Source organism: Chiloscyllium punctatum, chromosome 3, assembly GCF_047496795.1.
Source record: "Chiloscyllium punctatum isolate Juve2018m chromosome 3, sChiPun1.3, whole genome shotgun sequence".
Classification (NCBI taxonomy): Eukaryota; Metazoa; Chordata; class Chondrichthyes; order Orectolobiformes; family Hemiscylliidae; genus Chiloscyllium; species Chiloscyllium punctatum.
The window spans coordinates 142,033,035-142,154,930 of NC_092741.1; the positions used below are offsets into that span (position 1 = coordinate 142,033,035).

Consider the following 121,896-nt stretch of genomic DNA (forward strand, 5'->3'; position numbering starts at 1 on the left):
AGAACAGAGGCTTAAGGAGGTTGACACAAAGGGTGGAATCTTCAAGGGGTCAGCTTATCTCTTTCCAAACGACCTCCAGGTCAGTCATTGGGTGACTGGACACACACACCACATGCAGGGAGCTCATGATAGCAGGGCTTGGGTTGGGTTCGGTGAAGGTGAGTAGGATAGATGTTGCAGATGTCAGTGAGACTGGGAGAACCTGAGTCTTGCTGTGAGATTGGTACAGCAGCGGAGTGTGTGAGGTATTGAATAGAAGATGGTGACACTGACATTGGGGAAGTGGAGGTCACTGACGTTCTTCCAACAGTGTTCCTCCAGGTAGCTGAGACTGTGGTAACCTGGTTGGCATCCTCAGAGCAGGCTGGCACGGTTTGGTGTTGCGATCTCAGCTGCTGATCCTGAGGGGAACAGGAAATCCTGCAATGGCACCACCTTGTCCAATGGATCCTTTGCCCATTTCAGGGCAAATGTCAATGCGGCAGATATTAAAGATGCCATCACTGCAAGGAATGCCTGTGAATTCTGGGCTACCCACTGAGCAACTACTTATTCTGGGAATAGTGTATAATTGAATGGGGCTGGAATTGGATGTGAGGACACTATGGAGAGTTTGATGAGATATGGAGAGAAAATGTGCTAGGCCTTGCGGCAGAAATCCCTTCAAAATTCAAAACAACTTGGACTTAACCAAAACAAAAATAAGATTCAACCCATAGTGAGATTGCTTTCTGACAAGTTGAATTATCAAAACTTTAACCATTTTTGTTGTTAAGAAACAACATTATAAAGAGCAGCAAATGGAGCACCATGACAGGCTTGTGGGAAGCACCACCAATTCACTGATAGCCAAAAGCACTTGAATATTTATACATTCCACTGAGTGCAATCTCAACACAGGTGGGTATGTTATTTTTACCTCCCAGCCCTCACAGTGCTGGTCTCTGACCTCTGTGTATAAAGTTAGACCTAATGTACAATGTGACACACCCTCACATCCATTGTGCCGCAGATTTAATCAAATGCAATTTTCTCATTGTTATTCTGCTGTCACTGAAACAAAGGCTTGGACTTGCCTCTGTGGGTGTAATATAAAATACTTGCCAAAAAGGTTGCATTGAAAGAAACAGATAAGCAGATCAGTTCTAAACAAGGGTGGATTTTTCTGAAACAAAAGCTCAGAAAAGGAGAAGCTGAACAGAAAAAGTACCTGAAAATTTGTACACAATATGTGGAGACTTCAAATCTCCAGAACAGGTGCAAATGCTGGATATTCATATTTGATAGCAGTGGGAGAGGGATTTGACGGTCAGTTTTGTGGCAATGATAGATAAGATTTGATGGGCATATGTGAAAATTGTTAACACGACACAACATCTTGTGTTTAATATGTCAGTCCCTTCTGTCCGCCCAATATTCAACAAGTCAGTGCTCTTTGGGATGTGCTGAAACAGATGGAAATGATGAGCTCGTGATATCACAGATGTCAGGAGCTGATGTAATGCACAAATATTACAATTTTCCAACAACTGCACTGGGAGAGCCTTCCTGTTCACTCCTGAAAGAACAAGCATTGTGAAGTTACAATGAGCTACTTAAAGAGCTGTATAGCAGAGGTCACTCTATTTGTGCCATTCTTACTGTGGGTTGAAGTTTCAGTCCAACAACCTGGACTGAAACACCTGTATTGCTAGTACTGAGGGAGTGCTGCTTTAACAGAGAGTCCAGTTTGCAAATGAGATATTCAGCCAAGATCCTATCAAGTGAGCATAAATGGCACTATTTCAAAGAAGACAGAGGGAGTTCTCACCAGTATCTCAGGTAATATTTATCCCTCAATTAACATCACAAAAACAGGTGCTATTTGTGGGAGTAGGTACAGATTACCTGTTCTATATCCTGCAATACATCAGTGACTAACTTCAAAAGATCTACTTTATAATCAAAGGCTGTATCGTGTCCTGCAATATTTGGTGGCTGGGAAAGATCTACATAAACTCAAATCATTCTTTTATTCCATAAATGTTGCAACTGAGGTGCTTTGGCAAAGTTAGTGGATTTACTGTAATGAGTCACTTTCTGCTGATCACAAAAAGGCAAAAAATTACATTGCCTCCACAAGTGAGGGGGCAGCAGTTCCAGAGGCACTTGCTGTGCAACTTGAGCAGGTCATGCAACAGGAGAGGCAGTGAGGGAAACATTGGCAAGGAAGAATAAGAAGAAGGACGCTCTTTACTGGATCCTACTCCATTGCAGAAACACAGTCCTATTACACAATGACCAAGGAGCAGTGATCCAGGAGGCTTCACTTGACCAAGTTGTGGGATCTCCTTAATAAAGAGCTGGAACCTCAAAGCAGTTCAAGAGGAGCCCTCCCAGAGACTGGGATGAATTCTGATATCCTTTTGTTTTCACAATTGGTTTCTTCAGGCGGGAGCTGACAACACTGTTAATGTGTTGCAATTCAGTATACACAGGAGCACATGGGTGTTAACTACGACCGGACTGGAGGAGGGAAAACTTTGCCCTCTCTCTCTTGAACAGGGAAGAACAGACTGAAAGGGCACCTGTTTTCACCTGAGTTCCCCACGGTGCAGGGTGTCATTGACTATATGCATGTGGCCCCATGAGCCCCCCATGTCAAAGCGAAGAGATACATTAACTGCAAGGGCTTGCACTCTGGTATTATATGGTTGGTGTCCGACCAACCCATCTTATCACAGAGGAAGTGAGGACGGTAGATGCTGGAGATCAGAGTGAGGTGCTGGAAAAGCAGAGCAGGTCAGGCAGCATCCAAGGAGCAGGAGAGTCGACGTTTCAGGCAAAAACCCTTCATCAGGAATGAGGCTGGGACCCTCCGGGGTGGAGAGATAAATGGGAGGGGGTTGCGGAAAAGGTAGCTGAGAGTGTGGTAGGTAGACGAAAGTGGGGATGAAGGTGATAGGTCAGAGAGAGGGTGGAGTGAATAGGTGGAAAAGTAGATGGACAGGTAGGACAGGTCAAGAGGGCGCTGTCAAATTGGAAGGTTGGGTCTGGGGAAGGGAAATGAGGAAACTGGTGAAATCTACATTGCAGGGTACCAAGGCCGAAGATGAGGCGTTCTTCCTCCAGGTGTCGGGTGGTTAGGGTTTGGCAATGGAGGAGGCCCAGGACCTGCATGTCCTAGGCGGAGTTGGAGAGGGTGTTGAAGTGTTCAGCCATGGGGCAGTGGGGTTGGTTGGTGCGTGTGTCCCGGAGATGTTCTCTGAAATGTTCTGCAAGTAGGCGTCCTGTCTCCCCAATGTAAAGGAGACCTGTTCTACCTGTTCATCTGCCTTCCCACCTATCTGCTCCGCCCTCCTCTCTGACCTATCACCATTACCCCCACCTTCATCTACTTATTGCACTCTCAGCTACTCCCCCCCAGCCCCACCCCATCTCTTATTTATCTGTCTACCTCCTCGGCTTCCAGGCCTCATTCCTGATGAAAGGCTTTTGCCGAAACATCGATTCTCCTGCTCCTTGGATGCTGCCTGACCAGCTGTGCTTTTCCAGCGGCTCATCTTATCACAGAGCCAATGCCACTCCCATAGGGCAGTACCATTTCAAGCATAAGTGCTGGCATATAGATTCCTGAACTGCTATGACAGCTTCGGTGTCCCGTTTGGCATACAGAACCATGATCATGCTTGTTATTATGACCAAGTATGAAGTGGGTATCGGTTTCCTCTTTTTAACCTGCTGTTGTTGCCCCAGCAAGTACACTAAATATTTTTTTTTAGCACACAGCTTTCAGACTTCAATTAAGCTTAGAACCCCTGCATGCAGGCTATTTAGCGCATTTGAGTCCACACTAACCCTCTGAAGAACATCCCATCCAGACCCACTCCATACACCATCCCCATAACCCTGCATTTCCCGTGGCTAATCCACCCAGTCTACACATCCCTGAACACTATGGACAATTTAGTGTGGCCAATCCGCCTAACCAGCAAATCTTTGGAGTGTGGGAGAAACCAGAACACCTGGAGGAAACTCACGCAGACACAGGGAGAATGTGAAAACTCCACACAGACAGTTGCCCAAGGGTGGAATCAAACTTGGATCTCAGCACTGAGGAGGTAGTGTGAACCACTGAGCCTATTGTGTAGCCCCAATGCTAGGTTAACTGGATCAAAATGAAGAAGCCAAATACAAAGGATTTTCTTGAGAGAAAGAAAGGAATTTTATTACTTATTAATCTGGGAAAAATCATAAAAATACACACAAACATAGGCCATGAGTTTAAATTGGCAGTATCTAATAAAAGTTGGGAAAGTAAATGTGATGCATTTTAAAAGTTCTTCGAGTCTTTGGGGTTTAAATTTTTAATCTGAGACAAGAGTTGTTTAGTTGTTGACTGTTATCCTCAACTGATGTGAAGTTTGTGGATACTCTTCAGTTGTTAGTGAATAGTTGTTTCCCCAGTTTGCTTTTCCACTAGACTCTGTTTTGAAGGTACTGAAGGAAACAGGCAAGGAGAGACAGAGGGAGAGTGATTTCCAGTTCTTGCTTATAAATCCATTTTTCCTTCTTTCTCTGGTTCTGAAAGCGACAATTGAAATATAGTCCAGTGTACATTACTGAGTCTAATTCCATTGTTTTTCCAAGCGGGTTAATGGGTGGGGGGGTGTCAAACCTTTCCTCTCCAAATAAGTGAAATTACCATACAATGTAGAGTGGTGCCTCGGAATCCGAATTTAATTCGTTCCAGGAGGCTGTTCGGATTGCAAAAAGTTTGGATTCCAAAACTATTTTCCCCATAAAAAATAATGGAAAGTGAATTAATCCGTTTCTGGACTCAAAAAAAAAATTTTCAAAACACTTTTAACTGCAAATACACATGGTTAAGGTAAAATAAGATGAGTAAATGACCTAAATATCAAGTAATAATAATAAAAGCAAGAAGTGAATATACTAACATGAAAATAACTTAATTTACCTTAGTGAGGAGTGCAAATGGTGAATGTACTTATTTGCTTCACTGATTTTCTTGGGTGCCATGGTGAATGCACAAGGGTGATAATTTAAAAAAATCAGCACAAATCAAAGTGAAAACACAAGGTAAACTAGTGATGGACACACGACTAATTCCCGGAACGAACTGAACAAACAATGTGTGACCTGAATGGTACGTGGTGTTCGAATTCTGAAAATATGTTCAGATTTTAGGGCAAAATTTTCTCGAAATAATTATTCGGATTCCAAGTTGTTCGAACAATAGGGGGTTCGGATTCCAGGATCACCATTTTAAATTCAAACAGTACAAGCGAATTTATATACATTAACTCAATTGCCTGGTTTTGATGGCTTTAGCTAAAAATGATAATTTGAATGCAGAAACTTTTATTTATTCCACATAGGTCTTGTGAAGCTCGCATCAAACTATGGCAAAGTGACCACTGCAGTCATTTCATAGAATCATCCAATTCCTACAATGTGGAAGCAGGCTATTTGGCCCATCGAGTCTACACCAACCCTCTCCCTGTAACCTTGCATCTCTCATGCCCAATCCACTAGACTGCACAGTCCTGGACACCATGGGCAATTTAGCATTGCCAATCCACCTAACCTGCATATCTTTGGACTTTGGGAGGAAATTGGAGCACCCGGAGGAAATCCATACAAACACAGGGAGAATGTGCAAATTCACTTTTTTTTCCCCTTTATTTTAGTCCATGAAAGGATTCAGGTTGAACAATTAGGAGGATAGAAGTTATAATTTGATATTACCACCATCTACCATGCTGGCAGAAATCTGGGCCTGTACACCAGAGGCCAGGGATTTTATTGCTCTGTGCATTCTCCTGCAACAATCAGACACGAGGAAGACACTGCCTGTGCTGCAGTGGAACCAGACAGAACATCCAGCACATGCTCCATCACTGACCAGGCTGGCAGCCCTGATGGAAAGGATGAATGCCAAGCCATGCACATTTGTACTCAGAGACAGACAGCACAGAAACAAAGCCTTCAGTCCAACAAGTCCATGCCGACCATAATCCCAAACTAAACTAGTTCCACCTGCCTGTGCTTGGTCTATATCCCTCCAAAACATTTCTTATTCATGTACTTGCCCAAATGGCTTTTAAACATTGTAACTGTGCCCACATCCATCACTTCCTCAGGAAGTTCATTCCACACACTAACCATTTTCTGTGTAAAAACTTTGCCCCTCGTCTCTTTTTAAATCTTTCTCCTCTCACCTTAAGATATGCCTCCTAGTCTTGAAATCCCCCACCCAAGATAAAAGACACTTGCCATTTACCTGACCTGTACCCCTCATGATTTTATAAACCTTCATAAGGTCACCCCTGTGCTATGGTGGAGCCCAACTCCTCTGTGTTCCTAGGCAGTGATGGGAAGCTATCTGATTAGTCTCATTATCCCAAGCACCCGAGTGTGCTTTTTACCAGTGATTTTCCCAACAGAAACCTCGCCCTGTAGTCGAACTAATCAGTAAGCTTATCTTCTGGGCAGTTTGTACACAATCTGACCTATCATCCTAGCCTGGCTGCAGTCCATCTGTTCATGGACACTCACCACGTGCTGATCCTAATTCTAAACTAGCCTCCAACATTCACTGTGCTGATATCTGAGCTGGGCTCAAGTGCCGCTGAGTCTTCCTCCATTCTCTCTATCCCCTGGTGTACTTCCAGGTGAAGCTGCAAGGCTTGGGCAGCCTAAAAATCTTGGTTGACTGGGAGCACAGAAACATATGGGGAAGGTAGAGAGCTAGGGAGAATGTATGGGCTCATCCCATCTACAGCCTCCATTTCAAGGCATTTGTCAGCTTGAATATGAAGATTCAGTAGAGAAGACGGATAAATCAGCAAATAGCATCACACAAAGATGCCCTCAGCATTGCCCAGTGTCATTGGATCCATTGCATTGGTAGTGTATCCCTCAGATCCGTCCATTCAAGAGTGCCCTGGTGATGGATCACTGTCATCTTCCATCAGATATCTACCTCACCGCATTGTTCAGGTCAACCCTCTCCTGAAAGGCATTGAAGTGAATGAATGAATGGAGTGAGGTGATTGGAGTAACTGAGTGAGTGATCAGAGTGACTGAGTGAGTGGAGTGAGTGAGTGAGTGAGGTGATCAGAGTGACTGAGTGAGTGATTGGAGTGAGTGAGTGAGTGAGCGAGCGTCTGCATTCCTGTGTGTTTGAGTGATGTGCCTACCATAGCTCAATAGTTGTTGCTTGACAGTGTAGAACTTGAGTATTGCTGAGTAAAGAGACATGCTGAGGTTTTTCAGCTGACAATCATCAGGCCAATATCATCAAAATTCTGTGTCTCACGGGAACAACAATTTATACTACATGAGAAAAGAGTGCTGATTCATTATCAAAAGGGCTCTCATTGCAAAGTCATTGTCAGGGTTAACCCACCAGAGAACCGTTAACAACAAATTTTAAGTTAGGTTAAGTTCAAAGCAGGCAAGTCAACTCTGATTATAATGTGGAGGTGCCAGTAATGGACAGGGGTGCACAGGCTAAAAATCACACAACACCAGGCTATAGTTCAACAGGTTTATTTTGAAGCTGTATTTGTACTTCCAAATTTTCAACTCTGATTAGTCAGTGTATTGCCCTAGGGAGTGAACCGGGGAATGGCTAACCCAAGGCTGAAAGAATCTTTCTGTTTGTAAAGGACAAGGTCCTACATGCAAATAAACAGAGCTTCTAGCATGTATAGATAAGCCACACAATGAACCTAACTGTCACAGTTGTACAGTCATAGAGTCGTACAGCATGGAAACAGCCTTCAGCCCGATTCATCCATATCGACCTGATATCCTAAATTAATCCAGTCCCATTTGCCAGCATTTGGCCCATATCCCTCTAAACCCTTTCTATTCATATACCCATCCAGATGCTTTTTAAATGTTGTAATTGTACCAGCCTCCACCACTTCCTCTGACAGCTCGTTCCATATGTGCACCACCCTCTGTGTGAAAATGTTGTCCCTTAGGTCCCTCTTATATTTTCCCCTTTCATCTTAAACCTTTGCCCTCTAGCTTAGGACTCCCTTAACCTGGGTTAAAGACCTTGTCTATTCACCCAATTCATTCCCTCATAACTCAAAACATCCAATCCTGGAAACATCCTTCGAACACTTTTCTGAACCTTTTCAAGGTTAACAACATCTTTCCAAAGCAGGGAGACCAGAATTGAACACAGTATTCCAAAGATGGCTTAACCAATACCCTGTACAGCCACATCATGACATCCCAGTTCCTGTACTCAATGCACTGGCCAATAAAGGCAAGCATACCAAACACCTTCTTCACTACTCTAACTGTGACTCTACCTTCAGGAGCTATGAACCTGCACTCTAAGGTGCACTCCAAGCAACACTCCCTAGGACCTCACCATTAAGTATATAAGTCCTGACCTCATTTGCCTTTCCAAAATGCAGCACCTTACTTTTATCTCAACTAAACTCCATCTGCCACTCCTCAGCCCATTGGCCCATCTGATCAAGGTCCCGCTGTACTCTGAGGTAAATTTCTTCACTGTCCACCACACTTTCAATTTTGGTGTCATCTGCAAACTCACTAGCCATACCTTCCCTATTTTAACATCCAAATCATTCAGAGAAATGACAAAAAGCAATGGACCAAGCACTGATCCTTGCAGCACATTGCTGGTCACAGACATCCAGACTGAAATTGTGTAATTCTTAGCACAATTTATATTGTTTAGCAGGTGCTGTCCAATCATGCATCACATCCAATGTTGGACAATGTGTTCCTAGCTTAGCAAGCATGGGCTGTTTCATTACCATCAGTACTCTGTTTGATGCAAATGGCTAAAAGGTTGAGTAGTTTGGTATTAGTCATTAGGACATACAGCCTAAGTACTTAACATCACACCGGCACTGAAACCCGCATGCAATAATACTTGTTTGTGTGGTAGACAGTGCATTGTTTTGGTTTGATGGGAGCATCCTGTCAATGGCAAAGCCACTCATGTTGCTTCTACATCGTAGCAACGTGAAACAGCTAGCTTCACCTGTTGCTCAGATTTATGAGAAATTTAATCTCGCCATGGTAACTTGAGAGAGACTGGACACTTTCCAAAACCAAAGTGATGGCCTTGTGCCAATCCATGCATTTACACAGCCTGTTTGGGATAGCCCTTATCCTGCAGGATAGCTATGATGTGCCCTATTTCAACAATCAGAAATTGAACAGAGGACAGAAGCCAGCCCAGATCATGCAACACACTGTTCATCTGGCAGGGCTTCTTCAACCACAGTCCTATTACTTTGACCACAGTCTGATGTTGCACTCAATGTCCCTTGACCCTACTTTATTCACCATTCTTGCCCCCTCATTTACCCTCAACCCTCCATCCTTCACCTGCTAGCCTTCTTTGGCCATCCTTGACTCTTCCTCATTCATGCCCGAAACGTCGATTCTCCTGCTCCTTGGATGCTGCCTGACCTGCTGCGCTTTTCCAGCGACACATTTTCAGCCCTTCCTCAGTCACCTTTGGCTCTCCTGGTCACCCTCAAGATTCCCTGGATCATACTTGACACTCCTTTAATAATCTTTGAGTCTCTCTTGATCATCTTCAATCATCCTTGACAAAAGCTTGGTTGCCCTTGAAGTTCCCTCGATCATCCTTGGTACATAACTCTCCTTTGTTTATCCTTGACCTTCTGACAGTCACCCTTGACCTTCCCTTAAACACTTTCAGCAATTCCTCAGTCACCAGTGACCTTCCCTCATCATTCTGGGCCCTCCATGGTCATTCACACCTTTCCTTAATCAACCTCAACTCTCTATGAGTCTTGATCTATCCCTTGACACTGCCAAGGATTCCACATCCCTTGTCCAGCAAACTTTTCCAATAATGACACACAGCTACGATTCACTCAGTTTCAACTGCAGCACACCAGATTTACCTGATCATGAAGTGTCCCTCCACCTTAATTGCAAAGGTATCAATAACTATAAAACATTTTAAAGAGTTTTTGTTGCATCCAATCCATTACAGTTAGGTAGTTGGCCATATGCTACCAGTACTGCAAGTCCTGGTTCCACAATTCTCCATCACGAGAATTCAACACTTTTACCCTGACATTGGGAACTTGTAACTGGGCTTCCCGCTCTATTCAGTGTCCCCACCCACATCCTTCCCTGTTCCCACGGCCATCAATAGGCTCTGCCTTATGCCTTCCATCAGGGAAGATGACATGCGACGCATGGTTTGTGATCAACATTACTCAGAATTCTGGGGTGTGTGAAGGGCACTCGTATTGAAATGGAGATGTGACTAAGTGGGAATCACATCTGACCACACCATAAGCATGAATTTTGAGTCTTACCCACCTTGTTTCCAATGAGCATGAGCAGATAATGAATTATGGTCCTCATACCCAAAAAGCAAGGTAAACATATTCTGATCCATTCCATTGCTCAAATCACAGGTAAGCTCCTTTAGAATGCCCATCAAGACATCAATAAGCTTAATCATTCTGAACATTATCTGCGTTAAAACCATTTGATCATTTACAAACTTAACCCTATCCAAATGTAGCACCACCTTGTTTTGTTGAATGTGTCCAACAAACAGCTGAGGATCAAAGGCCACAGAATAAAGGTTCCACTGTAACCTTGTAATGCCTCTTGTCAGGGTCACTGCCTCCTGATGTACTAGCTCAGTCCTACTAGCAAAGAAAATGTTTAATGTTTATGACATGCTATCTGTTTTCATTATCGCAGCCATCGTTAAAAGCAATATTCAATTTTGTCTGTTGGTTTTCCAGATGTGCTTAAAATGTTACAGTAACTCACACTTAAAAGTTTTTTTTTAAAACGGAATATTGAAAAACTGCAGAAAACCATAAAAATAGAGAGGTACAAAATAGTGTCAATTCAACTCTGAAGTACTAACATAAATCTAACTCAAAATAATAATAGTAAAGGTCTTCCCTTTATGCCAGTTAAAAGCATCTTAAACAATAAACATTGTCAGCAGATCATCTCAGAAATCAATAATAACAAGTGCAGTTATTACCCTGAAATTATCCAGCAACAATTACAGACAGGCTGGGAAATCCGTGCATTACAAATTGCCTGTGTTTGTGAGTTTCACTCATTGCTAAATCTCATTCTCTGATTTTTATTTTAGTCACCTGTGCCTTGGCTCCCTCTTGGCATGTTACCATCTGCTTCCGTTGCATGCTTCCTAGTGCTTACTGATAAAATTATATACCAACAAGTACTCCATACTCACAGAATTCTGTTTTCTGTTTGTCAGACTCTATACCTGTCTAGTATGCTTTTTGAACTTTTCATTGTTTGCTTTGCCCAAAAACTGGTTGGTTTGGTACTTGTCCAACACCTCCCTGGTATTCCTTCTACCCAGAACATTATCTATTAAGCTGTATATCCGAGCCAGAAAGCATATTCTTTTCCCCGGGAGACTATCTTATATGTGCTCATAGATCGTCACTCATTTAGTTTTTTGAAAATGTTTTCTTACAAATCAAACAAGATTACATCATCCTGTCAATCACCTCAGATTGAAGGGCATTAAAGAGCCATCTAACTCCAAGGATAACTAGACCTTAATTCAGATACGATTACGTTCCATTAAGTGCACTTAGCTTTCCCTGTGCAAATAAACAGATAGGCACACACAATGCAATTGGTAACGCAACCAATTGCCTCTCCACCAGTCTAGCATGTATACTGCAACATTTCTAATGTGTAGCTGTACAGATCTAAATAAAACTATTAAAAGAATACCGATAGGGTATATAATTCAAACAAACACATTTGTAAAGAAGTATTTAAATGCATATGACTTATCACATTTCCAGATTTCACATTTTCCTGGGTGACACTTTGGAGAGAACGTTCGTCTGAAACTCTTGAAACACAGTTTTCTGCCAGGGTTATGCACTCAGAGTGGGAAGGGGGTGTGAGGAGAGCAGGAATATGACACCAATTCCATTCCAATGAATAAAATCACTTAAATTCTAGCAGTGGAGGACAAAGAGAGTTTTCACTTTTTTCTATATGTCATTGGAACATATCTGAGGTTCTCCCAGCCTGCCTTTGGAATTCAGTCATCTCCAACCATCACTGGTAGCACCAGAATTTATACCAGCTAAAAGTTAGAGTAAATCCAAAGGAAAGGCAAAATCTTTGCAATTCAAGATGATTGATTAAGAATCATTTATCTGAGGACCTGAAAATTGGAAATCCAATGAACATTGGTGCTTTCACTGACCTTTCATTTAGCAATAAACGGAACAGCATTGCTTAGGCATAGCAGCCAGGAACCTGGGGGGGGGCTTTGAATTTCCTTTTATGATGGACTTAGTTCTAAATAATTTGGAATAGGATCAGTGCCTCATTGCTTGAGAAGACACAAGATTCACTTTAAAAATTATGCAGCAAAGTAGTCATTTATGAGAGAGAACTATGGTGGTGAACCTTGATGCACAGCTAGTGCAGACTTGAAAATAGTAGCTTTGGTGTAATAGAGCTAAGTTGAGGCTGGGCAGGCTCAAGCATTAACTTTAACATCAAATGGTGAATTGTGCGACCGATAAAACATTAGAAGAATTTCACATAAAAAATAAAAACAAGGCTTTTAGTTTAAATTTGTTCCCAGGATGTGAATGTTACTGACTAGACTTGTATTCCTTGCATAACCCTAGCTCCCCTTGAGCTGTTTGGCTTCCTCAGAGGGCAGATATGATTTATTTTGCTGTGGGCCTGGAGTCACATGGAGGCCAGACCAGGGAAGGATGGTAGTTTCTTGTCCGGAAGGACATTAGTGAACTAGATGGGCTTTTATACCAATCAAAAATGGCCACCAGTAGGCTAGCTTTTAATTCCAGATTTTTATTGAATTTAAATACCACTGTCTGCTGTGATAGTTTATACCCATGTCTCCAGAACATTAGCCTGAGTTTTTGGATTACTAGTCCAATAACATTACCACTGCCTCAATGCACTGAATGTTAATTCTGCTAAAATGACAATTACACCAGCTAGAAATAGGCTGATCCCTCAGTCTAGGAGAAAGTGAGGACTGCAGATGCTGGAGATCAGAGCTGAAAATGTGTTGCTGGAAAAGCGCAGCAGGTCATGCAGCTTCCAAGGAACAGGAGAATCGACGTTTCGGGCATGGGCCCTTCAGGATTCCTGAAGAAGGGCTCATGCCTGAAACGTCGATTCTCCTGCTCCTTGGATGCTGCCTGACCTGCTGCGCTTTTCCTGCAATACATTTTCAGCTCTGATCCTGCAGTCTGGCCAAATGGAAATTTCAGAAACTGCACTTCACATTAAACAGTTCTGTCAGGGTAAAGCAACATCTCAGCAAATTTTTACAGGGACTAAAAAGAAACCCAGTTAATTACAAAACACTTAAATTAGCAAGTGATAAAGGAATAAACTGTTTAAGATTATACAAACTCCATGCACATATCACTTTTGTTTCTTTCCTAAGAGTAGGCTTCCCTTTTACATTATTAACTGTTAAATGCGTGAAATGTTTAAATGAATGGAAAAAATGACTAGATTTATTAGATTAGATTAGATTAGATTACTTACAGTGTGGAAACAGGCCCTTCGGCCCAACAAGTCCACACCGCCCCGCCGAAGCGTAACCCACCCATACCCCTACATCTACATTTACCCCTTACCTAACACTATGGGCAATTTAGCATGGCCAATTCACCTGACCTGCACATCTTTGGACTGTGGGAGGAAACCGGAGCACCCGGAGGAAACCCACGCAGACACGGCGAGAACGTGCAAACTCCACACAGTCAGTCGCCTGAGGCGGGAATTTAAGTGTTTTATTTTGTCAATAAGCTCTTTGTGTTTTACCATTGCACAGAACAGTTTTATAAACATTTTTGGCATTCTGTGAAAATGGCCTAATAACAAACACACCTCAGCCAATCACCTCATTCTTTCTCCACCAGACTCCACTTTCTATTCCAGGTGAACTCAGTGAATAACCAATGCTGTATAGAGAGAGAGAGAGAGAGAGAGAGAGAGAGAGAGAGAGAGAATCCTAGCACATTTATTTTAAAAAGCAGACAGTTCAAAAAATCATTCTCATTATTTTAATCCATATTGAAAATCATCTTGTACAACATTCTCTTTTACAAGATCGTGATGTGAACTGCTCACAAATCTTTGGTAATAATATCCTTTCAAGATGAAACATAAAAGACTAGACAACAAATGATGACTTCTCCAACTCACCATTCCTCCAGGTAAAACATCTTACTCTTCTCCTCCACTTAACACTTCCACCAGTAACCCCTGACTAATTACCACAGCAAAAAGGTGAGTATAAACTTGCCACACCATGGTACAACAGTATATTCACTCACAAAGCCTGTCAGCCATCTAAAACAAAGTGAGCTGCAGCTTATCATTGAAATGTCATTCTCTGAGTAGTTGACAAATTACTAAATCCAGTGTAATTTTGTATTGTAGATCGATCCAGCAAATTACAATCTGGCAGAAACAGATTGATCTGACCTTTGAAAGTAATTAAAGGCACAATACCCTGCATCACATCCATACAAGAATTAAACTTACATGCAATGAGAAAGTTGTGAGATTTACTAAATGGGTGATTTTCTTAATACAAGGTCAATGATACACACAAAGCACCAAAATGATCACTGACTCCATGGAGCTCTCTGTAACTACTGCAGGCATGCCCTTTCCTAAAAAAAACTGTATGATCAATAGACTATTAGTAGCTGTATGTTGAATGTCAAATAGTAGCCATGTCTTTGCATACAATTTCTGGTGAAGGACTGGCCATCAAGGAATGCAATACACAATTTTTCCCACTGGAAGCATTTCATAGCAGTCGTCTAAAATGCTGGAGCTCTGAAGATTCTGGATTCTATTCAATATAAATCCTCCAAAAGGTAATTTTGGAAATGTTGCAAGATATAAAAGAGACCTAAGGGACAACTTTTTCACGCAGAGTGTGGTACGTGTATGGAATGAGCTGCCAGAGGAAGTGGTGGAGGCTCGCACAATTGCAGCATTTAAGAGGCATTTGGATGGATATATGAATAGGAAGGGTTTGGAGGGATATGGCCGGGTGCTGGCAGATTGGGTTGGGATATCTGGTCGGTATGGACGGGTTGGACCGAAGGGTATGTTTCCATGCTGTACATCTCTATGACTCTATGACTAAAGATGATCTCAGCAAACCTGCCTTCCTGACTTTAAATAAAGACTGTTTTGTTTCTGAGTGTACCCATTACTGCTGAAAGACAGCTCAGCAACTCTGCTGAAGATACAATTCCTGTTTTAGCAGTACTAATACCTTGCTCTCTTCTAATACCTTGCATTTCTTCATGTATAATACTTCCAGTTTCCCTACTGGCAGCAATGCTCAGCACTTTAGGGAAAATGTTAATGCTGGGATCTTCCCAATCTCGATTAATCTCTAAGGACACTAAAGTTATAATTTTCAGGTCTGCTCCAATCAAAGTTAGGGGTGCACATTCACCAGTAATTCTCATATATGGTTCTGTATATACTATTCTGACATGGGGTAAACAGTCCTGCTTAATTTAAAACAGCAACACAGAAAAGATTTATCCTGTGCGCTAACCTGTGAAAATTCGAATGGGCCAAGAACTATTTAAAGTAAAAATTAACAACTTTATTTCTTAAAGGATAACAGACAATGATTAACTAACAACTATTTACAACTCCTTCCTCTAACCTATCTTTTGCCGAACCTTCTATCTACCACGGGAATTTACCGCTGCTATACTAACTGCTGTGTACATACCGCCACAAGCAAAGGTTGAGGAAGCTCTGGATGTGCTGTACGCCACCACTAACACCCTGGAGACGGACCACCCCGAGGCCCTGTTTATTGTAACTGCTGACTTCAATCAAGCCAATCTAAGGAAGGGGTTGCCCAAGTACCACCAAAACATTACAGACCACTATTACACCACTGTGAAAGATATATACTGCTACATCCTCCACCCTCATTTCGGGAATTCCGACCACAATGCTGTGTTTCTTCTCCCGGCTTACAGGCAAAAGCTCAAGCAGATGACCCCCTCCTAGATACAGGCCCAGTGCTGGTCGGAGGAGGCACAGGATCAACTCTGGTGCTGTCTGGAATTGGCTGATTGGGCCATGTTCAAACAGTCCACAGGTACCTTGGATAAGTACGCCATCACCGTCACAGACTTTATCAGCAAGTGTGTGGAGGACTGCACACTGAGGAAGTCAATCCGGGTGCTCCCCAACAGGAAACCCTGGATGAATTAGACAGACAGAACCTGCTGAAAACCAGGATTGAGGCCTTTAGATCAGGAGACCCACTCAAATATAAGGAATCCAAGCAGAGGCATTAAGGTAGCCAAGGACCAATACCGATCCAAACTAGAGACCCAGACAGACGCCCGGTGACTATGGCAAGGACTGAATGACATCACAGGTTCTAAAAAGAGACAGTGCAAGATAGCAGACAATGACACATCCCTCCCAGATCATCTCAACACTTTCTACGCTTGCTTTGAGTAGAATTTCAGCAGAGAGGTAACACCTATTCCAACAAGACCTGACGAATCTATCCCAACAGTCACTGCATCAGAGGTCAGATCAGTTTGTCTTCATGTGAATCAAAGGAAAGCGATGGGACCAGACGGTGTACCAGGCCGTGCATTCAACGCATGTGCAGATCAACTGGCAGAGGTCTTCTTGGACATCTTCAACCTCTCCCTGCAGCATCTGGATTAGTGGTGCTGGAAGAGCACAGCAATTCAGGCAGCATCCAACGAGCAGCGAAATCATAAGACCATAAGACCATAAGACATAGGAGTGGAAGTAAGGCCATTCGGCCCATCGAGTCCACTCCGCCATTCAATCATGGCTGATGCGCATTTCAGCTCCACTTGCCAGCGTTCTCCCCGTAGCCCTTAATTCCTCTAGACAACAAGAACCTATCAATCTCGGCCTTGAAGACATTTAGCGTCCCGGCTTCCACTGCACTCCGTGGCAATGAATTCCACAGGCCCACCACTCTCTGGCTGAAGAAATGTCTCCGCATTTCCGTTCTGAAATGACCCCCTCTAATTTTAAGGCTGTGTCCACGGGTCCTAGTCTCCTCGCCTAACAGAAACAATTTTCTAGCATCCACCTTTTCAAAGCCATGTATTATTTTGTACGTCTCTATTAGATCTCCCCTTAATCTTCTAAACTCCAACGAATACAATCCCAGTATCCTCAGCCGTTCCTCATATGCTAGACCTGTCATTCCAGGGATCATCCGTGTGAATCTCTGCTGGACACGTTCCAGTGCCAGTATGTCCTTCCTGAGGTGTGGGGACCAAAACTGGACACAGTACTCCAAATGGGGCCTAACCAGAGCTAACCAGGGCATGAAGATGATAGGTCAAGGAGGAGAGGGTGGAGTGGATAGGTGGAAAAGAAGATAGGCAGGTAGGACAAGTCCGGACAAGTCATGGGGACAGTTACTGAGCTGGAAGTTTAGAACTAGGGTGAGGTGGGGGAAGGGGAAATGAGGAAACTGTTGAAGTGCACATTGATGCCCTGGGGTTGAAGTGTTCTGAGGCGGAAGATGAGGCGTTCTTCCTCCAGGCGTCTGGTGGTGAGGGAGCGGCGGTGAAGGAGGCCCAGGACCTCCATGTCCTCGGCAGAGTGGGAGGGGGAGTTGAAATGTTGGGCCACGGGGCGGTGTGATTGATTGGTGCGGGTGTCTCGGAGATGTTCCCTAAAGCGCTCTGCTAGGAAGCGCCCAGTCTCCCCAATGTAGAGGAGACCGCATCGGGAGCAACGGATACAATAAATGATATTAGTTGATGTGCAAGTAAAACTTTGATGGATGTGGAAGGCTCCTTTAGGGCCTTGGATAGAGGTGAGGGAGGAGTTGTGGGCACAGGTTTTACAGTTCCTGCGGTGGCAGGGGAAAGTGCCAGGATTGGAGGGTGGGTTGTTTTGGGGGCGTGGACCCGACCAGGTAGTCGCGGAGGGAACGGTCTTTGCAGAAGGCGGAAAGGGGTGGGGAGGGAAATATATCCCTGGTAGTGGGGTCTGTTCCCCCACTCACCCATTGTACTCTATGATACTTTCTCCCCACCCCCACCCTCCTCTAGCTTATCTCTCCACGCTTCAGGCTCACTGCCTTTATTCCTGATAAAGGGCTTTTGCCCGAAACGTCGATTTCGAAGCTACTTGGATGCTGCCTGAACTGCTGTGCTCTTCCAGCACCACTAATTCAGAATCTGGTTTCCAGCATCTGCAGTCATTGTTTTTACCTCTCCCTGCAGCAGGCCACTGACCCTGCCTGGTTCAAGAGGCCAACATCATCCCTGTGCCTAAGAAGGCTCATGCAGCATGTCTCAATGATTACCCCCCGCAGTGGTCCTAAGTTCAGTGGTCATGGAGTGCTTTTAAATGCATGTCATGGCATTAATCAACTCCAACCTTCCCACTACTCTTGACCCACTCCAATTTGCCTATCAGACCAACAGATCCACGTCAGATGCCATATCACTTGTGATTAACTCCTTCCTAGAACATCTTGACACCAAGAACAGCTACGTAAGAATCGTACTCATTGACTATAGTTCAGCCTTGAACACTATTATCCCCTCGAGACTGATTACTAAACTTAATGATCTTGGACTTAGATCCACTCTCTGCAACTGGATCCTCGGTTTCCTGACCCACAGGCCACAATCAGTGAAGACTGGGGGACAATATTTCATCCTCACTAACACTCAACACTGGAGCCCCCCAGGGGTGTGTACTCAGCCCCCTACTGTACTCACTGTATGCCCATGACTGCGTCGCCAAAAACCAGACTAATGGCATTTACAAGTTCACTGATGACACCACCATAGTTGGTCGAATCTCAGATGGTGACGAAACAGACTACAGACGGGAGGTGGACGACCTGGAAAAATGGTGTACTGGGAACAACCTAGCTCTCAATGCCGGAAAAACCAAGGAACACATTATTGACTTTCGGCGGGATGTTACTCATGTCCACCTACAGCAACACAGACATGGAACGACTTGAGATTGTCAAGCTTCTGGGAGTAGTCATTAACAACAAGCTTTCTTGGATTCTTCATGTGGACACACTGGTTACAAAGGCCCAACAACGTCTCTTCTTCCTCAGGCAGTTGAGAAAATTTGGCATGATGGCAAATACTCAAAGCATTCCCAAAGATCCATTCCACCCTGGTATTGCTATGCTACAACTAAAGACTCATGAACAGAGGTGCATTCTTCATTCCAAAAGGCATCACTTTAAACTGATAAAGCCCATTTGGGGTTACAAACACAGAAATGCCTTTCACTGTCTTTGATAAAGGTACCTGCCAGTAACCGCACACTAAGTCCAACTTGGTGTTGTAACTGGCTTGTCTGACTTTCTTGATACGGTCCTCCAATCTAGGAATTGGATATGAATTTGATTTTGTAATGGTGTTGACCTTCCGATAATCCACACAGAATTGTGGAGTCCCATCCGGTTTGGGAACAAAGATGATCAGTGAACTCCACTCACTCTGGCTTGGTTCGATGATGTTCTCGTCGAGCATGGCCTCCACCTCCATCTGGAACTTTGTGGCTTTGAAAGGATTAAGCTGATAGGGGTGTTGCTTTATTGGAGCAGTATTCCCTACATCTATTTCATGTACAATAGCATTACTTGTCCCTATCTGATTCTTACATATGTCCCTACACTGCAGTAACAAGTCTTTCAACTGTGTTCTATGCTCCTGAGACAGATAGTTTACTAACCTATCCCATTCTTCAAGGACTTTTTCATTTTTTCATCTATTTTGAGGCACATCAAAATCCATATCATCTAGATTTGATTCCTCACTCTGCGGAGCAGTAACTAACACCTGTTTCTCCAGTTCTTTCTCTCTAGTGAAAAATGATTTCAGCATGGCATACTCAATACTTTTTTTCTATCTGGCATCTTTACTAAGTAGTTCACCCAACTCAACTTTTTCTCAGTTTGATGGGGACCACTTAAACTGGCTTTGAAAGGATCTCCTATCATTGGTAACAGTAATAACATGTCATCCCCTCGGGAAAACATCCAAGTCTCAGAGTTTTTATCTGCCACCTGTTTCATTCAACACTGTGTCCGCTTTAGACAATAGACAATAGATGCAGGAGTAGGCCATTCAGCCTTTCGAGCCTGCACCACCATTCAATATGATCATGGCTGATCATTCCCAATCAGTATCCTGTTCCAGCCTTATCTCCATAACCCTTGACTCCACTATCTTTAAGAGCTCTATCCAATTCTTTCTTAAATGAATCCAGAGACTGGGCCTCCACTGCCCTCTGGGGCAGAGCATTCCACACAGCCACCACTCTCTGGGTGAAGTAGTTTCTCCTCATCTCTGTCCTAAATGGTCTACCCCTTATTTTTAAGTTGTGTCCTCTGGTTCGGCACTCCCCCATCAGCGGAAATATGTTTCCTCCTGCCAGAGTGTCCAATCCTTTCATAATCCTATACATTTCAATCAGATCCCCTCTCAGTCTTCTAAACTCAAGGGTATACAAGCCCAGTCGCTTCAGTCTTTCCATGTAAGGCAATCCTGCCATTCCAGGAATTGACCTCGTGAACCTACGTTGCAGTCCCTCAATAGCCAGAATGTCTTTCCTCAAATTTGGAGACCAGAACTGTACACAGTACTCCAGGTGTGGTCTCACCAGGGCCCTGTACAGCTGCAGAAGCACCTCTTTGCTTCTATACTCCATTCCTCTTGTTATGAAGGCCAGCATGCTATTAGCCTTCTTCACGACCTGCTGTACCTGAATGCTTGCCTTCATTGACTGGTGGACAAGAACACCTAGATCTCTCTGAACAGCCCCTTTACCTAATTTGATACCATTGAGGTAGTAATCTGCCTTCCTGTTCTTGCCACCAAAGTGGATAACCAGACATTTATCCACATTAAACTGCATCTGCCATGCATCTGCCCACTCACCTAACTTGTCCAGGTCACCCTGTAATCTCCTAACATCCTCATCACATTTCACCCTACCACCCAGCTTTGTATCATCAGCAAATTTGCGTGCTGTTTAGCTAAATCACCTACTCTACTTAATCTCTCCCTCACCTTCGATACATAATCTAAGGCTGAGATCTCCATCTTTGGTCCTGTCAATTTTTCTTTAATTAATTTCAAAGGGCCTCTCACTTCATGACTGAATATTAATTCAAAGGGAGTGAACTGAGTAGATTCATTTGGGGCATCTCTAATGGCAAACAATTTAAATTGGATACCTTTATCCCAATCATTCGGGTAATCCTGGCTATATGCTCTTAACATGGTCTTCAACGTCTGATGCCACCTTTCTAAAGCTCCCTGGGATTCAGGATGATAAACATTGGATTTTAAAAGAGCTGTACACCTAAGCTATCCATAACCTCCTTAATCAGCCTAGCAGTAAGATTTGACCCTTGGTCCGACTGAATCTCTCTGGGTAGCCCATACTGTGTGAAGAAAGCTACTAACATTCTACTACCTTTTTTGCCTTGATACTCCATAATGGAATTGCCTCCGGAATCTGGTAGACACATCCATTATGGTTAACTAGTACTGGTTCTCACTTTTACTTCTCAGGAGGGGACCTACACAATCAATTATAACCTGTATGAAAGATTCTTCAAATGCGGGAATTGGCAACAAAGGGGCTGGTTTCATTACTACCTGTGGCTTATCTACCATTTGGCATGTATGACATGTGCGGCAAAACTTAACCACATCCTTGTGCATTCCAGGTCAATAAAAATGTTTTTGTACCTTAGCCTGAGTCTTTCGTACCCTGAGGGGACATCCTACAGTTAGTTCATGTGCTACCTGTAACACGTCCTATCTGTATGCTACCAGCAACACAATATGGTGCATCTCAGCCCATTTCTCCTCTGCACTAACCTGCTGTGGTCTCCATTTCTGTCTTAGGATTGTATATTTTAGATAATAACCATCCAGAATATTCTCTGCCTGCTTTTCAGAGTACGCATCCACATATTTATCTTTTTATCATCTTGTCTAGCTGTTGCAAGTCTCTTAGTCTTTCAGGAGTAAACACTTTGGTCTGACCCTCTGCCTGTTCAGGTTTTTCCTGCACCATTATGTCAAACAGGATATCCGCTAACTGAACCTCAACTCCTTCATCTTCCTCTTTAATTTTCACTTCGTGCTATGACCTATGATAGTGGGATCTGGTTACCATGCAGTCTGGAAGAATATCAGGATATTTCTGTTTTAACTCCTCTGCTTCTTGGTCTTCCTTGGGCTTCTCCAGAACACGGGGTGTCAATCTCACTGTGGACCCTGCCAAATCATTCCCAAGAACAAACTGAATTCCTGGAACTGACACTCTGTCAATCACTCCCACTGTAACTTCCTCAGCCTTAAGTTGGCACTCCGACCTGATCTTACACAGGGGAACGCAAAATTTCTGTTAATCTATTCCACAAATTACCACACTCTCGCATAACACATCAGAAAGTGCATATTCGCTCATCCCTTACTAGCAGCGACTGGTTAGATCCTGTATCTCTCAAAATTGTAACTTCTTGTCCTTCTCCCCCGTTCTTTCTGAGTAAACTTTACCTTCAGAGGTGAATTCTTTGTACAGATCAGGTACTAACTCCATACCCAGCCCAGGCTGTGCACTCTCCTGCAACTCCTCGGGTCTTCTTGGGGTCTCCTTTACTACCTTCACTAATGCCACTGGCTTAGCTTCTTTTACCACATCTTTTCCCACAGTGCCTTTCTTTAATGACCAGCGCTGTGTCTTTACGTGTCTCACCTTCTGGCAGTGGAAACACCTTTTCCCAGTGCCTTTCTGAGACCACCAGCACTGTGATTTTCTGTGTCCCACTCCATTACAGTGAAAACACCTGAGGCCTTTCACCTCCTGTCCACCCTCTTGGGCTTCTTTAAGCTGGGGTAAAACATTCTCTACTCTTGGTTTTGTAATGCAGGATCACCCCTTCTCCCAATTTCTTTCCCTCACAGAATGAAATTCTGGCCAGAAGCTTGTCTTATGCACTAACATGTACAGTAGCGCCTCGACTTACAAACTTAATCCGTTCCAGGACCCGGTTCGTGAACTAAAAAGTTCGCGAACTGAATCAATTTTTCCCATTGTTCGGATAGCACAAGAATGCTTGGACGTAGCAACAAACGCTGTTCACAGCGCACACACCAAAGACGAACTGAATGAGATCACGTGGGGCCCGAGAGCTTTTGCGTTCAACAAGCGTGTAGCAAAGCAGAACAATGAAATCACATGTCCAAATACGGGCTTTTTGGGTTCGTACCTTCGTTTGTATCTTGAATTTCGTATGTATGTTGAAGCAAAATTTTATGTACAATCCTGTTCGTAAACCGATTTGTTTGTGAATGGGGTTGTTCGTTTGTCGATGCACTACTGTACTCATCTGTTAATTCTGCTGCCCTTCTGACTTCCTGAACTGTTTGTTCCTTCACGTGAATTCTTACTATCTCTAGAAGTGATTTTTTAAACTCCTCCAGCAGAATCATCTCTCTTAGAGCCTCAAAGGTCTTATCTAAATGCAAGGTGCTGCATTTTGGGAAAGCAAATCTTAGCAGGACTTATACACTTAATGGTAAGGTCCTAGGGAGTGTTGCTGAACAAAGAGACCTTGGAGTGCAGGTTCATAGCTCCTTGAAAGTGGAGTCACAGGTAGATAGGATAGTGAAGAAGGCATTTGGTATGCTTTCCTTTATTGGTCAGAGTATTGAGTACAGGAGTAGGGATGTCATGTTGTGGCTGTACAGGACATTGGTTAGGCCACTGTTGGAATATTGTGTGCAATTCTGGTCTCCTTCCTATTAGAAAGATGTTGTGAAACTTGAAAGGGTTCAGAAAAGATTTACAAGGACGTTGCCAGGGTTGGAGGATTTGAGCTATTGGGAGAGGCTGAACAGGCCGGGGCTGTTTTCCCTGGAGCATCGGAGGCTGAGGGGTGACCTAAAAGAGGCTTATAAAATTATGAAGGGCATGAATAGGGTAAATAGGCAAAGTCTTTTCCCTGGATTGGGGGAGTCCAGAACTAAAGGACATAGGTTTAGGGTGAGAGGGGAAAGATATAAAAAGGACCTAAGGGGCAACATTTTCACGCAGAGCATGGTATGTCTATGGAATGAGCTGCCAGAGGAAGTGGTGGAGGCTGGTACAGTTGCAACATTTAAAAGGCATTTGGATGGGTATATGAATAGGAAGGGTTTGGAGGGATATGGGCTGGGTGCTGGCAGGTGGGACTAGATTGGGTTGGGATATCTGGTCAGCATGGATGGATTGGACTGAAGGGTCAGTTTCCATGCTGTACATCTCTATGACTCTATGACTCTATTTTCAAAGCACGCACCCATTGATCAAAATGACTATGTTTAATTCTTTCAAACTCAGCATAAGTCTAACCTAGTTCCTTCTATGTGTTTCTGAACTGCTATCTACATGCTTCTGGTATCAATTCATAAGCACTTAAAATAGCCTGTTTAACCTCTTCATAATCTCTTGACACCTCATCTGACAGCACGACAAATACCTCACTAGCTCCGATTACCAGTTTAGTTCTGAACTAGCATTAAGCATAAATCCTTGGACCACTCCATCTGCCTTGCAAATATTTCAAATGAAATAAAGAAGGCTTCAACATCTTTCTCATCAAAATGTGGCAGAGTTTTGGCATATTTGTATATATCATGAACTTCTCTTTTAATCTCCATCCTATTCACTTGACTTTGCTGACTAAGTTGCAACTTCTCAAGTTCAAATTCTCTCTCGTTTTGTTTCTCCCTTTCTTCTCTCTCTCCTTGCTCAGCTAAGAACCTTCTCTCTCTCTCTCTCTCTCTTTCTCCCTCCCTCTGTTTAACTTCTAACTCCATTTTCCTCAATTGTAATTTAAGTTTTTATATGTCTGTTTCTCGGACACACCTAAGTGTTTGAGTAATTCCCTCACAATTTCAGCTTTATTTTTGTCCTTAGTTAAAACCAAATCTAAATTATTTGCTAATTCTCACCGTATGGCCTTATTCTTTTCTTCTAAACTTTCTTTGCAAATTTGAGAATCATCTTCAAATTCCAGAACCTCTTTAGCAATTTTAAGAGCCATTTCTCTCATATTTAATTTAATCAACCACAAGTTACCGAAATTAAACAAATTGTCTCACCTACATTTTATTTAAAGATCTCAGATGTTAGCCTGCAAGTGATTAAATCTGCTGGGACTTTTCATACCCCCAAATCTATTCAAATCTGTCTAAACCAGTTCAAATCACAAATCCAAGACCCAAACTATTCAAATCACAGACAAAGGCCCCCTAAACCATTCAAATCTCAGTGATGAGCCCCCAAACTGTGACGACACTGGGTAAACACTCCTGCTTAATTTAAAACAACAATACTGAAAAAATTATCCCATGCAGTAATCTGTGAAAAGTTTGAGAGGCCAAGAACTGTTTAAAGTAAAAATTAACAAACTTTATTTCTTTAAGTATAACAGAGAATAATTAACTAACAACTATTTACAACTCCTTCCTTGAATCTATCTTTCACCTTCCCCTTCTGCAATACTTGTCCAATAAAACCCCTGATTAAGATTCACAAAACAAAACCTCTTATCTCAAAGCCAGGCAACTCTCAGTTTTCTCTATAATCCAGTCTTCTTTTCTCCTTCTTGGGGATTCTGCTTCACAGGTTACTGATTGATAAAAGGTCCCTTTAAAAGAGCTATTTTTCGGGGCAGTGTGCAGATGTCATTGGCTTGGCAGTTCTCCTCTCAACTGTTCAATTTTCCCTGGACTTATGCCTGACTTATTGTGTCATTGGCTTTTAAGATTGTCAATATACTCAATTCAAACTTGATTAGAATTTGGCATTTCACGTGTATAATTTAAACTGATTGACATATTCTGAATTTGTTCCTTTTGGTCTCATAGCAACTCAGAAAGTACTATCTGTTCTGAATCAAATGTTAAATTGTTTCTTATTGAGAACACTTGGTGCTATCACTGATAGTTTTTAACTCTCTTAAAGGTGCAGTACATCCACATTTTCATAACAATACCCTTTAATGCCCAAATTCTAGTCTTATGATAAAAGGGTCTATGAAGCCAGATAATTCAAAAAATGAAACCCAAAAAATGAAAAAAATGCACATTATAATCTTAAATATAGTTGTCCAAACTTCTGAAAGATGACTGATGAAAAGTGGCATGATGAAAAATCAGTCAAACAGAACCACTTCACAATCGCTGTACAAGTGAGCAAATCAATATTAAACTGACCAAACATCCATGTAATCACTTCCACACTCCCTGTGACATGGTATGTAGAGTTTACCGCAGTGTCACCAATACATTTTTTTAAATATCATTTTGTGGTCAGCCATTTCTGACTAGTTGAATCTTAAAAAGGACTTACCTCATCAATCTGTCTCCCTCAACTGAGCAACTGACAACAGAATTAGACCATGTCCAATAGAAACAGAAAGAGTTAGAGAAACTCAACAAGTCAAGCAGCCTCTGTGGAAACAGCAACAGAGTTAATGTTTTGAGTCCAATGTGACTCTCCATCAGAACTGAACAGAAAGAAAACTGATTAGATTAGATTAGATTAGATTAGATTAGATTACTTAGTGTGGAAACAGGCCCTTCGGCCCAACAAGTCCACACCGCCCCGCCGAAGCGCAACCCACCCATACCCCTACAACTACCCCTTACCTAACACTACGGGCAATTTAGCATGGCCAATTCACCTAACCTGCACATCTTTGGAGTGTGGGAGGAAACCGGAGCACCCGGAGGAAACCCACGCAGACACGGGGAGAATGTGCAAACTCCACACAGAGAGTCGCCTGAGGCGGGAATTGAACCCGGGTCTCTGGCGCTGATGGGTTTTACACTGCAGCAAAACACAGAGGGGAGGAATGGAAGGGAAGGTTAGAGGTGAGCAAGGTTAAGAGATTGCAGATGTCATAGAACATAGAGAAGGAGAGTAGGGATGATTGTAGAGAAGTGATATAGATCCAGTGTAGGTGTTAATAGAAGTTGTTAAGAGCATAATATAGGTGAACCCTATTGCAAGCAAAACCATGAAAACAAGACAGCTGTTTGTTACGAGGCCCCAGAGGTAGGAGTATGCGGCTGGGATAAAAGACAGAATCCATTTGTGTCTGGCTAGTTAGGGAGACCACAGCTAAATTTTAACACCCTCCCTAGCCTCACTATTCATGGATTGCTCAGAAGGACTGCCAATTCTTCCAGCTGCTATCTGCCTCACCATCCAAACCCTCCAGTTAGTAGCCATCTCCAACTGTTTTCAGATGAACAGGAACATCTTGGGAGACGTGTTGGATCATCTGAAAAGCATAAATTTGAAAACTGGGGTGAGGAGCAACAACTCAGTGCCAGTTGAAGGGCACCCAATGTAAATAGTTTGTGAATAGTACAAGCCCCAAATGTCTGATCACTCAAACTATCATAATGCATACATCTTTGTAAAGGATCAAAAAGCTATCCAATAAATTGAAGTGGCTCTCTGTAAATCAAGAACAAGGAATTATCTGGAAAATAAATATGTACACCCACCGCAATTTGAAATGATGTGAATAAATTGGAATGTCCTTTGTACGACTTCATACAGCTGGGCATAAATAGAACTTGTTGTCCTCAAATGTGAAATTGCTGTCCCTGACTCACTGATACAGATATAAAACTTAATCTGTGCACCTGCTCGATCACTGTATCTTGGCAATAATGAAAGCCTTTCACATAGCACATACTGCACTACGACTGATATTAATATAACTACTTCCTTATCGTCCTGGGTGACAGGACCACAACTCTGACTCCTGGCATTTCTCAAGATAAAGAGCAAGAGGATAAGGGGGAGTATTAAATCTCCCAATACATTAATCGGAAAAAGTCACCACTTGAACAGGATAGGGAGGTATACTAACTGCTCGTGAGTGATTGTGACTCTGCAAATCCTTAGAGATGTAGGAAGATGTTCACAGAAGCAAATATTGCAGTGAATCTTGTTGAGACACTTCTTAACACACCCCCTTGAGGAAACTGGACCATGTAGGTGGTGGAGCTGCCTCATTTATTCCCATAGGAAACATGAAGAGCAAATTCAGGTTTTTCTAAGTAGGTCTGTGGCTACAATCGGAGCAGAATGGCAACTGAGTAATCCTTCTCTAGCCTAAAGGTGACAATACAGCCAACTTGCAGTCAGTGTTCCATGTCATATAGCTACTTTACTGGATAAGATTATAATGGATGATCACAAAGCCACTGTGAAAATTGAGTGACAAAACATTGAAAATTGTAACTATTTTGAGAACTTTGGCTGAGTAGAAGCAACACCTCAGATTACCCTCTAGGATGAATTGAAGCAGCTCGTTAGAGTGCACTGATCTGTCCCCATGTAGATTAATGCCCCAGATGAGGACACATTTCTGTCCAGCATAATGCAAGGTGCTATCTAAATTTTGCTGATGAGTTTCTGCAACAGCAGACAGACAGAGTGTTTCAAAACAACCAGTCAATTGTTAATCTCTGGAGAGCACTGGACACAAAATTAAATTAGAAGTTGCAAGATTGAGAAGAAGCATTGAATTGAAAAGGTAGGCTGGCATAATCATACATCAAATTCATTTCACTTAGTCACTTGGTAGCATCAATTTTCAGTACATTACACATGAACATTTTTGGGCATAAACATGCACCATGTTACTCCTCACTCTTGCTTAATGTGTAGACATGTTTGTTACACTTCACTGCAGCGGCAGACTGGAAAGCAAACTCTGCTATTCCAGAAGTCATTACAGAAGTTAAAGATTTTATAAACGTACGTAAAATTCCCCCATTTACCTGTCATTTAAACCCAGGTTGATAACAAGCATGGATCAGGTTTCTATACACAACAAGAACTACTATTTATTCCAAAAACACAGACTGTACCTACAGATAAATAATTATGAACTGTTGATATATAACTCTACTAATTAAAACTCTAACTCACTTTTAAAATCCTCCTCTGCACATGCATACAGATAGAGAGACAATAAAGAATTGGGTGTGTTGGTTGGAGGGAAAGACTAGGAAGGTAGCTTAATGGTCCCTGTACATGGGGTTCACTAATCCCTGTTCATTGAGATCATTCTTTTGGCTTGTCAAGACTTGTTGCTTCTTGACTCCCCTTCTTCCAAATACTTTTACTTGCTTTCAGAAAATACAGGATGGCTGATTCACATTTATGAAGTATCTGGTTTACTATTGACAGCCGCAGCCTACAGTAACTGTTGAGGGAAAAATAATGACTTTATTCAGGTTTAAGGTGATTTTTACTGCAGAAACAAAGAGTCAGTTTCTACTCTTGTAGGGGTCAGATGGTTTCTCTCAAACATTCACACTCCCAAGCCATTCAGCTACCTGGGAGCCAATCCCAAAATTCATAGGCTCTCTAGTTCACAGACCAATTAGCTGCTTGTTGCTGGCTGAATCTTCACTTGTTCACAGTTCCCTAGTTCCAGCTCATCTGCAAGAAGAATTTCACTACTGCTTGAACAAGCAGCTGTGTAAACAATTCTTGTGTGAGGTAACTTGCTTTCAAAAAGTGTAGCAATCATTTAATAATCCTTGGCTTTTAAACCAGTCCTTTTTCCATTTCAATCATAATGTCATTAAGTCATAGAGATGTACAGCAAGGAAACAGAGCCTTTGGTCCAACTCGTCCATGCCAATCAGATATCCCAAATTAATCTAGTCCCATTTGGTTTATATCCCTTTAAACCTTTCCTATTCATATACCCATCCAGATGCCTTTTAAATGTTGTAATTGTATCAGCCTCCACCATTTCCTCTGGCAGCTCATTCCATACATGCACCACCCTCTGCGTGAAAAAGTTGCCCCTTAGGTCCCTTTTAAATTTGATAAGTCTTTTAGTCTTACTAGTCTTGATTTACTCTTTCCCCTCTCACCCTAAATGTATGGCCTCTAGTTCTGAACAGTCCCACCCCAGGGTAAAGACCAAGTCGATTTACCCTATCCATGCCCCTCAGGATTGTATAAACCTCTATAAGGTCACCCCTCAGCCTCTGATCCTCCTCTGAAAACAGTCCCAGCCTATTCAACCTCTCCCTATAGCTCAAACCCCCCAACCCTGACAACATCCTTGTAAATCTTTTCTGAACCCTTTCAAGTTTTACAACATCCTTCCTATAGGAGGTAGACCAGAATTGTCCACAATAAAAATTACAGAAAAATAAAAAGACACAGTTTTTACACTTTTGATTGGACACCAATTTACACATAATAAAAGCAATGTAGTTGCTGAAACTCTGAAGTAACAACAGAGTGTGCTGAAAGTACTCAGCAGGCCTGGCAGTACCTGTGGAGATAGAACCAGAGATAACATTTTGAGTCCAGTATGATTTCTTCAGAACTGAAGGAAGATAAAAATGTGGTGGGATAAATAAGGGGCATAAAGAGAGTAAGAACTAACATAATTCAAGACAAAATGCTTTGCTTCTTTGCTAAAATTATGACCACTCTACTTTTTGTTCCATGGCATCTTTGTCATTTTGATCTCTCCTACCTTCTACCCTATCTCTGAACTTCCATATAGCTCCCTCTTTTCCATTCCTTACACCCCACCCCTACCTTCAATGACATAAAACCCATCACATTTCTACCTTACTCCATCTCCAAAGAAGAATCACATTTGACTTAAAACGTTAACTCTGTTTGTCTCTCCATAGATACTGCCAGGCTTACTGAAAATTTGCTAAACTCTCAGTTTGTAATTTACAACTTCCACTGTTGTAGAAGTTACTAACAATTAAACCTGCTCACACCCGTTTGGGACACCAGCAAATGCAGTTGGAAAGCAAAGATGCAACAGGATACGAAAGCATTTGCCTTTTGATGTTTAAGGAAAATATTTTTGGCAATCACGCCTGATATTTTAAGAATTTGGTTACTTGATCTGAAGTGTAAACATCTTAAGTAACTGAACACACATGCTGATCATTTTATAGACTTACCACCAAGGGTGGGAGATTAGCTGCCACATGCCAGTTTTTCAGGTTGGACAGCAGCCAAATAGAAATTATCTGACTCGGAGTTCAGCTGATTTAAACGGATGAGATAGGCCAGCAGGAAAAACTATGACTGTCTCTTTAAAATCTGGAGATGCAAACTGGCATATCACCTGCGCTCATGGAAGGAGTCAGTCAGTTATATTTACAGGGAGCAAAAGATTAGATTCTGGAAGCTAAGTATTATATACTTTCACAGAGGGGATGTGCTGTTGTACGTCGCCTAGGGCCAAATCCTCTGGCCACTGCATGGTTAGAGGCTGGACACATGACAGAAGCTGCATGTCAGGACACTGTGGAAGCCCTCACACTCAGACCTGCGTGAATTGCCTGGGAAGTTCAAACTTTCGATGAGCTACAATCTGAGTCGCCAAATTTCGGGTGGAGACTAAGACCAGAAGCATGGAAATGAGCCAAGTTAATGCGTGGGGTTGCAGTAGCCCAGTGGTATTATTGCTAGACGATTAATTCAGAAACTCAGCTAATGTGGTGGGGTCTCAGGTTCAAATCCCACCATGGCAGGTGATGGAATTTGAATTCAATAAAGAATCTGGCATTAATGGCTTAATGATGACTGTAAGTCCATTGTGAGTTGCTGGACAGAACCATCTGGCTCACTAATGCCCTTTAGGGAGAAAAAAACTTGCCATCCCCACCTGGTCTGGCCTAGATGTGACTCCAGACCCACAGCAAAGTGGTTGACTCTTAACTGCCCTCTGGGCAATTAGGGATGGCAATAAATCCTGGCTCAGCCAGTGATGCCCTCATCTTGTGAATTAATATATATTTAAAAAAAGACTCTTTGTCAGAACACAGGGCCCAAAACATTAACTCTGTTTCTCTCTCCACAGATATTTCCAAACCTGCTGAGTTTCTCAGATGCACGAGAGACACCCAATCCCCAGCCCTGCTATGACTTCTAAGGAACTGCCTAGGATATTTGAAATTCAAATGGACAATTCCCCTACTCCCAGGACTGCTTCAAGGAGCTCTCTAACTCCAAGTTAGAGTTGTAGACTTCGGATCGACTTATTTGATAATGACCCAGGATGTTTAGACAATGAAGTCCTTCCCCTTAGTCAAAAAACTGACCTCTTGACCCCCATTCTAACAAACCCCCTGGTTCTCTATTTACCCTCTGAGCTCCAGACTCCAACTCCTGCTGCCCAACTCTCCAAGTTGTCCCGAGTCACAGCCCTGACTGCTCCTGCACTGCCACACTACCCACCTACCACTGTACTCAGCTACCATCCTACCCTTTACATACCAATACATTCACCTGTCCACTCACACTAACACATTGAGAAGTTCCAGGCAATTTGAAGTTACTTACTTGGACTCAAGTCATGATCTACTCACAATACTCCAAATGCAGTCTCACCAATACCCTGAAGAACTGAAGCATAACCTCCCTATTCTTGCCTTCAATTCCCCGCTCAATAAAACATGACAGTCTGTTAGCTTTCCTGATTACATGCTGTAATTGCAAACTAACCTTCAGTGATTCACACATGGTAGACCGATTTATAAAGTTAGATCTGATGGGATTCAGGGAGGGCCTGCCAATTGGATACAAAATAGGCTTTATGGTTGGAGACAGAGGATGGTGGAGGATGGTTGCTTTTCTGAAGGCCTGTGGTATTCTGCAGGGATCAGTACTGGGTCTCCTGTTGTTATCTTTTATAGAAACAATTTGGATGAGAATTTGGGAGGCTTGGTTAATAGGTTTGTGGATGATATAGTGGACAGTTAAGAAGATTATCTAAGATTACAAAAGGATATTAATCAATTGGGCCAATGGGCTGAGGAGTGGCAGATGGAGTTTAATTTAGATAAATATGAGGTTTGGAGTTTAGCAAAACAAACAAGGGAAGGACTTATACAGTTAATGGTGGGGCTATGGGTAGCGTTGTGGAACAGACGATCCTCAGGGTACAGGTACACAGTTCTTTGAAAGTTGTGTCACAGGCAGACAGGGTGGTGAAGCAGCCATTTGGCACGCTTGCCCTCATTGGTCTGTACATTGAGTCTAGAAGTTGTGATTGTGCAGGATGTTCGTAAGGCCACTTTTTGAGTACCATGTACAGTTCTGGTCACCCTGCCATAGGAAGGATGTTACTAAATTGGAGAGGACTCGGAAAAGATTTACAAGTATGTTGCCTGGACTGGAGATTTTGAGTTATAATGAAAGGCTGAGCATGTAGGAGGTTGAGGGGTGACCTTATAGAGATTTATAAAATCATGAGGGACATAGATAAGGTGAAGAACAAAGGTCTTTTCCTGAGGGTAGGGGATTTCAAAACTAGATGGTATAATTTTAACATGAAAGGAGAAAGATTTAAAAAGGGCCTGAGGAACAACGTTCTCAAATAGAGAGTGGTTTCAAATATGCAATGAACTGCCAGTGGAAGTGATAGATGCAGATACAGTTAAAAGACATTTGAACAGGTACACAAATAGGGATATGGGCCAAATGCAGGCAAATAGGACTAGATTAGTTTGGGAAACCTGGTTGGTATGGATGAGTTGAATCGAAAGGTCTGTTTCCGTGCTGTATGACTCTATGATTCAATGCACTAGGACACCCAGGCCTCTCTGTATTCTAGGGCTCTGCAGCCTCGCACCATTCAGAAGATACACTTCATTTTTATACTTGCTGCTAAAATGTGGGAACCTAAATGAATAATTCTTTCATTACTTCATGTTTTTATCTAAAGTAGAGATGAGGAAAACAATTCTCTCTTGAGGGTCATCAGTCTTTGGATTTCCCTTTCTCAAAAGGCAAATCTTTAAATATTTTTAAGGCAAGGATAGATTGTTGATTTCCAAGGAAATGAAAGATCATCGGGATATGCAATAATGTAGAGTTGAGGTTAAAATCAGATCAGCCATGATCTTATTGAATGGCAAAATGGGCTGAATGGCCTTCGTTTGTTCCTTGTTCTTTTGTTCATTAGGTGTGGCCATTTCGGTGAGCTACAAGATTTCCAAATCAAATCTCTTCAAAGGCACTGTTTATAGGAGTGGAAAAAATTGCAAAAAAAGATGAAAATGGAGTTTGCAGCTAGTTAAGAGGTAGGTCTAATCAGGATCTCACGCTAAAGTATCTAACTCAATTGGAACTCTGAAACATAGAACTTAGGAGCGGGAGTAGGCCTTTTGACTCTTTATATTGGCATCATCATTCAAAATGATCATGGTTGATCTGGCTGTGGTCTCAAATCCACTCAAGTCCACATAGCCTTTGACTCTTTTGTTAATCAAAATCAAACTGAGCCTTGATGAATCTATTGCCTAGCCTCAGCTGTTTTCTGAACAAGCAAATTCCACAAACTAATTCCCATCGAAGGAAGAAACATCTCCTCATCTGAGTCTTAAAAGAAGATCTCTCATTCTCAAACTGAGAGCTTCATCCATGACAGTGAGGTGCTCTGGTAAATTGGAGATGGAGAAGCATACACATCTATTTTCAGTTTCTTAACCTGTTGTTGACAATGAAAAGAAAACAATACACTTAGGAAACTCAGCAACTTGGGCAGTTTTATTCAGTTTTAACATCACTTTATATGCTCAAATGGATGATGTTGACATGGGATGCTACTGGGCCCAGCAATTCTAAATATCTTGACTGGATTCCATGAGAAATGTATTGTCAATGGAATGAAACCTAACCTTCTATCCCTTGCATATTTCCAGTACAGATAATATATGTAGATAATATATTTATAACATTTGAATCTGCAACTGCGTATAGGAATTTCATGATATGTCTTATTGGGCACCTTCCTACACTGAAATTCACCCATGAAATAAAACAGTCAAATGATCTCCCTGTGGTTGACACCTATATCGAGATTTTGGCCAAGAGGTTCCTACGGTCTACCGCAAACCTAGCTCGACTGGTCATTATACATGATGGAATTCCTGCAGTTCCACACACTGTAAGATTGGCCTTATCAACAACCTCATGAATAGGATCTAGGCCATTTGTTTATTGTGCAAGCTGACGCTGAAAAAAGGCATGTCAAGCCTTCCTCCTCACCGTTAGGCGAGGAGACTAGGACCCGTGGACACAGCCTTAGAATTAGAGGGGGTAAATTCAGAACAGAAATGCGGAGATATTTCTTCAGCCAGAGAGTGGTGGGCCTGTGGAATTCATTTCCACGGAGTGCAGTGGAGGCCGGGATGCTAAATGTCTTCAAGGCAGAGATTGATAGATTCTTGTTGTCTCGGGGAATTAAGGGCTACGGGGAGAATGCGGGTAAGAGGAGTTGAAGTGCCCAGCAGCCATGATTGAATGGCGGAGTGGACTCGATGGGCCGAATGGCCTTACTTCCACTCCTATGTCTTACAGTCTTATGGTCTTCCTATTGTATAATGGCTATCTGGATTAAATCAGTTCTTGCTGTACATTGGATAAATGCAGGAACAGATCTAAAGACCTTTGATACTGCCTCAGATTACCCTGGTAGGGGAAAGTATCTCAGAAGTTGGAGCAACAGATGATGCCACATATTTCATGTGCAGTACTAACATGAGTGGTGCTCACCCCTTACAAGATGCTTCTGTCAAGCTGAAAAGACTTTCTGCCAATCACACACATGAGTAATGTTGTATATAAATTTCAAAGCTGGTGTGATGCTATGTACATAGACCATATGTCCCAAAACTGGGGGATCATATCAAAGACCATATCCCATCAGATCTCACATCAAGTAAATTACGGTCCGTTCCCAATCAGCAAAACTTAAAACCCAATATCTAACATTAGTGATTCTACAGCTGGACAAATTTGCTGAATAATCCTCAATATCCTGAACAATTTAAGATTGTTGCTCAGGCCTGCAGTGTGGTACACTTCCACACACTGGAAGCTACACATATTAATAACAGGGCACTGTCCTTTGCAGGCAGATAGAACAGATTGCACCTGTTTCAACTCAACAAAAGAGATAACAATTACTCTCTGGTTCATTTCTCAGGACAATTTCTGCTTAAAATTTAAACAAACCTGAGCAGTTAACTACCAGTCATCATCCAGCAATGCCTCTACCAATCAGAATCCATTTGCCAATCAATCAGCACTCTCATCTTTTATAGTATAAGGAGGATCTTTTCTCTTTACATTGTTGTCTATCTTGTGAATTGTCCTCATGAGTGCAAATTGTAAAGCTTTGACAGCGTCTTTTCTCATCAATACAAGAATATTTTTGTTCTAGCAAGTTTAAATATATTTTCATGAATTGATTACTAAATTAATGTTTTTAATATATAATTGTAGTATGATACATTACACAGAAAAGCCATAACACCCATGTCCTGACAATGTAAACTTCCAATAATCCACTATGTCGGTCAATAAGATTTGACTGGCTCATGTCACCCACAAATCAGCTCGATCCCTTGACACATTCAATAAGTAATAATCTAGCTGCAGCAAAGCTATTTGATTTCCAATGATCTATTGACATTTTCTCAAGGACTACTTCTTTGTTACCAAGGGCAAATTTTTCATTCTCACTAGGTCCTTTATTAGATGAATCAATCACATAGAAATGATACCTTTTGTACTTTTTTAGGATATTTGACTCACACAGAAACACAGGTGGAAGAGTCCATCAATATCTGCAATAATAATCAATTATCCATTAATCTTCGAGACAGAACATACAAGGAGAGCATTGGTTTTCTACATACCATAGTATTCACATTGCAACAAGTCAACAGGCCAGAGTTTTTTCAGAATAATTCACACATACTTTTCCACTCAAAAAAACCAACACTCTAAACACACCTCCGGATTGGTAAGGTTGTTATCATTTTTTGAACTGCATCTCAATCTCAGATTTTAATTTCAATAAATCTCACTGTGTTCTTTACAAGAGCATCTATTTAAATTTTACACATAGTGCAGCTCCTGAACATATACAGGCCTAAACTAGAGATTCCATGTCCATCTGCAAGTAATTCATTACCTCAACAAGTTTAAGATTTCCCATCTTTATTGATAGATTTGAAACATGTTTCTTGTAGTCTCCCTCTTCCTGCCACTGCTCTCCTTTTCTCCTCTGCATCCTTTCCAGCCTCCCTCTTTTCCAACTTCCTTTCAACTGCCCATCTCCGTCTCCCTCTCTACACAATCCCTGTTTACCTCCTCCCAGTTTTCCAAACCCCTGCAGCCATCATGTCTTCCTATCCCATCTTGCAGCCTCCCATTTCACTCCACCCCACTTGCAGTCACCCCATTTCCTCCTCAGCACCCTTCAGCAGCTGTGAAACAGCTTTTTGTTAGTCCCACTTTTTACCTACAGCCCTGTAAATTTTTTCTTCTGAAATTATTATTAAATCAATTTGAAGCATCCCTTCAGACAATAATTTCAGACCATAACAGCTTGCAGTGCAAATCAAATTGTGTATTCCCTTGATTTTTATGCCACTGATCTTAAATCTGTGTCTTTTAGTTATTGATCCCTAGCCAATGGAAACAGAAAATCGAATTTGATGGTTTCTCTAATGGCAGGTTTGGAGGTGGGATGGCCATTTATAATTAGGCAGGGCGGTAGTGAGCTTGAATCCTACTGTATCTTGCCTCTGCCAGAATTAAATGGGGACTGGGGGATCAGGAATTAATTGATTTATTGATTGATTGCTTTATTGTTGTCGCATGTACTGAGATACAATGAAAAGTGTTGTTTTGTGTGCTATACAGGCAGATAGTATTATGCATCAGGGTAGTAGAACTGAGTGCAGAATACAGTGATACAGCTGGAGAGATGGTACAGAGAGAGAGATCAACATTAACAGTTGAGAGGTCCATTCAAACGTCTGATAACAGCAACAAAGAAGTTGTTCTTCAATCTATCCATATGTGTATTCAAACTTCTATATCTTCTGCCTGATGGAAGACAGTATAACCAGGATGGGAGGGGTCTTTGATTATGTTGGTTGCCTTCCCAAGACAGCAGGAAGTATCGATGGAGTCAATGGATGGAAGACTGGTTTGAATGATGGACTGAGCTATGTTCATGACTGTACCACACTGTTCCAGATAGGATGTTTTGTATGGTGCATCTATAAAAATTGATAAGAGTCCTTGTGAACAAGGCATGTGGTTGGACTTCTCACCTCATCCTTAATCGAGGTGTTTGGGTGGACATATGAAAAACATTTAAAGGCCTTATCTTTCTGTTGCTTTTTTTTTTGCAGATTATGATGCTCGTAGAGCAGGAACTGAGGTGCTTTGGCTTTTTAATGGTTTTCTTGGTGCTCAGCCAAGCCTTATTACATAGATATTGTCTAACCAGCAGAATCAGAGATGTTATTAAATACCTTTGGAGCAGGTTGGACTTCATCATGCATCTCCTTGTATAGAGGTAGGAACACTACAAGTGGCATTAATCCAGTGGTGGGTGGACCTGTTGATATGTGGCAAATGTTACAGCTAAAATGTTCCACCTACTTATGGTCTCCCCGGGAGGCAGTCCCTCATTCAAATGTTGCGTTTGCTTTATAAAAGGGATGCAATAGCCAAAATGGGGTGACCTCTGACATCCCCTATCCTTACAACATAGAACATTACAGTGCAGTACAGGCCCTCCAGCCCTCGATATTGTGCCAACCTCTGGAGCCAATCTGAAGCCCATCGATCCTACTCTATTCCATTTTCATCCATATGTTTATTCAATGACCATTTAAATACCCTTAAAGTTGGCGAGTCTACTACTGTTGCACCTTGCTGCTGGCACCCCCAGATCAATCTATCTGCAACTCACAATCCCTGAAACCCTTCCTAATATGATTTGCCTGTGGCCCGGGTCTCTCCTCAGTCTTGGAAGTCTGTCATTTCAGCAGTAGTCACCACCTCCCCAGTAGTCCCCACTGCTTGTTGGAAGACCTGTCGATGTCTGATTGGCCAACATACTTCAGTAGGAGAAAGTGGGGACTGCAGATGCTGGAGATCAAAGCTGAAAAATGTGTTGCTGGAAAAGCGCAGCAGGTCAGGCAGCATCCAAGGAACAGGAGAATCGACGTTTCGGGCATAAGCCCTTCATCAGGGCTTCAGGAAGGGTAGTCTTCCTGAAGAAGGGCTTATGCCCGAAACGTCGATTCTCCTGCTCCTTGGATGCTGCCTGACCTGCTGCGCTTTTCCAGCAACATATTTTTCAGCAACATACTTCAGTAAGTGAGATTTCCACATGTGGCTTCCTGATCCTAGGAAATATCCGGCACTCATCACCTAAGTGGCGGAATGACTCTCAATATCAATGGGCCTTCCTCAATGAGAGAACATAGGTTTCTCTTCAGCTGTCCATCCAGGAGGTGCGACATTCAATATCTCCATGATCTTGTGTCTCCCTATCTACTCAACCAAATCCTTCATTATTTTGGATATCTTCATTAAACCATTATTAAAAGTGACACATATCAAAACAGTTACATTTTTAATTCAAAACAATTGTGGTTATGTGAGCTATCAATTTGAATACTGACAAATTAAAAATAAAAACAGTCATAACATTCAAAGGGATCAACAATTTACACTGCATGAAAAAAGTGTACTGATTGGTTGGCATGTTCTCTGATTGTTCAAGGTGTTGCTTTGGAGATTACACCTAGGGAACAGTAACCCACCACATGTTCCCCTTCCCCTCACCACCCCAACCCATCCCACCCATCCACCAAATGTTTATTTTGATATAAAAAAGGCAACTTGTCTCTGAATTCTTGAAGTTGACAAAGCATCAGGACCAGATGAGATGTATCTAAGGAAGTGAGGGTAGAAATTGAGGGTACACTGGCCACAATCTTTTCATGTCCACTGGACGTGGGGGAGTTGTTCAAAGACTGAAGAATTTCAATCATTATGGCCTTGTTCAAGAAAGGTTACAATTAATTCCAATTAGTTTAACTTCAATGATGGGGAAACTTTTAGGTAGAATTATTTGGGATAGAATTATTAGTCATATGGAAAAAGGTAGGTTGATTAGGAAGAGTCAGCATGGATTTCTAAAAGGGAAATTGTGATTAACTAACTTATTGGGTGTTTTTGAAGATGCAACTAGAAGACTCAATGAGAGTAATGCTGTTAATGTGATATACATGTATTTCCAGAAAGCGTTTAATACTACGTCAAATAACAGACATGTGAGGCAAGTTTACAGTCCATGGTATAAAAGGGTCAGTAGCACAAAACTGGCTATTATAAAACAGGCAGCAATAGTCAATGAATAGTTTTCAGGCAAGAGGAAAGTTCGTAGTAGTGCTCCCCAGAAGTCAGTATTAGGACCCTTGCTTTTCCTGATATGTGTCAATGATCTGGAGTGTGGTATACAGGGGACAATTTCAAAGTTTACAGATGAGATGAGACAAAACTTGGAAGAATTATAAGCTATGAGAATGACAGTGTAGAAGTCGAGGGATTGGACAGATCAGTGGCACACGAGGGTCAATGCAGCCAACTACAAGGTAATGTGCTTTGATTAGAAGAACATTGAAAACCAATTTAAAATAGAGGGTACAATTCTAGAGGTGGCACAGGTGGCACAGTGGCTCAGTGGTTAGCACTGCAGTCTCACAGGACCAGGACACAGGTTCGATCCCAGCCTCAGGTAACTGTCTGTGTGGATTTTGCACTTTCTCCCCGGGTCTGCATGGGTTTCCTCCCACAGTCCAAAGACATGAGTTAGGTGAATTGGTCATGCTAAATTGCTCATAGTGTTCAGGGATATGTAGGTTAGGTGCATTAGTCAGGGGAAATGTAGAGTAATAGGTTAGGGAATGGGTATGAGTGGGTTACTCTTGAATGGTCAGTGGAGACTTGTTGGGCCAAATGGCCTGTTCTCACACTGTAGGGATTCTATGATATGTGTGCACAGATCATCAATGGTGGCAGGACAGGTGGAGAGAGTAGTTAGTAAAACATAGTGTTATAGAGTCACACAGCACCTTTTCATCCAACCAGTCCATGCCAAACATAATCCAAACTAAACTAGTCCCACCTGCCTGCTCCTGGCCCATGTCCCTCCAAACCTTTCTTATTCATGTACCTATCCAAATGTCTTTTAAATGTATTTATACCCCATCCAACACTTCCTCAGGAAGTTAATGCGTTCTTAACTTTAATAGGGGCATAGAGTAAAGGACAAGTAAGTGACATTGAATGTATACAAGTCACTTGTTAGACCTCAGCTGGAGTACTGATTATAATTGTGGGTACTACATCATAGGAAAGATGGAGAGAATGCAGAAGGGATTTACAAAAATGATCCTAGCAACGAGAAATTTCAATTCCGGGATAAGTTGAAGAAGTTGGACTGTTCTCCTTGGCAAGAAGGTTCAGATAAGATTTTATAGAGGCTTTCAAAGTCATGAGTAAGCTGGACAGAGTAGGTGGGGAGAAGCTGTTCCTAGTTGTAAAACGAAAAGGAATGAGAGGCATAGATCTTAAGCGATGTACTAAAGAAGCAAGAATAAAATGAGAAAAAACTTTTTCACACATGGAGTAGTTAGAAGATGAAATAAGTGGACAGGAAATATGATGGTCGAGAGTGTTGTGTTGGAAAAGCACAGCAGGTCAGGCAGCATCCTAGGAGCAGGAGAATTGATGTTTTAGGGCATAAACCCTTCATCAGGCTTGTGGGCTGGGGGGGCTGAGAGATAAATGGGAGGGGGTGAGGCTGGGGCAAAAGATAGATGGGAAAGACGATGGACAGGTCAAGAGGGTGGTATCGAGTTGGAAGCTTGGGACTGGGATATGATTAGATTAGATTACTTACAGTGTGAAAACAGGCCCTTCGGCCCAACAAGTCCATACCGACCCTCCAAAGAGCAACCCACCCAGACCCATTCCCCTATATTTACCCCTTCACCTAACACTACGGGCAATTTAGCATGGCCAATTCACCTAACCTGCACATTTTTGGACTGTGGGAGGAAACCAGAACATCCGGAGGAAACCCATGCAGACACGGGGAGAATGTGTAAACTCCACACAGTCAGTTGCCTGAGATGGGAATTGAACCCAGGTCTCTGGCGCTGGGAGGGGAAATGAGGAAACTGGTGAAATCCACAGTAATCCCGTGTGGTTGCAGGGTCCCAAGGCAGAAGATGAGGTGTTCTTCCTCCAGGCATCAGGTGGATAGGGTTTGGCGATGGAGGCGGCCCAGGACCTGCATGTCCTTGGCGGAGTGGGAGGGGGAATTGAAGTGTTCAGTCATGGGGCGGTGGGATTGGTTGGTGCGGGTATCCCAGAAATGTTCTCTGAAACAATCCGCAAGTTGGTGTCCTGTCTCCCCGCTGTAGAGGAGACCACATCAGGTGCAATGGATACAAGTGGAGGTACAGGTAAATTTCTGTCGGATGTGGATGGATCCTTCGGGTGGTCAGCCCTGCCTCAACTCAGGGCCACACTGTCCTGAAGATTGGTGGAGTTGTGGATAGTGAGGAGGGCTGCTGTTGGCTGCAAAGGGGCTTGGATATGATGCAGAGCTGGGCTGAGGAGTGGCAGATGGAGTTCAACCCTGTCAAGTGTGAGGTTGTCCATTTTGGAAGGACAAATAAGAATGCGGAATACTGGGTTAACGGTAGGGTTCTTAGTCAGGTGGAGGAACAGAGGGATCTTGGGGTCTATGTTCATAGATCGTTGAAAGTTGCCACTCAGGTGGATAGAGCTTGTAAGAAGGCCTATGGTGTATTAGCGTTCATTAGCAGAGGGATTGAATTCAAGAGTCGTGAGGTGATGTTGCAGCTGTATAGGACCTTGGTAAGGCCACATTTGGAGTACTGTGTGCAGTTCTGGTTGCCTCAATTTAGGAAAGATGTGGAAGCTTTGGAGACGGTGCAGAGAAGATTTACCAGGATGTTGCCTGGAATGGAGAATAAGTCGTATGAGGATAGGTTGAGAGTGCAAGGCGAAGGATGAGGGGTGACTTGATAGAGGTTTATAAGATGATCAGGGGAATAGATAGAGGAGACGGAGACTTTTTCCCCGGGTATAACAGAGTGTTACAAGGGGACATAAATTTAAGGTGAAGGGTGGAAGGTATAGGGGGGATGTCAGGGGTAGGTTCTTTACCCAGAGAGTGGTGGGGGCATGGAATGCGCTGCCTGTGGGAGTGCCAGAGTCAGAATCATTGGTGACCTTTAAGCGGCAATTGGATAGGTACATGGATAGGTGCTTAAGCTAGGACAAATGTTCGGCACCACATCGTGGGCCAAAGGGCCTGTTCTGTGCTGTATTGTTCTATGCTCTATGTCCCAGACCTGAAAGGACTTCTGCCCTGAAGCTCTTCAGCCAAGTCCTGAAGCAGACTCGCTACCACAGCCACATCTCCTTCCTCAGCGCCTGCCTATGGAACTGACTGATCCCACATGGACTCCGGACCACATTCAGTCCAACACAATTTGGACCTGAACAGGACAACCAGCATGTACTACAAATCAGTTCTCTTTCCAGATCCTCTGCTCCACACGCCGCCACCTCCTCTCCGTGCAGTCAGCCCTGCCTCAACTGAGGACCACACTCTCTCAGACCTGCAAAGGACCTCTGCCCTCTGCCCAAAAGGAAATATGGTAGAGCAGGTTCAATTGTAACATTCAAGAGGACTTTGGATGATTATTTGGATAGAAATAGTGAGCAGACATATGGGAAAATGGCAGGAGATTGGCACTAGCTATTCACTGTTATATGGTATCTTTTTGCACAACAACTATGCTGTGGTCAAGGCATAGCCATATGGATGGAACCAGGGAAAGATTGTCCCCCTGTTTTTCTTTAATTGAAACAATGCAATGCCTAGATGTCTTCTCTCTCTCTTTGCAGAGGATACGAGTGTTCATACACATAGCTTTTAGCAAGTGTTAGCAAGGCACATTGAGAGCCTATCTGGTCAGTTTCAATTTATCGTTAGTATAATTCTCAGCACATTTAGGATTATTCGTTCAATGTTATTCAAAAGCAGAATCACATCTAATGTTAGGCACTTTCTTCAGATCCAGCACATAGTGTCATAGAGATGTGTTTAGAGTGCCGTGATATATGAATCCAATACAAAGGTCTATGGTAAGTAGGTTCACAATGTCAAGTGAATACATTGTTATCTACATGCATGTCTTACAGAGATTGTCAGAACTTCTGACTCAACCCCACTTTTCAGCTTTATCTGTATATTCCTTGATTCCCTTAAGATCCACCCATTATCAATTTTGAACCTACCCAACAATTTACTCCACAGATCTCAGAGGTAAAGAAAATGTTCATCTTTGTCCTAAATGGCAAACTAGGAGAAAGTGAGGACTGCAGATGCTGGAGATCAGAGCTGAAAATATGTTGCTGGAAAAGCGCAGGTCAGGCAGCATCCAAGGAGCAGGATGCTCCCTAAATGGCAAACCCTTTGTTGTAGGTCTATAACTCCCTACGGGAGTCACCAATTAGGGAAATATACTTGCAATGTATGACACACAATACCACTTATCATAGCTTATAAAATTCTGTGATTCCATGAAATGAGATAACCCAAGATCTGGAGAAAAGATGCCTGTTCAACGTAATCTCTCCTCTTCGGGCAATTTTCCCATTCAAGTCTGAATCTCGCGAATGTTTGTAGCACCCGCTACTTTAACCTGAAAAGGAATTTGCTCACATGACTCCATTTTTTGAGTCAGTTAACATGGTCGTTAATGTCAGCATTAACTCTCAAGCAGAGTCCTGGTCATTCGGTTAATAGGATTGTAATAAATTTTTAACAAAACGAAAACACGCGTAGCTTTTGGAATATCGATCTGTACTGATTATGAAGCAGTAAGTGACTGTAGCTGAAAGATTTAAAAAAAGTTTCGGTTTATTGGAAGTGTGTAGTCGGAAAGCATTTGCATTAGGAGAGATTTCTGACTGTTCTATTGTGTAACAACGTTACTAAATTTTAGCATTTGCAATTGTTGCGAGAAAAGTGATCCCACTTTAGATATTAAATAGCGAAAATCATGTCTCGATAAATAGATCTCAGGTCTTAGAAATTACTTGCCATGTTGACACACTGGAAGCACATCAATGCATCTCCCTCGAAAAACTGCGCAAGTACGTCCTCTATCGGTTGTATTCTCAGCATCTACAGTCTAATTAACTTGTCCCAAAAATAGGATAAGTTAAAACTTTTGGGATAATACCCCGAAGAAACTGCTCGTGTAAGGATTTTCTTTTAAAAAGCAGCACGCAAAACAAATGCTATTATTTTAAAACGGAAATATGGATTCCGTATGGAAACAACTATTTCACCTTCTTTCCAGCCTGACCTGATTAAATGAATTCTCTGAAGGAAAGACAGCGAGTCTTTAATTTAGACAATTGTTGCTATAAGTATCAACCCTTAAACTGGAGTAGATTGAAGGATCAGTTCAGGCCAGGCTTCACTTCCTGTCACTGAGAAATACAGATAGGCTGGAATGTGCTAAATTAAAAAACCTAGGGGGGGGTGGATTGTTTGTTTGCTTTCACTTTTGACACATAAGCATTTTCTATCCTCATAACAAGAGCTGCTGAGTAATTGCAGTGGAGTGATTAGTGTGGAAGGATTGTACCATAATGAAAGAGAGATAGGTGATTGTGTGGGAAAGGCCCTTGCCCTCACACTCCCACTCCCCTCTTTGCAGTGGGTGGGCTAGTCCATGGAAATAGTTACATGGAGCCGCGCGGCGGCTCCTCATCCTTTGCCTGAAATGGAAAGGGTTGCTCCTGGAGTAGACAAGGCTGTGTACAAACCACTGATGCTTCCTCACTGCAGGCTTGTAATTTCTCCATCGCATCGTGACTAATTGAGGTCTCCTTTTATCGATCTTAACGAGCTAGGTTTTTGTTTCTGGCTCCAATCATTTTTAAAATCAATTGGACTGAACAACGGACCTACAGAGTAAAAGTGAGGAGGAAAGGTGCACTGTTAAGGAGCCCTGTGGGGTATTTGGTGAGTCTATGTATGTACGTGTGTGTGTGTGTGTGTGTGTGTGTGAGAGAGAGGAAGCTAGTTTGCAATTCGAGCAATACACTACAGCAACTTTCCCGAATTGTTATTGCTACAGTGGTTCCACACAGGAGCTGACGGAAAATAAAGTGCAGAATGGTGGGGTGTGGAGGGGTTGCTCTCTAATAAACAGCTTCCAAGCTAATTCTTCCTCTTTTTTTTTCTTCCGCTCTTACTACCCCCCCCCCCCCCCCCCGGTCGTATTACAAAGTATGTTTGTCCCTTCCACCCCCAAAATAGCTTGGCCACATTCTGTCGCCTTTCTACCCAGCCTCCACCCCCAAATCCCGGCCGCCCCAAACTTGTTTTCCAAAGCGAACGTTTTAAAAGTTGACCGTTATTGGAATGACTTGCCTGGTGTAGTGTTTTGTTTTCCAGGGTGAGGTCTGTAGACATCAGTCTTGCAACTGCAAAACTGAGCTTTTGTAAGTAACTCGTAACTGCTCGGGAGATGGGCGTATGAGTTGGACCAGGGTGTTTTAAACTCCCTCCTTGAAATGCAGTTCTTGTCGCTCGTTGATGTCCGAAGTGCCGTGTTAATTGCAGTGTTTCCTTGGAGTTTTGGAATGTGAGCTTCTAATCTACTTCCAGCTTTAATAAAGGGGGGTGGAATCTACTTTAGAATGACACGATGACCTCGAACATTTCTTTTAAAAGCAGACTTGTGGGCAATAAACTTTTCTTTCCCTTCTTGTTAAACCAAAACGTAGGGAGTGTTTTCTTTAAGCTGACTTATTCTGGGCAGTGCTTGTATTTGCAATTGGTAAAAAGAAAACTCTGTGGTTGTTCACTTTTTTTAATTTGAGGTCGGTAAAGCTGCTGTACTGCATCTGTTTAAAAATACTGTCTACCTGGCAGGTTCTCACGACGACATGCAGTAATCCATGGATGAGATGAATAATCCTCACAAAGCTCGGTGCATAGCCAGACAGGTGGAGTGGGCCTGTGACATAAGTGCAATGTGAAACACCAGTACAAGGCCTTGGCTAGTTTTAACCCAGAAGTCCAGGTCAGGTTTTAGATTTGGCTGTGAGGTTGAGACAGCTAGTGATCTATGTATATTATTGCAGTTCAGCATGTATACTTTCAGTGACATGAATCTGATTCATTTAAAGGTGCCCACTTCCAATGCTGTGTGCAGTTTGAAAATATTACTCAAATAATCTCCTCTCCGATGTTCAAAAGTAGCTCTTCTCCCAGCTAACGAATGCTTGCTTGTGCTTATTCTTTATGGGGCAAGTTTACAGACCACTCTGCTTTTAATGTATGGCTGTAAAATAATGGAAGGCTTAGCGGGTCATATAATTGCACGTCACATTGGCTGTTTTTCATAACTACTGATTGGACTTTTAATCCTCTGTGGCGGCAAAAATAAGCTTCCTCGTATCCAGAATGTACAAGAATGCCATGGCACCCATTTCAAATGTACATCCAACTGGATGTCAAACCAAATGAAAGGAGGCTGCTTTTTCATCAACCTGTTCCTATGGTGTCGTTCAGACTTGAACCTGGGCCTTTCTTCCCAGAGGTAGGAAAAGAAACACTCCCTTCTCTACACACAGCCAGTCGTGGAGATCAGCCCGTGGCGATTGTTTAATTCCCCTATGGCTGAGCTTGTGTAACACTTGTTATTGTGTGATGGCACCAGATGAATGGTAAAATACCTGCTTCCCCAATTAGGTTCTTCTGGGATGGCGTAGAATTCTCTCAAATACTTGTGCTTTATTCAAGTGAAGATGTTAGGAAGGAATGCCCTGTTTAGTATCTGTGGCCATATGGAGCACTCTAAGGTCAGTTGTTTCATGGGTCACAGCTGTGTCTGCACATTACACCTAAATCCCAACCTGGATTTATTCCAATACAGTACTAGTCACTCATAGTTGATGAACAGGACATTTTAAATACTAAGATTACACAATTTTTTAGCTCTTGTTAAAAGAAGACTTTAATTCGACATGTGAACTATGTTTAAATCCAGGCTGTCCAATTCAAAGGGTGATTTCTGAATCACTGTACCTCCAGATTGTTTCTTCCAGTTCTTTCTCTTAAAGGGACACTATTTATCTCCATTAGGCAGCTAGGAGTAGAACACTTTGAAATGTAAATCAAAGCTATTTATGCTTTTGACATCACTTCCTTTTATAGAATTTCTTGAGTGGTACCAGGAGGCCTTGATTTAGAAATTTCTGATTGAGCAATTCTGGTTGGAAGACAGGACAATAGCTGAGTTAGATTGCATTCAGAAAATTCTTCACAGCTGTAACAGGCCTAAGCAATTAGAGCCATTTTTAAATACTGTGATAAATTCACGATGTCCAATTATTTGTAAAGCTCATTCAGAAAAATGTTATGTCCACATAGGAATTACAAATTTGCATGTTTTTAAGTATGTGCTTTTCCTTTAACAAAGATCAAATTCTGGAACGAAAAGGGTTTTTGTCTTTAAAGCAATCCTTCCCAAGTATAATTGGATATTTACTTTGAGTGGTTGTGTATCAATGATAATGTGTACCCATCTCCCCACCCCCACCTGTGTGGGATGTTGTATGGGAACACCATCAGCATCATGACTAGGAACTGTATTGTTATTCCCTTTGCTGTCACTGGATCAAAACTCTGGAACTCTTCCTTAACGGCACTGCAGGTGTATGTATTAGCTGGACTGCAGCAGTTCAAAAAGGCAGATTCCTGCCACCTCCTTGAGGGTAATTTAATGAAAGGCAATAAATACTCACTAAGGTAATGAAGCCCACACCTAATAAATGAATAAAAAAGTAATTGAACTTAGCTCGGCAAGATTCTTGTCTGCCTTCATGGAAGCAAAATATTTGCTCATCTATTTTCCAAACCAACTTGTAACATGTCAGTATTTGTTTTGCATTCTTTGAAAGTAGCATGTTTCATAATTCTGAAATTGCCTCAAAGATCCCTTCTGACAATTTTGGCATTTCAATTTGACTGCCTTGTAACTGACATTTCAAATATGTTGCAATCTGGTGCTCATTTTGTAATGCTGCATTCATGTGAGAAACTTTATTAAATAATGATACAAATCTTCTGTAAATCATTCTTCTTATGAATGATGCTGTGGTAAGTAACCTGTGAAATTAGATTTTAGTTCAATAATGGATCAAATGATGTAATAGGATTTACTACCCGTGTGGACTTTAACTCAGCCAAACTAATCGTTTAATTCTGACAGTATTACAAAGTTGGAGAATTCTTTCTTCAAGGAATTGGTTTGTTTTAATTCATGTCCCACTCGTTTTTTTAAAGAAAGGCTTTAATTCTCAAATGCTGTAACTAATAGCTTCAGCAATGTCTTTGTTCCTGGTTATTTTAAAAGCAAGTTAAATGTATGTTCTATAATTGGAGCCCAGGAATAAGATCACCTAATTGTGTACCAAGTGTATTTGACATGCACTTAACTTGACATAAATTTGACTTCTATGGTGACGGTTAAATGTTAGTGTGCAAGACGTAAGATAATTCATCTCCGCTGAAGGGAGGAGTGAATATGTATCCATATCCAAAAATAGTTCTGAGTCTTCTAATGAAGGTTTAAGCTACCAAAATTAGATTTGGCCTAATAATCAGGTCTTGACCTCTAAGCTCCTATAATCATTCAACTATATAACATTCAATTCCTCATTGACTTGCTGGTTATTATTGCTAGAATTCATTGCCAAAGAAGAACTTGCACCACAACTTAAATTTTACATAAACGATGCACTTTGTACAATCTCTGTATTCTTTATAATTAACTGAAATTAGTTTGCAAGTGTACATTCATAGAAACAATTGAAATTAAACTAATGAATTTAGATTGTTGAAATGATTAGTTGTAGCATTTGAGCATTGATTCTTTTAAAAGGTACTGAACTACAATCTTTCTGAGAACCACTTTGAGTGCACTCAATTGTATGATTAGGTTAGCCAGTTAAAATCCACAGGATAGTAAATCCTATTACACCTAGTGATCCATTACATAACTGAAACCTAATTTTATTTGTATAATTTCTCCTTTATCTGTGGTTTCCCTCCACACCATGAGATAATGTGATTATATTGTGACTATCCAAGTAACATTTCAGTCAGCTGGATATTGTATACTGCTGGTTGTTTTTTTTATCCTGTTTTCCTGTATGATGAGCAGCAGACTGTGAGCAGAGATCAAAACATTCAAACTGGGGAAATCGTGTCCAGAGTCATTCATTTCTGTAATTCTTCCACTCAAAGTAACTTATCATTTTAGTAAGCATTGAGCGCTGAAAAATATTTTAAATTCTGGACAAAGTAACCATCCTGCTTGTGATAAATAACACCAGTTTCTTTTTGGTGGATGACAGTTGTCTGTACCCAAAATGTGTTTTGAATTGAATTGGAGGGTTTTTGGTCTCACTAGAAATAGGAACTGGGGTTGTTTTGAGGCAAAATTTCAACTTTAAATCTTGGAGAATATAAATCCAGGGACACTTTTGAGCTTCAATACTTGTTATTTTGAAGGAAACTTTACAAGATTGTTTTCCCACTAATCAAATCCCATTTATTGGTAATTTGTGCACCTTGGAACTATAGGCTACAGCTTTTCAATTGTGTACTCTGGTAGGCAAGGAATGGTCTCAATAATAAAATGTGCAAAAAGGAAGCATCTCCACTATTTCTGAGTTGGCTTAGAAATGTATTAACGTTGCAGATTATGTCCCTTTTGGAATATTTAGTTTTAGCTTATTGGTCTGTTTGGTGACCAATACTTGACCAGAATTGGTGGATTTAAAAAAGAAATTGCAGTCTGGTGTAAAACCAATGGCCATCAGATAATTAAAATTGGACGGTTTCTTTCAGTCAGTTTCATTTATGCTTCAGCAACATGTTGAAGATCTACTCTATCTACTCTCAAAAGGCATGACAATTTAGACGTTACACACAACAATGTAAAATCTTTGTAGTTGCCATTTTGGAGATGAGAAAAGATAATTTTTAGCATTACTTAAATACTGTATAATGTGAAACCAAGCAATATGAAAGATTGAAGTGTCAATGCACTTTGCTCTTGTATTGAAATATAGGCCTGAGTCCTCAAATTCCTATTAAGTGCTGTCAACAAAAGCTCTGTGCCAACAACAGGACGTTATAGCAGTTGCTGTTTGACACTTTCTAGAAACTGGTTGAAGAGATGCTGGATGATGTCCACTTAATTTATAACAAGTAGCTTGTGCAGGAGGAAAGTAATAATTTAGTTATTTATGGTTGGACATAATTCATAGTGCTGTTTTGTGTCATCAATTACATTGGTTAAGTTAAGCATTTCCATTAACTTAAAGTGTAGCTTGAGTTTCTTGTTTGGCTATGACTTGAAGCTATGTAGTGGATGAACATAATATTTTGTACCTTTTATGGCTGCCTTAGCGCAATACAGAGAGTGCACAGCAAATCTGTTAGCTTCTGTCAAGAGTGAAGGAAGGATTATTCGGATATAAATAGCCATTTTGTGACTGTTGATCTGAATAGAAGTGGAATTGATGGGAGCCTTTGCACTGACTTATCTGATGCTATCAAGCCTTTTGTTTCTTCAGTATTACCAGATGTAAACAGGGTCACCACCTTCTTCTCCCATCAACTCAACACACACCTAACACCAAAGCCTTGCTGCTAGCGCAATAGTCAAGCCTCGACACTTGGATATCAACTGCAAGTAGCGTATAATCAAAAGTATGGTGGCTTCATGAAAATGCATGCATGTATGGGGCTGCATAAAATGGACGTGAATCTTTGTAAAATATGACAGTGTGCTTGAGAATCCAACGATTTAAAAAATACTATTGCAGAAAGGAATTGAATTCTCAAAGATGCTGTAAGCAGTGCAAGGCTATTAGTATTACAGTTCTGTGGACTCTTGAACTTGTATCCGTTTGTAGGGATGGCGGATGTCTGGGGTGAGGCCATCTTTATTTTTTACTTGGGTCATGTGTTTAGTTGAGTCACATCCTTCCACTAATTTCACTTGAGATCTGCAAAAGTTCTCCACAGGCAGTCCCAGCAGGGCTTTACAAATACTTTTCAATCTGTTACTCCATTCCACTTCAGTGCTGAGATTTAAATGGAAACTTTCTATCCTGACTTCCATCCAGATAAATTTTGCTGTTTTAAACATTGGATGCAACCCAGAGAGAGAGTTAGAGGGAGATCTATCTTTTTTTTTTCAAAAAAATAACCCACCAATAGCAGCCAGGACTAAAGTTGGGAATTAATTGATATTTTTAAATATTACAGCAATAGCTGAGGTCAAACAACAGCAAATGACTGAATAAGCAGCATGTACTGGTGGACAGTAAGCAGCTTAGTGGATAGAAATAGGTGATAACTTTAAAGTGGATTATTTTGGTAGGGACAAGAGGTGAATAAAGGTTTAGTTGGAGCTTTCAAAACTATTCCGTACATGTGATATTTACATCAGTCAATGAAATTTAGCCATGGACACCTATCCACACTTGCAGCTTTTAATTTAAGCCAGTAATTTGGCAACTTCAATGAAATCTGGTTCTATGAACAACTGTAAAAAGATAGACATCTTATGACCTTTGCAAATATTTTACGTAGGAGAGTAAGTTACATTGGGATAGATATTTGAAAATTATGAACCTTGGAAATTTTTGAAGTGCGAAGCCAGTGTATTTTCTATCTTAAAGTACAGCAAGCGCAGTCTTGTTTTTGTCTGAGTGGCATGGACATTGGTGAGGTGTGGTAGAATTGGTTAAGTGTCACAAAGCATGCCTCAACCATGAGACAATCTCGCTCCATCTTTTATGCTTTTCCCATGTAGCATAGTATGATTCATGCGAGGTAGCAATTGACAGATTATTGCTTGTTAATACCTTGTTAATGGCCTTGTTTCCCTCATTAATATTCAGATGCCTATCTTGCCAAACTCTCCAAATAATCTTGATGTTAGGAAACTAGTGAGCATCTGGTCAGTTCAGCTCCCCACTTGTTCCAAATGACCTGCATGTTTGGTGTCCAACATCTCAAGGCATGATCCATGGGCACCTGACTATGCACTTTGTGTCCATGGACATTAGCATCTGGCATGCGCCAACCTCTGGATTCTTATGCCTGGCCACTAATCCACTTATAACAAGCTTCTGCATTTCAATGCTACACCAGCAACTATCATTGTGATGTTGCAACGAAGGCACTGAGAGCTCAGTGACATGCACCTAGTTTCTGGACTGGACCTGCATCTCCAGCTGTGTCTCTGTGTCTCTGTGTCTCTGTGTCTCTGTGTCTCTGTGTCTCTGTGTCTCTGTGTCTCTGTGTCTCTGTGTCTCTGTGTCTCTGTGTCTCTGTGTCTCTGTGTCTCTGTGTCTCTGTGTCTCTGTGTCTCTGTGTCTCTGTGTCTCTGTGTCTCTGTGTCTCTGTGTCTCTGTGTCTCTGTGTCTCTGTGTCTCTGTGTCTCTCTCAGCAATCGCTCACTCTGAGGTACCTAAACACTGATGCCTTGCCATGTCTTTTTGAAACTCAATAAAAGATGCCGGACTTGTATACTGCTGTCCTGCCTCGCCATTTAGGGCAGACTCCAAGCCAGGAGGTTTGTTGTAGTGATCAGTCCTCAATCAACTCAAGGGAGGTAGCCTTAACTCTTGGGGCTGCCAGTGCAGTAAGTCAAGGGGCAGCCTCCAATACCAGTTCAAATGCCAGGTCAGAATCCCAATCCCCTCCTTGTTCAGGGCTGACTGAGCTGTACCTTGACTTTTCTACCTCTTGATGGGCTATTTTCCTCATGGTGTGAGAGAGGGGCTAGAATCCAGGGAGGTGCAAGTGGGTGGCACTGTTACTGCAAGTGGGGAATGTCATCACTGAGGCTGTGCAGAGGGCATGCAGATTGTTTGTGTCTGGTTGAGGTGGGAAAGGGGTTGCATGCAGTACTGAGTGTGGCATTGCATAAACTTGGTGAGAGGTGGGTGCACTGGTTGAGGTAGTGAGAGGTATAGTATAGGAATTAAGTTGGGAGGCACTTGCCCTGGGGAGTGGAAATATTGACTTCCTCCTTTACAGTTCTGTGTGTTTCTCTAGACAGCTGGCATGGTCTAGTAACATGGCCTCCACTGCTAATGCTAGGGGAGGAGGAAGTGCCTCACTGGCACCACCCAGTCCAGTGTGACCTCCAGGTCCCTACCTGCAAAGCAGTGCACAGATGCCACCCCCCACCCCCCCCCCCCCTTTCCCAACACATCCAGGGCAGATGTGCTGAACTGTAAAGAACTGGACTGACGGTCCTTCTCCAAGTCCTCACTGGTTTTTAAAGATGGCGTCAGTGGATGTGATACTGGTGAATTCCTGAATATCAATCAAGTGGTGATTTGTTTTGGTAATAGCGCATGCTAAGATGGGGAGAAATTGGGCATGGTAGGTAATTTAGAGGCAAATTGGCTAAGATACAGTGAGAGAATTCTCCTTCATGGCAAACCCCCAATTCCACTCTAACCTGGCCAAAAAAAGTTATCCCAATCAATCTACCTTAAACCAAGTTTAAAATTGACCCAAATGCTTTAAATGAAGTCTGTACAAATCTGTAACAGTGATGCTTTGCTTTTATTTAAGATATTCCAGACTGCCTTTTGTTCACTTTCTGAATGAGTGAACAAGCTTTTGAAAGTAAAAGCAGTGAGGTACGATAGGTGTACATGCGACTCTGTCACCGGAGACTGATGCTAAAGGTGGTGTGGCTGTTACTGTCCTCTGTTCCTCACTTCACTTGCTTTTTCAGAACAATGTAGTACTGTAGGCATCGTCTTGCAGTGTAGTTTAAGGAGCAGAGCTAAGATAAGGAAACCCAGCTCAGCAAGGAATCTGAATGAAATCTTGTTACAAAGTTGCTCCCTTTTAACTCTGATTTGGCAACTTTCATGTCTTCAGTTTAGTGTTTACCATACAACTCGGTTGGTCAGCCGAATGTTAGGGGCAGCTTAGTTTGCCAATAATCCTTACTTTTAAAAGTAAAATTCAGTTAATGCCAAGTCATTTGAGGACAGTGGAGGGCAGCTCGCAGCCAGTGGATAGATTAAATTAAGGTAACCAAGGAGTCTATGATCAGACTGTGAATTTCATAAGTGACGGGCAACTGCAAAGAGGGCCACTAATGTAAATGTCTTAACCATGAGTTTTGGATAGGTGGCATAATTGATCTTTAGGTCTAATTTGTTCCTTTTTTTTCCCACTGGCAGCAACCCTTGATTTGCTTCATTGCCCTGTAATGGGGATTTCAGAATCTTACCAATTGCGATGACTTACAAGAACATTATTTGAGCTTTTAATGAGTTTGAGAATCAAACGTTTCTGTAATACTATGTTTAACAATCGTGCCTGGTCCACCAGCATTTTGAGATTTTCTTGACATTAGAAAGATGGGGAAAGAAACTGTATAGTGTAATGTGATTATGGCTAATAGACCTGCATTTTATTGCATCCCAAATTGTCGGAGGGTCAGTCCCATTGAGCAAGCACAATCTTAAATCTTGGCAAGTCCAGGCCAACAGCACCGAGCTGTGGTAGATTCATTTTAAGCTATAAGGATGGTGGGTGTAGGAAATTGGGGAAGTTGAGTAAGGCCAGGATATTCAGAAAGAGCAAATAATGTATGGGTTTAACCATTAATCTATTATTTCACAGTAAGCATGTTACATTGGAGTGTAATTCCCTCACTCACTGAAATAGTGAGGATGGGGAGGAGGGGTGGGGGAGAATAAACTTTATACTGAAGAACAATCCATTCATGGGAAAATCCAATCTAGAAATTAAATTATTTTGCAAGATTAGTGAGGTTAGTAACAGAAATGGTAGAACTATTCTGCTTTCTAATCGTAACGCGGATTCTCAAAAGACAGTGTTTCTTGAAGAAAAATGTTTTTTAAAAAAATGGATTGCTAGACTGCTAATATTTTCCATGGAGTGACTACGTTAGAGTTGCCAAATATCCAGGCATTAAAGAATTTCCAGTGCACAGTTGCAGGCGACCTGGCAGAGAGATTGTAGAGGTATTTTAAAAACATGGAACAATACAGTTTTGTTGAGCGTTACAGTGGCTGATGCGGTGTCGGTGTAATGGAACCTCCACGAACATGTCCAGCCAAAGCTGATGATTCTTGGCTCTGCGTACTTTGCTGTAACTGGTATGGGAATCATTTCCAGACGCAAGACTTGAAAATGCTATGCAATATGTAATGTTTGACATAACATTTAAGACACCATCTACTTTGCAAGATGCAAGTTATAGCATCGTAGAGATGGAAAAGGCATGGCAACAGACCCTTTAGTCCAACTCCTCCATACTGACCAGGTTTCCTAAATTAATCTAGTCCTGTTTGTCAGCTTTTAGCCTCTATCCCTCTTTAACCCTCCTAGTTATATACCTTTCCAGATGCCTTTTAAATGTTGCAATTGTACCAGCCTCCTCCACTTCCTCTGGCAGCTCATTCCATACCTGCACTGCCCTCTGCATGAAAAAGTTGCCTCTTAGGTCCCTTCTGAATTTTTTCCCTCTCTCCTTAAACCGATACCCTCTAGTTTTGGACTCCCCTACTCCAGGGTACAGACCTTGGCTGTTCACACTATCCAAACCCCTTATGATGTTATAACTTCTATAAGTCATACCTCAGCCTCCGATGCTCCAAGGAAAATAGCCCCAGCCTATTCAGCCTCTCCTGAATATCTTATTATGATGCATTAATTTTATAGAACATAGAAGAATACAGCGCAGTACAGGCCCTTCAGCCCTCGATGTTGCGCCGATCAAAGCCCACCTAACCTACACTAACCCACTATCCTCCATATACCTATCCAATGCCCGCTTAAATACCCATAAAGAGGGAGAGTCCACTACTGCTACTGGCAGGGCATTCCATGAATTTTCTGGTTATTTTTGTACCAATGAAAGCTTCAAGACTTTCTCCTTGCATGAAGTGTGGCAAATGAGTTTAATATAATTTGTGGCGTGGAATCTATGCCCATGGTTGTTTAAAGTGAAGAAATGATGATTTTTTCTTAATTCCAAGTCAGGAAGGTTATATCACTTGCTCCTCTCCTGTCACTGGACCAGAGTCATAAAAACACTTCCCTCAAACATTGCAGTCCATTCGGTGTAGTTACAGACAAAGTTTCAAGAAGACAAGTTGCCGTCACCTTTGGGCATTTAAACAGTCCTTGGATAAGCATATGGATGATGATGGGACAGTGTAGGGGGATAGGCTTAGGTTAGTTCACAGGTTGGTGCAACATCAAAGGCTGAAGGGCCTGTTCTGCACTGTATTGTTCTATGTTCTTAAAGGTAGCCAGGAATAGGCAATGAATGCTGATCCAGTGAGCAAAGCCTGCATTTATTGAATGGTTTTCTTTTAAATGCCAACCTGATTTCATCAGTGCTTTTCTTTGTATCATGAAAAAGCATTTGTAAATGTAAGTACCAGACTGTGAAACAGGCCACATGTTTTGCAAATACAAATGTTTTTTTTTTGCTTAAAAGAATGGTTTTTGAATTGAGCATTTCTGGTCTGAAATATAACCCTACCAATCAGGATTTGCAGGGATGAGAATGAGGGGCTGAAACTTGCATTTTTTTTTGGTCTAAGTCTGAGTTGTTTTGTTTTGGGTGCACTTCTATCATGAGGTCAAGTAAGTTTTCTCATCCTGTCAAACTCTCCTCATTACTGACCTACCCCATCCCTGTGGCATCCCTCCCATCCAAATCTGGTTCCATCTTGTCATGTCATTCCTGGAACAGTTCTCCATTCAGTGGATATCCCAGAATTCACCATTATCCTATGTGTCTGCACCATCTTTGAAAGCCCATTGTGCGTCTGTGCAAGTGATGTCAGTCCTGAGTTGCCTCGTGTGGATCCTGATGTTTACCCTGCATGTGGCAGATGGACACATTAGCACTCTGCTTTGTAGGTTACTGGTCCTGCAGGAAGTCCTGCATTGGCTCTAGAGGAGGCAGCAATGCTGGATCATGCCTGCCTGGTCTGTGGTTATAGCTGGTTTCAGTGCGGTCTGGAGGATTGTCCAGCAAGGAGGAGGTTAATGACCGCCTCCACTCTGCCAGTGTATGTGGCACTATCTTCTCTCCAACAGCTCTCATTCATCTATCCTTTTTACTGTACCTGCTTGCCATCAGATCTCATGTGCCCTCTGCCCTCATAGTCTTCCCCAGTTAGTCTCACCACTCCCATCCCCACCCACTGCTAGCCTCTGACACCCCTAGCCCTGACTCTTCCCTCCCTGATGCCTACTGAATCACTTGGGGCACTTCCCCACTTGCAACAAAAGTAACAACCGTGCTACCCACTCAGGCACATTGGCAACTACAACAAGCTTCCTGGCATTGTTCCTCTACTAAACCGCAATATGAGCCTCATCCCTCTGGGAGAGGGGGCAAATTTCTAAAAGGCAGGGAGCATCCAGGTAGGATCGAAATGAATGAGCACTATGACAGCGAGAGAGAGCTTGGTGATACAGCCGAGTCCAGTCTATGAGCAAGGTCTGTGCCACTGAGTGCACCGTGTCCTTGTTGCAGCATTGTAATAGTTTCTGGTGCAAAAGTGGATCCACAGATGTGCCATGAGGGTTCTTGAAGGCTGGCACATATTAGATGCCTATGTCTGTGACCATGGGATGAGAGAGGCTGGCGCCCACAGATGGAGCCTTAGTTGCTGGGGTCCAATGTCCACCATGGACGTTAGATTAGATTACTTAGTGTGGAAACAGGCCCTTCGGCCCAACAAGTCCACACTGACCCTCCGAAGAGCAACCCACCCACCCATTCCCCTACATTTACCCCTTCACCTAACACTACGGTCAATTTAGCATGGCCAATTCGCCTAACCTGCACATTTTTTGACTGTAGGAGGAAACCGGAGCACCCAGAGGAAATCACGCAGACACAGGGAGAATGTGCAAACTCCACACAGACAGTTGCCTGAGGTGGGAATTGAACTCGGGTCTCTGGCGCTGTGAGGCAGCAGTGCTAACCACCGTGCCGCCCACATTATTCAGACCAAGCGCTCATTGGGATTTCCACGTCTATTTTATTTAGATATGTTTGGTAAGAGAGGAAGCTGAATGTTGACACCCAACTCTCCACACTAACAATGCGTTTGACCAGTAATTGTCCCCCTTAATTAGCACCTCATTGCTGCCAAATGAGGAATTCACCACATCACTTGTCAAAAGTGTCAGGTGGGGATGTGAAATGCGCCCAAAGTCTCAGCTTCACCAAACTTCCTGTTCGATTCTGCCACAAATGTTGAAGAAAGGCTTATGCCTGAAACGTTGATTCTCCTGTTCCTTGGATGCTGCCTGACCTGCAGCACTTTTCCAGCAACATATTTTTCAGCTTTTTCTGCACCAACTGCTGTAAAATTCTGCTTGAGGAAATGCTTTGTTTTATCTTGATAGGTACCCAAGTCCTCCAGTGGGTTTTTTTTTGTCTTTGAATATTTTTTGTTTTGAAGAAATTGATTGCTGAGCCATTCTAGTAACACTTGATTACAATGTTCAATAATGGTATTGTTTGACTTGGGTTTAGGAGTGAGCAAGCCAATGTTCTAATATTTGGTACAACTCTTGAAAAATTCTGCATCAATATTCTGCTGGCTATACCTAAATTAATGTTAACACAACAAGGCTCTCTTTGGTTATAAGAAAAATAAACCAAAAAAAGTTGTAGTTTCAATTTTTGTTTTAATACCCTTTTCAAATTTCACAACATCTTTCCGATAGAAGGAGAGCAGAATAGCACACAATATTCCAACAGTGGTCTAACCAATGTCCTGTACAGCCGCAACATGACCTCCCAAGTCCTATACTCAATATTCTGACCAATGAAGGAAAGCTTACCAAACACTGCTTTCACTATCCTATCTACCTGCAACTCCACTTTCAAGGTACTATGAACCAGCAGTCCAAGGTCTCTTTGTTCAGCCATTCTCCCTAGGACTTATAAACGTAATGGTAAAGTCCTGCTGTTATTTGATTTCTCAAAATGCAGCACCTCGCATTTATCTAAATTAAACTCCATCTGCCACTTCTCAGCCCATTGGCCCATCTGATCAAGACCCATTGTAATCTGAGGTAACCCTCTTTGCTGTCCACTGCACCTCCAATTTTGGTATCATCTGCAAACTTATTAACTCTGCCTCTTATGCTCACATCCAAATCAATTATATATATATATAAATGATGAAAAGTAGTGAACCCAGCACAATCCTTGTGGCACTCCACTGGTCACAGGCCTCCAGTCTGAAAAACAACCCTCCTAAGATTTACAAGGATGTTGCGAGGGTTGGAGGAGCTATAGGGAAAGGTTGATTAGGCTGTAGCTGTTTTCCCTGGCGTGTCAGATGCTAAGGGGTGAACTTCGAGGTTTACAAAATCATGAGGGGCATGAATAGGATAAATAGACAAAGTCTTTTCCCTGGATTTGGGGAGTCCAGAACTAGAGGGCATAGGTTTAGGGTGAGGGGGTAATGATGTAAAAGAGACCCAAGGGGCAACTTTTTCACAGAGGGTTGTATGTGTATGGAATGAGCTGCCAGAGGCAGTGGTGGAGGCTGGTACAATTGCAACATTCAAGAGGCATTTGGATGGAGATATGAATAGGAAGGGTTTGGAGGGATATGGGCTAGATTGGGTTGGGATATCTGGATGGCATGGACGAGTTGGACCGAAGGGTCTGTTTCTGTGCTGTACATCTGACTGTTCCTGATAAATATTATTTTGTGAAATGTGTGCATTCTATTGGAATTTGCATTGTTCTCCTTCCTGCAGTGAGTGATGGTGTCACAAGTTTAGGGCTGACATCTAATTGGTGTGACTTGTAGATAAATGGGACTAAGTTAATTTAGAATATCTGGTTGGCATGGATCAGTCTGACTGAAGGGTCTGTTTCAGTGCTGTACATCTGACTTTCTGCCCTCCACACCAATGTTCCCCCTGTTTGTGCAGTCTGTGATCCCCAGACTTTGATTCTGCACCTTGTAAGTGGCTTGTTAATTCTTCTGTGGCACTTTCCCAGTTACTGCACACCATGTGGGGGAAGCATTGATTCTGATATGGCAGCCCTATGGGAGCATTGTCACAAACTGCACCGGTTCAAGATCATATCTGAACCGTTATCTTCTAGAAGCCAGTTGGAGGGAGGGGGTGGTGGGCAATAAATGTTGACCTTGCCAGAGGGGCCTGCACCCTGAGTGAATTAAAAATGTCCCAAAAATTCTATTTCCAATCCAGTTCAGAGGAAAAAAAAATACACTTGTCTTGTTCCATTGCTTCTCCTGAACAATCTTCAGGTGGAGAGTTCTTTCTTTCTATTCAACAAACCTCAGCGCTGTGACCCCCTCCACCGTTTACAGCATTAGCTGACGTGTTCTGTTTTTAACCTAGGCAGCTTTTATAAAGCTATGTAGTGGAGGTAAATGTGTAAGAGGGAAGGCAAAGGGGAAATATGGTGGATGAGGCCAACTGTGTGATTCTCCAAGAGTTTGACTGGGATTTCTTCTTCTAATATTTCCCTGGTACTTATCCAGTTCATTAAGTTAGAAATGTCATAGTCTCCAACTCTAACTCGAGTTGGAGTTTCTCAGAGTCCTTTGGAGCAGGGGAACTGCCTGTCACAAGTTCAGACCTCCGAGAATTTGCACTGAGCCCTTGCACTGGAATATCTGTGAGATTCTGCAGTGTACCTTCTGGAATATATCTGGTCTATGGGCCAGATCCTCTGCTCTCTAGGTGGTCAATGGATATTTATAGCAGGGAGCTTAAATCACCCGTCAGTATTAGTATTTAATGCTTCAACATGTCTAGTGAGGCAGGAGAGGCTAAAAGGCATATCTGAGGCCATCTCAGCACTGTCTTCAGGTCAGGTGTGGGAATCAATGGAGGAGGGATGAGGATAAAGGGGTACCAGAGTATATTTGTGTTGGCCTTGATTCTGATCAAGTAATGCTATTGAAAATTGTGTTGTTTTATTCAGTCACGGGTTGTGGGCATAATTTCAGGCCAGCATTTATTGCATTGCTAATTGCCCAGAGGATAGTTGAGTCAACCATGTTGCTGTGGGTCAGGAGTCACATATAGGTCAGACTTGGTAAAGATGGCAGAGGGGTGGCATGGTGGCTCAGTAGTTAGCACTGCCTCTCAGCACTAGGGACCCAGGTTCGATTCTCTTCTCTGACTCTGTGGAGTTTGCACATTCTCCCTGTGTCTGCATAGGGTTCCTCCCACAGTCCACAAAGATGTGCTGGTTAGGTGGATTGGCCATGCTAAATTTCCCATAGTCAACTTTGGCGCAAGTGAGGACTGCAGATCAGAATAGAGTGTGTGATGCTGGAAAAGGACAGCAGGTCAGGCAGCATCAGAGGAGCTTCTTGGGGGCTGCCTGACCTGCTGCGGTTTTCCAGCACTACACTCGACTCTAGATTTCCCATAGTGTCCAGGGATGTGCAACCTAGATGGATTAGCCATGGGAAATGCAGGGATAGAGTGTCGGGAGGCTCTTTGGAAGGCTAATCTGGACTCTATGGGCTGAATTGCCCACTTCCATGCTAGAGATTCTTCGATTTCCTTTTCTGAAGTGATCCAGATAGGTTTTTTTATGACTATCGATCATCTTTGCATGCTAGCTTTCTTAAATTGAACTCCTACTCCAGCTGCTTTGGTAGGATTTGAACCCATGTTTCCAGAACATTAACCTGGGGTTCTGGATTACTTATCCAGTAACCTGCCGATACGCCACTGCATCCCTGACATTCTTGTGCACTTCACTCGGCAGTGTTGACTTTGCATGTGCATTGAGGTTCATCTGCAGGCAGGCTAAACACAGGGTGGAGCATAATTAGAAACCACATCTAAAGTCAATGGAAAATGTTGGTTCAGTTGTTTCAGTTTTATAATCCATATCAATTTCTAAGCAGGCATGTTTTTTAGCCGTTTCCTTTTGTAACGTTCTACCATTGGCTCATAATGCACAGAGCAAACAAAGCGATTTTGAAATGCTGTTTGAATAGTGTAGTGCTTCAACTTGGAGTGACTGAAGTGGAAGTTTAGTGTATATTTCTCAGGATATAAATAATTCAGTGGAGGGAGTAGTTTGCATGAATGCCAATTTACTTCGTCAACATTCTTGTGTTTAATTTGGCAGTGCTGACTTGCATTGTCCTTAGTTTGTGAGTTTCTATCAAGCTAAAAATAGCTCGTTCTGCTGTGTAGAATAATAGCATCCTTTTAGTGTGTGGAAACAGGCCCTTCAGCCCAACAAGTCCACACTGAACCTCTGAATGGTAACCCACCCAGACCCATTCCTCCTACCCTATATTCACCCCTAGCTAACAAACCTAACCCACCCATACTTGGACACTGTGGGCAATTTAGCATGGCTAATTCACCTAACCTGCATTTGTGGGAGGAAACCAGAGCACACCCACGCAGAGATGGAGAATGTGCAAATGCAGTCGCCCGAGGCTGGAATCTAACCTGGGTCCCTGGTGCTGTGAGGCATCAGTGCTAACCACTGAGTTGACGTGCCTTCTGTATCACAAGTGTGTTGGCTTAAAAACATGCTTTGACAATTCCAATTATTTGTGTTTAAAAGAAATTAACTACAACCTACAAAACAAAAAGCCTTTAAATTCCTGATGTACAGACAAAGACAATCTCATCTAAAAATGGTTTCCAAATTGGAATCTGGTGGTCTGAAGCTGATTTTAAAATAAAAGTTAACTACTCTTGGAATAATTGAAGACATTATCAAAATATTTATTCCTTCATTATCACAAAAATAAACATTTTGTCATTACCATAATTGCTGTATATGGGATCTTCCTGTTTGTAAATTAGCTACTGTTTTTTTCTGCTTTACAACTTGGTTGACTGGATCATAACCTGGGGGGCTGGAGTCCTCCACTTGATGCGAGAGTCAGACTCATTGCTGCAAAGCTTAAGGGTTGATGATTCAAGCCCTTCCTTTCACGAGAAGTTGGGCCAACACGGCGTGGTGACACTATCCCACTTTTCCCAGTATTCACATCAAATGTGCACAGTTAAACAAAAAGGGAGGTTTAAAGAAAAGACTATCACAAATACAGATTGACTGCTGTTACCTAGTCACCAGTTAACTGTGCAACCTTTCGTTAGGTGATGTCCCTTTTCATAGTAAACTTGCAGGTGTTGTGTGTGGGTCTGTGAGAGTTGATACATGATTGAGTGCACTGAGGACTACCCACTGTTGTGATTAGATTAGATTCCCTACAGGGTGGAAACAGGCCCTTCGGCCCGACCCTCCACAGAGTAACCCACCCAGACCCATTTCCGCAGAGTAACCCACCCAGATTAATTCACCGAACACTATGGGCAATTTAGCATAGCCAATTCACCTGACCTGCACATCTTTGGACTGTGGGAGGAAACCAGAGCACCCGGAGGAAACCCACGCAGACACTGGGAGAACGTGCAAACTCCACACAGTCACCCAAGGTGTGATGTCACACTAACCTGCTGGGAATAAAGATGGGGCTAGGTTACAGACCTGGAGCTTGTGTACTTCACCACATTTAGAAATCATCTTGTGTGTTGACTCCTTAGTTGTGGCATAATTAGCAGCACCTTGCCTACAAGTCAAGGTTGTACATTCAATCACAGGCCCAGGACAAAGTGAAGGTTGAAGCTTCAGTCCAGTCCAGTACTGTACTGATGGAGTGCTGCACAGCTCAGAAAATAGGAGCGAAGCTAGGCCACTCTGCCCTTTTTAAGCCTGCTTCACCCGTGCCATATCATGCTTGATCATCCAACCCTGCTCCTGCTTTCTCCCAATGTCTTGTGATCTCTTTAGCCCTGAGTACAGTATCTACTACCTCAAAAACATTGAATGTTTTAGCCACCCCTACTTAGTGTAACAGAATTCCACTGGCTCACCACTTTCACTGAAGGCCTTTGTTCTTCTTGCAGTCCTAAATGATCTACCCAGTATCATTAGACTGTGATCGCTGGTTTTGGACTCTGGCCATTGGGAATATTGTTCCTGCATTCACCCAGTCTAGCCCTGTTAGAATTTGAGGTTTCTGAGATTCCTCCCCTCCCCCCACCCCACCCCACCCCACCCCAAGCGTTCTTCACACTCCAGTGCATCTGATCTAATCCATTTAGTTTCTCTTCAGACTCCAGTCTTGCCACTCAGGAATTCATGAAACTTCATTGCATTCCCACCATGGCCAGACCATCCTTTCCCTTATTAGGAGACTAAAACTTTGAACTATATTCCAGGTGTGATCTCTCAAAGGTGCTGTACACTTTCAGCAAGATGTCCTGCTCCAAGGTCCTAGCCGATCTCTCTACTTTTGTCACAAAACTGACTTATCTGTTCATACATGTTTTAGGGAGGTTGCTACATGCAAAATACTTATTGACTTTCTAACGCTACTATAGTGACTAATCAAAAATTACTTGTTTGAAGACTTTGTAATGATAAAAGGTGTTTTATAAAATGTAAGTTTTCCTTGCTTTACAACCAGATGACACTTATCCCTGTTTTGAAATAAATGTGCAAGTTGTTTTTTTTGTCGAGATGTGCCAAAGATACTGATTTTTGACTATCCAGCTTTCTAATGCACTCTTTCTCCAGAGGGGGAAGAAAATCTGTTCTTGCTCATGATTTGGTTCTCCATGTAGCCAGGAGAAAAGTGAGGACTGCAGATGCTGGAGGTCATAGTCAAGAGTGTGGTGCTGGAAAAGCACAGCAGGTCAGGCAGCATCTGAGGAGTGGGAGAATTGAAATTTTGGGCATAAGCCCTTCATCAGGAGTCAGGAAACACTTGTCACTGCACTGTGTCCAACACAGCAAACACTGAATATGTAGTGGTAAGCGCTGGCGCTACCTCACACTGAGTAGCTTCCATCTTTTCTTCACCAGTGAATATTGTTTGGTGCATGCTAAGGTCCATTTTAGAATTCTCTCTTTTGCCCCAGCTTCAATTTTGTTGCCCTAGTGTGTGTTTTTTTTTATATATTTCTATCATAGTCTCAATGGGACTGTTCTCTATCATCTCTTTAAGACTGTGTCTTAAAGCTCTATCTAATTGACCGACATTAAGTCGTCAATCCTGTTATTATTCTGCCTTAGCATCATGGTCTCAGGGTGTTAGGACCACTAAGCATGGTTTAAATTGCAGGTGCTAAATAAGTTCAAGTTTGTTCAGGATACTAAATTTTCAAACGTTTGGTGGTGGTACTTTTATTTACAGTAATGTTTGTATCAGATTGAAACTTCAGATAAATCCAAAATTAAACAAATGAAGTTAAAAACACTTCACTTTCCATAAAATTCTTAACTTTCTCCACTTGGAGCTGGAGTACATTCTATTAATGCAGTATTATTATAGCACATTTTCGGCATTTCCCTCTGCTTTGAGTACCATGACTAAAGGATCACCTGTGCATCTATCTCCTTGCAGCAATGCAACTTTTATCAATATCAAAGAAATTGACTTAATACAGAAGTAATATTAGTTAGGAATTCTTTATATGAAGTCAGGTGGACAACTTGCGGGACCATTAGTGATTTTAAAAAGTAATGTTCCATTTGCTTATCCTTTTTTTTTTCTGGATGGAGTATAGAGAGGAAACGGTGGGGGGTGGGGGCGTTTGCTATGAAGAAAGCAGGATAGTTATGAAACTACTTCTAGTCTCATTTGTTTTCTCACATGAAGTATCTTGCATTCAAATCGGGGAAACCTAAACACGAAAGTGTACCCATATTAGAATTTCACAACTACAGTTGGTGTGACAGACTACATTTTATTATGCAACTTGTCTTTTGACATCAATGAAATGGTCATAAATCCCTATTTACAAGGATGATGTTTCTTTTGAAATAGTGCACAAAGACTCTTTTTCTTGCAAAGAAATAATCCATTCAGTTAAACTGCTGACACATGCAGAACCTATTGTAAGGTCCATTTTAATCATAAACAAAAGTGAATCAGGCTTTCCCATTTTGCTGCCTTTTTGCTTCACTGAATTTTTCTAGTACAGTGGAATTTGTTTTATTCAGCATTACTTTGTAATGTAGGTTACCTGTTCAAGAGGCTTTGTATTATGCCAGTCTGAGAGCTCAATCTGCAACTTTGTTAAAACGTTTTGTTTTGAGTAAAATGTTGTCAAAGCTTTTCATCTTATACTCATCAGGGCAATTTGTAAGAAACATAAATTTGAAGGGAAATAACATTCATAATGTATGCGAAGACCATGTTGATTGGTGAATGGACTTTGTTAGCAGTGGTGTCATGATGAATGCACCAGTTAGATGATTGACATTTTGATGCTAGGCTTGGTTAAAAGTTAAACCAAGCAAATTGGCTCTGGTCTTTGTATCGCACAACAAATCAGTCTGAGAATGGTTGTCGCCTGTTTTACATAGAACATAGAAAAATACAGCGCAGTACAGGCCCTTTGGCCCTCGATGTTGCGCCGATCCAAGCCCACCTAATCTACACTAGCCCACTATCCTCCATATGTCTATCCATTGCCCATTTAAATGCCCATAAAGGTGGAGAGTCCACCACTGCTACTGGCAGGGCATTCCATGAACTCACGACTCGCTGAGTAAAGAATCTACCCCTAACATCTGTCCTATACCTACTACCCCTTAATTTAAAGCTATGCCCCTCGTAATAGCTGACTCCATACGTGGAAAAAGGTTTTGTTGAATACTTGGGGTGGGGGTTTTGTGGTGCAAAGATAGGAGCTATGAGGTCCAAGTTCAAGTCTCGCATGCTCCAGAGGTGTCATAAAATATTTCTGAACAGGTTGATTAGAAAATATAGCATTAGTCTAACTGGTCAATATCAGCATGTGGCCTGCGTAAACTTGAAGCCATGTTATATCTCCAATTATAATTTGGCTAACCTGTCATGTCCAGGTTTCTCCTCCTTTTCATGCAAGATATTTCCAGTCAAATATAACTTGTCTGCATATGTTTCCTGCAAGTAGAGGGCCCTGTGTGTTGATAAGTAATTTGGTATGTGCAAGTGGGCCGTTCTGCCAGCCTGGCTGACAATCGGTTTCAGAGTAATTCTTAGGTAAAAACAATGACTGCAGATGCTGGAAACCAGAGTCTAGATTAGAGTGGTGCTGGTAAAACACAGCAGTTCAGGCAGTATTTGAGGAGCAGGAAAATCGACGTTTCGGGCAAAAGCCCTTCATCAGGAATACCTGATGAAGGGCTTTTGCCTGAAATGTCGATTTTACTACTGCTCGGATGCTGCCTGAATTGCTGTGTTTTACCAGCACCACTCTAATCTAGACTTCAGTGTAGTTCTTGCCATGTGCTGGATTATTTAGCAAATGTTGTCCCATTGTGGAACCCAATTTAATGTTGGCCATCTTTTCAGCAATTTTGAGCAAGTTCTGTATTACCAAAAATGCAGTTGTATCTTATGACTGGAACTACAGTGATATAGTACATTTCATCTAATGATCTTGTTGCAAGGGCATTGTTGACTCTACCTATCATAATTTGAAGAACAATAAATAGTTTTAAATCTTCCAATTTTGTTTGTATCTCTGAGCCTGAATGTTGGGTTGCCTGTATTATTCATCAGGTAGTGAAAACCAAACCAACTGTTGCTATCACTCTGCACTTTGATTTGTAAGTAGAGGTTAATTTAAGAATCAAGATTAGAGTTGTGCTGGAAAAGCACAGCAGGTCAGGCAGCATCCAAGGAGCAGGAAAATTGTGCTTTCCCTGCTCCTTGGATGCTGCCTGACCTACTATGCTTTTCCAGCAATACTCTAATCCTGACTCTAATCTCCAGCATCTGCACTACCCACTTTCACCTCGTTTAATTTAAGAATGATTTAACTTCTTGAAAGTTACAAAACTTTCAGTTAATTTTCTTGGAGTTGCATTTTTAATATGCAAGTTTGAGAAATCATTAAATTATGTAGCACCATACTGATCTATGACTTTTTTAGTACAGTGAATACCATCACTGAATAGGGCAAAATTGAGCCATGGCCCTCCCACATGCCTCATTGTTAAGGCAATTGAGAGAGCAAATTTCTTGGATTTACACCAATTTACTTGACAGATCTGCTTATTCTGAAAAATTACCACCACCAAGTAAACTTATTTTAAATTCACAAAACTCTGGTTGTTGACAAATCCACAGGTCGGAATGAATTGTATCCCAAGCTGCTTAGGGAGAATGAGGGGAGGAAATTACATTGGCACTGACCCAAATTTTTACTCTTTTTTTTTTTCCTGACCACAGCTGAAGGATAGCTAGTGTGGTTTCACTTTTCGAGAAGGATGGTGGTGGTAAACCAGGAAATTACAGACCAATGAGCGTCTCACCAATGGCTGGGAAGCTAATATTGGTGAAGATTGTGAAGGAGAGAATTAATCTCCCCTTGGAAAAGCAAGATTTGATCTGGGATAGTCAGCATGACCTTCCTCAGATAAAGCCCAACTGCCCTGTGGTAATTTAATGCCTCTTGCATTTCCTCCAAACACTTTCAATTTCTGAATGAAGTTATTAAAAAAAAACAGACAGCAAGTGGTTCCCGTTAGGTAATTGAGATGGTTATGCCTACAGAACTAAGATCACTCCAGGGAATGATTTAAGGACTCTGTATTCTGTTTTGCTGCAACAATTTGAAAAAAAAAACACACTGAAGCAATTTAATAAGCTAATTGGAATTCCTTCACAAATTGCAAATTTGAACTTTAAATGTACTTGCAGCTTTTAATCATCTTGATGACTACCTCTTTTGTATTCTGGCAAAGCTACTGGAGTAAACAGTATGCTGTTTGGAATAAAGGAATCTCTTATTGTCAAATTTGAAGTTTAATGCCTAATTCTTTTTCAAGTGAATGCTTGTGTGAAGGAAAGCTGGACAACCTTGTTTCAACTTCTTGTACTGTCCAAAATTGAGGCAGTATTTTTAAAGCCGGTCTGGATGTCTTCACAGTGCCAAATTGTTTTCAACTGTCTAGTTTTCATTGCTTCTTTGGAAGTGGAAAAATGGTGTTCAGCATTGGGCCTTACTCTGATTAAAAATTAGCTTTAAAGATCTTTTACTAAAGCCAGACATTCCAATTGATCCTAGACATCTCCAAGTGGGAAAACTTTCATTACCCAGTGTTTCTTGAGTACAGGTTAACTTGTAAGGAATCCTATTTCAGGCTAATAGGAAGGACAGATAGGGCCAGGTTAATGAACACCGTGGGACTGGCAGTTGGAGTGTGTATTTTCATGCAAGGAGTGTAACCAGTAAGGCAGTTGAGCTCAGCCTGGTTTGGCATATGCAACTACAGTGTTGTAGCTAATACAGAAACTCAGTTTGAGAGAAGATCAGGACTTTGGGGCAGCACAGGTGTGCTGCCTCTCTGTGCCAAGGACCTGGGTTCGATTCCACCCTGGGATGACTCTGCAACCTCCACACAGGCATCCTCCCCACGTCTGTGTGGGTTTCCTCCGGGTGCTCCAGTTTCCTCCCACAGTTCAAAGATATGCAGGTTAGGTGGATTGGCCATGCTAAGTTGCCTGTAGTGTTCAGGGATGTATATAGGTTAGGTGTATGAGTCAGGGGTAAATGTAAGGGAATAGATCTGCATGGGTTGCTCTTCAGAAGGTTGGTGTGGACTTGGGCCGAAGGGATTCTAATTATTCTATAGACTAGCAGGAGATAGAACAGAGCATAGAATGATATAAAGCAACAACAGGGTTTTTGCAGTGTGTGATTTTTAACTTCCCTTCTTATTGACTGGGACACTCAATGTCCTGAGGTAAGATGGTGCAGCTTTATCTGCATCCAGGAAGGACTCTTGAAACAATATGTAAATAGTCCAACGAGGGAAAGAATGGTATTAGACTTTTGTATTAGGGAATGAGCTTGGCCAGGTGAATGAAGTTTCCGTGGGAGAGCATTTTGGGATCAGCGATCACAAGATAAGCTTGGTCCTTGGGTGAAAGTGCCAAATTTGGGGAAGAGCTAATTACAAGTGTCTTGCAGGAACTGGAGGAATTTTAGATTTGGGGGGGGGGGGGGGGAGGGAGGTGGGTGGAGGGTGTCAGCTGTTTGAGAGCAAATCCACATCTGATATGTGGGAATCTTTTCAAGGCCAGGTGATCAGAGTTCAGGACCAGTATGTTCTCTTGAAAATGAAAGATAAACATGGCAAGATTCAGAAACCCTGCATGATGAAACTTTGGGAGTTTAGTCAGAAAGGAAAAGGAAGTGCATATAAGGTTCAGGAAACTGAAATCAGGTAGGGGAAAAGCAGCAGGAAAGAACTTGAACAAGAAATTAGGAGGATGAAAGGAGGCCATGCACTGTTCTTGGCATGTAGGATTAAGGAGAATCCCAAGGCATTTTGTTTTTAGGAGCAAATGGGTAGCTAGGGAAAAGGCAGGTTGACTTAAGGACAAAGGGAATTCGATGAACCAGAGGAAGTGGTGATGTCCCTGATTGCATACTTTGCATCAGTATTCACCAAGGAGAAGGACTTGGATGATATGTTTAGGGAGGGGTATGTTGATATTAAGGGGAGGAGGTGTTATTGGGTGTCTCAAAAAGGAAACGTTGATAAATCCCCAAGGCTTGATGGGATCTATCGTGAGATACCTTGGGAGGAGGTTGCTGGGGCCTTGATACAAATCTTTAGATCCTCTTTCAGCACAGGCAAGGTCCCAGAAAATTGGAGAATTGCCAAAGTTGTTCCTTTTTAGCATGTCATGTGCCAACTTATTATGCTGACCATACATCCCAGTCTGACCTAGGCCCATATCCCTCTAAGCCCTTCCTATTCATGTACCCATTCAGGTGCCTTTTTTAAATGTTGTCATTGTGCCAGCCTCCTCCACATCCTCTAGCAGTTTGTTCCATGCATACTATCCTCTGTGGAAAAAGTTTACTCCTCCAGTTCTTTCCCCTCTCATCTTAAACCTGTGTCCTCTAGTCTTGGACTCTCCCAATCCAGGGAAAGGATCTTGGCTTTTCACCTTCTCTATGCCCCTCATTATTTTATAAACCTCTATAAGGTCAGCCCTCAGCCTCAGCCTATTCAGCCTCTTCCTAAAGCTCAAACCCTCCAGTCCTGGCAACATCCTTGTAAATCTTTTTTTCTGCACCCTGTTAAATTTAACAGCATACTTCTTACTTTTAAGAGGAGTAACCAGGATAATCCCGGAAATGTACAGGCTAGTTAGTGGCAGGGATATAATTGGAGAAGGTTCTTTGAAATGTAAAAATGTATGTGTGTTATATTAGGATATAGATCAGTTGAAAAGATGGATGGAGAAATGTTGATTTATTCTGGACAACTGAGGTGGTACATTTTGGGAGGTCAAATGCAAAAAGAAACTACAGTAAATGGCAGGACCCTTAGCACTGATATAAAGAGGGACCTTGGCATGCAAGTCCATAGCTCCCTGGGAGTAGCAATGTAAGTGGATATGATCATGAAAGTGTATGGTATGCTTGCCTTAATCGGTTGGGGCATTGAGTAGAAGAGTTGGCAAGTCATGTTGCAATTATATAAAACTTTAATTAGGCAATATTTGGAGGAGTACTGTGTAGCGGTCTGGTTGCCACACTATAGGATGGATGTGGAGGCTTTGGAGAGCGTGCAGAAGAGATTTACCAGGAGGACGCCTGGATTGGAGTGTATTAGCTAGAAGGAGAATTTGGACAAACTTAGGTTAACACTGCCTCACAATGCCAGGGACCTCTGGTTGATTCCTGGTGACTGTGTGTAGTTTGCACCTTTTTCCTCTGGGTGCTCTGGTTTTCTCCCACAGTCCAAAGACAAATTAGGAGGATTGGCCATGCTAAATTACCCACAGTATCCAGAATGTGCAGGTTAGGTGGCCTAGCTACAGTAAATGCAGGACTACAAGATTGGGGTGGAATGCTGTTCAGAGGATTGGTGCAGGGCTTGATGGGCCAATGCACTATAGGGATTCTATAGTGGGCAACAGGATAGAAGTATATAAAATTGAGGCGTGGATAGTCGAGCCTTTTTTTTTCCCCAGGGCAGAAATATCAAATACTAGAGGGCGCAGGTTTAAGGTGAGAGGAGGGAAGTTTAATGGAGATGTGCAAGGGAAGTTTTCAAAACAGAAGGTGGTAGGTGCCTGGAATATGCTGCCAGGGGATGTGGCAGAAGCTGATACAATAGTAATAAGAGACATTAGGCAGACACATGAACAGAACAGAGGGATACGGAGGCAGGCAGATGGGATTAGTTTAAGATGGCATCATGATCTGTGCTGACAGTGCGAAGAACCTGTTCCTGTGCTGTTCTGGTCTATGTCTATAGAATGTTACTGAGGTGGCAGGGGGAGGGAGGAGAGATTTGGCATTTCATGTCTGTTTTATGTTACTCTAAAACAGCAAATTGTCCCAATAACCTAAATTGAATCTGAACCTGAGAATACTTCCTCTCTCTTATCCATTCCACTAAATCTGCACAACATTTCTGCCACTTTTTTTAGATATGATGTTATTCTGCTACTACTTTGCAGAAAGATAAAATGCATTTTTTATTATTTTTCAATGTTTTTAATTAAATATACATTGTAATGAAAACACAAGTTCAAAATATTGTGATTGCATGCTTTTTAATTTGGGTAATTAGTGCGAAGAGAGAAAGGGACAGTCACTTGAGGTTTTGCTTAGTTTGAAAAAAACAAATGCAGTGTTCCTTTTTTGACCCCTCTTTGTACGTGGCTTTACTTTCCAGTTAAGAGAGTTTCAACATGGGGTGTTTATCATTCTGTGCCAGTTACAGTTTCATTCTTGGCAAATGCTGATCAGAACCATCCTGGCAATCAAGGGCTTTGCACATATGAAAAATAACATGACATGCAAGTTCCATCTCCTAAGTGAAGAATAGATTTTCTTAATGATCTACAGATGTTTGCTGTAGATCTGCAGACTGTCTAGAATTTCACAATATTTTCGTTATAAACTCATGCAAAATAAAATGATAGTTGAAGGGTTTTCAAGTTGCATTGACTAATAAAGAAGCTGTGAAATTTGATATTTGCATCCCAAGTGAACTGTGACCATTTTGTGGTTGAAATCAGTACCTTGCACGTACAAGTAGAAACATTTCATTTCTACAATTTTGGAAATGGTTCATTATCATGGCTTACAATAAACATCTGAATAAAACTCTTTCATTCTGTGACCCCTGCAATTTCTGCTTCCCCTCTATCGTAATCATGTGCATTTGTTGCTAGTGACATTCAGAGACATAGGTAGAGAACCCTTTTCCTAAGCACATGATCAAACAGCCCAGATGATCAAATCCATCCATTATCAGGATTCTGGACATTTGTTCCTTAGGATGCACTTCCTCAAAATGCTTTTGAAAATTGAAACTTTTTTTTACTTTGAGTAGTCTTCCTCTTGGATGTGAAGGTCATTTATTTTTTTATCTTTATGCAGTTGGTGAATGGTAGTGGTTCATAAATCCAAAGATGTGCAGGTCAGGTGAATTGGCCATGCTAAATTGCCCATAGTGTTAGGTGCATTAGTCAGGCGTAAATATAGGGTAGAGGATTGGTCTGGATGGGTTACTCTTCGGAGGGTCAATGTGGACTTGTTGGGCCCAAGGGCCTGTTTCCACACTGTAGGGAATCTAATTTTTTTTAAAATCATGTATCTATGAAAATGGATTTGATTTGTTTCTTGCAGCAGTGGTATTTTCTGTCATTGGGAAGACTAGCCTTTTTCCAAGTGTTTTTAAAGGTTTAATGCCCTAATCCCACTCTGCTCCAGGTAAATAAATAAGAAATGCTGTCAAACTTGTATCTAAACAGCAAATCCTGCTTCCACGGGAGCCTTTTATCTCTGCAGTTTTCCCTATGTGTTTACACAATACATCTTTCTGAAAATACTTGCAAATGTAGAAGCAGCAAGTTTTTGGTTTCCATTTTAAAAGTAGAGCACATGTATCAATTGTGTAATTTTGATTTCATTATTTTGTGTGTAGTGAGAAAAACAGGTTTGCTGAATTAGAATGAATTTGTCAATGTCTCTAATTTACCATTTGAGCCCGGCGAAACTAAATATTTGCTTTGAACTTTTTTTATTCAAGTTGGGAAGTTTGTTTTTAAAGTGATAACTTATTGGTATTTCTGGAGGGTTTATCAAACCAGTAACAAATTTTCAAACCATTTTTAAATTAAACTGAACAAACTAGAACCAGCAGTGTTAATGTAAGAACTGTTCGAGCTGCCTTACTAGTATAATTGTGACCTTTCTATAAGGCAGATGTTGGTAACATTTGGACTTTTCACAACTCTATTCAATTAAGTTTTTTATCTCTTGTGTACAACATAGCTGAGAGGGCTCTTGTCATGCAGTGGTAGTGTCCTTAAACCTGGGCTGGGAGGCCTAGGTTCAAGTTCTACCTGCTGCAGAGGTATGTTTTCTTTTCTCTGAGCAAGTTGATGAGAAAAATTAATGTTGTCAAAAAAAGACAAGCAGACTCTCAGGGGTCCTCTTGTGGTGCAATGGTAGTGTCCCTACCTGTGATCCTGGATTCAGTCCCAACAGCTCTAGAGGTATGTGATAACATAAAGAGAAATTGCTGAAGAAACTCCACAGGTCTGGCATCTATGGAGAGAAAGCAGAATTAACGTTTCTGGTCCAGTGACTCTTCAAACCCGAAACAGTTCTTTTTATTTTGGTTGTTTATGTAATAACGTCTGTCTTGAAGTTGATTTAGAAAATATCCTCCAACATAATAAGCAGCTGACATCCGGTTCATATCTGTGGCGTTTTCTTGTGTAGGAAATCTTCACTTAAATTCAACTGTGCAGCATAATGTTTCTTTGGAGCTTGTGTTATAGGTGGTAATGAGTTTGGAAGGGTTAATGTTGGACACTGCATGAGCTCCCCATTTTGAAGTCCATTTCGGCTGAGCAAGTCAGGAGAGTGGGTCTTGAAGAGGACAGGAGTCAGCCATACCTCCAACAGCACTGGCTAGTTCATTGTTACTGATGTACTGGTGCCTAATTGTTGTCCTGTAACAAACTGTAAAATTCAGGTCATGCCACCTCCACCTCTGTATAAACCCTTAAAACCAGTCAAGGAAAGAATGATGTAATACCTGCAAATAGTATAGTCACTTCTTGCCATACTCAGTTAGAAAATAACAATGATCCTAAAGCTTGGGCAGAATTCAGTATTATTACTGGGTCAGTATGTAATTGGGTGGGTATATTGTGAAGCTTTATTGTCCAGTAGCCTTTTTTTTTTAAAACCTGTGAGTAAACTGCTGTAATTGAGTTTTCACTCCAGATTTATACTGTTTATACTTGGTGGATATAGAGGTTTTGCCTCCTGACTTTCACAGCTCACTGATTTTCCAGGGGAGTGTTGTACTCAAAATTGTGATCTGTCAGAGAATGTGATTTATTAGAGTTGGAAATCGGTCAGGATTTGGTTCCCATGATGCTAGGCTACCTCCCAAGAGTTGGATAATGGATTGGGGGGAGTTTCCTAACTTCAGCGTCAAGATTTCCCATTAGCTTAAAAAAGAAGCAAATTTGGACGCATATCTTTTGGGAGATACAATAGAGCTCTGTGACTTCCATTTAAATCCTAGAGCCAGCACTGAATTCTGGCCTGCTTAGATAATAGTTATCAAGAGCCTCATTTATTGACACTCCACAGCTGGCAAGTGGGATTCCTGCACCATGTCTTTCCACACTATAATTTAATTAGCAATATGGGAATGTATAGCTTGCAAACGTATGAACAGCTACTTTCTATTGTCTGGCATTGTGTACAAATCAACTTATGATGAACTTAAGGATAGAACCCACTTGCAACCCAGGGACAGTGTGCAATTGTCTTGATGCCAAGCAAGTCTCTTCTGACACCTCCCTGCCATTGTGCCCATTATTGGCGCCATTAAATTCTGGTCAGAAAATGCCATAACAAGAAAAGCTGAGGGTTTCTGTTTTCGCTATATCTGAGCGCATATATTTTCATTTACAACTGTTCGAAAAACGAACAGTACTTCGGGAGGCAAAGCAAGCGTCACAATTCTTGTGTTTGAAGCATTTTGCTCTTTCCAAAGTTGTTATAAAACGCTGTACTGACCTTCAAAAATATATCTGCAAATGACATTTGAAATATCGACATGAAAAATGTCAAAATGATAAAACCTTGCTGAACTTTGGGCTAAATGTAGACTGAATCAGATGTTTACAACAGCTGTGCAACTTTAGATAATGAAGATTTCCTTTTGATTCTGTGAAAGGATAACCATACCATGGCATTACAAACCTTGTGTTTCAAGAAAAATGAGTTTGAAATGTAACCAAAAACGTGATGGGAGCTGCTTTCAAACCATTCAATCAGTCTTTTGACAGCACTGCTTCTGATTTGGCTTCACCCTTCCATGCGTTTGAGGCCTGTTTTCCAACTGGTTTAAGCAGGTCATTGTTACTTACCTTTAGTCTTAACATTCTCAAGTCCTATTCAGTCTTAAACCAGTCTCCTAACTCCCAATTTCAGATTGCCTGCCCCCCCCGCCACCTTTCCCATATATAACTATCGTATTTGGGATTGGCTGGCTGCTGATTGTCAGCATCAGCATTCAGTCCAATTTATATATGTTTAAAATCTTGTACTAATTTTCTGACTTCTGCTCATCCATTCTTTTATATCTTAAACTGTGACATGGCCAAATAGTTATTTTCCTCTGAAGTTTACGATAATATTCAGTGCTCTAATTGTTTTGTCTTTATTTTGTATTTCTAATTGGGTCTGTTTCTTGCCTAATTTGCTTGCTTGGATATATTGTATTATTTTCATTGCTGTATAATTCTTCAACCTATTTAACCACATTGGAAGGTCCCTACCTCCCCTTTATGAATTATGTGTTTCTCAAGTGTTATAGGATCCACTGAAGCAAATGAATCATTACAAGCTACAGACGCCTGCTAATAAACTTCAAAGAGATTGTCATGCACAGAAATAAACCAAGGAAAATGTTATGGATGGATCATGAGACTGATTTGAATTTTTACATCAGTCTTAATCTTGGCCAATTTTAAATTTATTTCCATGTGGCCAGTGCCTCATGAAGGTGAGGGATTAATCGAAAAAACACAGGATAAATTTAAATTTTGAGATTCGAATAGGAGACAAAGCCCTCTCTGCAGTGTTGGTCGTCGTCAGAATGATAGGGTTCGTCAAGAAGGGATTCCAAGTCTGATCTGAATGAAGTGTTCCTCCTTTTTCTTAAAAATAAACCGAGGCATTGAATGACCTTTTTAGAGAAGCTATTCTGTACTGAATATGGCAATAGAATTACTGTGTATAATGCCCAGGGAACAAGTTGATTCAGTATTTTTATACACATTTCCAACAATTTAATTGAGCAATTTAATAATGTCTTGCAGATGTGAAAGGTTTTTTCTAAATCCCAAATCTCTTGTTCTAGTTTCCATATGCCTTTTTCTATTTATAGTATTTATCTTGAACTTCAGTAACACAGCTCTTTGAAAGCTACTAGATTTCTTTAAAAATTAAAGCTTTAAGTTTGCCTTAGTAGTCTAAAGCCATAATCAAACCCTCACCAGACTGAACTTCTAAGAACCCTTGAATATGTGACAGACTAAATAGCTGATTCATCTAATGTTTTCAGTTAATGTGGAGCAGTGTTCATTAAAAATTAATGATAATTTGCAATATTTGCATTTCTTTATTCATTTGTAGCCAACTGGTTCCTTTTTGACTCAGCATGACTAAACAAAATAATTTTGGACAATGCGGGAAAGCTTCAACTCGCATTACATATGTGTTCAAGCAATGCATTTGTGTTGAGTCATCAGAGTCAATGGCAATTGGCTGAATTTAATCTGTATAGTTTTAATTAGAAATGAGCAAAGTGTAGATGTTTGCATTGTTTCCTTTGATCACCAAAATATATCTATTCTTAAAAAAAAGTCCTTGCATGAAATGAGGCGGAGCAACTTTGCAAACTTCCCCGTGCGTATTGATGTACTACTTTTAAAGCCAGCTGTACTTTGGGGGTGGGGCGCTTTAACCGTTGTCAGTGTGCGGCAGACTTGTCAAATTTGTGGATTTTAATTTCGTTGTCAGACTTACTCAGCAGCAGTCTTGTTTCTGAGTTTGAAATAGTTCAAGGCCCACCCATGCTAAACTGAAAAATGAACAACCAAATCTCACTCCAGTTAACTCCTTCAGCTGATCTATGCAGACTTATTGAACAAGTATTTTACAGTGCAGTACATTATGGGGGCCATTTGCAATGTTATAAAAAAACAGACCTATTTGCAGCAGTTGTTTACTGGACATTAGTGAAGCGGTAAGAAGTATGTAAATGTGATTTTACAGTAGAATCTTCAACAGAAAAGGAGAACTTTCAGCCCACTGCCATCTCTGAAGGACCAGCTCGCTAACTTTTTTTACTCCGGCCTTCTCCATATAATTACCTACCCTTCTGAATGTTTCAATTGAACCTTTCTCAACCATACTCTCCAGCAGTGCATCTGCATTCTTAGCTACTCATTGAGTAGAAATTGCTTTTAAAAATACAGTGTACAACTGGGCCAATTACTGCCTATTTAAATTTTTTGTATTTAGTAATTCACTGTGTAGATCTTCTCTGGAGTAGCATTTAATGCCCTCCTGAACTGCTATACATGTTGAGCTATGAACACACCCAAGGCACAATTGAACCAGAGTTTGAGGCAAGTGGGGTCTTGGGGAGAGAGTTTGAGGGGTTTGACCCAATAACATTGAAGGAATGGTGAGAGTTCCAAGATAGGATGGTGTCTCCCGGCGGAGAACTTTCCCTCCTCTCTCAAGGTAGAGGTCATAGGATTGGAAGGTGATGTTGGAGTCTACTGAGTTGGCACAGTACATCTTGTACAGCACACACTGCTGCTCCTGTGTGCATTGGTACTGAATGTTGAAGGTATCAAATGGGATACCTATAAGCAGTTTTAGGTGATGTCAAGCTGCTTGAATATTGGAGTTGCCCAGTCACGTAATTGAAGCATTGTGGCTGTTAAATTGCATGTCAAGTGATCTAGGTCGCAAGCAGTGGGTTTGGATTACCTCCAGTTTATGGCTGGTAAATTCTGGGAGACTAATAAGGTGTATTTATTCATTTGTGGGACCGGGGAGTCGCTAGCTGGGACAGAGTTTATTGCCCATCTCTAATTGCCCTTGAACGTGGTGATGGTGAGCTGCTGCCTTGAACCACTACTATTCTGTGTACTGTGGAGACACCCACAATGCCCTTTGGGAGGGAATTTCAGGATTTTGGCCCAGTGATGATGATAAAGTGACCATATTTCCAAGGTAAGATGGTGAGAGGCTCTGAGGGGAATTTTCAGCAGATGGTGTTCCAACTATCTGCTGCCTTTGACCTTCAATGTGGAAGATTAAGTCATAAGATAAGAGCCCTTGGTGTTGGAGATAGTATCTTGGTGTGGATAGAGAATTGGCTGATGGACAGAGAACATTGATTTGGGTCCGGATAAAGGGTCTGTTTGGGTAGGCAACCTGTAACCAATGGAGTTCCATGGGGATCAGTGCTGGCACTGCAACTGTTCCCAATATATTGTAATGGCATTGAGCAATGAGGTGAATGTACTGTAGTGAAATTTACAGGTGACCCAGAATTAGGTGGAAAGACAAGTTGCAAAGGGGATGCAAATGGTTTAGAGAGAAATTGATAAGTTACATAAGGGGTTGGGAGTGGGGGGGGAATGTTGACAAATAATGTTCTGTGGGAAAACTGAAGTTCATTTTGGAAGGGAGAACAGAAAAACTACTGAAAGCTGCAACACAAAGGGACTTGGGCGTACTTATGTGCGAAACACAAAGTTAGCGCTGGTGCAGCAGGTAATCAGGAAGGCACAAGGATATTCACCCTCTTGGAAAAAAGGTGGAGAATAAGAATAGGGAACTCTTGCTGCAGTTGTACAAGGTGCTGATGAAACCACATCTGGAGGACAGTGAGCAGTTTTGATCCTTATTTAAGGTAAGTTGTTATTTTGTTGGAGGCAGTTCAGAGAACGTTCACTACATGAGCCATGGTGTGGAAGAAAGACTTTAATTTAAGCAAAGATTTAACCAGGTTGGGATTCAATTCACTGCAGTTTAGAAGAGTGAGGGGTGATCTCATTGCAATAGAATTCTTAAGGGGCTTTACAGGGTAAATGCTGAGAGAATGGTTCCCCCTCATGGACCAAAGGCCATTGTCTCAGGGGAAGCAAAGGTGTGTTAGTTTAAGACTGAGGAGGAACTTCATTTGACAGTTGAATCCTTGGAGCTCCTTGCCACAGAGAGCTGTGAGACAAAGTCCTTGTGTAATTTAAGGCTGATGAATTCTTGATCAGTAGTGGAATGGAGGGGTATGGGGCAAACGCAGGCAAGTGTATGTGAGGGATGCAGAATCACTTGTGGAGTCGCAGGTAGGTAGGATAGTGAAGAAGGCATTTGGTATGTTTTCCTTTTATTGGTCAGAGTATTGAGTTCAGGAGTTGGGAGGTCATGCTGCGGCTGTACAGGACATTGGTTAGGCCACTGTTGGAATATTGCGTGCAATTCTGGTCTCCTTCCTATCGGAAAGATGTTGTGAAAGGGTTCAGAAAAGATGTACAAGGATATTGCCAGGGTTAGAGGATTTTAGCTATAGGGAGAGGCTGAACAGGCTGGGGCTACTTTCCCTCGAGCGTCAGAGGGTGACCTTGTAGAGGTTTACAGAATTGAGGGGCATGGATAGGATAAATAGACAAGGTCTTTTCCCTGGGGTCAGGGAGTCCAGAACTAGAGGGCATAAGTTTAGGGTGAGAGGGGTAAGATATAAAAGAGACCTAAGGGGAACTTTTTCACGCAGAGAGTGGTACGTGTATGAAATGAGCTGCCAGAGGATGTGGTGGAGGCTGGTACAGTTGCAATATTTAAAAGGTATTTGGATGGGTATATAAATAGGAAGGGTTTGGAGGGATATGGGCTGTGGGTGCTGGCAAGTGGGACTAGATTGAGTTGGGATAACTGGACGGCATGGACAGGTTGGACCAAAGGGTCTGTATCCATGCTGTACATCTCTCTTACTCTGACTCGACGAATGGACGAGCAGGTTAGAGGGGTTAAATGGCCTGCTCCTATTTCTGTTTCCTTTGGTCTTCTGCAAGTGGTCATGGGTTTGGAATGTGCTGTCTGAAGATCATTGAACTCTGCAGTGGGTCTTGCAGATGGTACACTTTGCTGCTACTGAGCATCTGTGGTGGAGGGAATGGATGTGGGTTTGGTGTGAATCAAGTGGGCTGCTTTGTCTTGAATGGTGTCAAACTTCGTGTTGTTGGAGCTGCAGTCATCCAGGCAAGTGGGCAGTATTCTGACCTCTGCCTTGTAGATGGTGGGCAGGCTTTGGAGTGACGAGATGAGCTATTTACTGTAGTATTCTTAGCTTCTGACTTGCTTTTGAAGCCACTTTTTATACAGCAAATCCTGTTCAGTTTCTGGTCAATGGTAACTCCCACGATGTTGCTAGTGGATGATTCATTGGTAGTGCCATTGAATGTCAAAAGGGAATTTTGCTTTTTATTGGAGAAGGTCATTATCTAGTGTTTGTGGTGTGAATGTGGTTTACCATTTTTTAAGCTCCAGCTTGGCTATTACCCAGATCCTGTCACATTTGGACTTGGAGACCTTCAGTATTTGAGGAGTCAGGAGTGGGTGTTGAACACTCATGCAATCGTTGGTGTCTATCCTCACTTCTGACTTGAGAGGGACTATCATCAAAGCAGCTAAAGATGGTTGGGCCTAGGCCACTACCCTGAAGAATTCCTTTGGCGATGTCCTAGTGCTGAGGTAACTGACCTCCAACAACCACGAGCAGTAGAGAGTATTTCCCATGTTTCTCAATGACACAAGTTTCACCAGGGTTTTCTGATGCTGCCATTGGTCAAATGGAGCCTTGAGGTCAAGGACAGTCACTCTTCAGCTCAACTAAAGTTTCTGCAGTGAATTAGCTGACCAGGGTGAAGACCGGTGATGCTAGAGGTGGAAGTGGACAGGCTTGCTGATGACATAAGAGATTGGATACTTGTATCTGCATCACGTATTGTGAATAAACCTGGCTTAATCTCAAACTGTTGTCAGGGAGGGGGGTGGAGCTGGTTGTGAAGTGGAATTTGGAATGGAGACCAAAACAGTGTCTTCCGTCTTACTGATATTCAATTGAAGGGCCTGTTTGATCATCCAATGGTAAGTGTCAAATAAACAATCCGATTAGTTAGCAATGGTTGAGAGGTGAAGTCGAGCCAGTGTGATCAGTGTATATTGAAAACTGTTTTATATATGGCTGTTGGACAACTGAGATTAAGCATTTAACTGCACTTAGCTCAATAAAGTGTGAAATGCAGTTCCTTAACCAAATAAAAGTGGAGTTTCCTTTGCCACGTTTCACCACGAGTGAATTAATTTCTGATTGGAACCTTTTGTGGGTGACTAATTTCAATTATCCCCTTAACGACAGTATTCCCCCTGACCTGCATATTGAACAAAATGCTTGCTATTTTATGATTTCTGTCCAGGTTTCTGCATATGTGGTGACAAATCTTAAATGAAGTGGAATTGGAAAAGAAATAGGGTACTTGGGCAAGGAGCTGATAAACCAGCATGGTAGTGACCCAGGGTACCATTTGGACAAGCCATAAGAAGAGAGAATGTGGTGGTTTATCCAACAAAAAAAGCTTTGCCATGTTTTCATGAACTGTACGAGTAGCAGTGCCAGTAAGATGACTGGGGTTTGTGCTGGAATGTGTTTACCACAAGTCTTCCCATTTCCTTATTAATCAAACATCTGTTCAACAATGCTTTTTGTACTTATTCCATTGCAATAATGTAACAAAGCTTTCTGGGCAATCTGTGACACTGGTTTTAAATCCAGCATTAACATGTTAATAGTTGGGGAAGTATTGACTTTTAGTAAGTATGCGGCCAGTGCTTATATCCTCGAGGCTTGATTTGTTTGCGTACAAAATGAGAAGCTGCATATTTCAGTAGCACATGTAGTGGTTACGTTTTGTTAATGCAGTTTGGAATAATAGATTCATTTTGCTCCCTTGTATCGTTTGAGTCCAAGGTGTCTCATTTGTGTCATGACTCTTTTTTTAAATTGAAATTATTTTCTGCTGGTCTCCAGTGTCTCAAAGTGCTTTACAGACAATTCAATGCATTTGTTGTACTGTCACAGTAGTGTAAGAAAGATGGCAGCTTGCACAATACGATAACAAGGATCTATTTTTGTAATGTTGGTTTGACAACATTATTAAGGGTAGCAGGGATAATTCCCTTTGTTTGTTTTTAAATGGTGCCACGGGATTTTCCAGCATCTCCCTAAGCAGTTGGATGAAATATCTTGGTTTAATGTCTCCATCTGAAATTAGATGCCTCTGATAGAGCGTTCTCAGTGCACTGTAGGGTCGGCCTGTTGTATAACTTGACCCAGGACCTTGTGGCTCAAAGGCAAGAGTCATACTGGCACTCTAGCGTTAGGACCTTTTTTTTTAAATAAGATTTTCAAATTTTCTTTGAATATAAATGTATGTTGTAGAATGATTTAAACGGCAATATTTTAGTGTTTTTAGTTTGTAATTACTAATGCCAGATTACGGTTCTGTTTTAAAGTCTGAACAGTCTAGATGTTTATTGCACAAAAGTGATGTGTACAAATTTAAATATTTTAGTCATTCCTGAGATGGGCAAGACCAGCATTTATTGCCCATCCATAATTGTCCTTGGGAAGGTAGTGAGCTGCATGCTGCAAGTTAATGTTGTGAAAATTCGTATTGCTGTTGATCAAAGCATTCCTGGACTTTGACCCAGTGGCAGTGAAGTAATATATTAGCATTAAGATAGAATCTTGGATGGCATCTTCAAGAGGCTGGACTGGTCCTGTTGTCCTTGTAGATGGTGTCTGTTTTCTCAGGAAGACAGTCTAAAAGATCTCAATGGCAGTCTGCACTATAAGATGCTGTGTGTCAGTAATGAAGGGAATAAATGGTGGTGGTGGATGGTTGCCAATCATGCTTTTTGTCCTGGATGGTCTTGAGCTTGTGTTGTTGGAGTGTGTTCATTCAAGCAAGTGGGGAATATTCCATCACACTCCGATTTTGCTTTTATAAATGATGAACAGAGTCCCAATCTGCTCTTGTATAACTAGTATTTTTAAGGTTGGTTCGGTTCGGTTCAGTTTCTGGTCAATAATGACCTTTAGGAGTTAATATTGGGGTTCAGTGATGATCTTGTTGTTCAATATGTGGAAATGTTCGTTAGATGTTTTAATTAGTGATGGTCATTGCCTGAAGTGTGTAATGAGTGTTACATTCCGGTTTTGTACTCTAGCTTGAACTTTGTCTAGGTCTTGCTATCTATGGACACAGGCTACTTCAGTATCTGAGGAGTTGCAAATGGTATTAAACACTGTCACTTGTAACAGTTACAGTGGTCAGACATCTCCACTTCCAACCTTGTCGTGAAAGGTTGGTTAAAACACTCAAATCTATGGTTCCAACTGAAGTTGGAGGGCTGCACCGTTTCCTTTCCAATCTGCCTCTTCCACGGTTCGCAACAAATTTACAACTTAATCAGATTGGGATTTGGTCAGTTATCTTGGTCTCTGTGTCAGTGTTAGGCACAAGCCTGCCAAGTTTCTTTAGCCAACAGCATGCAACTAATTTATTCAACTTTGACCAAGTAATAAACTTAAGAAAGAATAGCTTTTCTGAGGCTTTTCTGATATCTAATTCATTAGGATGTTTTTCCTCACAGTGAGTAAGAATGTTGAATAACCTGTCGTGGTGCTGAAACGGTGTTCTACAGTTCTACGTGCACCACCTTTTTGTTACTGAAGTGTCTTCCTGAAATGCAGTTTGCTGAATTTCCTTTGGGAATAGTGGGCTGTATTCCAAGGAACAATCCACAATGGCAAAGGAGACTTGTAGGTTTTTGAGCACTCGTGTTGCTGAGAGGAGTTGTAAAGAGAGTGCAAGTAACAGGATGTTGCTCTTCCAACAGTTCAGGGGCAGCATTGAAGTTATCCTTTCGTTTAAGCGTGTGTGTGTCTCACTCGTAATCTTTTTTAAAAATTGCATTTTTATGTCAATATATTCAAATACTTCTGTAAACATTGAAGAATAATATATTAAAGTATTGTCTTTGTGGGCAACTTGGCTTTCCACCCTGAATGTTCATAGCACCAAACTACAGATTGCACATCACCATTCACATTGAAATCTGAATAATAGATGTTAAAAGCAACTGATGGTTTGAACAATTAGTTTGTGATTTGGTTTGCATGCCTTGATTTCTCGCATACTGTGGTCAGATTGGAACAAAACTAATTTAGATCCCTGACCCACATGGATCAGCGCTAGTACTTAATTGTATTTCATATGTTACATTAAGCTCAAAAGCAAATCTAAATTTGATATCAGCATTGATTTTAGATTGCAAATTCTTCCCAGTTTGAAGTATTTGCAGCTTGCCTTTGAAAATTAAAGGCTTTGCATAGTAAAAACTAGTTTGCAAATGTGAAACAAACACCAACATTTATTTTTATGTATTATTTAGCACATTGTAGACCTTGTCAGCATTACATCAATTCCAGTTCTTGGTTGTGTTTTTTAATGTAAATATTTATTGAAAAACATTTTCACTTTTTACAAAAACACAAACCATAAAAAGTTAAAGTACAGAAAAATAGAAATAATATTGTACTATTGTTATATTACAGTAACATTAACAATAAACTGTCTAGTATTCTTTAAGATACAATATACTCATTTACTTAAAACAAACTAACATAACTCAAATTAAATTAATTAACATTAAATTGAGTTACAATCCACTAAACTTAAATTACAGTACATTGTACTATATTCATGATTTGGAGATGCCGGTGTTGGACTGGGGTGTGCAAAGTTTAAAAAATCTCTCAACACCAGGTTATAGTCCAACAAGTTTAATTAGAAGCACACTAGCTTTGAGTGCGCTCCATCAGGTGATCAGGACAATCTCCTGATGAAGGAGTGACACTCCAAAAGCTAGTGTGCTTCTAATTAAACCTGTTGGACTATAACCTGGCGTTGTGGTTTATAACTTTGTACTATATTGCATTACTCCACTCACTGCACCTCCAAGTCTCCCATCCACTGGAGCAACAGTGATTATACCCATATTTACCAGCTACCTCTGGCCGGGTCCCTGGACCACCATATACAGCCCATGTGACTTATATAAAGGCCCTAATCACTACCGCTGACTGATCCATGTTGATATAATTTAGAAAGGGCTGCCATGTATTATAAAATCGCTCCGTTCCATGGTGCGCCATACTCCGGTAATCCTGAGAGATGTGCTCCATCACAAGTCTACGCCACCCTGCAAGACCTGGAGGCTTTTCTGATATCTAATTCATTAGGATGTTGTTCCTCACAGTGAGTAAGAATGTTGCTCACCCAAAGAGGGAAGATTCAGTAGCCCCAAAAGGAGGGACACTGGATCCTCCCTAACTTCCCAGGATCCTCTCCAGCTCATTCACTATGGCCCCTAGTATCCGTGGATCTTGTAACAGGGCCGAAAGCAATGTGTAAGGGTGCCAATACTGTTTTGACTTTTGGGACCTATCAGGCAGATCCTTTCTTAAACTTTGCTAACCTCTCTGCTGCCATATGAGCCCTGTGGAGGATCTTCAATTGCACCACTTGTACCTGATTGTGTATTGAAATCATCTTTACATTTTCCCGTATGTCCTCCCATATTTCCGATGCGATTTCTTCCCCTAACTCCTGATTCCAAATCTCATGGATTCTGTCCATATCCCCCATGGCGTTCCCTCTCTGCAGATGACATATGGTACTAACTGAGTGCCCTCCCCCACATCCGAGCACTCCACGTTCTATATCCAACCTGGAAATATTGGAAAAGGTCCCTATTAGGGATTCCGTATTTCTGACCTAATTGGCTAAAAGACATCAAGACCTCTCCCTCAAATAGATCTCTCAGACAGGAGATTCCTTTATTCCTCCCATGCTGTAAAGCTGGTGTCCATTGACCCCGGTCTAAATCATGGAGTTCCCACTAACTATTTGAACGGCTAAGTTTTAGGCAAATTGCCCTCACCCTGCCACATTATCCTCCATGCTTTGACCGTATTTATGATAATCGGACTTTCACAGTGCTCAACTATCAACCTTGTCTTACCCATGAACAGTAAGTTTTATGAGGGGACATTTCACTGTGAGGCCTCCACAATAATCCATATCAACTTCAAGTCATTAGGCACTTATTCGACTACATATGCACCCTGTTGTCATATTTCATATCTCCTCAGATCTCTTTCTCTCTCTTTCCACCCCCCCCCCCTCCCCTTTCCCGGCAGTTGCAACTTGGTAAGTTTTTAGTTAAGGGGCACCTACGGCATAAATAAATGATTCAAGCCATCCCTCAAACCTCCGCAGCATCTGTTTGGGTAGTAACAACTGGAGCATCCTCCATCGGATATAACCAAGGAAGAACATTCATTTTAATCGAGGCTATATGTCGTAGCCATGATATGGGTAGTTCCTCCCATCGCTGCAAGTCCTGCTTTATCCTCAAACAGCTGCACAAAGTTCACTCCGTACAGCTGACAAAAGCAAGAGGTAATGAAAGTTCCCAGACAGAAAACTTTGTTCTATTGGCTTGTTTGGACTTGGTGTTAGCCTGCAGAATTGGGAACATAACTATTTCGGACCACGCGGCAGTCTATTTAGATGTTAAGACCAAAAGGCAGTGGAGTAGGCACGTGGCACTGGATCTGTTTCTGTTGAAGATGACCACTTTGTACCAGTATATGACAAGGGAGTTCAGGGTTTTTTTGGAACATCGTTGGAGTCCAGCCAGTAATCAGTCAGTGCTCTGGGAGACCAAAGCATTCTTAAGGGTATGATTGTCTCCTCGTTGTTGGGTATGAAAAAGAGGGGAGAGCAGCAGCGGATGCTCAAGGCCCAGCTGAAGGCAGCCAAATCAGCATATTCTACTAGACCATCCATGGTCAAATTGCAATGGGTTATGGGTCACTGCTCTCTGGGCTGTCCTGGACTCAGCGCTGATGTAAGAGGTGAAGAGAGGGATCTTCTTTGCAAAGCAAAGGCTGTTTGAATATGGGGAAGAGCTGGGTAGATACCTGGCTTACCTGACTAGGAAGAAAAGTGCTCCACAGTCCATTGTCTATCGGGGGAGAACTGGTTATGTCACTCATGAATTGAGGAAGATCAGTGCCAGATTCCGGGAGTTCTATACTTATCGGAGAGCTGTGGGGATGGAGATTAGATGGAATCCTTTGCAAACTTGGACCTCCCTAATATAAACGTAGATCAAGCCTCCCTTTTAAATGCACCTCTGACAGTACAGGAGGCGGTAAGGCAGCTCCAAGGTGATAAGGAACCTGGCCCAGATGGATTCCCGAATGAATTTTACAAGGGGTCCATGCACGTGTTAACTGAACTACTGCTGGGGATGTATAGTCATTCATACAGCCACAACTGTCTTCCACCCTCTCTTAGGGACGCTAATATCTCCCTTATCTTAGGGGAAGGGAAAGACCCTGAGAATCTCACATCGTATAGGCCCATCTCGTTGTTGAATGTAGATTTTAAAATTCTATCAAAGGTGTTGGCTTTGAGACTGGAGAAGGTGCTGCCCATTATTATAAAAGAGGACCAGATGCGTTTTATCTAGGGCCACAGCTCCTCCAACAATATCAGGCGGGTGTTGAATATAGTGCAAATATGTCCGCAGAAAACAATTCTGGGTTTGGTGTTCACCCTAGATGCATGAAAGGCTTTTGACTGGGTCGAATGGTCGTATCTCTTTGCTCTAGATTGTTTTGTTTTGGTCTTGGAGAGGCCTTCGCAAGGTGGGTGACAGTGTTATATAAAGACCGCAAGGTGGCGGTTATCACAAATGGGGTTAAATGGAACAATTTTGGTGTGGTAGTCTACTTCCTGCAGGGCCTGAGCCTCACCTTCCAAGGTTCGGACCCACCCCTTTGAGCTCTCCACGGCCTCAGAGGTCACAGTCCTCTGCTCCACCGCCTCCTGCTTTGTCAGCATGGCAGTAATTGGTTACAGCGCTGCCTCGAGTTATTTTTTCCCCCACTGAATTTTGCAAACTCAGTTGAGTGGAGCAGCAGAATTTACTAACTGAGCTTGCAAACTCACTTGGGTTCAGTGGAGCAGCAGAATTTACTAAGGGCGCCGCCAGGGGATCGAGGTAACTGCTGCGGGTATGCCTGACCGAGTAGGGGAGTGCCCTGCCTGCTGCACTCCCCTAGGTCCCTTTCCCTTCAATGTATTCATATCAGCTGCAGAACTTCCAAATCCTAACTTAAGGAGGCTCTACTTACTTTATGCTGCAAACTATCCTCAGGGGTGACTAATGGGGAGGGGGTGTGTAAAAGCCCACCTTGCCTCGGGTATGAAACAGAGCCCAACACAGCAGACTGTTCAGATTGTTGCCATCTTGAATCTCCCCGTTTTGGGTTGTAAGGGTTTTTTTTAACTCTAATCTAGTCTGATTGCCCTTAACAAACTTGGTTGCAAGGGATTTGACCTAGGATAGAAGATTAAATTATTTGTACAATTTTAGTAAATTGCAACAGGGGTCTGCAATTGGCAGCTGTTTTTAAATTTGCATTTATTTTTTGATCCTAATCACACTTGAAGGTGGTAATGAGCTGTCCCCTTGAACTGCTGCAGACCACTTGCTGTAGGTAGACCCACAGTGACATTGGGGCAAAAAGTTTGAACACCTTCCCCAATGACAGTGAAGTGGGTTTATTTCCAAGCCTCTGGTGAATAGCTTGGAGGGAACTTGCAGGTGGTACCTGCTCCTCTTAGCTGAAAATGTGTTGCTGGAAAAGCGCAGCAGGTCAGGCAGCATCCAAGGAACAGGAGAATCGATGTTTTGGGCATAAGCCTTTCTTCAGGAAATTCTTCAGCTCTCCTTCGGGCTCATGCCTGAAACGTTGATTGTCCTGCTCCTTGGATGCTGCCTGACCTGCTGTGCTTTTCCAGCAACACATTTTCAGCTCTGATCTCCAGCATCTGCAGTCCTCACTTTCTCCTGCTCCTCTTAACCTTGATGTAGGGGGAGAGGAGGGGATGTATGTATCTCTCATTTACAGTTACATGTTCCTTGTGTATTCGCGCTACAAGGTTTTTATGATAGACCTGTGTCCTGATTTTTATTGAGGCATTTGAATATTGTTTCAACAAGTTGTTTACTTTTCAGTCTTGTACTCTGTATTCTTTCTTCCTAACGTCCTTTTTTTAAAAAAAATCAAAGACTTGCATCCCAGCTTGGCTAGTCTTATATTTGTCTTTATTTGCTCTAATATATTAAATATTTAGATTTGTGAAGGTATCACAACCGTGTCGCTCATTAGAATCCAAAAGTTGTGGAAAAATGACTGATCATCAGTAAGATTTCTCTAGAGCTGAGATCAGGGGATGTGGTGGGTGCCAGAGATTTTTTTCTGGTCAGTTTTTGGCCATGCCGTACAACGGTGAAGTGTAATGGCTTGTGCGGTTGGTTTCACAGTCGGACAGTTATAGTCTCTTAGTTAGCTCTTGGAGCAAATGGTTTGTTGATGTTGCAAAACTGTGGGGAGGGGGTTGGGGTGGTGAGGAGGGGGCGGTGGGGGAGTAGATTTCTACTGTTAAGTAAGGTTTGCCAGTAGATTTCTCTAAGATGTCAAAATTATCTAACCCTTTCACTTTCAAAACTGCCCTCTGAGGGGAAAAAATATAATTTGAACTTAAATAGTGTTCAGTTAAAATGAATGTTTTTATTAATTTTGTGCAACTTAGTGCAAGACCTGCTACTAGTATCCAAGTTGGAGTACATTCTACGCTTTATGTATAATGTGATTTTATTTTTAACTTTCAAATCTGTACGTAGCTTATTGGAAAGGCTGCTTCCACTTCGAGTAAATGAAGCTATCTCTTTGACACAGTGACAGCAAGTAGCACGCCACAGTGTTAGACATTTGTCTGATTCTGCTGATTTTTGTTCCATGATACCTGAAAATTGTGAATATTTTTTTCAATTCCACCTAGTACAGTGTGAAGGTGCTAAGAGTTGTTTGGGTACCTAGTACATTTAATGGTGAATCTATTCGGCACACTGACTTTATTTTTCTAGAAGGGCTGACCTTTTTATAGCTGCACAAAGTATTGTAGCTTGTTCAATGTTAATTTATTTATGCATTTAGTATGTTTGTTCTTGAACTGTAAAGAATGTTTATCTGCTGTCTACTGACTCTAAAGTTTCTCACATCTACAGCAATGTAGTTGAAGCATCTGTAGGGTATAATCCAGTCTGTTATATATGTAGTCCACATGGAGATGAAAACAAATCTGCTTAGGCATGTTTTTGAGCTATGGATTCTATACAACCATCCACTCAAATGTGTTGGATGTGTATAGTCATGAGTTAAAAATCTCTCAGCGCCAGGTTATAGTCCAACCAATTTAATTGGAAGCACACTAGCTTTGAGTGCTGCTCTTTCATCAGGTGGTTGTGGAGTCATGAGGTTGGACTCCTATGTCAGTCACTTTGACTGGGACTGTCCATTTGAGGTTCTACAGCAAGATAAGCACATTTGCTTTAATAGCAAAAATATATTGGTCAAATGAATTTACCTGGTATTCTATTCTCAGAGAGAGAGAGTTCACTATTCTGCCACCCTTTAAAAGGTGTTTATTCCAATTTTTTTTTTCTCCTGAATGATAGAGGAAGGATGTTGCGAAACTTGTAAGGGTTTAGAAAAGATTTGCAAGGATGTAGCCAGGGTTTGAGCTACAGGGAGAGGCTGAATCGGCTGGGGAGGCTGAGGGGTGACCTTTTATAGAGGTTTATAAAATCATGAGGGGCATGGATTGGGTGAATAATCAAGGTCTCTTTTCCTAGCTAGGGGAGTCCAAAACTAGAAGGCATATGTTTAAGGTGAGAGGGGATAGATTTAAAAGGAACCTAAAGAGATATGTTTTCATGCAGAGGGTGGTGCATGTATGGAATGAGCTGCCAGAGGAAGTCATGGAGGCTGGTACAGTTACAACATTTAAGGCATCTGGATGGGTATATGAATAGGAAGGGTTTGGAGGGGGACGGGCCAAGCAGTGGCAAATGGTTCTACATTAATTTAGGATATCTGGTTGGCATTGAAGATTTGGACCGAAGGGACTGTTTCCATGCTGTAGGATTTTTAGACTCAAACTTCGGTCTATTCTGACACTGTCCCACTAGGGCAGAATGATTGTTTGTTTATCTCACCTATCTGATCCATTCCTTGCAAAATCAGGGAGGGGAAGCCTAGTTTACATAAACTTTTCTCCCTAACCTAATCCTTATCCTTGGGAACTCTGGTGATATTCTGGACCTTGTTTCTGACAAGGCAAATGTTTTAGTGCAGTGCCCGAAACTGCACATGATTCTGTACATGTGATCTTTCTAGGGCTTAAATATAAAGTGCTGCCTAAATATGTGCAATTTTAATCGCCAGCTTACTGATTTTCAACACTTACTATTTTCCTTTGGGAGATGGTTAATGCAGCTACGCTCTACCCTTCAAGATAATTGACTGAAGAAACTGTAATCTGTGCAATTTTGAAGGTGTGGGTGCAGTAAACAGCATACATATGCATAATCACAAACTAGAGTTGTCTTATTCTATTATTTTAAATTCATACTATAATTATGGCTTTAACTTCTGTTGCAAGGCAGGGACAGATGGAATTTTATTATTCAGTCCATCAATATGAAGAACGTTTGATAATTTAAATATGATTGGTGCAATATTTTTCATTGCTATGAGTTTTATTTGTTTGAATTTCCATTTAAAATAAATTGGTGTCATTTTCCCAGTTTATAAGTAGGAACTATGCAGACAAAATTACTCTGGGTTCCTATCCATCAGAAATTTCCAACAGTGTCTTGTATCGGGTGATTCATAGTTGCCTTAATGAAAGAATGTCTTCAGGAGTTGGAATTTTGTAAGCGGCCAGTCTGTTGGAATGTATTTCGTGCCCCCGGCAGACTGGGTCGCCTAAGACCTGCTGCTCTGGTTGTTCTTTTTGAGATGATGGATTATTCAGTTGTCAGGATTCCTGCTCCATTTCAGTTAAACTCAAACTCAGCAGAAGGTTTAAGGGCAGCATCTTGTTCAATTAAACATGCCACCGTTCCAAACTTGATCTTGTGCAAACATTTCACTGCACTCATTCTTTTCTTTCAACAGCAGACGTTGGTTATGGCCCTGTTGCTTATTCATATTGTTATGACTGGTAAATTCCCCACCCCTGCTAATTTAAGCCAGCAAGACAAAGGAGTTAACCTGTGGTGTCACCTGTTAAAATTCGTGAGGCAAAGAAGTATCCCAAAGGTCATGATTTAAAGTAAAAAATTAACAACTTTACTTTTTTTGAAAGTCTCACAGAAAATAATTATCTAACAGCTATTTACAACTGCTTACTTTAACCTATCTTTTATTTTCCATTCTATAATACTAGTCTGATAAAATTCCCGATCAAGATTTACCAAAATATTCAAACTTCAAATGCAGCCAGCTGTTGAAGTTTCTTTGTATCTTTCTCTGTCAGCATCTTAGGACTTCTGATTCACAGGTTGTTGATAAAGGTACCTTTTTTAAGAGTTATTCTGCAGGCACTCTGCATATATTGGTGGCTTGGCAATTCTTCCCCCAATTGTTCAATTTGCTTAATACTTATACCCTAAAACCTCAGATTGTTTCATTGAATTTGGTATTTTGACAATATTAAAACCAAACTTGATTGGAGTTTCGTATCTTGGGGCATAATTTAAATTTGGCCGAATTTGGGTTTGTTTTTGTCTTGTAGCAACCTAGGTATTGCTAGCTGCTGGACCAAATATTACACTAAATTCTCTAGCACCCTGTATGCTTGCTAAGTCCTTCAAGTCTCTTAAAGGTATAGTATCCCTACATCTTCATAACAATATTACTTCTGGACCCAGCTTGTATCATTATTTGTTCTGTTATCATTTGCTTTTGCCTTTTAGTATAACCTTTTGTTGTTTGATCACTCTTGCCATCCACTCTATTACTAACCTTTCTTTTTAATAGAATCACTACAGTGTGGAAGCAAGCCATTTTTGACCCACAGAATCCACACCGACCCTCTGAAGAGCATCCTATCCAGACCCACCTCTCTACCCTATCCCTGTAACCCTCCATGTCCCATGGCTAATCCATCCAGACTGCCCACCCCTGGGATTATGGGTGACTTAGCATGGCCAATCCACCAAACGTGCCAATTCTTCTATCACCCAAGGCTAGAATCGAACTTGGGTCCCTGGGGCTGTGCGGCAGCAATGCAAACCACTGAGCCACCGTGCTTTCCTCAGAGGCCCTTTCACTATTTCTGTACATTTTTAAAAACCAGTTACTGCCATGAAATTTTCCCATCACGTCCAAAATGGTTGTCAAGCCAAGAATAAAGGCAAAATTCTACAGATGCTAGAAATCTAAAACAAACCCAGAATGCTGGAGAAATTCAACAGATCTGGGAACATCTACGCAGAAAGAAGCATTTAACATTGAGTCTGGTATGACTTTCTTCCGAACCCAAGGTGTTGACTCAAATTTTGCAGCCTACAATGAACAGGCAGCACTTGCTCCTGATGCCCTCAAACATCCAGCAATGCCAATGGCATCACTTTCACTTTCTCTCGTTGATTTGATTGCAACACCAGCTTTGATAGCAACTTCAACCAATTGGATAAGCAGCCAAGCACATTAAAACAGTTCTCATGCTGCAAGTGAGGAAATAAAGTGAACCAATTGTAGAATGATTAGAAAAGTGAGCATGCAAGAGTGACATAAAGATCAGAATACACACGTGGGACTGAGAGAAACAGAAACATCTCTGGCTAATGTACGGAATTTTAAAGTATTGAAAGTTTACCACACTGGAGAAGTTTGAAATGTCACAAGTATAAAATTTTGTCCTAGACTAATCCCTGCTCAATCCCAAAACTGTTACATATTGGTCAACAGAACATAACATTTTGGGGGGGACCTTTAATATGCGATTAAAGCTGAAAAAGTGCATGCCAATACTGTGACCGTTGGAGAAGCAGGAAACTGCTGACAGTGCTCTTAATTTTCAGTGTTTCAATCATGTTTATGGATGTAAGGAGCTGCTGTTGGTATCAGTTCTAATCCCAATGAATGCCAGCAGTTTGACTGTCAGAACAGTCTGGATGTTTGCAGCTGTAAACTACTTTTTCCTCTCTGTATAGATACTGCTGACCTCCTGAATATTTTGACTATTTTAATAATTATTAAATAGTGTTTAAAGAGGGCAGCTTAGCTTCCTCTTTGCAGGATCTCTTTTTTTTTTCTCCCAACCTCTGTTACTGTTATTCCACGACCCTTTGTCTAGATACATAGACGTGCCAAATGGACCTAATACCCTATTTTTAAAAAAATTTTCCTTTTTGCTCAACACCATATTTGCCTAATCCTATTGCAGCACAACTATTGGATTGTTATTCGCAAGCTATATTAGTTCATTTATTCTGCTATAATGCTCATTAATGTGTTTCCTGTTTTATGTAGATTTGAAACCAAGCCAAGAGGATGGGAAAGCAGAATAGTAAACTGCGTCCCGAAGTGCTTCAGGACCTGCGAGAAAATACAGAATTCACAGATCACGAGCTCCAAGAGTGGTACAAAGGCTTCCTTAAAGATTGCCCTAGTGGGCACTTAACTGTAGAGGAGTTCAAGAAAATCTATGCAAACTTCTTTCCATATGGAGATGCTTCAAAGTTTGCAGAGCATGTGTTCCGTACGTTTGATACAAATGCCGATGGAACAATTGACTTCAGAGAATTTATAATTGCACTCAGTGTCACATCCCGAGGGAAGTTGGAACAGAAGTTGAAGTGGGCATTTAGTATGTATGACTTGGATGGAAATGGGTACATCAGTCGAAGTGAAATGCTGGAGATTGTACAGGTATGGCATGGAATAAATGCAGTTCAATTTGTAGAGTCTTATTTCTTTCTGATAACAAGACTCTGTGTGTGGATCTCACTCTTGCGCTCTCAGTTCCAACTTGGGCAGAATAACTGCGTTCATTGTCTTTGACTGCAGCTTGGCTGACCTAGACATTAATTTTTGTAAAATTTAATATTGGTTATTTGAAAGTGAAACACAGATTTGTCAATTCATTGAATGCAAAAATCCAGGAGTGAGAAGAAATAGAAGTTTGGAAAAGTCCAGAGTTTCGAGCAGATGAAGGCAAACTAGTGAGCCATTGAGAAATGGTGACGTTGGCAGCAGAGAGCTATGGGTTGGATAGTACAGTAATCACTAAGAAAGGAATCTTCGCAATAAATCACATGTGGGAAGAAATTCAGTGTAGGTAAAACCAGGGTGCCAATATCCATACCTCTGAACTTTGTTTGAAGGCAGTCAAGATAATGAAATGTAGGTCAAAGATATGTAGGGTGCAGGCAGGAGGAAGGGGTTTGGTTTTAGCGTAGCTATTGATGAGCTGACATTTAAACAGCAGATGAAGAGAGTAGAAACAGCTTTTTCAGCTGGTAAACTCCGGTTTCAACAGTGTGCATGTGAGATCATCCCTTTTAAGTTACAAATTTCATCAAGAAGTAAAATAGAAATTTATGTAAGAGCCGAGGGGGTGACTGGGACCATAAGAATAGTACCATGGAAGAGCACTGTGGAGGTGACTGAAGGATGGACAAGATGAGGAATGATTTGAGGTAGCCAGTCATGTAAGATGTTAGCAAATTTTGCCCCCAATGCAAGGCCGAATGTAAGTCGTACTGGTGTGTGTTTAGGAAGGGAAACCAGTTCTTGTAGCTTGGATTTCTCACTCATTCCAGCAATTTGGATAGAATGGAAAGCTTGTCAATAGAACAGTTTTTGACAAGAATGGTGTGGGGGGGGGGCGAACAAGGATTCATATCACGGTGTAACTCAGTGATTTGTGGGAAAATTAAATAGTTAGCTTGGCAATTAGCCTTAAATGAGCTTGATGAGAGAGGAAATGGAATACCTATGGTTATGATAGAAAAGAGAAAATCGAATGTTGTCATATCCTGGTAACTTGTCTTGTGCTCCTCACTTATGACTGTATAACAGAAGAATTGAGACAGTCAAAGGGTCTACTATTTTAATTTTCTGGAAGTAGCAAGGCTTGATTGTTCAGAGGAAACCACTGTACTTAAAAATACAGAAATAATTATCAATTTATAATCAAAGTTCAAAAATTGAGTTTCCGTCCGAAATCCAAAATGTATTGCCGAATCTGGTGCTGTCACTTTAACCTAATGAATTTGCTCAGATGAGAGATGACAACTTTGGGTTGACAATTCATTCTAGCTCCTTTTTTCATTAGTCTTTAGCCAGCCTCATCCAAGAACCCCTTACTAACCTGAAGAATTTACTACCTTCGCTCGAACAATCTAATGCTTGAATGGTTTGATGGTATTTCTCATATTGCACCCTGAATGTAACCAGATTGCAGTAACTTGTGTAAGCAGGCTAAAATGTTTAAATGCAGTTCCTGCTTGCTAGCTACTGCAGAAAATATAATGGCTAATTAGCAAGGAATGAATTATCTGGGGAGTAAGGAAAGCAATTGACTAACATTCCATTAGTTTTTATGTGGGTTAGAATTAATGTACTTTTGTAATGGGTATTGTGCTTGCATTTTCTGCAAATTGACATGTATATTTGTTAGTGCAGTGTCCCCCTCTGTCCAGTGGGTGAAAATAGAGTTAGTCGGAATATAAGAACAGGAGTAGGTCATTGGCCTATACAGCTTTCCCCACTCATGGCTGATTGAACACAATGTGTTATACCCACCTCATCCCCATAGCCTTGTACTCAATCGATAATCGGAGATCTATCAATCTTCAGCTTAAACTTACTCTCAAACTGAGCTTCCACAGACCTCTGGAGTAGGAGATTCCAAAGATTCACTACCCTTTTGAGTTAAACCAAATTCTCCATTATATCTAACCTAAGAAGAATCCTTTTTTTTAAAGAAACACAATTGTGTTCTCTGATTCTTGGCCTTTTGGCTTGGAATACATGTAGTTTCTGTTCTTATCAGTTTAATATCTGATATCTCCTGAATGTGGGAGTGTTTGTATTAAATTGATTTTTGGAGCAGAGTGATGGGTCTGGGGTTTTTGGGGGCGGCACAGTGGCTCAATGGTTAGCACTGTTGCCTCACAGCACCAGGGTCCCAGGTTCGATTCTAGCCTCTGGTGAATATGTCTGTCTATGTGGAGTTTGCACATTTCTCCCCGTATCCATGTGGGTTTCCTTCGGGTACTCTGGTTTCCTCCCACAGTCCAAAGATGTGCAGGTCAGGTGAATTGGCAATGTTAAATTGCCCATAGTGTTAGGTGCATCATTGAGGGAAATGGGTCTGGGTGGGTTACTCTTTGAAGGGTTGGTGTGGACTAGTTAGGCCGAAGGTCCTGTTTCCGCACTGTAGGTAATCTAACCTAAGCTCCACAAAACTTTGAGAAACATCATGCCTGTATCTGCTCTGCCTATCCCATTTAACTATTTTAAAAGTTTGATGGCCTCCAATAGACTGAAATGTTTGTCTTCTGTCTACTTTTTTTTTTCCTTTTTCACCACTGTGTTCACTCATTCTACCAGTGTGTGCACAAAAACAAGAATCCATGCTAATTTTCTGCCTCCTTCTGCTTGCTAAAGTGCATGTTGATGGATGTGTTGGGTGGGATGAGGGGAAGGGAGTGACTGCCTTTATTGCAGCTTCACAATCCTGTGACAAGTAATTTCTTTTTGTGCTTCCATGAGCTGTTAGCAAGGCCAGCATTTGTTGCCTGTTGCTAATTGCTCTCGAACAGAGTGGCTTGTGCGAGCTAGTTCAGAGAACTACATTGTTATGGGTCTGGACTCGCCTGTTAACCAGCTCAGGTCAGCAGGCTTAGCAGATGGCACTAAGTGAATTTTTACAAGAATGGGTGGTGATAATATCACGGTTACCATTACTGACACTAATTGCTGATTTATTTGCTGAATTTAAATTCTGCTAGCTGCCATTGTAGGATTTGAACCTGGGTCCCCCAGAACATTTATTACGGGCCTCTGGGTTGCTTGTCTAGTGACATCAACTCTGCCAATACCATCACTCCAATTAACCTGCGATAATGACTAATGGGAGTTATTGCCAGTCCAAAGGCAATAGAAATTACCACTTTTCAAAATGAAGTGCCCCCTCAAAATGGTTTATGAAATAAACTGCATTGCAAAAGTTACTGCGCAAACGTACTGGGAAAATATTTCTGACTGCCAAGTACTTTACTGCAAAGATAATCAGTGCTTCACTGCACCTCTCTTGGCTGATCTGTCTGGTACACACTTGAATATTAAAAATTTGAGTATTTGGAAAAATGCTGTTGGGTATCCTAGGCAGACTGGAAAGTGGAATGAAATTTTGAAATTCCATATTCCCATTTATATGTTGCTTTTTCCTGGAGGTTTTAGATCATCTTGCCTTGTAGGTTCAAAGCTTCCAGGTAAATTAACTAGACGTTTAAGAAGTAAATTTAACATTGCGATGCAGCATGCTTCTGCATAGTCTATTCCACGTTTATGTGCAAATCTGTTTCGCTAATAAAAGTCCTGTTTTGGAGAAGGGGCAATAATTGTATATTACCATTACATGCCATAACTTTGGGGGGGGGGGGGGGGTGGGCAAAAAAGCCATTAGGATTTAAAAAGTTAAGATTTTGACATTTATTTAAGCAAAGCTTTATTTCTCTGTAGTAAAATATATGGGAAGTAATATTTTGGATTTACAATGGTCCATGCACAGCACTTGAATGTTCAGCCCTCTGCTTGTTTGCTTTTAAAGTCTTTTTTTTGTGTAAAGATCTTTGAGCTGTTGTTTTAGTAAATAAATCTACTCTCATTTCTTGATTGTCAGGCAATTTATAAAATGGTATCTTCTGTGATGAAGATGCCAGAAGATGAGTCTACACCAGAAAAACGAACGGACAAGATTTTTAGACAGATGGACACCAACAATGATGGTATGTAACCAAGAGCATGAAAGAACAAAAGGCAGGAGTAGTCCCTCCGGCCCTCCAAGCCTGTGCCGATCATCATGCCCTAACTAAACTAAAAAAGAAACCGTATAAAAGGATGTATGTTTATGTTGATAGTGGGATAGGAGCACTGAAGTGAACTATTTGAGGTCTCTATTTGAAAAGGGAGAAAGGCAAGGCCCTAGATGCATCATATGACCAGTTGGTTTCTCAGTTAGAGTAGAAGGTACAATTTAACATCAGTCACGTGTTTGGAATTTCAAGGCACATGTTAAGTGTGTATTTGCTGAGTGCAGGTCCAACAATACCCTAAATTTGATTCGGTTTAGGATAGGTGTGTGGCACCGCATTCACCTGATTTCTACCAGGGAGAGCAGTGTATAGCACCTACAAGATGCACAGTAGCAATTTTCAAACATCAAGCAGAATTTGGCCACTTGGCTTGAGTGTGCTTTGCCTTTCAGTCATGGCTCCTCCTATTGCTCCATGTTCCCTCTTACTCCATTGCTTATTGAGAATCTATCAACCTCTGCCTTAATAATCTCAGACTCTGCTTTCCACTGATTTTCACTATTAACCCTCTGAAAATAAAACCTCTCAACATCTGTCCAAATTGTATAACTCCTTATTTATAGGTTCTATTCCTTTAGTTGCGTGTTTATATACTGCATAGTCAGTCAGTGATTTCCACGGCAGCTGCACATTAAAATCACAAAAGAGATACATATCTTCACTAAAACCATAAATGCAAAAGATAGCTCTGTATAATGTTTAGAGGGATATTGGCCAACTGCTGGCAAATGGGACTAGATTATGTTGCGATATCTGGTCGGCATGGACGAGTTGGACTGAAGGGTCTGTTTCTGTGCTGTACATCTGACTCTAATTCTACTTTGTTGCGATGTCTTTCTGTGGCTTTCAATTGTTGACATACCATTCTTCATATTATCTCCTCCAATGCCTTCCTTAATAGCTGTGTTCCCGTGGATTCCATCTGATCTATCCAATTAAAGCCATGGATCTTTTTTCACCATGCACAATCACCCCTAGAGCTTCTAAAAGATCTATCTTTTTTTTGTTGTTCCTTCCTGTTCCTCTGTTACATGGTGGCATCATTCAGAATATAGTAACGGACTTCACATGTAGACAGCTGCATTCTAGCTCCAATGCTCTTAAAATTACTTTTTTTGTTTTTCATCAAGTCTGACATCCTTCTGATTCCTTCCATTGGTAATTGGGAAAACTGAAGTCATTGGTTACTCTGACCCTGCCACAAGCACTGTTTCCTTGCTCAGCTGGCTATGCTCTATGCCCTATCCTCCAGGAGTTTTCTCATTAAACTTTGTCACTCCTTGTTCTTGTCAATCCCCTCAAGGTACGCATTTTTGTTGCCTTTAATCATCCTTCCTAATGTTTCATCCTTCAATTCATTGTCCCTTTTAGCTTATGCTTTTATGAAGCCCCTTGGGCAACCTTCCTGTCAAAATTACTACAAAAATGGATGCAGTTACAGGAAATGAGAATGGGACAATATAGTGAGGTTGTGGATTAATTATTACAGAACAACCTCATTTATCCAAATTTTGGATTATCTGAACGAGATCTCAAGGTCCCGATGCTTGGGTAAACTGCATTATCCGAGCAGAATACTCCCTGCCTATGACATTTCAGATAATCAAGGTTGACCTAGATATCCTTTTGTAAGAGGTAACTATGTTAAAATTGGTTGCTACTACTGATACGGTCATTAACGTGCCCCTATTTGATTTATTGTGTCAAATGGAAAGAACGTTTGATGGACCATGGTGGATAGTTGGGCTGATTCTTGATCACCTGAGGCTTGAACAATTCAACTGAAAAGAAATATAAGAATGAACATATACCATTACAGAAGGGTTAAGGTCATTTGCATTAAGATGAAAGCTATATGATCCTAAGATTAAAGAGCTATTCCATCTCGCTTGCTACAATTCAGTCTAAAGGCAATTAAGGATGGACAAGCATGGATAGAGTGAACATCCAAAGTCTTTCTCTTGGGGTGGGGGAGTCCAAAACTAGAGGATGTAGGTTTAAGTTGCGAGGGAAGAGATTTTAAAAAGGACCTAAGGGGTAATTTTCTTTTGATGCAGCAGGTGTTGTGTGGATGGAATGAGCTGCCAGAGGAAGTGAAGGAGGCTGGTACAATTGCAGCGTTTAAAGGCATCTGGGTGGGTATATGAATAGGAAGGGTTTAGAGGGATATGGGCCAGATGCTGGAAAATGGGACTAAGTCAGATTGGGATGTCTGGTTGACGTGAACAAGTTGGACCGAAATGTCTGTTTCCATGCTGTATAATTCTGACTCTAATCGAATAGAAGACCATATTGAATTGAGGGATAAATACTCGTATTTAATCTATAAATCCATTGACGACAGAGGACCCTTTTTTTACTAAATCACTTGGAAATAAACTGAAGATTTCCAAAAGCAAAATGAAAATCTTTTGGGATGCGATGGAGCTAGGCATTCAGGCCATATAGACCAAATGATTAAAAGTTCTCCTGAACTGTATGCTGATCAGCAAGTTGTTTTATTCAAATTTAGTACTTCTGTGCATTTTAAAAAAAAAATCTGCCATTCCCGTTTGTTCCAAAAATGAATCCTGTGCTGTCTGGCAAGTCTGTTATCTACAAATCCATTAGTAATCACCCTTTGCAGTTTGTTGTTGGCAAACAATTCAATTTGCAGTAGACAGCATTGCTAAAATGGAACTGTACAGACCAACCCATTTGGTTTAGCTGTGCCCATCTACTGTCAGGATCTAAACTAACAGGTGAAGGAAGTAGTCTTTAAATAGTCAAGGTGTATGAGTAAGGATGCTTCAATTTATTTCTTGTGATTTTATGCATAGAGTAGAAATTGTAGACTCCAATTGGATTAGAGTGCACAAACTTAACTTCAAATGCATGTCTTTAAAATAGAGCTGTCATTATTATTTGTGCTCTAATTGAGGTAGGGAATTTAACAAAACTATTGATGATATTTGTCATGCTGTAATTATATTCTCTCTTTTTTGGTGACAGTGTGTTCTATTGAATACAAACATTTAAAATGTATAGTGGGTGAAAAGTTGACCAGAAGTGCACAAGGATTTATTTTAAAATGTTGCTAGTTGATTGCTTGTTCATTGCGCATGGGCAACCCAAGACCAGATATGTCCTCAGGTGAAGCAAGTAGAGAAGACGTTGGTGTGACCAGAAGTAATTTGCTCCCAATTTTAAAATTGCGTGCCCACCCTTACTCTTGGGTATTGAGTCTCTACATCCACATTATAACAGAGCAGAAAGGATAGGTGATACTTCCCTCACAGGAAGTGAATCAGTTCAATTCTTTAATAAAGGGCTGTAGAAGCTGATTGTTTATATTCAAGGCTAAGGTAGACAGATTTTAATGAGTAAGGTTGTCAACAATTATAGGGAAAAGACAGGACAGTAGAGTTGAGGGTCATCAGGTCAGCCATGATCTCCCTAAATGGTGGAGCAGACATGATGGGATAAGATATCTACTTCTACATTTTATGATCTTTATTTTAAACACAAACTAAGCTGGCATTTCAGTGCCTCCATTGGTAGGAAGTTGTAATTAATGAGCTTGCAGGGGCAGTTACCATTGAACAATGGCAATAGAATCCTATCCAAGTGGAAAATGTTGCCTTTTAAAATTTCATTCAGCACAGTACCTCTCGTGACCTTGCATGCATACTGATTAGTTAAAAACAGCAGTGTGGGTAGATGACAAAGTCCTACAAGATCTAAGGTTTGCAGATAAATGAACACTAGGTGTGAAAAGTTAAATAAATTAAACATTAATTAAAGAACAAAGTCAAGGAGGTTAAACCGCACAGTCACTGCAAATCAATGTAAACATATTGTAAAGTATACTGTAACAAAGTTTAATTTTCAACTCTGCTGAAGGGGACTTTGAATGAAGTATATAAGTGTTGTTTTGTGAGATGGTCATAACTTTTTTGTTTTATTTTTAAAAATGTATTTTCAGGTAAACTGTCTCTTGAAGAATTTATAAAAGGTGCCAAGAGTGATCCCTCCATTGTTCGACTACTACAGTGTGATCCAAGCAGTGCAAGTCAATTCTGATTTTTAAAAGATTTGCCTGGACATTAACGAAGAACCACTGGCTTGTCATTTCAAGCTTAGCTTGCAGCAGATGCCTTTCACTCATTCCTAATGGTTTGGTGGACAGATTCAGTTGCCAGATTTTAATGCATCATGCAATAAAGTGGCCGGCATTCTGCTTTTCTTGCAGTTACATAAATGCAGCAATGGAGCATTTCAACAGATATTCAAGTTTAAAGTTATGTTTACATGCAGTTGTCTTGAGTTTTTTTGAATGCAGTTAATGTATCGGATGTTTAGCTTCAATTAATTATTAGTACAGGGGATTGTAAATATCCAATGAATGACTGACTATGGAAATGTTTATTTGAGCTGGATCATAAGTCAGTTGTTGAAATAACAATGAATGTAGCTGACAGCCTAAAAGCTTATTGTAAAAGCACCTGTAGCTTCTATGCTTCTGTTCTGTAAGAAAATTGCTTGCACTTAAAAAAAAAAATGTTGGGCATTTTGTAAAAATTCTTAGTGGAATGTAGTTCAATATTGAAAGCAGGTCTATATATTTAATGTAATGCTGTTTTGCTGTCCCTCTTTTATTTCAAGTCCAGCTTGATACCTATATTCATGCTGATTTTTAATCTTGCTCAGAATTGACTGAACATGTCACAACCATCAGAACATTTAATATTTGCCTATTATGTAAGATATAGTGATCACAAATTTAAGTTAATTTTTTTATTTTAAATCGAGCAAATTATTTTTAGGATTCTATAAGGAAGGCAAAACTTGCAATTTATGTTGACAGAATTAAATAGTAAACTTATTGCTATAGAAAATTATTGGAGCAAGGGGCATGTTATCTGGAAGTTATTCGCTGTTACTGATGTATTGCAACATCCTTTTTTGGAATGTTTCTGTATTTTCAGCTGTCAGTAGTTCAGATCTTGTGTACGCCAGTGTTACTAGACATCTGCCTCCTGCTGCGAAGTGTAGTAAAATAAAGCCTACCATTTCTTGTCCCTGACTTTGTGTTAATTTATGATGTCAGCTGCAATACTGCTGTGCAAAGTTTTCTTCCCAAGAAATGTCACCAGTTCAGTGGGCACAAACAAACACTTTTACTGGTAATATAGGTTTTAAATGCCACTTTCTATCTGGGCATTGATTATAATTGACAGTGATGATGAGCTTGCTTTCCACTGCATTTTTGTTAATACTAGTAATCAAGGTTTACTCCAAGTTTAATTTGTCTGGATCTCACTGAGATAGCTCCCAGATACAAGATGAAGCTCCAATTTGTTCGGTTTATCAACTCTTGTGATTTTTGTTTGAAGATTAATATTTGCTTATTATGTATTGATCACAAATTTAAGTTAATTTTTTATTATAAATTGAGCAAATTCTTTTTAGGATTCTGTAAGGAAGGCAAAACTTGCAATTTATGTTGACAGTATTAAATATTAAATTTATTGCTGTACAAAATTATTGGAGCAAGGGGCATGTTATCTGGAAATTATTCACTGTTACTGATCTATCAGTAGGGAATGACCAAGTATCTGAAAATGGCTTGTTTCTGAATGTCTATTAACTGCATCAAGTGATCTTGATCAAGTTCATGGAGGAGTTGGTTGTAGTATTTGGAACTAAAGAAATCTAAAGATAGGGGGTAAAGCCAGAAACAGGCTATTGATTTAAATGGTCATAGTGAATGGCAGAACAAGTTTGAAGGGCTGAATGGCCTACTCCTCTTTTCTGTCTTTCTATCTCTCATCACAGTCAATTAAATTTTGGGGATTCTTTGAAAGGCCTGATCTACCCTTCTGTGCCTGGAGGTGAGCTCTGAAGTTACAAGCTCCTTCCTGAGCTGTAAAACTGACATTCATTTCTGACTTGGCAATAGTCCTGTAATCCGTACCATTTCTTATTTGTAAAAAAAAAAGTTTAGTTTTTCGTTCTGAATGTGCATCCAAGAATAAAATTGGTGCCTTGAACTTGAAAAGCATTCAAACACAAATTTCAAAGACACCTGAAGCATTGATAATATTCAACACGAATTTCTGTGGATCATTTATCAACTTCACATCTCTGAGCCACTTGGAATTCTCTTGCGAAGTTTAATGCTGCACGTTAGAGAAAACTAGTACTTGTCATTGGAATGTTGTTGTTATGGCACATAGGCGCTCATCTCATGATTGCAACCGCAGAGCATTCCTGATACTCAGTTGCTTTTTTAGCATTTCACTGACTTGATGCACCCACTTGGATGTTTGCAGCATCCCTGTCTTGCTTTGCCATTTTGCACTTTGCCCCCCTCAACCTTAATGGCGCTCTGCTTCTGTCTTGGCTTTTACTGGAGACACAAAGCTAGACGGCTTGTCATGGTTGCCAGCAGTAATCATGTTGCCAAGTGACATTGTGCTATCTCGATTTCTCTCCTACATCCTGTGCTAGTTGCATATTTGCCCAACACACCAAATGGGCTTTAGACTAAGGAGAGTAGTCCTGTGTAAAGTCCAAGGTGATGGCCTTTAGTCGGTGTCCCAGTACAGAGTTAATGACAGTGCCCAATTTCAGACTGGGGCCTTCTGTCCTTTGGGCCTGTAAGAGTTATGGGATCTGTCACTAATAGGCCAATGAGAAGACTACTGCAGATAGAGGATGTCCCAAGACTCAGGCACAGAATTATGCCAGTGGTTGGAGTAGGTCCTGTGACCTGAAGGGGTGGGTGCTCAGTTTATCCCAGTGGCTGCCAGCATGGCAGCTATTCTGAATGGTTATGCAGGGGTCCACCACAGTCATGGATGACTTCACAATCCTCAACCCACAAATGTATTTACAAGGTCCATTTACAGGAATGTTTCCAGGGGCGAAAATGTTAATTTACGAGGATAGACTGAAGTTGGGAGTGTTCTCCAAAGCATGCTGAAAGGAGATTTGATAGAGGTTTTCAAAATCATGAGCAGTCTGGTTAGAGAAACTAGGGAGACATTGTCCTGTTTGCAAAGGGAAAAAGTGAGGGTGTCGATTTAAATTGATGTTCGCTCAGTGTGTTGTTAGGGTATGGAATGCACTACCTGGAATTATGGTCAAAACAGGTTTAATTTAGGCATTAAAGAGAGCATTGGATGATTATTGGGTGGAAGCAGTGTGCAGGGGTATGGGGCAGTGGCAGGAGATTTGCATAAGTAATAGAACTTCTGTAGACACAGAACAGCTACTATATAGGAGGCAGCTAACTATGTAGGATTTGTGCCAGATCTCCCCACCTTTCCCCAGTGAGGGTCAGTTTTGCAGCTCAGGTGGGAGGCTTTGCCCATGCTCATGGTAGATTGTACACACCTCACATTGAGGACATCTTCTCATCATGCGGTTGTGTTTATCAACAGGAAAAAGTTTCATTCCACCAACACCACCGGTGATCTATGATCGTCTGTACCACATTATAAGATTACCTTAGCTGCCATGATGCCTGTAATTTTGAACACTCCTATTCCTCCTCCATTTCAAGAGCTGGATGCCTTACAAGAAAAAATTAATGGGACACAAGGGCTTCCCACTGTGTCTAAAGTTTGTGACACCATTTTACGTGATCCCCTGACTCGGGCCAAAGGTAGATCCAATGTACCCATTATTCAATCAGGGGCTGCAGAAGATGAGGTTTTGATGCCTTGCAGTACACTATAGTGCAGGTAGAGTGTACTGCATAATCTCAGTATCCTGTGCTCTGCATAATTTGAACAGGCAAAAAGGGAATGTGATGGACTCTGGAAAGATGGAGGTGCAGCAGCATTCTTCCAAGGAGGAAGATGGTATGTTGAATGAGAAGAATGTCACTCTCTGCACAATAGAGTACTACAGCTTCAGACATTGCCAGCTAGACTGGATTTTAATTGATATCCAGTTCTGATAGATGAGAGCGAGGTGAATTAATCACCGTGAAATTATTGCTGTGGTCCCGATCTGTTCCTAGAAGCAAATATCCGTTTAATTCTGTGCTTTGACTGTTGCTGAATGGTTTTAACTATTCAAAGGTTTTCTCAGATGTGATGCTTCTACACTGAATAATAAAAAGCTGTTTGGCTGCACTGGGGATACAGTAAAGGTCCCCTGGACAGTGTTAAGATGGGATGATGCTAACAACGTAAGCTGTGTAGCTTAAAAAGCAAACATACAAACCTGAACTGTAGGTGCAATGAAGTATTAACTATTTGCACTGAAGTGCTTTTGTTTCTTCTGGAATGCTTCCTGTTACATGCACAAGTGACTAAACATTTCCATTTGTTCCTACTGGCTGACAGCAGTGACACTTGCGTCCATCTGTGACGAGAGAGAGAGAGGGGATCTGACAAGTGGGACAATGTTGGGGGATGGTGTGTAGCTAAAAAAGGAAATTTTGGTTGATGGAGTGAGAAATCACACACGAGTTCACGGAAAAAATCCTTCCATGAAACTCGCCAAGATTGATTTACCCAATTTATGGTAACATTCAGCCCCATATACTATCCCACCACTCTCATTAGCTTGGTATCTGAGTTTCACGCCGTACAATTTATATACTTAAGCTTTTGAATTGGCAGTGAAGGCTGAGAAAATTAAATGTCATTTATCTAATGGATAAAGTCCCATTCCCTTCAACATTCAAAGCTGTGTCCTGCCAGCATACTTTTGTAGTAAATTATGTAGTTGCTATTCAGTTCATGGTCTTAATTACAGAGGGCAAAACGATTGAGCAGATACTGTATGTACTATTCAATGATCTATATTGGACCCAACATAGTATTTGGGTTATGCATATAGCCTCCTGAAACTAAGAGTACAATTTCAGATAGCCACTAATTGTTTACTTTTCAGACAGTGTGTCCTGGTATTAATGCGGCTATTTTTGTACCAGCTCAAAGCATTTATGCTTTGTTTCTTTACTGTCCCATTGTTGTCCCCAACAAACTTTTTTTTGTGTAAGTTTAAGCACTCCTGCCTTTTTACTCTTTCACAAGCTTCTCTGTTTGTTCTTCCCTCCACTTTCCCTTTCCCTGATTCTGCATTTAAATGCTAGAGGTGAGCAGAACTCTTTCTTCCCCCCCCCCCCCCCCCCCCCCCCCCGTTCTGATGAGGTTTAATTCTGGTCAGGCAGCATCTTTGGAGTGAAACGAGCAAGAACAAGCAAAAAGTGATGACAAATTGTAAAGAAGGATAAAGTAGACTGAGAAAATACTAGCTAGCAATACAAATGTAGATGCAAAACAACCTGCTGGAGAAACTCAGCAGGTCTAGCAACATCTGTGGAAGAAAACCGTTAACATTTTCAATCCAATAACTAATCAGTTCTTAACTCTACCCAAAGATGCTGCCTGACCTGAGTTTCCCTGCAAATTCTGTTTTTGTTTCAGATCTCCAGCTTTATTTATATAAATACAGGTAGTGTTTCTAAATAGGGAGAGAGTAATTAAAGTCAGTGGCGGTCCTCTGGGGCATGTTTGATCATGGAAAACAAGGAATTAACTGAAGTATTGAACTATGTGACTGAATTTTGTGACTGTCTTCACTATTAAAGACTTTGAAAACTTTCCAAAGATACTTGAGGTGAATGAGAGGGAGCAGCTTAAACATATCACCATCAGCAGGGAAAACATGTTGGGGGAAAAGTATTGAACCTAAAGGAACTCAAATCCCCAGGGTCAGATTGTGTACATGTATTAAAAGTAGCTGCAGAGATAGTTATGATCTTCCTTCCAGAATCTAAAGAATGTTGGGCCTCAGTTTTAAAAAAAAGGGAAGAGACAAAAAAAAAAGTCAATCGTAGACCAGTTGGTCTAAAATCTGTCATGGTGACATTGTTAGAATCCATTATGAAGGCAGTTATAATAGGATACTTGCAAAATCATAATATGATCAGGAAAATTCAACATTGCTTTGAAAGGGAAATGGTGTTTACCAAATATATTGGAATGTTTTGAGTAAGTAACATGCAAGGTTAACCAATAAATTGGTACTTGGATTTCCACCCAAGGAGGTGCCATGTTAAAGATGAAAGTAAGTCATATGTGGGAGCCATAATATTATGGATAAAGGATTGGCTAGCATGCAGGACACAAAGCATTGGGTTTAGTTGTTTTTCAGACTAATGTGTGGAGTGCCACAAGAATCGATGAGGCCTCAGCAATTTACAAACTATTTCAATGATATATAAGCAATAAGTGCATGTATGGTAGCTAAGTTTGCTGCTGATGCCAAGATAGTTGTTGGGATGGTAGAGTGTCTTCAAAAGGATGCAGTTGAGAGTATGTCCAAAAATTTGGCAAATGAGTTTAAATAGCAGAGGCGAAGGCCTAATGGTATTATCACTGTCTCTCATTGAAGTGAAGGTGACATTGCTTGAAATAGTTGCCGTGGGATTTTCTATTTTCTTCCATGGCATCCTCCATTGATGTGATGGAGAACTGCAGATGCCCTCACTATGCTTTGAGGTACTATGCTGGGAGCATGTTGGTGGTTAGCAACAAATATGGACGTTGCTTTCTCTCTTTTCTCTTCTCTCTTCTCCCTCCCCCCACCCCCTTCACTTTTTCAATCACCTCAGCATTGCCCTTCAATGTGAAGGGCACTGCTTGTCACTGACCACTTGGGTGTTTCCTTTCTTCCTGGTGGGGGAATGTGAATAAAGATTTCTGCACTAATTTTTTCACTATGTCCTACGTCTGCGCACACATGACATGGATTCTGGGGAAAATAAACACTACTGCTGTTTAGTGGTAGTGTGGAGGTTTAAAATATAAAAAAATACGAACAGGGGTTTTTAAATCTTCTTTTAAAAAAATACAGAAATTGCTGAAGAAACTCAGCTGGTGTGGCAGCATCTGTGGAGAGAAATCAGACTAACTCTGTATTCTCCCTCCAGATGCTGTCAGACCTGCTGAGTTTCTGTATTTGTTTCAGATTTCCAGCATTCCCAGTTTTGTTGTGTTATATTGCTGTTGGTTGATTTGTAATGTAGGATGAGGCAGGTACAATTCCCTTACTGACTAGTGTCACCATGCCCTGAGCTTGTTGGTTCTCCATCTTGCCCCTTGTGTGAGTGTGCTGACTCTCTGGTTAAACTTGCTATCAGTCATTCCTCTGCAAGAGAGAGCACCCTCTGGTATTTTGTGACTTTGATGAATTTCAATTTCACTTTGCTTTTGTAGGTAGGTGGTGGGGGAGTTACAAAGCAGTGCAGCCTAAAAAGTCCTAAATAGTAAAAGGTGATGGATAACTGCTTGACCTGGGAGACAGAAGAAAGCTGCAGTGAGATAGGGCTGGTTATCATGGTTTGACATCTCATCAAATTCTAACAGCCAACCTGTTAAGATTTTATGAGATTTACAAGGATGTCGCCAGGGTTGGAGGATATGAGCTATAGGGAGAGGCTGAATAGGCTGGGATTGTTTTCCCTGGAGTGCCAGAGGAGATTCATAGAGATTCATAAAATCATGACAGGTATGGATAGGGTAAATAGATAAGGTCTTTTCCCTGGGGTAGGGGGGGGTTCCAGAACTAGAGGGCATAGGTTTAAGGGTGAGGGGGGAATGGTTAAAAGGGACCTAAAGGGACAAAGTTTTCACACAGGGTGGTATGTGTACGGAATGAGCTGCCAGCGGAAGAGATGGAGGCTGGTACCATTACAACATTTAAGAGCCATCTGGACGGGTATATAAAAAGGAAGGGCTTAGAGGAATATGGGCCAAATGCTAGCAAAAGAAACTAGATTTATATGATTGACATGGACGAGTTGGAAGAGTCTGTTCCTGTGTTCTAAATCTTTGTCTCTATGACTTTATGCTGTGGAAACTATCAACATCTTGTTTATAGCAGGTCAAATCCTGACATACATTTTCCTGAATCACTTACTTTCTGTGGCTGAGGAATTCTTCCTAGAGATAGTGTGGCTTTAGCTATTCCAGAGGAACCTTTGACATAGTCCTTCTCTGCCAAATAAATCCAAGAGATCAGCCCTTACAGACGTGACCAAACAACGTGACTCAGTCAATTTCAAGACTCTAGAGCATAATTCACAAAGTTTTGATGTCCAAGAAACTTCAGCCCAAGGTTGCAATTGTTTCACAATGGGTATGGCTATTTGGGTTTATGTGGTGCAGTGGGTAGTATTCCTGCTTCTGAGCCTGAAGCTTTAGGTTCAAGCCCCATGCTAGGAACTGGTGGCCAAGCAGCTTGAGTACGAACGTGTAAAACCTGCAACATATGCTAGTAAGAGTGGGGAGAGTCTCATAGTTAACAATCTGAGAAAATTGGAACCTCTACCATCGCAATTCATAGTTTAAGTTGTTGTCCTGAAGCTAAGTCTAAACCTCTTTTTCTTGTGTGGATGGAGGGAGGAGCATAGATATAAATGAAAGTATGTTTCAGAGACAGAATATTTAAACATATAGCTAATTGAATCCAAATTCCTAAATATTGCTTGAAGACAGACTGTATAAAGAACATCATTATTGATTTTAGTAATGCTATTTTGTTACTCTTAAAGTAAAACAGGCTGCTTAGTAATTGCTGAAATACAGAGAAAACTATACACGCATTTATACTGAAATTGATTCTAAGGATTTCCTGTGTTTTGCAGGGTTCCTTGTCTGTGTGGTTTTTTTTGTCAATGAATACATTATGAAACTGAGACTTCCTGAACATGCCTGCAATATTTGACCTAATTTCAAGAGCGGTGAAGTTATGTTATGCAAAACTCAAATTGCAGAGAAGTAGACCCAGAATATTATTGTTATGCTTTCTTTCTCAACCTTTATAGCAAACATATTTTCATCAGATTCAAACCAACCAAAACCGAATCCAGACCTGACAGTGTGTCCATGTTAATTCTTAATGCTGCAACTTTATTGATGGATACTTGCCACAATGAAAGGAAATAGGAACTTTATGATTGAATTGTTTCTTTGGCCTAGAATTAACCACTAGAGGCACTATCTGCTGGCTATTCTATATGCTTTCTTTTAAGAAAAAATGCCAATCGTGTTTAATGTTTCCGCGTATGTGATGTGAGTACTATATGCAAATATAAAACAGGAACCAAACCAGAAAAACTTGCACCCATTTCACACTGAGTATAATTTTAAGAGGTAGATTTTATGATAAAGAATAAACAGTAGAAAACCTCTTAAATTAAGTTGTTTAATTCAAAAAGTCTGGAAGTTCAATTTTTATAGCATGCAATTTCTGTTTTGCAGTGTTACTTGTATTGGTTCTTTCAAGTTATTACCTGATTCATCTTTTAGCACAGATTTGATTATCAGTAGACCAAATTAGTTTCTTAGAATGCATGGAGACTGAAGCCATAATATTAGTAAGCAACTACACATAAGTTATAAATCAGTGTATTGTTGATGTAAAATGCTAACAAATCTATGACCTATCTCTTGCAACAGGTTAGTACTGTTGGCATCATCAACATTGGAAGTAATAGTTGGAACAGAAGCCAGAAATGATGTATCTGTCTAACATAGCTGCCTCTCCATTCTTCACTGCCCACGATCCAACCTCGATGCCATCCTGTTGTCTGCCGTCCTCACCATTCTGATCTCCTTTCTATTGTACAAAACGGTCAATACCTGAGAGGCTAATTCACATCGAGATAATATAAAGGACTGATCTTGGGACTACTTAGCTAGATCTAAGAGCAGTCTCTAAGATGTGATTCTAAGCATTAGGTTCCATGTAGTTAACAGTAATTGTATTTACTCTTAAGCTTAGCCTGAGGTCTCACAAGAGACTATTATGTAACTCAGATGTGATATAACTTGTTATTAAGTGAAATGTGATAGTAATGATCTTCATATCTCCACAGCTTTGTAAATCCAACACCTGATGGACCTTGTGAGCCAACCCACATTTAATTCCTAAAATTGACTTGAATTCCTTTGCTAACTTTTCTCAGGCGTATACACAGTTTTTGATACGGGTCGAACCTTTGACATTTTTTGAGTGTGTTCTCCAGACTTGGGAGGTGTTGCAGCATTGGGGGGAATCACAGACCCAACTTCAATTTAAATGATTTCACAGAGCTGATCATATGGATCAATTCTTTCCCTGCAGTTCACTGTTCAGCTTGTTCAGTTTTGACATGATGCCTGTAAGGGAGCCAAAGTTGCCAACATTGTCTGACAGCTCACTGCACACTTCATTCCTTGATTTAAGAGAAGTGATGATTTCAGGCATTAAAGCTCAAATCTTTCCAGAATTTTCTCTTGGCTTAACATGGGGGATTAATTCACCATATGCAGCATTGAGTTTGTCAAGTGCGCATTAATTGGTGCTAAAGGATCGTATTTGAGTTGTTTACAATCTTTAACAACTTTCATATGTGAGAAAAGTCCATAACGTTACTTGCTACTCTATTGGGAAAAAAACTATAACATATAACCTTTAGCTACCTGGTTCATGTAGCAGTTATTTAATAATTTTATATCTTGTCTCTGTGGATTCAATAAAATTCAGATCACAGCACGTATTTTTGAATTAAAATCTATCACCTTCCAGTGACATGGCTCATATATGCAGTTAGAGAGCCCCCTACAGTTGAATTATCAGCTAACATATCCTCATCTAAAAGTTTTCTGTATAGCCTCCATATTATTTTCATTCCTTCTTCAATTACTCTAGTGTTGGTATTCCAGTTGTTATCATCTTCCTACTTTCCCCATATGGATATACTTTCTCTTTATATCTTTTCAAATAATTTTTGTTTATTTTCTATTTCTTCATTTCATTTTCACACAACTTTTCTCAAAGCAGGAAAGGTCCAAAACCTCCACTTCCGTAATAAAATGTGAACTCAGTATTTAATGCAATGTCAGTTGGAACAATGAAGTGTTGCAAAAATTAGTGCTAGACCACCTTTAAGTTTTATTAATGATGAATGCTATGGACTTTAGTTTCTTAGTCCCAAGGTTAGATGTATGTAAAGAAACTAAGAAAAGACAGCAAATGACTTTTCTCCTATCTCTACCATAGCGTCAGAGATATCCAGCATGGAAACAGACCCTTCGGTCCAACCTGTCCATACTGACCAGATATCCCAACCCAAACTAGTCCCACCCGGGCCATATCCCTCCAAACCCTTCCTATTCATATACCCATCCAAATGCCTCTTGAATGTTGCAATTGTACCAACCTCTACCACTTCCTCTGGCAGCTCATTGCATACACATACCACCCTCTGCGTGAAAATGTTGCCTCTTAGGTCTCTTTTATATCTTTCCCCTCTCACCCTAAACCTATGCCCTCTAGTTATGGACTCGCCGACCCCAGGGAAAAGACTTTGTCTATTTATCCTATCCATGCCCCTCATAATTTTGTCAACCTCTATAAGGTCACCCCTCAGCCTCCGACACTCCAGGAAAAAGGCCCCAGCCTGTTCAGCCTCTCCCTGTAGCTCAGATCCTCCAACCCTGGCAACATTCTTGTAAATCTTTTCTGAACCCTTTCAAGTTTCACAACATCTTTCCGATAGGAAGGAGACCAGAATTGCATGCAATATTCCAACAGTGGCCTAACCAATGTCCTGTACAGCCACAACATGACCTCCCAACTCCTGTACTCAATACTCTGACCAATAAAGGGAAGCATACCAAACACCTTCTTCACTATCCTATCTACCTGCAACTCCATTTTCAAGGAGATATGAACCTGCACTCCAAGGTCTCTTTGTTCAGCAACACTCCCTAGGACCTTACCATTAAGTGTATAAGTCCTGCTAAGATTTGCTTTCCCAAAATGCAGCATCTTGCATTTATCTGAATTAAACTCCATCTGCCACTTCTCAGTCCATTGGTCCATCAGGTCCAGATCCTGTTGTAATCTGAGGTAACCCTCTTTGCTGTCCACTACACCTCCAATTTTGGTGTCATCTGCAAACTTACTGACTGTACCTCTAATGCTCACATCCAAATCATTTACGTAAATGATAAAAAGTAGAGGGCCCAGCGCTAATCCTTGTGGCACTCCACTGGTCACAGGCCTCCAGTCTGAAAAACAACCCTCCACTACCACCCTCTGTCTTCTACCTCTGAGCCAGTTCTGTATCCAAATGGCGAGTTCTCCCTGTATTCCATGAGATCTAACCTTGCTACTCAGTCTCCCATGGGGAACCTTGTCAAACGCTTTACTCGATCACATCTACCACTTTGCCCTCATCAATTTTCTTTGTTACTTCTTCAAAAAACTCAATCAAGTTTGTGAGACATGATTTCCCATGCACAATGCCATGTTGACTATCCTGAATCAGTCCTAGCCTTTCCAAATACATGGACATCCTGTCCCTCAGGATTCCCTCCAACAACTTGCCCACCACTGAGGTCAGGCTCACTGGTCAATAGTTCCCTGGCTTGTCTTTACCGCTCTTCTTAAACAGTGGCACCACATTTGCCAACCTCCAGTCTTCCGGCACCTCACCTGTGACTATCGATGATACAAATATCTCAGCAAGAGGCCCAGCAATCACTTCTCTAGCTTCCCACAGCGTTCTCGGGTACACCTGATCAGGTCCTGGGGATTTATCTACCTTTAACTGTTTCAAGACATCCAGCACTTCCTCCTCTGTAATCTGGACATTTTGCAAGATGTCATCATCTATTTCTCCACAGTCTATATCTTCCATATCCATTTCCACAGTAAATACTGATGCAAAATATTCATTTAGTATCTCCCCCATTTTTTGTGGCTCCACACAAAGGCTGCCTTGCTGATCTTTGAGGGGCCCTATTCTCTCCCTAGTTACCCTTTTGTCCTTAATATATTTGTAAAAACCCTTTGGATTCTCCTTAATTGTATTTGCCAAAGCTATCTCATGTCCCCTTTTTGCCCTCCTGATTTCCCTCTTAAGTATACTCCTACTGCCTTTATACTCTTCTAAGGATTCACCCGATCTATCCTGTCTATACCTGACATATGCTTCCTTCTTTTTCTTAACCAAACCCTCAATTTCTTTCGTCATCCAACATTTCCTATACCTACCAGCCTCCCCTTTCACCCTGACAGGAATATACTTTCTCTGGATTCTTGTTATCTCATTTCTGAAGGCTTCCCATTTTCCAGCTGTCCCTTTATCTGCGAACATCTGCCTCCAATCAGCTTTCGAAAGTTCTTGCCTAATACTGTCAAAATTGGCCTTTCTCCAATTTAGACCTTCAACTTTTAGATCTGGTCTATCCTTTTCCATCACTATCTTAAAACGAATAGAATTATAGTCGCTGCCCCCAAAGTGCTTTCCCACTGACACCTCAGTCACCTGCCCTGCCTTATTTCCCAACAGTAGGTCAAGTTTTGCACCTTCTCTAGTAGGTACATCCACATACTGAATCAGAAAATTGTCTTGTACACACTGAAGAAATTCCTCTCCATCTAAACCTTAAACACTATGGCAGTCCCAGTCGATGTTTGGAAAGTTAAAATCCCCTACCATAACCACCATATTATTCTTACAGGTAGGTAAAAACAATGACTGCACGTGCTGGAAACCAGATTCTGGATTAGTGGTGCTGGAAGAGCACAGCAGTTCAGGCAGCATCCAAGTAGCTTCGAAATCGATGTTTTGAGCAAAAGCCCTTCCTGATGAAGGGCTTTTGCCTGAAACGTCGATTTCGAAGCTACTTGGATGCTGCCTGAACTGCTGTGCTCTTCCAGCACCACTAATCCAGAATATTCTTACAGATAGCTGAGATCTCCTTACAAATTTGTTTCTCAATTTCCCTCTGGCTATTGGGGGGGTCGATAATACGATCCCAATAAGGTGATTATCCCTTTCTTATTTCTCAGTTCCACCCAAATAACTTCCCTAGATGTATTTCCGGGAATATCCTCCCTTGGCACAGATGTAATGCTATCCCTTATCAAAAATTCCACTCGCCCATCTCTCTTGCCTCCCTCTCTATCCTTCCTGTAGCATTTGTATCCTGGAACATTAAGCTGCCAGTCCTGCTCATCCCTGAGCCATGTTTCCGTAATTGCTATGATATCTCAGTCCCATGTTCCTAACCATGCCCTGAGTTCATCTGCCTTCCCTGTTAGGCCCCTTGCATTGAAATAAAAGCAGTTTAATTTATTAGTCCTACCTTGTTCCTGCCTGCCCTGACTGTTTGTTTGAGTCACTTCTGTTTTCAGCTGTACCCGTCTAAGATCGATCTTTTTCCTCACCATCTCCCTGGGTCCCACCCCACCCCCCCCCCCCCCCCCCACCCCACCCCACCCCATCTTCCTAGTTTAAATCCTCCCAAGCAGTTCTAGCAAATTTCCCTGCCAGTATATTAGTCCACTTCCAATTTAGGTGCAATCTGTCCTCCTTGTACAGGTTACTTCTATCCCAAAAGAGATTCCAATGATCCAAAAATGTGAATCGTTCTCCCATATACCAGCTCCTCAGCCATGCATTCATCTCCTCTATCCTTCTATTCCTGCCCTCACTAGCTCGGAGCACTGGGAGCAATCCAGCTATTACTACCCTTGAGGACCTCCTTTTTAAATTTCTACCTAACTCTCTGTAATCTCCCTTCAGAATCTCAACCTTTTCCCTTCCAATGTCGTTCGTTCCAATGTGGACAATGACCTCCTGCTGGCCCCTCTCCCCCGTGAGAACATTCTGCACCCTCTCTCAGACATCCTTGATCCTGGCACCAGGGAAACAACACACCATTCAGACATTTCTGTGACCAGCAGAGAAAAAGCAGTCTGTCCCTCTGACTACAGAATCCCCTAACACAATTGATCTCTTGGAAGCCGACGTACCCCTCGTTGCATTAGAGCTAGTCTCAATACCAGAAACTTGGCTGTTCGTGCTACGTTCCCCTGAGAATCCATCACCCCCCACATTTTCCAAAACAGCATACCTGTTTGAAATGGGTATATCTACAAAGGACTCCTGCACTAGCTGCCTACCTTCTTACCCTTCCTGGAGTTAACCCATCTATGTGACTGTATCTGAGACTTCCCCCCCTTCCTATAACTGCCATCCATCACATACTGTTGCTGTTGCAAATTCCTCATTGCTTCTATCTGTCTCTCCAACTGATCCACTCGATCTGATAAGATGCGCATCCAACAGCATTTATGGCAGATATAATCCGCAGTAACCCTTAAACTCTCTTTAAACTCCCACATCTGACAAGAAATACATATCACTGCATAGGCCATTTTTGCTCCTTCACAATCTACAGACCCAGAAAATATTCCTCTACAAACACTGTCCCAGGTTAAATTAATAGCTATGGCTTATATTTTAAGTTTAATCAAGAAACTTATCTCCAAAAATATATAATCAAGAAAGAATCCACTATACTCACTACTGCAGCCTTTCTCTTGGACAGACTTAAAACAACAATTAACTTATCTGATTCTGTGCTGTGAACTTCGCTCAACAGTTCCTCCAAGATTAGTTGTGAATTCCACTGTTTGTTAATTTTCCCAGATGCACTCCGATGTCCAGCGATACACGAATTCAAACAGCAAAGTCAGTAACTGTGCAGGTTCTCTCTCTCTCTCTCTCTCTCTCTCTCTCCTGCACTGTCCTCACCATGTGCTTCCTTTGTCTGCTCTTCTCCCTTTTAAACGGCTGTTGTTTTGACTTTTTTTTCCAAAGTTCCAAAACAATGCAACAATGCAACAGCATATAAAACAGTAATTGCTGCTCCTGGAATTTGAGGAAATCACCTCCAACACCTAAAATACCTCAAAAAAAAGGGGCAGCTCTTACAGCCAGAAATTCTTCCTGTCCTTCATCTTGGAACAGAACTTAAGACTTTGAAATTATGCCAGACGTTACATGTACAGATGCTGCTGAATTCAACCAGTACCATTTTTTCTGACATTTTAATAAAGGCATTAACCCTTTGAAAATAAGTGAGTACCTCTACACTAACAACGAGTGAACTAGATTTCTTCCTTTGATATGCTTTCGAAGCTTTTAACATTTGCTGCTATTTATAATGTGCCAACAATAACATTGCTTATTTAGGACTATTAAGGACACACCTTAAAAGCATATTAACAAAAACAAATGCAGTTTGAATGTCAAGGTGGAGGTGCAGATGGACATAAAATATATTTCATTAATAGCAGCTTGTGAGTTTTTGTAAAAAGAAAGGGTAACATTTCACAATTTCAACGGAAAACCAATGGAAGTGAACAGTATGGTTTTATATTCACAGTTTATATACTACAAAAATAATATTAAAAAATACAAATTTCAAAATTAAGAATGCACTTAATTTTTTTAAAAGAGAAGTCCTGGATTTATAGTTTCTTTCTTTGTTAAGCATCCTTCA

General features: G+C 41.3%; 1 protein-coding gene and 1 non-coding gene across 2 annotated transcripts; both read left to right on the forward strand.

The window, feature by feature from the left end:
• The first annotated feature begins 45,863 nt into the window (after positions 1 to 45,863).
• LOC140465854 (hippocalcin-like protein 1) lies at positions 45,864 to 106,607 on the forward strand. The gene is made up of 4 exons (XM_072561711.1): positions 45,864 to 46,150; positions 96,969 to 97,367; positions 101,350 to 101,455; positions 105,507 to 106,607. Exons 2-4 carry the CDS (start codon positions 96,990 to 96,992, stop codon positions 105,602 to 105,604), a joined length of 582 nt encoding a protein of 193 aa, XP_072417812.1. The 5' UTR covers positions 45,864 to 46,150; positions 96,969 to 96,989; the 3' UTR covers positions 105,605 to 106,607.
• On the forward strand, positions 99,444 to 99,632 carry LOC140473045 (U2 spliceosomal RNA). Its single transcript, XR_011958050.1, has one exon. It is a non-coding gene; the product is annotated as a U2 spliceosomal RNA (small nuclear RNA).
• Positions 106,608 to 121,896: the final 15,289 nt, after the last annotated feature.

Excerpts from the sequence above, each read along its gene's own strand:
- LOC140465854 (XM_072561711.1), top strand. The coding sequence starts at position 96,990 with ATGGGAAAGCAGAATAGTAAACTGCGTCCCGAAGTGCTTCAGGACCTG. Across the intron at positions 97,368-101,349 it reads AAATGCTGGAGATTGTACAG|GCAATTTATAAAATGGTATC; the intron begins GTATGGCATGGA and ends CTTGATTGTCAG. Across the intron at positions 101,456-105,506 it reads GATGGACACCAACAATGATG|GTAAACTGTCTCTTGAAGAA; the intron begins GTATGTAACCAA and ends ATGTATTTTCAG.